Consider the following 144179-nt stretch of genomic DNA (forward strand, 5'->3'; position numbering starts at 1 on the left):
TCAAGTAATGGAAATATGTCAATAGAAGTTCTTATAAATATGATCAACAAAGTCACACTATGGTTAGTGGTGATAAGATTGAAATTGTTGTCAATGGTGCCCACAAGAAGAGTAGTAGTCTTTACTTATGTACATTTGTTGTAATAAAGTCTCACGAAGACTCTTGCTTGTAACTGCTGAATTTTTAATAAAAATTGAAACGTTCATTCATTCTTCCTTGTCTGTTTGAAGCTTTATGATAAACTATAGTCTTTAGTCCTTAAACAAACCTAACAACATATGAAGAGACAAATGTAGATTTGCATGAACAAACTCTTCATGGTTTGCTTAAAACAATATATTCGCAATCTAAGGATCAAAGGACTATTGATCTAAGTACGATTGTTAGGAGAATCTATGATGTCTGGTTATGGGACATTGAGAGTTGGAGACTCTATAGTTCTTCTAGGTATCTTCCGAAGGTACTGAATTGACCAGTGCACTTCTAGAGACAAGATAAGAACAAACCATTTAACGTCTTATGTCTCGAAGTCACTACGTATGAATTGCATCATGCTTACCTTAATCCTGAGACATGCCATTTCACAGCTTACGTATTCTCATTTGAGAAAGTCAGAGTTCGGACTCACTATGTGATTATGAACAGGACCTATTGGTGAAGTACTAAGTTGTGAAGATGTCATGCGTAACTTTGTGAACTTCTCATAGATATGGAATTCATGTACAAGATTGCTGAAATGCAATGTATATCACCCCATGCTTTGTTCCTTGGAGTGTGAATAAATGAACTGGCCAGTGTCCAAATTGAGTCCTGACTCTTTTGGATGAAACAATGTGACTTGTTAGCTCCTCGTCAATACATTGTTTCTAACTTATTCACAAGCGACAAAGGAGTTGAGGAAATAACAGCTAGAAGGGTAAAATGGTAATTTTGTAAATCTCATCTAGCTGATGATATTCATGGAGGGTAAACATAGATAATATTCAGTGAATCCACTCATCAAAATTAAGTTGAATTCTGGAGTAGAAAATAAATTCATTTGAACCGAGAGATTCTCAGTGTCAACTCTTTAGTGGAGTCAGTTGACATTAAGCTAAACTTGGAAAACGTTTGTGAACTTTTGAGTCCAAGTATGTTAGCTCAAGCTTTGTTCATTTGGATCCATAAGGTCACTGCCACAAGTCATTTCGAGTAGGATTAGTTAAATAGAAGCTAAGTCAAAACAAAAACTAGACAAGTTTTACGAAAATTGTCTAAATGGTAATTTTGTCTTTTTGGACATATGATGAAATGAATGTCAATAAATAAGTTTTTTTGACATTGTCATATGATGACAATAAATTTAAGTCACACGGCCATATTAAGAATATTGGGCCTTGAGGTTTGAATTTCATTTCATGGAATTTTATGTGAAAATTCTTAATGGTTTTTTTTCTTATGTTGTCATGAACAAATGAAGAAACATCTAGAACCTCCTTCTAGATGCATAAAAACCATCCATACCATCGAGAAAAATGGAGTTTATTTTATGCATTGATGTATGAAGATACTTGCCAAAAGAAAAAAGAAAACAAATTTTCTCTATGAGGAAAGTGTCATGGGCGGGCCAACCAAGGGAGAGCAAAAGAGGAAACAAATCCAAGGGCTTCTAGAAGCTTGCCTTTGATGTGTGGAATGAGGAATGAGAGAAATATTTGCTCATGAATATGTGATATTCTATGGAAAAGAGGAAACAACCTTTTGAGGTAATCCTTCTCCTATAAATAGAGCCATCATTCTCATTGTTTCTCATCCCATAATTTTGAGCTCTCTCTAGTTGCTCGGTTTTGTTTTGGCACCTAGGTCCACATTTGACCTAGCGTTTTGTTTTAGCTCTTCGACTCTAAGACTTGTTCTTCAGTCGTCGTGTTTAAAAGTGCCCACACACTAAATCCTTCTTACCTTGAGTGATTCACGTGATAGAAACTTTCGTGGTTACTCAAGTTCCCTAAGAACGAAGAAAAGCGAGCTGCGTGGGAAGACGAGCGATTCAACCTCCACAAGCTTCTCAACGATCAAGCTACGTAAAGGTTAGTAATCGAGTAATTTCTCTTAGATAGTTTTAATTTAAAATAACATGTGCTTGCTCTTTGTCTAGGTTAGTAAAAATCGTTTTACTTGTTTTAAAGAAATTTTTAAATGCCGCTGCTTGAAGAAACGTTAAATTTTTCTTAATCCTAGATCTATTCCAACAGAAACATGTTATAATGCAACTAGCTTTAGGGCCACAACGATGTACACCTAGAATAGAGAGACTTGTTATCTTAATGATATAAAGTCTGGTGTACGATCTAAAAGATATGCGGAGTGTTAATGTGTTCTGATGTGTTCTGTAGTAAACTAATTTACTACGAATAATTTGACTTGACCTTCTGAGGGCAAGTCAAAGATCACTTGCAAAGAAGCATGAACTGGAAGAATATTAAATGATACATACGTCAATCAATATAATTATAGATTAAGGTGAGAATCCATAAGATGGGAATCTCAGTCGTCGTCAAACAACTAAGCCGTCTTTTGTACGATGGCTAAGAATTGAATGGCCTAAGGAAACGGTCTTATCTTCTCTGGTCAAAGTGGGAAATTATTAGGAATATTGCCCACTGGAAATAATAAATAAACATGAATAATTACTGAATTGGATAAGAAGTTTACTTTATTAGTATCATACGATTAGTGGGTTGTTTTCTGAGTACCGTTACGACAATTCTAGTTGGGAACATTAATCGTAGTAAAACAAAATCTAAGTCGTCTGTTATACGATGGCTGAGCATTGATGATCTAAGTAAACAGTCTTATCTTCTCTGGTCAAAGTCGGAGATTGTTAGGAATGTTGCCCACTGAAGATAATAAAATAAACAAGAATGATTACTAAATATAATAGGAAGTTTACTTTACTAGCATTATTAAATAGTGGTTGTCTTCTCATTAGAATCAATAACAACTATCATTCATGCCTTCGCATTAAAATGAATCACATGATGGGCATCTGAGTTTGGGCGGTGAGCTAAATTATGGTCGATGATTGATACATGCCTGGATAACTGTATCTAAAATCATATATGTGGAACACAAGTAAAGGCTGATCACTTTGTGGGAGCATTCTACACTTGTGGTAAGTGTACGGCCTGGGTAGACTTTGGTTGTTGATGTGTCGTTAAATACCTGCTACGACACACTCGCCAGGGTCGCTATGATGGTCACAGTAAGACTTGATCTAAATCCTGAAGTGATCATGGACTTCTAGGTCATATCGTCGAATTCTATGCCTTATTCGTTAAAGGCTACTGAGACACTGGGATACTTATGTCTTGAGAATCTGGAATATGATCTGAGAAGAAAGTGGTTGACAGATATGGAATCCAGCCTTCCTGAAAGAAGGTCAATGTTCACTCACCTAAGGGTTGATTCAAGAACCGATAGATTGCTAGCATTTTCGTAGTAAGTAACGTATGGAAGAATCTTTCGCTAGGGAAGCAATGGTGCTTAGGGTACATATGTATCGAGAAAGATATAACATAATAATTGACCTTACTCGATACGGGTTGAACCTGAAGGATCTTGATAACGAAATGACTAGATCAGTGGACACTCTTTACAATGGGTAAATATAATTCTAATAATAAGGAGAGTGCAATCTTGGATTTCTTTGTGAAGTACAAAACAAGATTGAACGGATCGATTGAAAAGAGAAAGGACTATTTCATCTTTTAATCGGATTTGTAGGAGCTTCTGTTACTAGGTGCATAGTCCCCGATTCGGCTCTGACTAAGGCGGCCAATAACTCTCTATTAATAATAAAGATAAAGATTATTTATTATTATTACAATCTCACAACTGTAAATTGTTTAGCAGCATTCATTCGAAAATTTTGTTTATTTGTCGAATTAAATATTTATTGTGGAATTAATTATTTATTGTTAGATCAAATAAATAATTAATTGAATTATTAGTTGGGCCCTATGAACACTGTAAAATTCTAAATTCATTGGCCCATGACCATGAAGTTGGGCGCGCCTACTATGGGTACTAATTACCCAATATTCTCTCTTTAATTAGTTGCTAGATTTGCGGAAAAAAATCAGGTAACTAATTATATAAGAGAGAGAATAATAATGGTTGAGATATTTTATCTTCATTAAATAAGGAAATAAGATAGTGTCATTAATTCTCTCTCATAATTAATTTCCTAATATCTAGAAAAATAAGAATGGTAGAGATATTCTCTCCATTAAATAAGGAAATAATATATTTTCATCATAATTCTCAAATATCTAGATTCCTTAAATATAGGAGAAAAATAAGGAAATATTATATCCTAGATTCTGATCTAATGGATGAGAGAAAAAGTAGGATTCGTAGTCAAGATCCAAAGGTTCGTGCTTAACTACAAAATAGGAAAGAATAAAGAAGAATAATATATCTCTAGGAGCTTCGTATAATATCTTCTTTCTATCACTATAAATAGGGCTCAACGAGAACGCAATATACACACAAGTGCAGAAGCAAAATTTGCCCATCACATCCTAGAGGTGGACGAATTTTCTTCTCTCCCTCTCCCTCGGAATTCGTGATTCCATTCCCAAAAACATGACATGACGTAATCTCCATAATCAGATCTTGTGAGATTAAATATAGTGTGCCCACACTGTGTTCTTGTTCGTCGGAGATTACGTTTCGGAAGACTACAGTATCATCCAATTAGATCCAAGAGATTCAGAGATATCCCGTAGATCAGATCGTAGCTCAAAGATTGGAGAGGAAGGTGAGAAGAAGAAGGAGAACCCGATTCAGAAGCTTAAGGAGAAACCCGTAAGTTTTCTGATAACTCGTCTATTTAATTCGGTTGTTTGATAATTGCTCTCATGGTTTGATATTAATTAAATAAATCTAGATCTTGTTAAATAACCTTAATTAATTAGCTAAGTAACGTAATTAATTTATTTTGCATGGGTATGATGAGGTGAACAATCACCAACAAGTGATATCAGATCGATTGTTCGTGTCTGACACCAACCTGTTCTTCCAACAGGCTGGAAGTGCTATCTCCTTGAAGAGTACTAAACAACCTCTAATAGTACTTCCACCATGGCAGCAGAATTTGTAGCTTGTTATGAGGCGTCCAATCAGGGGATATGATTGCGGAATTTTGCCACCGGGCTGCGCATAGTAGATGGTATTGAAAGACCACTCTGGTTATTTTTTGACAATAAATATGTCGTACTATACTCCAATACAACCGGAGCTCTACGAAGTCGAAGCACATCGACATCAAGTTCTTGGTTGTGAAAAAAAGAATTCAGAGCAGACAGTTTTGGAACAAACTCCATGATTGCGGATCCGCTTATTAATGGACTACCACCCAAAGAGTTTCACGAGCACACTACTCATATGGGTGTTATTTCAGCTCATGATATTCAGTTCTAGTGGGATTTTGCTGTTTGCTATTTTTAGTGCTTTTATGTTATAGACATGTTTGGTTTTATTTATGATTATTGAAGTTTTCTACAGAAATAAAGTTTTGGTCTATTTAGACTTTGTTTTTTTTAGTATATGGTTTAATGTCACTAAGGTTTAAGGAGGACCAAATGGAAATAGGCATGTTGAGGTCAGATAACATGAAATTTCCATACTACACATCTACTTCATGGTCCATGTCGTTCAGTTGTATCGATATACGTGTTCATTGATGGGTATAACTACGATAGATGTAGCGAATGCCACTTTGATCCTTATGGTTGATGTGGACCAGATTGGTTATGAGATACATTTTGGTAATAATAATAAAGTTGAGCTCTTTAAATTATTTTTTGCAATACATAATTAATTGTCAATGTTGGGCTTACATGTTGGATCCTTAATCTAACGTTGGGCTTATATGTTAAATAATTATCTGTTGTGAATTGTCAATAAAGATAGCCTGTTAAAAGTGATCTAATTGGGTGTACAAATATTTGGCTTTAATGTATCTAATAGGTTGTGTGCATTTAATGTGTAGACCACTATGACTTATATTTCTATGATGGGCTGAAATAGGAAGCCCGCTAGGTTAACCTAATGGTTGCCTATAAATATGGCTGGTCCCTAGGTCATACGCACTAACTTTTCATTTTCTGATATCCCGTCGCCAGAGTGAAACAAGAGAGAAACAAAGGACTCTCTAAAGTATATGTGTTGATCTAGAAGACCAACCGTCGTGGATTCATCAGGTACGTTTCCGCTTATGATTTAGGCTTTCTTATTTATTCAACACGATTCGATCATAGAATTAGGTGATGAATTTCACCCGTGATAGGGTTTTTATAAGGCATGACTTTTATACTTCCTACCATGGCCTTAACAAAATATCAAAATGAAAAAAAAAAAAAAAAAAAAAAAAAAAAAAAGACTGCTTTAAGCTCAAGCGGCTCCAATCTACACTTTTAGATATATTTTTTTTGTTATGCTCAAGACATTTATAGCTAGGTCAGCGAAAAAAAATGTAAAAACTATAAACTGGACCGGACCAGTGATTTTTAGACCGCCGGTCCGGTTTAAAACGGTTTTTTTTCGTCCGGTCCAGTCTACTCATTACAAACGGTCCGGGCCGATTTTTTTTTTAAAAAAACTATTAAATCGGACCGGACAGGTTTATCTATAAAAATAAAAATAAAAAATTAATGTCCAACTAGCCAAATTAGGTATTTGTGCATGTATTTCCATTCTGTACATGATTATATGTTTTTTGTTTTGGTGGAAAATTAATGGGTTTTTTTTTAATTATGTAAAACGGTTCAAAACGATCCAAACGGTCTAGAACGGTCCGGTCTAAACGGTTTAAAACGGTCCAAACGATTCAAAACGGTTGAAATCGGACCGGACCATTCAAAACGGTCCAGTCCGGGTTTGACCGGTTTTTGGTCCGGTTCGGTTTTGATTTTTTTTTTACCATTTTGAGTTGTCCGATCTGATTTTTTGGCCGGTTTTGAACCGGATCGGACCGTGCACAGCCCTATTTATAGTTGTATTAAGATTACATTATAATCATTCGTTAGTTTTGATTTGGTTAATTAAGCAATATTAGTGTGCGATACAATATTTGCCTTTCTCGGAACCCGATGGAATCGAAGCTAAAAGAAGAAAAACAATTTTAATAGTACTTGTATTGATGAAAATATATATACATATATATATATATATATATATATATATATATACAGTGACGGAGCCAGTATAGGTCCAGCAGGGGCTTAAGGAGAAATTTCATTAAGTGGGCTTAAAAATTGATTAATTATCAAGATTAGACCCTAACTTTTTAAAATATCTAAAAATGGACTTTTGGACCCAAAACGGACAAATATACCCTTGTCCTCTATTTGAACTCATTCGCGCCTCTCTCCCTCTCCATTTCACTCGTTCACTTCCAAAACAAAGAAAAAACTGAGAACTCCTACGATATTGTACGACGGCATACGATCTTGTACGAGCCAGTACGATATAATACGATAGAGGACGATGGCGTACGATGGAAACGCTTCAATCTTCGGCGGCGGTGAAACACAAAAATCTCAAGCTCAAAAGTCATCTAAAAAGGTAAGTTTTCAACTAATTTGTTGTTAAATGTCTTTGGAAATAGTTAGAATAGGGTTTATGAGTTAGTATTAATCTTATTTGAGTTGATTTGAGTTTATTTGGGTCGGATTTAGAATGTTAGGGTTTGAAATTAGGGCCAGTGTACGATGAGATTGATGCATCGTACGATGTCGTACGATGCTGTACGATGTCGTACGATGAAATGCATAGAGTTGTACGATGCGATACGATGGTGTACGATGGGTTTATGTTTTCTCAAAAAATTGTCGTACGATTCTGTACGATGTCGTACGATGCTGTACGATGCTATACGATGATGTTTTAAAAAAATTTAATTTCTTGTTTTACGATGCTGTACGATGCTGTACGATAGTTTTAAAAAAAATGAATTTTTTGTTTTACGATGCTATACGAGTCTGTACGATGCCATACGATGAATTGTGATTCTGACCTAATTTTGTTGTTTTTTAGGACAATTTGAACTACATATACAACGTCTCATTCCCGGGGCGTATCATCTACGGTGGGGCGGGGATCTTGAAGCTGGTACGGAGTAGATTCGATGAGCTCGGGATAAAAGAACGAATCCTCGGGACTCCGTTCGAGCAATTCTTTACGGAGAGCGAGCTTGGTTTCTCACCGGTGCTCGTACATACTCTCCTTCAGAAGAAGATCGAGGCGACGGTACGGGGGGAGATACATTTTGGTATCGGAGGCAAACGAGTACGATTTGGACGCCTCGAGTACGCACTCGTCTCGGGGATGAGCTATGAAGACGGTCCGACCAAATACGAACAAGACGAGCGAAACAACGATCGATTGATCACGGATCACTTGAACGGCGTTGCCGGAAGAAAGTTGAGCGCGTTGATCAACGCGTTCACCATATGTCGAAGCCCTGACGATGCGTTCAAGCTCGGGCTGCTCGTATTCGTCTATGGGTATCTTCTGGGGCAGCCGGCCAACAAAGCCATCGAAGAAAGGTGGCAGAAATTTCTATACATCGTTCAAGACCTCCCACTCTTCTTCAAGATGCCTTGGGGAAATTTGAGTTGGGCAGAGACATATTCAAGCCTCTCGGTGAACCTACGGCGTTATCACGAGACGCTGCAAAAGAAGTTGAAGGACAAGCCGGACGTGGCACAGAAAGAGGCCAAGTACACATTGACGGGTAATCTCCATACCCTTCATTACTGGGCGTACGAGGCTATCCCAGAAATCGGGATGAGGTTCGGGTCGAACCAGGGGATTCGTGCGCCCAGGATGCACTCGTGGTCTAGTAATGTGATCATCATGGGCAAAGATATCGAGGCTGTCCTGAATAAAAAAACGGTAACTTTTTATTATTTAACGTTTATTAATGTATTTTACATTATTTTTTAATATTGGTAATGTTTATTAATGTATTGTAGGTGGGTGTTCTTCAAATGCTGAGACCAAGGGCACCAGAGAAAGAATTTTTCACTCTCCTCGAGACACAGACGAGAAAATGTCTGTATCCCATAGACGTCGAGGGAGAAGATGCGACAGAGCCGCGAGATATAGAAGAAGAAATAGATCGAGTCGCGACTGTTGCAGAAGATGTCATCGTCGGAGACTCTGACGACGAACACGTGTCAGACACTCCCGCAATAGGATCGAGGCCCACACCGACCACCCCCGCAATGGGATTGAGGCCCACACCGACCTCTCGCGCCGACATTCCCGAGCCCTTTTTCATAACACGGGAGATGTGGGAAGAAATGCGAGCTTCCCAAGAACAAATGCGTGCTTCCCAAGAACAACTGCGAGTATCCCAAAAACAAATGATTCAGTCACAAGGGATAGTCTTACGTGCTCTTAGCACGACCGGCCGTAGAGTTGAGCGCATGAGTGTTAACCAGGTTAGATTTTGTGACAAGTTATATTTAAATCAATTTAACGTTTTAGAGTTGAGTTTAAATTTAATTTAACGTTTTAAAGTTGAGTTTAAATTTAATTTAACGTTTTAGAGTTAAGTTTAAATATAATTTAACATTTTAGAGTTAAGTTTAAATATAATTTAACGTTTTAAAGTTGAGTTTAAAATTTAGAGTTGAGTTTAAATTTTATTTTAACGTTTTAGAGTTAAGTGTAAATTTTTGTGACAAGTTGAAATTTTGTGACATATTTTATTACTTTGACTTTCAGCTTTCTATGTGGAAGAGGCTGAACATTTTGTTCGAGGACACAACGGGTTTGCCTGGGGGTGAAATTCCCACGACCCAAGCTGATGGTCGTAAACGCCGGACCCCTCCTCATCCTCCTCCTCCGGCGCCTAGTCAAAAGTCGGCGTCTCCATCGCACGAGGCAGAGCCGTCTTCTACGCATCGCGAGTCATTGAAGAAGTCAGAGCCGTCTTCTATGCATCGCGAGTCATCGAAGAAGTCGAAGAAGCCGTCTTCAACGCATCGCGAGTCGTCGAAGGGATCGGAGATCAGGCCGGTGACTTCTCCCAGGTTGTCGACGTCTTCGTCGAGTCCTCGTAGAGAACACATTTCGGATAAGCTACGCCCGCTCACAACTCCTCTAAGGAAAAGACAGAAGGCACAGCTTACTCCGGCACGTCCAGATCGGCAAGTGCGACAGAAGACGTCGCGTTGGGCCGAATTCACTGATCCGACGAGGCCTAAGTATTTGGAAAAGCCGATCCCCAAGTTCAAGCCGTTGAAGGATGCGGAGCAAAAAGAGTTTGATAATTTCGTTAAGTGGGTGCGGACAAAAAAGTGGGATGGCAAGTTCATGGAGTCTGTTCGACTGAAGACGTGCGACGGAGACACGAATTTCTTCGACACGATATTGTCACCATCTTGCACAAAGTCTGTTAACGTCCCAAGATTCTTTTGCTTCAACATGTACAGCCAAGACGGTAACTTCTGGTACGATTGTTACGGCGTACCCCGCACGTACCCAATAGCTTTCTCCCTGGATCTCCAAGCTTTCAAATACGATATGTTCACACCCCATCTTGTCTTCACTTCTTCCCTGACGTTATGCGCCGAATACTCCGCCATAGAGTTAATTGAGTACTTGTCTTTAAATACGTGACCGATGACCCACGGTGCCGCTCCTCGATGGCCCTTTGTTCGAACAACACGCCCACATGAGTGTTTACCCTCGTACGACGTAATCTCCCACATCTCAGACCACTGCACGACACCCCTCAACCTCCATGTGCATCTCTCGTTTTTGCATAGAACATACCATCTCTTTTTCGAAGAAGATTTCACTCTAAATTCGAAATTATGTTTCAACGCGTACAAGTGGATATGTTTCTTCAGTTCATGCTTGTTTTCAAATTGCTGCCCAATATATATTTCTTCTGAGCTACCTGTTACTTTCAAAGGTTAGTTAAACAATAGGTGGTTTCATATTATACTTGAATCTCATTTGAATCCACTTAAATTACCTGTAGAAGAATGACTTGGATAATGACTCGGGTTTTCCTTCACAACATCATCGGCGCTGAACTCGGGTGCTTTCCATGAATAAGGAACGATAGGTGATCCGATCATCGGAAGCTCACGCTGACATTGACCCGATGGTTCACAATGACCCGTTGGTACCGTAAACGTTACCACAAATTCTTCATATTCTTCGGGATTGGCGAATTCTTCAAATTCTTCACCTCTACCATTGTTATCTCCGTCATATCCATCACTATTCTCTTCATCACCATCGCTACCTTCGTTTTCATCACCTTCGCCACCTTCGTTTTCATCACCTTCGCCATCTTCGTATTCATCACCATTGTGTCCATCATATTCGTCACTGTTGTGATTACAATCTCTATCACGCCTGTATACTTCGTCACCGTTTCCGGCACCCTTGTACTCGTTAAACAAGTCATCGTCACAGCCACCATCTTTGTTTTCAATTATATGATCATTTTGTCGATCCTCGATAACAAGAGTATTCCGTCTCTTCTTCGGTTCATTGCGAGACACCATTCCAACTTCCACATCTTTCCCTTTACATACTCCTCGATACGCAATAGGTGCAATGACCTCGATCTGTTTCGGTACCAAACTTACACAGAGTGGAAATCTATTACGATATTTGTGCTTCATAAAATGCGAAACATCACCATTGTCCTTCAATACGGCAGGACCTACTGGAATTGTACCGACTGAGTATGGGACTTCGAGTTTTAAGTCGAACACGAATCTGTCTAACTCGAACTTCTCGTATAAGAAATCTACTAACTCCGTGTACGTTACCTCTTTCGGAATTACGAATGCACGAAATTCTGCATTGGTGAAAACCCATTGGTGTCCTTCCTTCTCCCAAGTGCCGTTAATCATGACAAAAACTGCAAAAAACAGTCAAACTATGCAAAATAAGCTTATATATCGTACATCATCGTACAACATCGTATACCATCGTACACCATCGTACAGAATCGTACATCATCTTACAGAAAGGCATCGTACAGCATCGTACAGAATCGTACAACATCGTACAGCATCGTACAACATCGTACAGAACGCAATTTTTATTCTAAATTACATCGTACAAAAATTTAAATTTCATCGTACATCATCGTATACCATCATACAAACAAGTTAAACCCAGATTTTGGACTTTGTTTTCAGATCTGATCGATTTTTTTTGCTACATTCTATCATATACAATCATAAACTTTGTAAAAATGATTAAGTTAGTTATCTTACCCATGATTCTTTTGAAACCCGGTTAAGTAGAGAGGATTTGAGTGGATTTGAGTGTGATTGAAATGATAAAAATGAAGTGTGAGAGATGTATAGGGTTCAGAGGGGTATTTTTGTCCGATTTTGGGTCAAAAGTCCATATTTAGATATTTTTAAACATTAGGGTCTAATCTTGATATTTAATAGCTTATTAAGCCCACTTAATGAAATTTCTCGGCTTAAGCACCCCCCCCCCCCAAAAAAAAAAAAATTTTGCACTTTTTGCTCATTTTTAAAAAAAATTATATTTTTTTCCCTTGAAAATTTATACTTTTGGCCCAATTTTTATAAATTTTTTACAATCAAGCCCCCCCTGAAAAAAAAATTTCAAATTATCCCCCCCGATGGGTTTTCCTGGCTCCGTCACTGTATATATATATATATATATATATATATATATATATATATATATATATATATATATATATATATATATCTTAGTGTTGGCATATCCTCTACAATAGGAATAATCAGATATGCATATTTTACCCATATAAAACGGTACTTCAAGTTTAAGTAACTTAACGTTGTAATGACCATGCGTGATCAGTACAAATAATGATACCTTTTTAATATATCAAAAGAAAAAAGTTCATATAATTATTATTTCTCAGTTTTTTCCTCGTATAAACGGATTTTTTTCAAGCCTAATTTTATTTTAACACACAAGCAAGACAATTGGTATAAAAAAATTATATATGAGTTACTAAATAATTTTTTTATTATTATTTAATCCAATAATTTCATTATTATTTATAAATATTTCTATACAGTATTGATAATATATTCTTATAGCTTATGGCGAAGAAAAAAAAATCCAATAATTTTGATAATCTTATCTATCAAACAAGAAGATTTATAGATTGACGATCAAAATCTTTTTGCCAGCTTGTTCATCACTCCAAGGGTTTATGGAAAATAGCCCTCCAATGAACTTTTATATTAACAATTCAACGAAAATACACACCCTTTTGCCTGCTGATTTTCAACTATAAATTATCAAATTATTGGGTCAATTTTAGAACCTTCTTGAATACTTCAAGTGAGAAAAGAAAAAATGTGTTTATATTGTCAAAGAAAGGGTCAGAGCTATTCCTCATCTCCATCAAAAATTTATTTGACCAAACCTTTGAAGCCTCACTTAACCATTGGATTTGGATTTTGTTTTGGCTTTGTTATATTCATGAAACACCCACCACTTTCCCACACCCACCTTCAAATCTTACCACAGATATGATTACTATAGTCTACAAGTCTACATATATTAAATATTTCTTCTGTATCTTTTCCAATTTATAATGAAATGGACATAAATAGGTGGTGAGCCACTTTAGAACACTAACCTAAAAACAAGGAGATCCATAACTTGTTTAAGAAGAAAGTAAAATGAAATAAATTATTAAAATTAAAGGGTGGGTTTGAACTATATAATATATTTGGAAAGGTTTGCAAATAGGATTTCATTATATATTATTCGAGGGAAAAAATAACGGGAAATTATTTCATTTGGTTATAATGATTTTGTTTATGGTAGTACATATTATTAATTAGGGATGACAATTTAGTTTGAACACGAAACACGAAACAGGTACGACACGAATTAAATAGGATTTGAATACCAATAAATAGATTGGTTCGAAATTGGGTCGAACACACTAACACGATTGTATAATGCATCAAAACGACACGATTACGGTGACACGATTAAAATCTGATTAACGCGATTATAAAAAAGTCGACACGAAACACGATTACGAATGGCACGAATATGACTCAATTAATACGATTACGAGTAATAACACAATTATGATTTAATTAAACACGATTAATATTATATATGTAAAATTATTAATTTATAACTATAAACATAAAATCGATATTAGAAAATATGATGGAATAAATAAGCTATATTCGTATCAATATCAATTCATGTATGATAATATATAGTCAATAGTATACCAATTGACTTCACAAGTGCAATAATAATCTTTCGAATTAATTATTTTCAATTACTAATTTAACTAGTATGTCTAGTGGCGCTCTCGTAATTCACAATTTACAATCACAATAACAATAGTATCATAATAACGTATTGTATTCAATTTTATTTCATTTCAATTTAATACAATTCATATCAAACCATCACAATTCAAAATTCACAATCGCTATAGTCTCATAATATCGTTACGTATTCAAATTTACTTTATCTCAATTAAATTCAATTCAATTCATATCGAACAATTACAATTCACAATTAAAATAGTCTCGTAATAACGTATTATATTCAATTTTATTTTATTTCAATTCAATTCGTATCGAACAATCACAATTCACAACACACAATCACAATATCAATAACACTACTACAAATTTGGTTTTCTGATGCGCATGACTATCGGGTACGACAAGTCGCATCCAAAAGTCGCATCTAAATGACTTTCAGATGCGACTAGTCGCACCTGATTGTCGGCCGAGAAACAAAAAAAATTCGCTGATATTGAGTTTGATTTTGACTATCCGGTGCGACGTAGTCGCACCGGATAGTTCAAATTTTTTCCGAAATTTAAATCTCTCCCTCATTTTTCGTCCAGTTATATGACATGGCATTCTGATTTAATTTATTTTCAAATATCATCAGGTGCGACTAGTCGCACCCAATGCTTTATTGGGTGCGACATGTCGCACTGAAAAGAGTCATCAAGTGCGACTATGTCGCACCTGTTCTCTAGGTTTTTATATAAAACCAAATCGCCTGCACTTCATCTTCTTCATAACCAGCGCCGATTTTCTCCAAAAAAAAAAACTTCTCCCGCTCATTTTTACTCTGCTCCGATCTCTCCACCATCACAACCACCTCCACGAACCTCCACAACTACCAACTCCTTCACAGCCACCACAGCCACCTCAAAATCTCTGCCTCACACTCTCTCCGGCCGGCCGCTCACTCTCTCCGACCTCTCACTCTCTCCGGCCGGCCGCTCACTCTCTCCGACCTCTCACTCTCCGGCTCACTCTCACTCTCCGGCTCTCTCTCTCTCTGCCCCTCTCTCACTCTCTTCGTCAGGTCACTCTTCCGGCCGAGCTTCCGACCGCCGCGGCGGAGTTCTCCAATCTCACTCTCCTCATCACTGATCTATGCCTCACTCTCTATCTCTCTCTCTCTCACTCACTCACACTGTCTCATTCTCTCAAACGTGCTCAGCCTCGACAGCCTCGGCGTCTCTGCCCCGACAACCCCGCTGCCTCGACGCGTGCTCAGCCTCAGCGTCGCTGCAATTCCGGTAAGCTATCTCTCACTGCCTCTCTCTCTCTCTCTCTCACTCACTCACACTGTCTCATTCTCTCAAACGTGCTCAGCCTCGGCGTCTCTGCCCCGACAGCCCCGCTGCCTCGATGTGTGTTCAGCCTCGGCGTCGTTGCAATCCCGGTAAGCTATCTCTCTCTCTCTCTCTCTCTCTCTCTCTCTCTCTCTCTCTCTCTCTCTCTCTCTCTCTCTCTCTCTCTCTCTCTCTCTCTCTCTTTTCCCTTTGACTGAACTGATGCGTTGTCCCGTGCTCAGCCTCGTCAAGCTGCAAACCCGAGTTGCCTCGTCCCTGTTGTTTCGATGAGTCCCTGACCTCGACGAGTCTCTCTCCCCGCTGCACCGAACCGTCACTGCCTCGATCCCTCCTCCGCCGTTTCACCGAGCCGCTCTTCCGCTGCACCGAGTCTCTATCAAGTAAGTCTAGCTTTTTTAAAAAAAAATATTATTGTTTGTTATATAAGCTGGCTGTTAGTTTAGTTAGTTTAGTTAATTAGGCTAGTTGATATAAAATGTTAGTTAGTTAATTAGTATGTAAATGTTAGTTAATTAAATAGATATGTTAGTAATTAATTGTTTAGAATGTTAAGTGTTAGTATGTAAATGTAAATGTTAGTTAATATAATTGTAGTTAATAATTGTAAATGTTAATTAGATAGTTAGTAATATGTTTAGGTTCTTTAATTTAATTTTGAGTAGTTTATGTTAATTGTAATTGTAAGGAAATTGTAATTAATTACAATACCATGTTAATGTTTAGTAATGTGTTTAGGTTAGTGTTTAGTTTAAATTTGTTTTGTTTTAATTAGTTTTTATTTATTGTAATTTATCAATTAGGAATTGTAATTAGTCTAATAATTACATGAATAGGTTGTTTAGTTTAAAATTATTTAATGAAATTAAAATTGTAATTGTAACATGCTACTTTGAAATTGATTAGTAATTGTAATTGATAATGTCACATGTTTAATAATTTGATTAGTTTATGTTAAAACTAAGTTTTATTTGTGTTTTGTGACATGTTTTGATGTTTTGTGACATGTTTAGTATAAAATGAAGTTTAGGTTAAAATGAAGTTAATGAATTTGTGATTAGTTTCATTTGATTTAACATGAAATGAAATTGTAAGTTTAAATAAGAAAAATAGTTTGTGAAATGTTTTGATAGTTTGTGATATTTTAATTATTTGGCTTTTTCATTTATAAAATGTTGTGACCGAACCACGGAGGTTCGGTTTAGGGCTGAGCTAATTTGTAGGATAGTTCTGGATGGTTTGTATATGTTTTTAAATAATTTTGCAGGTTTTTGGTTTGTCAGTATAATAGGGGAAACTCTGCCAAAATTTCGGTAGAGTTTCGAATCAATTAGTCTAAAAACTTCGAACTTATTCAATCCGAGCTCAAAATAACATACAATTCATAATCTCTCTCTCATTTTGTTCTCCGTCGTCCTTTATCAATAACTCTTCAAAACTTTCATTTCTCGCTCTCATTCAGCGAAATGTCCAATCCAAGTAGAGATTGTATCACAGAGAATAATCGGGTGACATTGCAGTACAAAACCGGTGTTAACGAGTTTATTTGCGCTGCAAGAAGATTCCCAAACGAAAATGGAAAATATCGGTGTCTTTGCAAACCTTGCAACAACATGAGATGGCACGACATCGGGGTTGTCAGGAATCATTTGCTGAACAAGGGGTTTACCCCAGGCTACACATAAGAACTGCAGAGTAGGGAAGATGGGACTTTGGCCTCGGCGTTAAACACGTGGGAGAAAAAACATCAAGATGATCAAGGCAATTGGACGACAGATTGGGTGCAACAAGCATTTGTAAGTTACTTGTGTTAATTACTTAATAATCAAGTTTCGATAATCTTAATAATTTTGTTAACATATGTTTGAAGGCGCGAATTATGACTCAAGTCGAGGATATTCAGCGACAAGCAGCGGAGTCAGGCCAAACGTTTGACATAGACCAGGCGGAGCAGTACGCGATGGATACTGTTCTCGGGCAACGTCGAGATTGGTATGTCGGGATAGGTCCCTCGATCCCGAGATCCTCGTATCTCTTGGCCCAGGCTCAGGACGACAGCTCGTCATCAAGTTCTTCATCGAGGCGCGTTCCAGATCCAGTGGTTAGCGAGCTACAAGCAGCGTTGGCTGCACAACAGGCCGCAATGGAAGAGATGAGGCGTGAGCAACGAGCTCAGATGGAGGCGTTTCAGCGACAGTTCTTTGCCTACACACAGCAGCATCCGTCTCCCATGCAGACATCCCCCGCGATGATGCACCCTGGGACGACGCCACCATGAGCTTCAATGCCGAATGTTCAGACGCCGCCATCCGCTTCAATGCCGAATGCTCAGACGCCACCACCAGCTTCAATGCCGAATGCTCAGACGCCAGATTCGGTAGAATTTCAGCGACATCGTTCGAGCGGCAGCGCACGAGGAAGATCTGGCGGAAGAGGAGGCCATGCATTCAAGAATTGGAAGACTTCGAGTGGAAAAGGGAAACAAAAGGAATAGATTGTAATTTTGTTAATTTATTGAAGTAAATTATCAAATTTTATGAATTTAATATTCGAATTTCTATTAAATTATTTATATAATTATTCTAATTAATATTATATAATTATTATTATTAAAATTATTTAATTAATTTAACAAAAAAATATTGATTCTAATAGAATTTTTTATAGGCTGATTCTATTAGAATCAGCATTTTTTTTTTAAAAAACTACAAACAATCAGATGCGACTAGTCGCATCTGATACTTTCGCCGGAAAAGTATCAGATGCGACTAGTCGCATCTGATTGTACTGTAACCCGCCAAAATATTAGGCGGGGAATTACTATCAGGTGCGACTAGTCTCATCTGATACTTTTCCCGCGAAAGTATCAGATGCGACTAGTCGCATCTGATACTATATATCCCGCTTTAATATCTTATTTTGGAGTATATTTAGGTGCGACTTTTGGTGCCAGAAGTCGCACCTAAACTGTCGCACCTGATAGTGATGACTTTCAGGTGCGACAAGTCGCACCTAAAATCATCAGGTGCGGACTTTCAGATGCGACTTTGTCGCATCTAAAGTCGCACCTGATGATATTTTCATGTGCGACTGTGGTGCTTTCAGGTGCGACTTTTGTCGCACCTGATGCTATATTTTGTACTAGTGTAATCTCATAACAACGTATCATATTCAATTTGACTTAATTTTAATTCAATTCATATCGAACAATCACAATATCTATAGTCTCATAATAACGTTTCGTATTCAATTTTATATTATTTCAATTCAATTGGATTCATATTGAACAATCACAATAACATTAGTGTTATAATAACTTATCATATTCAAATTTATTTTATTTCAATTCAATTGAATTCATATCGAACAATCACAATTCAATCTAGTTGTGCACGATGGTTTGAAGCAAATTGATAGCTACATTGGTAAAATTCAGGATAGTGTCAAGTATTTCAAAGGATTTCAAACTAGAAAAGATCAATTCTTGAATTGTATTTGAGCAAAAAAAAATTATTGGATTGTGTGAAATTGGTTTCTATGGGTTATACTAAAAGGTTGAGTCGAGATATGCCAACTAGATGGAACTTCACTTATCTTATGATCGAGAGTGCTACACATTATCATTGTGCCTTTCAACTTTTACACTTGACCGATTCAACCTACAAGCATTGTCTAGAAGAGGAGTCGGAGAAAGTTGGAAAGATCGGATATTTTTTGAAGTTGTTCTACGATGCTACCCTCAAATTTTCGGGTACCAAATATCCTATTTCGAACTTGTATTTTCCATCTAAATGGCAATGTTGTGTGAATCTTCAACAATATATAGAAAGTGGTGGCGATGAGTAATTGAAGACAATGGCAACTCAAATACGGATTAAGTTTCAAAAATATTGGTCCGACTTTCATCCTACTCTAGCTATTGCTTGCATCTTGGATCCTCGATACAAAGCTCCAATTTGTTGATTTTAGTTATAGAAAGCTTCGTGGAAATGATTGTTTGGAGTTCATGCAAGTGAAAAAGAAAATGTTATCTATGTTTGAAGTACTGTGAGAGACCAAAGAAGTATTCACCACCACCTCTTGCCGATAAAAAAAAAAAAAAAAAAAAGTCCAAAAAAGGATAACGATTGAGGGGAACCAATAGATGAAATCTTCAAGGTATGTGAAATATAATTTTTATTTTATTTTATAATAGTCTTAAACTTAGTTATATATACTTTCTTTTATGGGACTTGTCTTGATTTATTTTAACTATTTAATGTAGGAGTTTGATGATATGTCTCCCTCGAAATTTACATGTTCTCAACCAAAAACCCAATTTGAACTTTATTTAGAAGAGCCAAAAATGGATAGAAAAATCGAGTTAGACATCCTCGCTTATTGGAAGTTAAATGAATGTTGATATCATATCGTTGCGGCAATGGCTTGTGATGTATTAGCCGTTATCATTTCAACTGTTGCTTCAGAATCTTCGTTTAGTACCGGCGGTAGAGTTTTGGATGCATATCATAGCAACCTAGCGTGGTCGATGCATTAGTTTGCACTCGTGATTGGCTTTATGGTAATTGTGTTTTTTTTTTATCATTTTAGTTTTATTAGCTTGAATTTATTTTTGTGTTGATATATGTAATTAATTATAAAATTTATGTAGGATCGAATGGAGAAGCCGGTGGTTTCAAAAAAGACATTTTGAAATTTAAGTTACATGACGAGTTTGCAGAATCCGAAGGTTCTAGTATTCGTATTGAGTAAAACTAATCATGTCTTTTTTATTTGTTTTTGTGAATGATGATTGTATTTTGGAGTCTTATTTTCCTATTACTACTATGTTTTTTATAATTTTATTTTTTTTAAGACTTTCTTTTTCTTGAGACTATTATGTTTTTGATAATTTAATCGCAATTAATTGAGTTCGAATGTCTAAACACGATTATTAAATGGTTTAGTTTATACGGTTATAGATCTGTAAACAAAAAAATTTAAAAAAAAATAAATGGTCAAACTTGGATATAGACTTCAAATATGATTGATAAATGGTCGGATGTGATTATAGCAATTATTTATGCAAACACGATTAGCACGACATGAACACAAAATTGTCATCCCTACTATTAAGTATTAACTAAAAATTAGAAGAAGAAAAAAGAAAACAAAAAGAAAAAAAAATGCTTTATGTTATCCCTTTACTGAGTAACCTATTCAGTTTTATTTAGTTTAAACGCCAAGACATAAATCAAATACGAATAAGACATTTGGGCAGTGGACTAAATTAAGATGTACACAAAAAAAAGGTTGTAATTAAATTGGCCGCTGCAGTACTGTGTAACTCTTCCTAGCATGTAAATTGATATAGAAACAGCATCTCAACTTCGAGTCATGACGAAAGAAAAATCATCATTAAAAAAATGAGTTGCATTTTCTTTAATTTCTCTCGTGTGACTCTATAAATATGTCTTTATCAAATATTTTACATTATTTCCCGGCGGCCGGCATACACTAAATTGAAAGATATTTCTTTTTATATTGAATCTAACAAAAGTCATAAGATACGTGTCGCCTGAGTGAGCTACACAAATTAATAGTAAAAATTTGATATACGCATAGGCTATATGAAATCATTTATCTGTTGATTAAAAAAAAAAAAAAAAACTTTTATTCCTAAAGTAATACATTTGAAGAGAACATTGCTAGACCTCGTAACAAAGATTTAAAATTTTAGTTTTTCACTATTATTACTAATTGAGCTTAAATCAACTCATTATATATATATATATATATATATATATATATATATATATATATATATAGGACAAGAGACCACGAAACACTATTCGATGAACAGTGTTTCATATTTTTTTATTTAAAAAAAAAAAATTGGATCAAGAACCCAAATAGTGTTCATGCGTATTGATTTTTTTTTATCAAAAAGATAAACACATTTTTTTAAAATCTAAATATTTATGGACATATCTCTATATATGTTTTCTTTTAAACTAAAATATATATTAATTATTCCACAACAACGTCATAGACCATATAATGCTTGTTTATCTATAATTGAGAAACAAACTCACGGCCTGAAAAAAAAAAAAAATCACAACTAAATTCGCACGATGATATAAAAATCCATCAAATAAATAAGTACAAATACATATTATGGCACTCTAATGTAATTACAGAGTAATAATATTTCAAGTTTGTAGATTTAAATACTTTTTATTAACAACAACACTTAACTAAAATTAAATAAACTAACCAACCGAATTAATATTTTATCCATGCAACGCCAACCCTGAATGAAAGTGAAACTGAAAGCAGGTGTTTTAAAGACAGAAACCAATAAAAATCACCTCCGAAAATTACTGGTCAACCGTCCGTTTTAAAAGTCGGATATAAATGACAGCATAGGTGGTTTGGTAGTAACTGAAATTAGATTAATTTTCCTTTAAATATATAAAAAGAAATTGCTCTTTTTTTTTTAAGTTAGAAATTGCTCCCTTGTTTATCATTATTAATATATATATATATATATATATATATATATATATATATATATATATCTACACGCATTCTAAAAATACCAATTCAAGTTGTCTCAGAAACAGGAAGCTCAAAGCTCCAATATCCATGGCCTATATTGAATCAAATAAAGCCTTAGACTGACAATCTTTCTCCATCACTCTCTCTCTTTCCTCCGCCGAGGATATGGTCGAGCTCTGTCTCCGGCGAAGACTACAGCGACGGATGTTGGTTCTCCGGCGATGTATTCGCCGGCTATTGGACCGCTTCTTAATGTCTTGTCTCAGGAAAACCGTCCGGTACCGTATGCTTCCTCAGGCTCAGGCTCTGATCATGTCGCCTTCGCCGCCAGAACCGCCATCGCCGGCGGAGAACGAGAGCTCCGTCGAGATCGGAGATTCGGACTCCGATCTGGTCTCGTTGAAGATCACGATCTTAGGCGATTGCGACATCGGAAAGACTAGCTTCCTGGTAAACTATGTCGCAACGGATTCGAATATTTTTCTTTTCCTTGGTGTTTTATTTATTTTTTTCGATTTCTGATTTATGTTTGGTGAAGGCGAAATACGCGGGAAGAGAGAAAGAAAAGGTGAAGGAAAACGACGGTGGATTAAGCTCGATCGATAAGGTCTTGCTTGTTGATGGTGCTCGGATTTCTTATTCCATCTGGGAAGTTGGAGGTAATTTTTCAAAAAAAATTATACTATTTTCTGATTTAGCGCATTTGAGTCCTCATTGAATATACGGATTTGGACAGGTGATACGAAATCTCAGGACTATATTCCGATTGCCTGTAAGGATTCTGTAGCGATTCTGTTCATGTTTGATCTCACAAGTCGGTGTACCTTAAATAGGTAATAGCCTTTTCTAATTATCTTCATCATATTGGAAACTGAATTCAACTATAATATAAACATTGATTTTTTTTTTCTTCTCTTTCTTTCTTTCTAAATAAAAGATTGTTGTTTTTTTGGGTTCTGTTTCTTATTTTGCTTTTTTATTCCAATTATTGCAGTGTTATAAGTTGGTACCAAGAAGCACGTAAATGGAATCAGGTATGGTTTCCAACTTTTAGCTTTAAGAATTTATTTTCTTTTCTTTTTTGCGTCTCTTATTTATTTTTTATTTTTCCTTTCTCAGACGGCAATTCCAGTTTTAATTGGGACGAAATTCGATGATTTCATTCAGCTTCCCATAGACTTGCAATGGACAATCGCAAGCCAGGTAAATTGTCAGTCCAGGTTATATTAGTAACAATTAATCATGATCAAAATCTCTGAGAAAACCAAATTTGACTAAAAGATGGTATGAGGAGTGGTTAGAATTAGAAAGAAGGGTCGTTATCTTAATTCGATAATAATTGAAGGAATATTGTAGTGTAAGATTTTTGGAATCTATATATAATTCAAACCAAACGAAATCAAAGGGCAAGTGACCGGTTGGGCATAGCAATCAAGTAGACGTGAACATATCAAAGTCAAAAGGGGTGTTACATCCTAATTTTGCACATGAATTATTTTTTTTTTATATATAATTCTTAATTAATACAGTAGTGTACATTAAGGCCGCAATCACTGACCGGCCATATAAAAATAGCAAAGATATTTTTAGACGTGTATATTCACTAATTAATCACCACGTAGCATTAGCGAAGAAGAGTGGACCCAAAATAGACTTTTTGTGTCGGTGAGTCACCCTTCAAAGGAGGGCTCGCTAGACCGAATCATGTCTTCAGAATTTAGATAGACCCACACACCCAATTGCTTGAATCATTGAAGAGCCAAGCGGTCTTGATAAAAGAGTGACTATTTTAATCGTGTCGAATTCAATAATATGCTAATTTTGATTTAATTTTTTTGGCAGGCGAGATCATATGCCAAGGCACTGAATGCGACACTCTTTTTCTCAAGTGCAACGTACAACATAAACGTGAACAAGGTGTTCAAATTCGTAACGGCCAAGATTTTCGATCTCCCGTGGACCGTGGAGCGAAACCTCACCGTCGGAGAGCCCATTATCGATTTTTAGGCCTATTCGCCCTTTGTGATAGCAAAAGCGTTTCCGATTCGATTCCAAAATGAACTAAAAAACATTATACACCTCATCACGAGTTGTTTTATTTTTTTTTTACCCTTTTACGAATGGAGAAAGGTAGAGGCGAGAGCCCACGTCTCCTCGACTAAATAATAGTTTGTTGTTCAGTATCAAATTTTATGAGTTTTAAGAAGAGCATACGATCCAAAAAGAAAAAGTTGCACAAATATTCATCATTATTTCATTTCTCTTTTTCGAACTATGGTTTACCAGAACAATCGACCAACAGACTATTATATCATAAAGTAAAGAAACTCCGAGGCAAGATGAAAGATCGGTATATGTTTCACACAGATACGCATAATTTCAATCAACAGCATAATACGGAGAGGGAAAAAAAAACAATTAACCCGAATAGTCAGTTTTTGGACATTACTCGAGCTTCACATCTCTCGTAGGAGGATCGAACTGCAAATATGTGTACGGCTCTGTTGGCTCCTCACTGCACAAATGCAAATATCTTCATTTACAGGCAGCCAAAAAATAGTCTAAATAATAAGGCAACTATGCCTATTACTAAAAAGTTATACAACAACCTAAATGTTAGAGGGAGATTTATTTAATAGGTAGAAGAACCTGCTCATCAATTATGTTTGAAACAGAATTATATATGTATGTTAAATGAGGCTAAAACTCTATAATGGCAGTCACGTTGGTAGGTTTCTCTAGGAAGTTTTTCTAAAGAATCAATCAGACTAAACCTTAGTATAGTAAGTTGATTTGATTTTTTTTTCAAACAATTCTTCTCTAAGTTTCAAGGCCCGGCTTAAGCATTGCCTATACAATGTATGAAGAAAAACTTCAGAGTGGTCATACCCGGGTTTGGATCGCATACACCGCCAGAACAGCTTAAAAGGCCCGGGCATCGTCTTAAACGGATTTCCTTCGAACGCAGCCTAGATTGACATCAACACGAAGAATGTTCAATTAGGGTCTGTCTGGAGAACCTCGAAAAAAAAAACGAGAATCCATTCAATTTTGCCTTGCTTTGTTTGGATTGAGGAAAAAACAAAGATAGGAACCTCAAATTTTCCTTTGTTCCTTCCAAACATAACAGTAATAACAACTGTATAACGAGCACGCGTGCTTTAGCGCTAGAAACATATTTTGGAAAGTTTGTTTGTTACAGGTCTATATTCGCATAATCCAAGGCCAATTCATCTGATCCAGAAATATATCAAATGAAAAAAAATCTAATTCCGAATTCATGAGAAGGATTAGATCGTAAATGTTGAAAGAATGAGAGAGCAGAGACCTGAATGACATCTTCGACTCTGTCGTTGCAGCGATGGGCCTTGGGCTGACGATGCTCTTCCTGAGGATTTCCCCATGGGCTGTCTCTTCTCGGCACCGGTCTCGTCGAACTCTCGCTCATCTCTATCTCTATCTCTCTCTCTACGGAGGTTTTGCACGGAATCAGATTTTGGATTTTCTCAGGTACGGCGTTCGAGAAAGGGAAAACGAATAGACAATAAAGCTAACCTCAGGCGAAAGGTTTAGGGGAAAAGGTAACGAGGTTAGTTTAGTCTTTTGAAGAAAATAAAAGTAATAAGTTCAAAGAAAATATTGCGTAGAAACCAGTCTATATTTACAATTGTTAATATAACCTTTGTATTTCTTAGTTTTTAGAAATGTCATGATTATATTCTTAATTGCAAGCAAGATACCCGCGTTGGGCGGAATGCTTGTTACATTTTTATCATAATAAATTATACACATAATTTACTATTTTCATATCATATGAAATAATATAATTAAAACATTGTCAAAATATCTAAGTTACATAATTGCAATAATATATATATATATAGTTATAAGAATTAGAATAATATATATGTACAAATTACATATTATCTATCAATGAAAAAAAATTAAGACTATTAAAAAATACTAAGAAATTAGTAACAAAGATATACATTTCTTAAAAATTATTTACAAAATAAAGAAGACACTTACTTTGATAGGATGGATAACCAATGATTAAAATGTAATTTTGTATGCTTAAGAAAATAAAGTTTATTTATTGAAAAAAAATAATAAAATTTTGCCTCTTAAATTAAAAATAAACGTATCATATTGTATGAAAATGATTAATTAGAGCACCAATTAATATTTTTAAAAAAGTTTATCTATGTTTTTTTATTAAAACTTTTTAAAAAAATGATTTTTTTAATTTTCTATTTATGTTAAAAATCTTTCTATTAATAATAAATTGATTTCCAAAAGCGAAACCATTTTTTCATATCTTTCTTTACGGAGATATATACCCATGGGCCAGACCCACACCATAAGGCTCGAATCAAGATCCAAAAAATAACGTCAAGTTTGTAAAGAAAACCACGCTTTCCCTTTACTCTTATTTTCCTCTCTCGAATGTTCCATCTCTCTCTCTCTCTCTCTCTCTCTCTCTCTCTCTCTCTCTCATTTATGTTTTTTCCTACTGTAATTTTTTTTAATCGGCGATGGTTGAGCTTTCGGTGTATTGGAAATGGTAAGCTTTTCTCTCTCTCTCTCTCTCTCTCTCTCTCTCTCTCTCTCTCTCTCTCTCTCTCTCGGATTAGTGTTTTATTTTTCTTGTGTTCGTGTAGATCTTCTCTCGATGCCTTTGTTTTTTGTTTTTCTTTTTCTTTTCGAAATATATACCTCTGCTAACTTACCATTACATTTGACGACCTGAAGCCAAAAATCTCAAGACCTAAGGTATTGGCTGTGTTTGGCGTAGCTTTTTTTTTTTTTTAAAAAGTGATTTTAAAATAGTTTTACGAAAAAACAGATGTGTGTTTGGTAAACTATTGTAAAATAACTGTTAGCAAAAGCTGATTTACTGTTTGGTAAAATACATATTAATATTTATAAGTAATAATTATTTATATAAAATGTAATTAATAATAATAAGATATTTTTTTGTATATAAAAGATATATTAAAGTGGGTGTCTATAGATTGTAAAAAAATAAATTATAAATTTTAGTGACTTCAAAAAAATAATTGTAGACTTGATAAAAGCATATAAAGATAATTGGAATCAAAAGTTAGTGTAAGAGAAAAAAAAAGGTTAAGAGAGAGAAACTACAAACTAAAAACTAAATATACGTACAAAAGCTTCAAATTGTAGCTTTTAGTTTTGAGAAATTGTTTCATTTGCCACCAATTTTATAATTTTTTCACACTTTCCACCAAAAGACTAATTTTTCCAAAAATGTCATCATCTATGTCAACAATGTTAACATCTATTTTTGCGTTTCACTATGAGATGTCAACAATGTTGACATCTCGGTGGCATTTTGGGAAAAATTAGTCTTTTGGTGGAAAGTGTGAAAAACTTATAAAATTGGTGGCAAATGGGGCAATTTCTTTTTAGTTTTTTAGTTAAAATATTCAAAAATACTTTTTAGTTTTTAGAAAAAGTAATTTTACCAAACACTTAAATATGATTTAACTTTTAGTACAATCAAGCTTAATATGCTGAATCAAACATAGCCATTGTTTACGTTCAAAATATTTTTGCCTATTTGATGAGCTTCAATCTAACCTAAACTTGATCTCACTAAATACATTGTTCCTCTCTTTTTTTCTCTTTCAATTCAAATTATTTTACATCCCCTTTTTTCTTGTTCTTTTTATTATTTCATTTTTTTGTGTGTAGGGGATCTTGTGAGTAGGTAGGTCTCTCATTCCCATCAGAATCGAATCCTTATGTAAGCTTTATCCTTGTTGTTGGTTGTGGTGGCTCAGGCAAGCGTAAGTAGTTTCTTAATCCCCAAATCTAACCTCAATAATGCTTATTGACGCATTCTTAATTATTAGAATGTCCCACATCGATTGGGTACTTGAGCAATGTGCTTCTTATAAGTGTTTGGCATCCCTCCACTCTTGAGTTAGCTTTTGAGTGTGAGTTAGGCCCACACTTCTAATATGGTATCAGAGCGGGGCCCAATTTCGAATGTGGGACCACCCGTGAATGTTCATTCTCACAAACTTCACGCTCCAGTTGTCCATCCTGGGCGTGAGGGGGGTGTATTAGAATATCCCACATCGATTGAGTACTTGAGCAATGTGCTCCTTATAAGTGTTTGACATCCCTCCACTCTTGAGTTAGCTTTTGAGTGTGAGTTAGGCTCACACTTCTAATATTAATCCCCAAGTGTAAGCAGTTTCTTAATCCCCAAATCTACACTCACAATTGGCTCGTATTTACCTTACTGGTAAGTGCAATTATTTCTCTGACTTTGTCAGAGGTTAGGGCCTTATTCATGACTCATATTACAGTTTACAATTAAGTAATATTAATATCGTGTAAGATGAAAGAATAGAAAAGTGGCTGGTTCTGAAATGTTAAGATTCATGTTATAAGACCTGAAAAACATCAGCAAAAACAGTCTGAATTGCTGATTATGCGTATTTTGTTAGTGAGGATATGTGTAGTGAATTTGAAGTGGGTTTGATACTGTTGAATGAATTGATAATGATATTAGCACTTGAATGTAGTATTAATTAACTTAGTGTATACTTACCATATCCTAAATTATTACAGATACTATTTTTCTTATTTCTTTTGCAAATGATATTATCTGAACATATTTGAAGTGATTTTGATGTATTGTAAATTTGAAGTGAATTTGATGTTGTATTTGTTCTGTTTCACAGCTCCAACTCCATATATATAGAGCGAATATATGCATTTGTCTAACAAATTATCTAGACATTTTTTATTGAAGCGTTGTTTCCAGAAATCTTTGGGCTTTCTTTTATCTTATCCTTCATGGCATTATTTTAAAACTGTAAGAAGGCAGTGACAGTTTTGTAATTTATTAAGATTCCAGAGTTAGTTTCGTACTCAATCAGTGAAGGGCATTTTCGTAATTTCAGAGAATTGTGTAACAGGCTTTTGAGTCTGGATGAACAGTAAATGAGCGCTTTCCTTTATTATTATTATTATTATTATATATATATAATAATAATAATAATAATAATAATAATAATATGAAAATAACGACATTGTACTTAAGATATATAATTATACTGCATTTATTTCTTTGAATGACTTTTCATTTTTTTTTACTCCCAAACTTTTATTAAAGAAAAAGTTAATAATAATGAATAAATGTGACATATGTATTCTAAAATATAATGTTATCATTTTTATAAAATTGAAGGTATAGATCCGACATTATTAAAAATGAAGGTATAAATACATGTACTTATATGTACGTCATTTTCCCTTGTTTGAATGGAAAATATCATTATAATCTCTTTCAATTTTACTCAAGTGACTCCAAAGTAGAAATTAATATAACAGAGTGCAAAATCAAAATACACTAAATTTCTCTGTTCAAAATCTAAGAGCTTATCTACATTATAACTTCAACACCTTGCACACAATCATAATCAATAACATCATTGTCAAGAATTTTTCCTTGTTGCCCTCTTAAGTATATGGAAGAAGAAGTACCTAAAAAAAAGTATGGAAGAAGAAGATAAAGAAGAAAATAATAAGAATTAATGACATAAATACCCCCTGGACTATAGCCCTTGTAACATCGTACCCCTCGTAATATAAAAACTCGATCTTTGCTCCTTAATATCATATTTTGTGTCATTATAGTCCTTCTGTCTACTCGCCGTCAGTTAAGTGACCTTGTGTGCGTCACGTGAGTCTGAGTTGAGGGAAAAAAAAAGAAAAAATGAATTATAAAGATTGAAACTTCTCTTTTTCTCTCTCCTTCATTCTCCTCTCCTGTATTAACTCTTTTCTTTATCAAATACAGAAAAATAAATTAATTATCGTAAAATAACTCTTTTCTCCTCCCCACCGCTTCATTCTCTCTCCTTCACCCTCCATCACCGTCTCTTTTTCTCTCGCTCTCTCCCTCTCATCTGCTCGTCCCTCCGAGCCCGATCGCGCCCAACCAGCCACCACCACTACTCTTTCTCTCTCTCGCCACTCCCTCTCTTCTCCTCTCATGTGCGCGCGCCGAGGGCCAGCCGCGCGAGCGCCGAGAGCCCGACCGCACGAGCGCCAAGCGTCGACCCCGCAAGCGCGCCTCTGCTGGTTCGCGCGACCAGCCGCCGCCGCCGCCTTCTCTCTCCCTCCTTGCCGCGCCCGTCCAGAAGCACCATCACCGAGCCTCCATCGCCGCGCGCGCACCTCGCCGAGGAAAGAAGAATCGCCGCGAGTCCCGGGAGCTCCGGTGAGCGTCTCCGACGAAGAAAAGAGAAAGTTGACTGGTTGGGTAGCTCATTTCTTCCAGCGAGGTAAAGTTTCTTCCATGGCTGAATTGAAGATTTTGGAGATTAGGGTTTGACGAATTGATTTGGGGGTTTTGTAATTTCGGGATGAAATTGACGATTTGAGTTGTGGATTTAGTGATTCTCGGTGTGTTTATGATCAATTTGTGGTGGTTATGGATTTTTGAAGTGATGAGTTTGATTTTGGAATTGAGTTTTTGGCCGTGTGGTTGGTTGTTCTTGGCCGTGTCATTGAGTTTTGGCTGAGTGAGTTTTTCCTCTTAACCGTGAGTTAGGATTGTGAATTCTGTGTGTTGTTGATGCTGAGTTTAATCGTAAACTCAAGGTTATGATGATTTTTAGTTTCATTTATTCGATTATATTAATTATTTTATCATATTTATTCGATAGTTTACTACAATACCCTTTTACTTATTAACACGTGACTAACAAGTGAAAAAATAACTGACGGAACGTTATCCAATATAGACGGCAGGACCAATATGTAACAAACATGAAGATTAAGGAGAAAATATCGATATTTTAAAGACCGAGGGGCATGTTGTCACACTTGCTATAGTTCAGGGGGCAATTCTGTCATTAATTCAAATAATAAATAAGGAGAAAGAATAAGAAACAAAAAACATAGACAACTACGTGTTTTTATTTTTTAAGTATAATGAACATACTAAAAATCTGGAATATGGTATAAGTCATTACGGTCTTTTGGTATCTTGAAAATGTTAGTACATCAATTTTTTTTCTTATCGCAACGTTAAAACACAATATTTTTCATGATATAGAGTAAATGAGAGATTTGACTCACTTAATTAAAACATGGAATTTGTATGATATTTTTCCTTTGAAAATATTTTTCTGAGTTGAATATATATATATATATATATATATGATCCATAAATCTTGAAATTGGATTTTTTTTTCTCAGTAGTATAAAAGTATGAATAAAAAATAATATATTTTGGATGAAAATATATTGCATTGGGTCTGCAATGTGAATTTTTTTATAAAAAAAAAATATGATTTTCTCGGGTGTCATATTTCCCAATTTTTTTTTACTAGTGTAGACAAATCTATGATTTATGATGCATATTTTTTAAAGTTCTCCTCTTAAAAGACATGTACTGTACATTGTGTATTCTTCTATCCCATTAAATGAAACTACCCTATTAAATTATTAAATGTAACTGCACTTGTCACAACTTACAATGATGGAGGGAGACCATAGTTTGCTCATTGCTTGGTAGCAGTGACGCTATGAAACATGTATGCGAAGTAAAGCTGATGATACGGGATTCCGCGAGATCTCGTTTTCCGTATTATTAGTATCATATAAAAAATGGGAAAAATCATATTATGAAATATTGTACCGGGAAATGGGACGGAACTAGGATCCTTGTTTAGCACCATTTAGTACCATATTTTTAAAATTATGTTTTTTAATTGAAAATATGGGAATTTTTCTTCTTTTTTTAAAAAAAATCTATTCATAATTAAAATAAAAGAAAAAAATAAAATATGGGATGGGAATCTCGGAACCGCGAAATAATCCCAGTACCGTAGAAATGGCTTCGGAATCTCCCGGTACCATTTTTGACGGTCCGGAAGTCTCATTTCCCGCAAAATATGGGACGGGACCAAGGGATCTCATTTCCCGGGTTCCACATGGTCAGCTTTAATGTGAAGATTTGTGGGTGACTCGGGCCTTTAAATTCCGAAAGTCCTCATCACTGGTCAACAATTGTCTTAATTTTTTGGGCCTATGTCAAATATAGGACTCATCTTTTGGTTAATTATTGTGAAATGACCACAACTAGTAGCAATTTTGATAATTTGTACAAAAATAGTAGTAACTATGTTTTTGGACACTTTTACTAGTAACTGTAGATTTATATATATCTACAATTGTTGTTAATTGTAGACTTGTAAGTCTACAGTTTATGACAACTGTATACTTTCTTGTCTACCGTTACTAGTAAGAGTGTCCAAAAACATAGTTGCTACTATTTTGATCCAAATTATCAAAATTACTACTAGCTAAGACCATTAGCCATTATTTGGTGTTGTTTTTATGTTGTTACAACTGATTGGTTTTAGCTTTTGCGTTTTCACTTCTTTAATAGACCAAATCGACAAAAAAAAGTGACAACATGCATAAATAACAACAAGCACAAAGTAATTTTAGCAGTTTCACGAATCCAGAAATGATGCTGTAACTTACGATCCGTATTTGGGCGGTTTCATAGGACACGGTTCATAAGGGGTTATCTACCTACTAGTAAGGGTGTACTTTTTCCTTTTGCATATAGAGAACTACGATTCTATATTATCCATATAGATCAGGCATCCGTATAAGATGAAGTAACCATCTTTCAGGCGTCCGTATAAGATGAATTAATCATCTTTAGGTTTTTTAAATGAAATTTTTGTCATACATGCATGTACTTGTTAGTGACAGTCGGTAATCCTCTAATTTTAATTATAAAAGAATTATTGAATTTTTCAAAGTTTGGTGTGTTATCATCTTCTTTTTCTTTTTTGGGAAGCTTACACATGATAATTTTATTGTAATTTTTTTAGCTTAAAACGTAATCTTTCATTGTTCAAAGAAGCTTGGTATTTATGTTTGTAGACATTATGCTTATGCCTTATCATAATATTTTTTTGAAATTACACGTCCCTCTCAGAAAGAATTACACATAATATACGTTATATGTACAAATTATATGTGTAATTTACTGTGTATTTATTGAATTTTATATAATATTTACACAAAAAATTCATTGTAGGAAAAGAAAGAAAAAAACAACAAAAGACCCAATAGTTTAAAGTGGGCTCGACCAACCTTATAAAGAGAATTTAGTTCAGTCAGTTAGTAACGTGAACGGGCCATAATTGACCCATTGAACCCAACTCATATTTGAAAAGTAATTTAACCCGTCATTTAATTACTCAGGTTTTGACACAAGTGTTATAAATATAAGTAATTTAATTTTTTTAAACAAAATAAACTAATTTTTATCTATATTTATTTATAATATCAATAAATATTATTTCATGTATAATCATTTATATATTATTAATAAACTAAAAACATTACATATTTCTATATTATTAATAGACACATAATCAATTACAACGATTATTTCATAATCGTCGTTAGTATTCTTCGTCGTGGCTCCTCATCTGTCGTCTTATCACTCATATTTCTAAGTTCCAACCAGCGATAATAATGTCTAGTCGTTTGCACTGTCGAGAACTCCAACTTTGCTGCTCTGAATTCAATTGCCTCACCTTCTCTGATCACTCACCTCTTGAGAGTACTCGCCTCTCCAAAACTCCATATCGTCATTCCACAACCACACGTGTATGAATTTGGAAGGGCTCTCTCGCCTGATTGTCTTATTCGCTCCAATGAAAAGTTTATCTTTTAGAAACCCAAAAACCTCTCTCTCTCCTGGAGAAACCTCAGAACATAAACAGGGGAAAACCCTAACTTTTAATCGCCGCCGCCGCCCCTCTGGGTTCGGATGCCGTCACCGTCGCGGCTCCAGTCCGGAGGGGAGGGCGATTCTCCACGAGATCCCTTCTCTGTGGACGCCGTTTCTCCGCTCCTTAGCCGCCGAGCCCGCACACCACCGCTGTCCAGGTCTGTCGGCCATCTTCTCACGGCGCGCGTGACTCCTCGACCCGGCCTCCATCCCCTTCGCGCGACCTGGGTTTGGATCGGAGGGAAGAAACATCACGGATCTAAGAGTGGGTTCGTTGACGCTGTGCGGCGCCGGTCTCCGACGGTGCGACCGCCGTCCGCGTCTGACCCTCGGAGTGTATCTCAGCGTGTCGTCGTTGTGCGCGTCCACGTCCGAGCTACCGCTCTCCGACCGTAGTGTGACCGCCGTCGGGGTGTGCCGCCGGGCTCTTGCTCTCCGATCGTTGTGCGACTGACGAAGGTTCGCAGATCTGGGTTGGTTGGATCTGAGAGGTGGTAGTAGATCTGAGTTTTTGTGGTTGGTTTACTGTTTCGGTGGCTGGTTTTTTGTTTTTCTTTTAGTTATAGGGTTCTTGGTTGTTGGAGTATGGATCCTTTTAATTTTTATTATGCTTGTTTTGTTTTGGTTTGTTTTGGACTCGGATTAGCCGTAGTCTCATCTCCCGTAGTGGATTTCCTGTTAGGTTTTTATCTATACAGGTTGAAGAGCCACCCTATTCGTGATTATCGGATCGAGTTTGGTTGGATTTTTCCATCGCCAATCTTTGGGTTTTTTAACGAGCCTCTTGTGTGCTCTATTGGTGCTTGTAATTCTTCCCGTTGTCGGAAGTTAGCACATATCGTACTTTTACCGGATTTTAGTGTTATATTCACCTCGACTTAGGTCCTGATAATCCATGTACTAAGGTGTTTTCTCCTGTATTGATGGGTTTTTACCCAATTTTAATGGAAAATCCGTACTATTAAAAAAAAAAAAGTTTATCTTTTAAAAATTAATAAACTTAAATATAGATCGTGGAAAATAATGAAATCGTAAAAAAATTTGTTTTAAATTCTCTCTCACACTATTGAAATTAATAAATACAGGTTTCCCAGAGAGAGATAGAGGGAGAGAGAGAGAGATCTGAGAGAAGTAAAGAAATGGGTGTATTGCTTAAGATAGTTGACTTGGTACTTTTCGTGTTCTTTCTTTTCATAGCAATCGCCGCACCGGCGATCGACTTGCAGGCGTTGGTATCAGAAGGCGTGTTTCCGAGCGTGCTTGTGGAGCTGAAGCACCAATACTCGCGCGATTTTGGAGACTACCTCGTCGCCGAAAAGCCTCATTTTTACGTCGGACTCGTGTGGTTGGAGCTTCTCTTCCTATGGCCTCTCTCTCTCCTCAGTCTCTACGCCATTATCACCTCCAAGCCCTGGTTGAACACCACCTGTTTGATCTATGGCTCCTCGGTTCTCACCTCCATGGTATTCCCTTTTCTTTTTAATATTCTTTCTCAAATCGATCTGTTCGATTAAACATTGCATTTGTGTAATTTGTTCAGTTTGCGATATTATCTGAGATGATTGGATCGGGAAAGGCGTCGGAGAAGCTGCTTAACATGCACTACCCTTTCTTGGGCTTTGCTGTCCTCGCGATGTTGCGTGGTTTGCTCTCTCAGACCGGAAAGTCTGCTTCCACTGGCGCCGGCAAAGGAACTCCGGCGATTAGTAGGAAGAAGCGTGCTTGAAGCCTTGAACCAACATGCAGATCTAAGAGAAAACTGTTTCAGTGTGGAAAGTCACGGAAGCCTTTATTGGTTTGGAAGTTTTATGTATGATTGATTGTGTATCTCTATATGGTGGAAGTGATGTTGGAACTCACGTTTTGGACTCAAATTTATTTAATTTCATGAAGAACAATTTATATACAATATTAAGCTTGATGCTTAATGTATATCTTTGCCACCAATATCACGCCCTCCTAGTGTCTCCTACCTATCATCACGTTATTCCTATAATTCCACACTAGTCAAACCATGGTAATTGAAAAAATTGAATTCGTTTTTTGTCAATCTCTGTGCCGCTCGCAAGAACACTCCCAACACGTCGTCACTTCTCGAATTAGCCACGGAAAACCCGAACGTCGGCATCAATCTCTTTGCATTAAGCACTTCTTAAATTAAACAACCATAATCGAATTCATAAATAAAACCTCCGACCATCATCAATTCCGGCTACATTGTAACTCTACAAATACTTAGCCCGTAATCGAATTCATAAATATAAACAAGCAAACAATAATCAAAATCAATATAATATGTATTCCAAAAAAAAAAAATCAATATAATGAGAATTGAAAGAAAAAAAACTTCATGTTAATTAAAAACTCGATGGTTAATAATAATCTAAAGCAAGAGAAGTTAAAAAAGAAAAATTGAAGACGCTGGATATATAAACACTTTTTTTCTTCTTCAAAAGCTCTATAACATATCTAACCAAACACTAAGCTAGAACTAAAAATAAATGGAAATATGTGTTTTTTTGAGGTTGTACATTGTTCGTATATCTTAAAAAGGTTATTTTCAAAACTATTTGAGGCTTTGGTCAACGGTTGAAATAGCTTAAGAAATCGATAGTGTTAATGATTCAGGAATTCGAGTCACCGTCGCATGTAGGAAGAGGACATGACACACTGGACGTCACCACGGAATGTTGATGAAGACCGCGACACACATGACATGAAACACCACGGCGCGCAGGAGGCCACGTTATCTTCTGAAAAAGATTTTGCGCTTTGCATGGCAGACGCAATTTTTGTCTGTTTTGCGCGTAAAACTCTCGTTTAACTCGTTTTGACCCCAATTGCTCCAAAACAACATGACATAGCTCGATCGATGTCCTAATATTGGAGTGCACATGAAACCTGTAAATTACCATGAAACTCCAAGAAACTATAAAAATAATAGAGAACAACCCATAATTTAAGCAAGGAAATAAGTGATGTGTATATAAAATTTACTTATCAAAACATTGGTCTAAAAATTAGAGCTCTATTCTAGTAGTTCACATTTTCTTTTCTATTATTTTCTCTTCCTACCATATTTAGGTTATATGATTTTCACTTCCTTCCATTAATCATACACAAAACTGTTTGGCCCACTTCTTTATTCTTTTATTATCTATTCAAAATTTGTACTAAAGCAAATTTGTGTTGAAAGATTAACCAACCAAGTATTCAAAATTCTACTTTATTTATATCATATGCTTTATGGAAATAAATAAAAATCTTGTTGTTATTTTGTATGGCATCGTTTATTTGGCAAACAATTTGTAATAGTGTTGTTCAAACTGACGCGTCTACAAGTTGTTCAAGCAACTTAAACATGCAATCATGACAGTTGTGTCTTTTTCCTAACGCGGAAATCTTGTAACTACCGCATTGGTTAGTTACCCGATTTACTTGGAGATGTAATCTCGGATCTTCAGAACCTGACCATATATAAATCCACCTAGGGTTTGTATCTTTGGTCAATGAGGTTCTTCGACTGTTTGGCTATTCACGAAGCTATAAAACCATTGCTTGTCTTCTCATTCCAGAGAACTTCATCGACAACATGCATTGATTAACTCAGAGCTTTTGTATCGTCATACTAAGCTTGAGATCGTGTGTCGTATATGTGTGCTATTGATCTTCGGTGCAAGATCGGGGTAAAACAGGGAGAGGAGTCTCTGGTCCAAGGTGGGCTTGAATCCATACCCACTGGAGATAACCATGGAAGAGATGTGTTAGCAAAGAGGAGTTTTGTCTAACTTAATATTCCTATAATCGTGGTTGATTGAGATAGAGGATTGCTTTTACCCGGACGTCACAATCCCCACGAGTAGGTCGTTATACCGAACATGGTTACCGATTTGCCTGTATCCTTTACTGCTTTTTGTTTGATTGTTTTGTCGTGCTAGCAAAGTGGAGTTTTGTCTACTTAATATTCTTATAATCATGGTTGATTGAGATAGTGGATTGCTTGAGTTTAGATTATATAAGTCTAGAACAGTTTGCTATGTTATTTCAAATGCTAAACCTTATTACCTTTTATTGATTAAATGCTGAATTTTGATAAAAATAAAAAATAAAAATTAAAGCTGACTGAGGCAAAAAAAAAAAAAGAGATCAGAATAGCATATCGATTGTTTTAAATGCCATAAAACTTCAAATACCTACAGAAAGTAACAGAAACATAGACAAACTACGATGATCTTGTTGCTTAGAGATCAAATTTAACCTATTTTATCACATTAGTACATTGTTAATTAAAGGTTGACTAAAAAACATTATCCGGATCACATATCAACTTGAATACTTGCACACGAACTAACTACTATCATCTTGTTGAATTTTTTTCTCTATTTAATTTTACTCTCTTCCTAACTCTACATCATTTATAGTTGCCAAAGCATAGTTTTGAATTCTAGTCAAATTACTTAACTGGAATGTTCAGCAGCTTTGCTCTCCTTCCGCAACAAAGCTCCCTCTCCCTCTCGAACCTGGAAACCCTAAACCCTCATAAACCGAGCAACGGAAGAAAATAATTAGAAGAAATGAAAAAAGGAACCATCTCATGCCTGAGCTTGTAGAGCAATATTGAAGGGAGCGAGGAAGAATGGGGTTTTGGATTGACAGGCTTGAAGTCGGAGGAGAGAATGAGATATCAGAGAGAGTCATCGTCGGAGAGTCGACGAAGGCGAGAGGAGAAGAGACCGAGGGCTTCATGTTGTTACGTTGTTTTGTTGGCTTTATTTTTTAGTGCAAGTGGTATGGAAAGATGTCGGGTGTTATGTTTCATCTTCTGGATTGACATCTTTCCTCGTGTGTGCAGACAGTATTTCAGGCAAGTTTCCAGTTTCGACAGATTGCTTCGCTGGTGACTTATTGCTGAGTTATTGCCTCGCTGCTGTCTTCATTACAAGATATCTGCCTCGCTGGAGCCTTCATTGCAAGATATCCTCCGCTGCTTTCTTCATTGCACGAATATTCACTTTGATGGAGTCTTTACTTTGTGATATTCGCATGAGGCCGGGTAAGGAAACCCGAGATATCTTCCAGGATTGTCCAGCTGCTATAAAAGCCGTGTGCTCTCCCTTAGCAGCCTCGACACTTTTGATCAAACACTCAGAGCTCTTAGACGTGCAAGACCGGCGGACTGGGAGGCTGTGTGTTTTGGTTTTAAGTGGTGTATTCTCTCAAACACTATTCCACAGATTGAGTGTATGTGAGAGTTGGGTTCTTGTGCTTTTCGTGATTGAAGGTTCACGTACAACTGAAGACTGAAGGTCATCCGAGCCAGGAGGTTGCTCGAAGAGTGGAATTGAGACGGAGCTCAAATTCAGGGGGAGTCCCTGTCTAGGTGATCACTGGTAGTAATAGTTTCTAGGTTCTATTGATTTGTTGATTGTAATCAGATATAACCTTGTGTGTACTATTGACTACAAGATAGTGAAAATCCTTTCCACTGGCAGCGTGCCCCCAGATGTAGGTGTGTTTCACCGAACTGGGTAACCATATCCTGTGTACTTTGTTTACTGCACTTTTTGTTGTTTATCCATATCTGTGTTCAAGCAAGTTGTCGGACACATTGTCAACACATTGTGTGCGACATCTTGCCATTGCAACTAATCAGAATTTCACTTCAGTTCTGATTTTGATGGATCGAAACCCCCAATCGGAGTGGCTCCGGCGAAGCTCTCTTTATTCTCTCTGTCGCGCATTTCTCTCCTCGGATTTCCCGCGTGGTTCACGTCACCATTGCGAAGAGCTCGCCGATGGACCTATCTCGGAGATCTATGCTCCATGTGAACGAGCTCGACAATAGCTTCCCGTTGCAAAAGAAGAAGAAGCAGATGATTTTGGGTTTCAGACAGAGAACATGTGTGAGAAAAAATGGAAAGGAGAGAAAGAAAGAAAAAAAGAAAATCAAAATAAAGAGAGGGCAAAAGAATATTTGGGGAAGGCGATAAATGAGTTAGTAGAGGGTAGAATTTGGGGCAATTCCTCTAATATTTTTAACCCACCCTAAAATTGAAATTGGTGTGCTCACAAATGAGTATGCTCTTATCAAAGTGCTAAATCAAATTGTTCTACGTTGTCTTTCCTTCTCTTGTTTTTCCTAATAGTAAATGTTATTCACTTTGTTTTAGAAATACCCTCTTAGCGAAACCTAAATAGACTTTTCGTTACCTTGGAAAGTAAATTGAAAAAGAGAAACCAAGGCTCTATATATAAGCCTTGAATTCAAATATTATTCTATACCGAATCCATTCCATGCGACACTTTTTTCACACAAAAAATCCATTTTCACTAATTCAAAATTAATGAGGGATTATTTGGGGATGGGGACAAATCTTAATCCTTGACTATAATAGCAATAAGTGTATCTCATGGGCTTGGACTCAGCTCAATTGTTTGCAACTGATGATAATTCTAAGGGCATCTCCAACCAGGACCCTCATTTTGAGGGTCTTGCACCTTCAAAATACAGTTTTTCATACTATCAACTCCAATCCACACCTTCAAATTTAACTATAAAAAAATTTATATTTTACATATTGGTCCTCAATATTTAATATTATTAAACATTGTTATACTTTAACAAAATATAATATATCTATATATAGAATCAACATACATGATGTAATAAATTATTTATTATATTATAAAATTAACAAACTATATTTTTTTTTATTAAATATTATATTATACCAGGTGTCTACTAACCGACCATATGATTGTCTTCCCGACATAGGCCCATTGCGGAGAGGCACTTGTCCATCGAGCGAATGACGGTGATCTGTTATGATCTTCCCAGCATAGGCCTATTTTAGTCTTTTGCGTCGTCTGTTAATAGTTGTAATGTTATGTAAATAGTTGTAATCAGCTATAAATAGTTGATAGTGCAAATATTTGTTTATTTTGCAATGAAAAAATTCAATATATCGTAAAAAGTCAACAAATTCAAATAATTAACACTCAATTACAGTTATTTACTTTAAAATTACAACTTTTGAAAAAACGTAATCCCAACTTTTGGAAAGCTGCTCAATCTATAACATTTAAGACTACTAATCCACGTAATCTCATAACTAAATACTACTCAATAGGGATTTATTCTTTAAATTGACCGAATAATTCAATATTAAAACTAAACATATTAAATATTTAGATAAAACAAAAACGTTTTCTCAACCGATTTAACAAATATGGAAGTGATTAAAATAAATATTGGTCCGATTAACAAATCCACAATCATAAATACCAATAACCCTAATTCCTATTTAACCGATTTACTAAACTAATAAGATTAAAATAAAATCATTGCGAAAGACAAAGAAAAATATATGAACTATTATTATTTGTGCACTCCGATTTCTTCGAATTTAAAATTGGCGGCGAGTTCTTCTTCGCCTTCCACTTTTTTTCCTCTATTTTTGTTTAAATATAAATGAAGTCAAGTGAGGTAATTGAGTGTGTTGTTGATTTAGTCAGCTTTTAATTACTCGATATGCGTTATATTAACTGCTCGATTTGTTTGTTTTAAATTATTTTTAAATTAGATTTACAACAAGTTAAGTTTTGGGCAGGAATGATAGGTTTGGGTATTTTTTTCAATTTACGTATTTAAATATAAGGAAATGACTCTTTGTCTAAGATTTAGCAAACGTTAACTATTTAACAATATTAAACATTGAAATTAGATGTATACCTAATGAACCCATGTTTTTATAAAAAGTTATTGTTGGTATTTGGGTATCTATTCTTATAGGGCCTTTATTTTATTCGGGTAATTCTATAATGATGATATAATCAAATTAATTCGATGTTTGAGTCCGCATTATTGGTAATAATGACAGTGAGGATAGCTGATTAGACACGGATTCCCTGCAAGAAAAGAATGTGTAGTATGAAGAACGATAACTCCTATACAAGAAACATGCATAGGTATTATTATTAATATTGAAAACAATTTCAACAAACTTAACATAAGTTGATATTAATATAATATTTAATAAAAAAATTATAGTTTGTTAATTTTATGATATAATAAATATTTCATGTATGTTGATTCAATATATAGATATATTATACCAGGCACTGGGCGTCCCAATCGTACTCCAATACTCCATTAGCCTACACATCCCCGCCATTTTCCGTCAACACCGTAAAAAAATTTCGTCGCACCACCGTTGGAGCACGGAGGCCCATGGCGGCGCCGCCCCTTCCCGTCAAAACCCGCGTCGCTGTGTATCCCAAGCTCACATATCCCTGCCGCGGTCGAGGCATGACTCGATGAAATAGGCCAGCCGAGCCCGCCATGGAGATTATAGCGTACATCTTTCCCCATCATTGAGCGACCTGCTCCTCGTCAATCTCAGGCGGGGGAACACCCGACCCCTTAGTGGCATCTCTGTCAAGGGGACAGTTAGTTGACTGAGCGGCCTCAACGGGGATATGGACGCGAGGGCTGCCCGTTTGCGGCACGTCGTCCAACGGAAGAAACATGCCGTCAAAGAAGGCAAAGGTGGTTGCGCGAGACGCATTCTTCTTCGCGGTTGCATCACGAACTCGAACCGTGGCTGCATGCCAAGCCTCCTCCTTAGCGACATCCCAATCGTCCTCCAAGTCTGCCTTGGTCTGCATGGCATCGTCCTTCTCCTCGATGACGGCCTGCATCTCCACCAGTAGCGAATCACGTTCTCTCTCCGCATGTACATGAGAAATCTCGCTCGTTGACAGTCGAGCGTGGACGATCCTCATCTCCTCGTCCCGACCTCAGAGCATCGCCTGGAGCTTCTTTAAATTATCACATACATCTATCCCCATCATTGAGCGACCTGCTCCTCGTCAATCTCGGGTAGGGGAACACCCAACCCCTCAGTGGCATCTCTGTCAAGGGGACAGTTCGTTGACTGAGCGGCCTCGACGGGGATATGGACGCAAGGGCTGCCCGTTTGTGGCACGTCGTCCAACGGAAGAAACATGCCGTCAAAGAAGGCAAAGGTGGTCGCGTGAGACGCATTCTTCTTCGCGGCCGCATGCCAAGCCTCAGCGACGTCCCAATCGCCCTCCAATTCTGCCTTGGCCCGTGATGAGGGGCCGGCGAAATGGAAGTATAACTTGGCGCTGAACCATCCAATCTCATTCTTGAGTGAATTATGGTCCAATAAGTTTGTCGAATTAATTTAAAATATGTTAAGGTAATGAGAAATCACGGAATAAATGAAGGATTTATTATTAATATGCGGATGGATCGACAAGATTGATATTTCCACGATTGATATTTTCGGATTGACAATTGGGCCGACCATATGGTAGGAAGTCAGGTCAATTTGTTGATGTACATTGAGTGCATTTCAACTTTCATGGCGTCAAGCCAAAGGTTTGATTCAAAACCAACCATTGTTTGGCTGTAGGAAATGGGGTCATCCATGTCAGAGACGGCTACGAGAGTATCTCCGTAAGACATGTACCTGTCAGGCTTTTGAGAAGCCCTCCCACTACGTCGAAGTACTACCTGACGAGATTCTGATGAGTTAGGTTGTGTTTCAGTTGAGGTAAGAACAGTTCTTACAGATGAGCACTACTACAAATGTTGGATTACACAACGGAAATTCCACAACGGAACACAGTACCGTTATGGAATCTATATGCTTCCACAACGGTACAGTTGTACCGTTGTGGAATATCCGGGATTCCACAACGGTACCACAGTACCGTTGTGGAATCCCGGACATTCCACAACGGTACGGTGACCCGTTGTTGGATCTCGCCGCGGCCAAGGCAAGAACTCGCCGCGGCCAAACTCTTCCACAACGGTACGCTGTACCGTTGTGGGAAATGTATAACACAGCGGGACGAGTACCATTGTGGAATCATTACACAGCGGAGGATTCCACAACGGTACAGAACCGTTGTGGAATCATTCCACAACGGTACTGTACCGTTGTGGAATCCCCTGTTTGTAGTAGTGGAGGTAGAAGCATCCTCACCTAATTTCCAGATTCTTAGCAAAGCTAACTTTTGTAGCTTTCCAACGAGATACTACAAGCCTTCGTTACCTTGGAAAGTAAATTGAAAAAGAGAAACCAAGGCTCTATACAAAAGCCTTGAATTCAAATATTATTCTATACCCAATCCATTCCATGCGGGACTTTTTTCACACAAAAAATCAATTTTCACTAATTCAAAATTAATGAGGGATTATTTGGGGATGGAGACAAACCTTAATCCATGACTATAATAGCAATATGTGTGTATCTCATGGGCTTGGACTCAGCTCAATTGTTTGCAACTGATGATAATTCTAAGGGCATCTCCAACCAGGACCCTCATTTTGAGGGTCCTGCACCTTCAAAATATAGTTTTTCTTACTATCAACTCCAACCACTCCTTCAAATTTAACTCTAAAAAATCAATATTTTCATATTGGTCCTCAATATTTAATATTATTAAACATTGTTATACTTTAACAAAATATAATATATCTATATATAGAATCAACATACATGATGTAATAAAATTATTTATTATATTATAAAATTAACAAACTATAATTGTTTATTTATTAAATATTATATTCTAAAATGAACATTATATTAATATAGCACTTCCAAATTTTTTTTTTATCGATAATATAACACTTCCATAAATAATAATAAAACATATATAACATAAAGTTACATGTAAATAATAATAACACATACATGAAAGCATAAAGTTACACACGAATAATTATAAAACATACATTAAAAGCCTAAAATTACAGCTAAAAAGCTTATTTACTCCAGCGAACTATTTCCATAATGCTCTCATATATGATCAATTAATACATTTCGAAGTGATATATGAGCCTTTTTATCTTTGATTTGTCGATTTCGAGCAAGAAATTCTTGAAATCGAGTATTTTCATCCATCGTCATTTCAACTGTTGGTTGTGGCCCTGGCCTTGCATCTCTGATTGGGGCATTAACATCACGTTCATCCTCAATTATCATGTTGTGCATTATAATGCATGCTGTCATTATGTCATGCAATACTTATTTCTTCCAATAACGTGCTGATCCTGCTATGATACTAAACTTCCCTTGCAAAACTCCAAACGCACGTTCAACATCTTTTCGACATGCTTCTTGCTTTGCTGCAAACAATTTCTTCTTTGGATCTCAGGGATCATGTATAGTTTGAACAATAGTGGACCATTTTGGCTAAATATTATCTGCTAAATAATAACCCATATTATACTCTTTCCCTTGAATAACATAATTAGCTGGAGGAGCAATACCTTGAGCAAGATTTGAGAATAAACAATAGTGGACCATTGATGTCGTTGTTGCTGCTTGGCATACCAAAACAGGCATGCCATATCCATAGATCATAATCTGCAACCACTTCAAGAATAATTGTTGGCGATCCGTTTCGACCTGCAAATTGTCCTGCCCATGCGGTTGGACAATTTTTCCACTTCTAATGCATACAATCCAGACTACCCAACATTCCCGGGAATCCGCGTTGTTGGCCAATATTGAGAAGTCTGGTGACATCTTCTCTTGTTGGCGACCTGAGATACCACTCCGAAAAGATTGCTACAATTGCACGACAAAACCTCTTCATGCATTCAGTCGCTGTAGACTCTCATATTTTAATGTACTCATCAGTGGCGTCAGCCGGCATACCATAAGCAAAAATCCAAATAGCATCAGTTACTTTTTGTAGAGTTGACAATCCCAATCTTCCAAGCCCATCTCGTCGTTGATTGAAGTAGTTGTCATATTGCTTAACTTCATCAACGATGTGAAGGAATAGCCTCTGCGACATTCGAAATCGCCGACGAAACTCTCGTTCACCATACACAGGTTTGTTAGCAAAGTAATCATTGAACAATCTATCATGAGCATTTTCTCGGTCACGGTGTGTGACCGGGAGCAGAGCCTCGATGACTTACATTGTTTCTTTCTTGAATGAGTTGGTGAATGAGGAGGTTGTTGTTGACAAATGCATTGACTGCGGTTAGTTCTTTTCTCTCAATTGCTTCAAGGTCCTCCGCCAACCACTCATCAAATGCTGAATTGTCTGAAGAGGAAGACGACTGTGAAATTTGAAAAGAGGACGAACCTCCGATATTAAAATTCATTTTTTTTACTAAGAAGATTAAGAAATTTATGTGTGACGCTTAAATGCAATATAGCTTGATTTTTATAAATATGAATTTTACTATTGGAGAAGATAAGGAGATCACGAGAATTGAATCTCCGCCATTCATTAGATTTCATCCATTACTAATCATCGGATTACTATGGATTATTATTTTTATTTTTTATTACTTTATCCGACATTATAGATAAGGAAACCTTTGAAATTGGATCTTGGCCATTCATCATATTTCATGTTTCCCCAATCCGTTGGATTATTTATTTTATTTTATTTATTACCTTATTCAATATACCTTTATCCAATGTTCTAGATAAGAAAAATCTTCGAAGTTCTATCTTGGCCATTCATCAGATTACATCTATCCCTAGTCGTCAGATTGTAACTTTAAATTGTCTATAAATAGCAAACTTTGATATCAATTCTTGACTCTTCCAACTACCCCATCTTCTAAAAAAAAATGTCTTAATCTCGTGGTACATCGTTCAATAATCAAGATGTATTGTTATGTCATGTGTATTTAAAAATATCACAAGACTCAATCGTAGGCATAAATCAATCCAGAGAAAACTTCTGGAAAAAAGTTGAAAAAATTTACAATGAACAAAAATGAGAGAGCTGGGAAAGTAGAAGTGATAGATCTTAAAGAGTTGAGCCTCATGTGATTTCAAGGACATGGTTGGCTTGGTTTTACTTAAAGGCTGGTCCGTTCTGCCAGAGGATGTCAGTCGGAGATTCTTGGGGATTTGAATTCAACTGTTGAGTTGATGTGTGTTGGTGACTTGATTGATCATTTTTTTACATGTATCTCGTTTATGGTTGTTCTAGTGATTGAAATCACGAAAAAGCACAAGGAAATCAGCAATATTGACACAAACAAAACACACAATTCTATATTTGTAAGAATCTATAACATATATTTAGAACTTTAACATCAGTACAAGGCAGAAGAAAATGAACGCCTTTGCGCTATTATCATAAAATTTATTATTGACGCCCCTTGAATTATTGTCATTCTTGGCCAAAATTTCTCCCTTGATCTTCACTACGAAATTCTATCCCTGCTCTTGTAGTTCTTACCATCAAGATCTTGAAAGAACACCCTTTGAACTGCGGAGAGCAAAATTCATTTGTTGTTTACAAGGATTTTGGAGGAGGGAAAACAGCAATAATTCAGGCTATTTCATTGGCGTATATTGTCAGAGTAAGGATAGAGAAAAATTCAGTGAGAAAAGTGATTATATCAAACCTTGGCACAGTTCCGAGCCGACGCGGATCATACTCAGTTGCTTGTCGAAGAGCCCTAGCAAATGCTTTAAATGTCGCCTCAATAATATGGTGTGAATTTCTCCCGGCAAGCTTTTAAAGAAACCAGAGTTGGTTCAATTTTAATTATTCAACACCTCAAGCATTTTTTGTAGCGAACCGGGAATCAGAAATGGGTAAACAGTTCACAGAACAGAAAATCTGAATTTAATTACCTGCCGGATATGAAGTGTCATTCCTGAAGTATTCACCAAAGATTGGAAAAAATGCTCTACCAACTACAGAAGTAAAATAAAGATCAGTTCCATGAGTAGAATACAATCTAAACTGCAATAGTAAATACCCAAAAAAAAACTTTACCTGAGTGTCATATGTTCCAACCCTCTGAGTTGGGATCTGTAAGTCATATCCTAAATGTGGTCGACCAGATAAATCCTGAATAAACAAATAAACAACTGTATACAACAAGATCTATATTTCCAAACAAATGATTCGATACATCATAGTTGAAAGAACGACTCCTACAACCCTATGTAAATGAATCCAATTAGCACCGATTTTAATAAAAACATATTTTTTGAAACTCAATACAATAAATTAAGGGAATGATGATAAAAATGTCTCGAAGCGTTCATACCGATAAACACTGATTACTATGATTCCTCATCAATTCCTAAAACCAAAGCAGACCATTGTTCTAGGACTATGAAGTGAAAACAATACCAGCGCTACGTGTATCAGCGCTTCGTCCAGAGGAGCGGAAAAATCTCCGAACCGGTAAATCCCTTTCCTATCACCAAGCGCTTGAAGAAAAGCCTGTCGAGCGCAAACAAGTTACCAAATCAACAGTGAATCATGAAGAACAATTGAGCAACGCGATAGAGCAGTGTTGTGTTTTCGAGCGAGTACCGTTCCAATTGCTAGAGCGACATCTTCATTTGTATGGTGATCGTCAATGTGTGTGTCACCGGTTGCCCTAACGTGGACGTCGAACAGCCCGTGCGATGCAAGTTGCTAACCCGACAGACACAAAATAAGAAATCTCAATCCCATTTCAATGGAATAAATAGTCTTTACAACTAGTCAAAATTTTCGGAGTTGAAGCTTTCAGGCGAATATCTACGAATTTGGACAATTTCACTATGCAAGTCGCAAAACGAAAAATGAAAAGTAAAATTACTCACATCCAACATATGATCAAGGAAAGGAATTCCAGTGTTACTATCAGCAATACCAGTACCGTCGAGGTTTATCCTCACGAACACGTTCGTCTCGTGCGTCACTCTCTTGACCTCCCCAATTCGAGCCACTGAGACTTGAACTTAAAGAAATAAACAATCGCTCTAAAATCCAAGCAAAATGAAGCTCGAGAGAGCTGAGATTCGGTATCGGAAATACCTGGTTGAGTATCCGGCGTTGATCTCGCTGAAGAAGAGCCGTTATCCTTGGACATGGTGGCTTTGATCTTGGTTAGGGTGGAGCGTCCAGGTCCAAGATTAAAAGGCTTGGTAGGGCTCAGAAAGAACCTGGATTTGAGTGGATGAAGAGAAGGCGATGGAGATTTAAGAAGACGAGACGTTGAAGAATAAGAAATCGCCATTGACGGAGAGTGTCAAAGCTATTTCGTTCTCTGTCGCGAGAAAATGTGCTAAAAGTCAAGTAGTTGCCGTTAGATGAGATTGAGAGGAGAGATTCTCACCGTTGAATTGAATCAACGTCGAAATTAATGGTCATCGAAAATACGGTTTTGCCCTTCATAGAAAAATCAATATAAAAAGGGCGGCTAAGTGACTAGCCGAAACAATACCTTACTTTAAAATTATACTCTAAATATTAATATATTTAAGAAAGTAACCAATTTGCTAAGAGAAATTTCATTAATTGGGCTTAATAACCCATTAAATATCAAGATTAGACCCTAATGTTTAAAAATATCTAAATATGGACTTTTGTACCGAAAATGGACAAAAATGCCCCTGAGACTATATCAGCTCAGCCTCACTCTCACTCTCACACTCGCTCAAACTCTTTCAAATCCACTCAAATCCACTCAAATCCTCTCTACTTAAGCGGGTTTCAAAAGAATCATGGGTAAGATTACTAACTTAATCATTTTTACAAAGTTTATGAATGTATATGATAGAATGTAGCATAAAAAATCGATCAGATCTGAAAACAAAGTCCAAAATATGGGTTTAACTTGTTTGTACGATGGTATACGATGAAATTTAAATTTGTGTACGATGAAATTTAGAAAAAAAATTGGATTCTGTACTATTCTGTACGATGGTGTACGATGGTATACGATGTTGTACGATGCCGTACGATGCCGTACGATGCCTCTTTTACAATGTACGATTCTGTACGATGGTATACGATGTTGTACGATGCAGTACGATGTCTATCAGTAAGATGATGTACGATGATGTACGATAGTGTACGATGGTATACGATGTTGTACGATGCAGTACGATGGTGTGCGATATAGATGCTTATTTTGCATAGTTTGACTGTTTTTTTGCAGTTTTTGTCATGATTAACGGCACTTGGGAGAAGGAAGGACACCAATGGGTTTTCACCAATGCAGAATTTCGTGCATTTGTAATTCCGAAAGAGGTAACGTACACGGAGTTAGTAGATTTCTTATACGAGAAGTTCGAGTTAGACAGATTCGCGTTCGACTTAAAACTCGAAGTCCCATACGAAGTCGGTACAATTCCAGTAGGCCCTGCCGTATTGAAGGACAATGGTGATGTTTCGCATTTTATGAAGCACAAATATCGTAATAGATTTCCACTCTGTGTAAGTTTGGTACCGAAACAGATCGAGGTCATTGCACCTATTCCGTATCGAGGATTATGTAAAGGGAAAGATGTGGAAGTTGGAATGGTGTCTCGCAATGAACCGAAGAAGAGACGGAATACTCTTGTTATCGAGGATCGACAAAAAGATCCTATAATTGAAAACAAAGACGGTGGCTGTGACGATGACTTGTTTAACGAGTACAAGGGTGCCGGAAACGGTGACGAAGTATACAGGCGTGATAGAGATTGTAATCACAACAGTGACGAATATGATGGACACAATGGTGATGAATACGAAGATGGCGAAGGTGATGAAAACGAAGGTGGCGAAGGTGATGAAAACGAAGGTTGCGATGGTGATGAAGAGAATAGTGATGGATATGACGGAGATAACAATGGTAGAGGTGAAGAATTTGAAGAATTTGCCAATCCCGAAGAATATGAAGAATTTGTGGAAACGTTTACGGTACCAACGGGTCATTGTGAACCATCGGGTCAATGTCAGCGTGAGCCTCCGATGATCGGATCACCTATCGTTCCTTATTCATGGAAAGCACCCGAGTTCAGCGCCGATGATGTTGTGAAGGAAAACCCGAGTCATTATCCAAGTCATTCTTCTACAGGTAATTTAAGTGGATTCAAATGAGATTCAAGTATAATATGAAACCACATATTGTTTAACTAACCTTTGAAAGTAACAGGTAGCTCAGAAGAAATATATATTGGGCAGCAATTTGAAAACAAGCACGAACTGAAGAAACATATCCACTTGTACGCGTTGAAACATAATTTCGAATTTAGAGTGAAATCTTCTTCGAAAAAGAGATGGTATGTTCTATGCAAAAACGAGAGATGCACATGGAGGTTGAGGGGTGTCGTGCAGTGGTCTGAGATGTGGGAGATTACGTCGTACGAGGGTAAACACTCATGTGGGCGTGTTGTTCGAACAGAGGGCCATCGAGGAGCGGCACCATGGGTCATCGGTCACGTATTTAAAGACAAGTACTCAATTAACTCTATGGCGGAGTATTCGGCGCATAACGTCAGGGAAGAAGTGAAGACAAGATGGGGTGTGAACGTATCGTATTTGAAAGCTTGGAGATCCAGGGAGAAAGCTATTGGGTACGTGCGGGGTACGCCGGAACAATCGTACCAGAAGTTACCGTCTTGGCTGTACATGTTGAAGCAAAAGAATCCTGGGACGTTAACAGACTTTGTGCGAGATGGTGATAAATTCAAGTATGCTTTCTTTTCCATTGGTGCGTGTCGTAGAGGCTTCAAAGCATGTCGGCCGGTCATAGCATTGGACGGTGCATTTCTGAAGACAAAATACGGGGGACAGTTGCTTTGCGCAATTGCAATGGATGCGAATTCACAATTATATCCACTTGCATTCGGAGTTGTAGATAGCGAGTGTCATGCTTCTTGGATTTGGTTTTTGAGAAGATTGCGAGAAGCTATCGGTGAAGACGTACCTAATTTGGCGTTCATATCCGATCGCCACGTTAGCATCATACATGGTGTCGAGGTTGTGTTTCCTGGTATCCCTCACGGAGCATGTTACCATCATTTACAACTGAATGTCCAACACAAGTTCAAGACAGACCATTGTCGCTTTGAACTTTACGATGCGGCTTACGCCTTCAGTAAAACAGCATTCGAAGCTAATTTTAGACAGTTGAGACGTAAGGATGTCGAGATGGCAAAGTATCTTGAAGAAGTTGGTGTCGATCGGTGGGCCAGAGCTTTCTTTCCTGGAAAACGGTAAGAGTCTAGAACTTCTTTTGTACTGAATTTTTTATGTCGTTGATTATATAAATCAAGTATGTTTTATATAGGTACGACCTAATGACGAGCAACAACGCAGAAAGCTTCAACAACAAAACAAGGAATGCGAGGACGTTTCCCATTACGACGTTGCTCGAGTTTATTCGATTCACACTCCAAACTTGGTTTTTTGAACGAGAAGAGATAGCGAACAAGTTGAACACAAAATTGACACCAACGTGGCAAAATGATCTCGCACAGCTAAATAATAAGGCACAGTTCGTCAATGCGTACGGACTTGGTCTATATGAATGTCATGTCAAAGACGTAAGAGGTGATTTCGATGTAGACCTTATGGCGAAGACGTGCACTTGCGGACTACCACAACAATTGAATATCCCGTGCGAGCATTCTATCGCAGCAGCCCAACATCGAAGCGTGGACGTGTACTCGTTATGCAGTGACTTTTATTTGAAGGAGACGTGGATTGAGATGTACAAGGAAGCCATATATCCGGTTGGCAATGAAGATCAATGGGATGTCCCGGATGAGATAAAAAACATGAAAGTTTCGGAACCCGTTGAAAAGAAGCAAGCCGGTCGACCGAAGAAAAGTAAACAAGGAAGAAGAAGAATTAATCGATACCCATCTCAAGGCGAAAAGATTGTCGTGCAGCGAAAATGCGGGAAATGTGGTGGTAGGGGACATAACAGAAAAACATGCACTTGGAGGGATTAAAACTTTAGACTTTGTGTGTTATTTTTATTTTTAAGTTTAAAACTTTAACGTTTATTTGAGTCACTTTTTTATCTTGTTTAATGGCGTCAAGATGCAACTTTAGTTGTTTATAAATGTCTCGAGTTCTAAACCCTTTGTGAATGTGTGAATTTTTGATGTTTTTTTTTTGTGAATCTCTTTAATTGAATTACATGTTTATAAGGTACAATAAAAAACACAATAGTCAACAAACCATCTCGATAATATGTTTATAAGGTACTATTACATAGAAAACCAAAAAGATAAAAAATAAACATCCGAAAATACAAAATCACGGGATAAGGTGGTTGTAGAATAAGTCCACGCACCATTTCTTCCTGAACATTCTCATATTCTCACTTTGAAGAGTGTCAAATGATTCGTTCAGTACTACGTGCTCGACATACTTCAATGCGAACATCCCGCAATCACCGCTACAGCACAAGAATAAGTTGTCACAAATAGTTGAAACATAACTTGAAAAAACATGATTGTTTAGAGAAAGTTGTCAAAAAAAAGTTCAAATAACTAGTAAAATAACTTGTCAATTAAAACTTGTAAAAAAAAAAAAAAAACTTCTAAAATAACTTGTCTTGAAAAAACATGATTGTTTAGAGAAAGTTGTCAAAAAAAAGTTCAAATAACTAGTAAAATAACTTGTCAATTAAAACTTGTAAAAAAAAAAAAAAACTTCTAAAATAACTTGTCAATAAAAACATGATTGTTTAGAGAAAGTTGTCAAAAAAAAGTTCAAATAACTAGTAAAATAACTTGTCAATTAAAACTTGTAAAAAAAAAAAAAAACTTCTAAAATAACTTGTCAATAAAAACATGATTGTTTAGAGAAAGTTGTCAAAAAAAAGTTCAAATAACTAGTAAAATAACTTGTCAATTAAAACTTGTAAAAAAAAAAAAAAAACTTCTAAAATAACTTGTCAATAAAAACATGATTGTTTAGAGAAAGTTGTCAAAAAAAAGTTCAAATAACTAGTAAAATAACTTGTCAATTAAAACTTGTAAAAAAAAAAAAAACTTCTAAAATAACTTGTCTTGAAAAAACATGATTGTTTAGAGAAAGTTGTCAAAAAAAAGTTCAAATAACTAGTAAAATAACTTGTCAATTAAAACTTGTAAAAAAAAAAAAAAACTTCTAAAATAACTTGTCAATAAAAACATGATTGTTTAGAGAAAGTTGTCAAAAAAAAGTTCAAATAACTAGTAAAATAACTTGTCAATTAAAACTTGTAAAAAAAAAAAAAAACTTCTAAAATAACTTGTCTTGAAAAAACATGATTGTTTAGAGAAAGTTGTCAAAAAAAAGTTCAAATAACTAGTAAAATAACTTGTCAATTAAAACTTGTAAAAAAAAAAAAAAACTTCTAAAATAACTTGTCAATAAAAACATGATTGTTTAGAGAAAGTTGTCAAAAAAAAGTTCAAATAACTAGTAAAATAACTTGTCAATAAAAAGATAATTGTTTACCTGTAAGCACATTGTGGGACCTTGTCATCGACGATCCACGTCGGCACAGTGAACTTAATTTCACCATGTTCACTTTCCCGGTAAGAGTGGGGATGGTTCTTGAAGAAACCACCTATGGCCACAACCCTAGCAAATGCTCGACTCCAAGTCTGAATAATAAACATTTTAACAATGTTAAGTAACTCTTAATTTAATTAATTGTTGCTCTAAGGTAATAATTGTGAATAACATAACATTTTACGTACCTCCATCAGCTCAGTGAAGTCCTTTTGATGTCTCGACGACTGCATGAGATCCTTTTGGCAGTCGAAGACGGTAATGGTCCAGGCCTCGATGTCGATCCGAAATGTGAACCAATGAAGGTTCTGGAAGTTCACGACGAACAGGATCTCTCGAGCACCATCCCAAGGCAAAATATCGGCGTCCCTATACCCAGTCATCGGGCTAATAGTTGCCCTCATGTCCCAGTCCACGGGTTCGGGCTCTGCTCCCAGTTCGATGGCCTTGTTGATGTTCGCTTCTTCCGTTCTGAATCGGCCGTACACGTGCTGGACCCACCGACAATCCATGATTCGGACGTCTTGCCGATAACCGTCGAGACCTCGTTGGCGAGCCCGAACCATGTGAATCATAGCATCAATATGCTGAGACATTACAAACATATAGCGTTATTTTAAATTGATTGGAAAAAGTGAAATTATATAATAACGTACCGAATCATGTAGCCATTTGGTTTCTGTCAATATCGTGTTGAAGAAAATCGTGTCTGCGTCGCACGTCTTCAGTCGAACAGACTCCATGAATTTGCCGTCCCACTTTTTTATCCGCAACCACTTAACGAAATTATCAAACTCTTTTGGCTTCGCGTCCTTCAACGGCTTGAACTTGGGGATCGGCTTTTCCAAATACTTGGGCCTCGTCGGATCAGTGAATTCGGACCAACGCGACGTCTTCTGTCGCACTTGCCGATGTGGACGTGCCGGAGTAAGCTGTGCCTTCTGTCTTTTCCTTAGAGGAGTTGTGAGCGGGCGTAGCTTATCCGAAATGTCTTCTCTACGAGGACTCGACGAAGACGTCGACAACCTGGGAGAAGTCACCGGCCTGATCTCCGATCGCTTCGACGACTCGCGATGCGTTGAAGATGGCTTCTTCGACTTCTTCGATGACTCGCGATGCGTAGAAGACGGCTCTGACTTCTTCGATGACTCGCGATGCGTAGAAGACGGCTCTGCCTCATGCGATGGAGACGCCGGCTTTTGACTAGCCGCCGGAGGAGGAGGAGGAGGAGGAGGAGGGGTCCGGCGTTTACGACCATCATCTTGGGTCGTGGGAATTTCACCCCCAGGCAAGCCCGTTGCGTCCTCGAACAAAATGTTCAGCCTCCTCCACATAGAAAGCTGAAAGTCAAAGTAATAAAATATGTCACAAAATTTAAACTTGTCAAAAAAATTTAAACTCAACTCTAAAATTTAAACTCAACTCTAAAATTTAAACTCAACTCTAAATTTTAAACTCAACTCTAAATTTTAAACTTAACTCTAAAACGTTAAATTATATTTAAACTTAACTCTAAAACGTTAAATTATATTTAAACGTAACTCTAAAACGTTAAATTAAATTTAAACTCAACTTTAAAACGTTAAATTAAATTTAAACTCTACTTTAAAACGTTAAATTATATTTAAACTTAACTCTAAAACGTTAAATTAAATTTAAACTCAACTTTAAAACGTTAAATTAAATTTGAACTCTAACCTGTCTAACACTCATGCGCTCAACTCTACGGCCGGTCGTGGCAAGAGAACGTAAGACTATCCCTTGTGACTGAATCATTCGTTTTTGGGATGCTAGCAGTTGTTCTTGAGATGCTCGCAGTTGTTCTTGGGAAGCTCGCATTTCTCCCCACATTTCCCGTGTTATGACAAAGGCCTCGGGAATGTCGGCGCAAGAGGTCGCTGTAGGCCTCGATCCCATTGCGGGAGTGGTCGGACTAGCAAGACGAACACGTGGAGTGTCTGACACGTGTTCGTCGTCGGAGTCTCCGACGATGGCATCTTCTGCAACAGTCGCGACTCGATCTATTTCTTCTTCGATGTCTCGCGGCTCTGTCGCATCTTCGCCCTCGATGTCTATGGGATACAGACATTTGCTCGTCTGTGTCTCGAGGAGAGTGAACATTTCTTTCTCTGGTGCCCTTGGTCTCAGCATTTGAAGAACACCCACCTACAATACATTAATAAACGTTACCAATATTCCAAAATAATGTAAAATACATTAATAAACGATAAATAATAAAAAGTTACCGTTTTTTTATTCAAGACCGCCTCGATGTCTTTGCCCATTATGAGCACATTACTAGACCACGAGTGCATCCGGGGCACACGAATCCCCTGGTTCGACCCGAACCTCATCCCGATCTCTGGGATAGCCTCGTACGCCCAGTAATGAAGGGTATGGAGATTACCCGTCAATGTGTACTTGGCCTCTTTCTGTGCCACATCTGGCTTGTCCTTCAACTTCTTTTGCAGCGTTTCGTGATAACGCCGTAGGTTCACCGACAAGCTGGAATACGTCTCTGCCCAACTCAAATTTCCCCAAGGCATCTTGAAGAAGAAGGGGAGGTCTTGAACGATGTATAGAAATTTCTGCCACCTTTCTTCGATGGCTTTGTTGGCCGGCTGCCCCAGAAGATACCCGTAGACGAATACGAGCAGCCCGAGCTTGAACGCAGCGTCAGGGCTTCGACATATGGTGAACGCGTTGATCAACGCGCTCAACTTGCTTCCGGCAACGCCGTTCAAGTGATCCGTGATCAATCCATCGTTCTTTCGCTCGTCTTGTTCGGCTTTGGTCGGACCGTCTTCATAAGTCATCCCCGAGACGAGTGCGTACTCGAGGCGTCCAAATCGTACCCGTTTGCCTCCGATACCAAAATGTATCTCGCCGCGTACCGTCGCCTCGATCTTCTTCTGAAGGAGAGTATGTACGAGCACCGGTGAGAAACCAAGCTCGCTCTCCGTAAAAAATTGCTCGAACGGAGTCCCGAGGATTCTTTCTTTTATCCCGAGCTCATCGAATCTACTCCGTACAAGCTTCAAGATCCCCGTCCCACCGTACGTGATACGCCCCGGGAAAGAGACGTTGTACATGTAGTTCAAATTGTCCTAAAAAAACAACAAAATTAGGTCAGAAATTAAAAACATCGTACAGCATCGTACAGTATCGTATATCATCGTAAAACAAGAAATTAAATTTTTTAAAAACATCATCGTATAGTATCGTATAGCATCGTACAACATCGTAAGACAAAAATTTATTTTTTTAAAAAACCATCGTATAGCATCGTATATCATCGTACCGCATCGTAAAACAAAATAATTAATTTTTTTTAAAAACCATCGTACAGAATCGTACAGCATCGTACGACACTTTTTTTTAAAAAACATAAACCCATCGTACACCATCGTATCGCATCGTACAGACCTATGCATTTCATCGTACGACATCGTACAGCATCGTACGACATCGTACGATGCATGAATATCATCGTACACTGCCCCCAATTTTTAACCCTAACTTTCTAAATCCGATCATAAACAGCTCAAATAACCACAAATCAGATAAATCCTAAGTCCTAATACATATTCTGACTATTTTTTATGAGATTTAACAAGAAATTAGTTGAAAAACTCACCTTTTTCGACGTTTTGAGATGTCGGGATTTCTGAGCATCACCGCCGCCGGATCTCGAAGAATTTCCATCGTACGCCATCGTTATCTATCGTACCGACTCGTACAAGATCGTCTGCCGTCGTACCGACTCGTACACAATCGTAGAGTTTTTTTTTTAGTGAGCGAGAGAGAGATGAGTTGTTTTCGGGGGGAATGAGACTGAGTTGAGATTCAAATAGGTTATAAGGGCATTTTTGTCCGATTATGGTACAAAAGTCCATTTTGGGATATTTTTCAATATTAGGGTCTAAATGAGATATTTAATGGGTTTTTAAGCCCACTTAATGAAATTTCTCTTTGCTAAAGTAACATTTCAATATTCCAATAATACCCTTAAAGATCAATATTATTAACCGTCAGAGTAAAGAATATTAACCGTAACAAGAAAATAGTAAATCTCATTAATGGTAACAAGAACAGTAATACTTATTGATGGTAATACGAACAACAATAAATTTTATTAACTGTAATAAGAACACCAATAAATCTTATTAGCCGTAACAAGAAAAATAGTAAATCTCATTAACGGTAACAAGAAGAACAGTAAATCTTATAAACGATAACACGAACAACAGTAAATCTTATTAATCATAACAAGAACAACAATAAATATTATTATCCGTAATAGCAACAACAATAAATCTTATTAATCGTAGCAAGAACAACATTAAATCTTACTAACCGTAACAAGAACAACAGTAAATCTCATGGTTAATCTTATTAACTGTAACAAGAACAACAATAAATTTTATTAACGGTAACAAGAACAATAATTAATATCATAGTTAATCTTATTGACCGTAACAAGAACAACAGTAAATGTTATTAACTGTAACAAGAACAACATTACATCTTATTAGTTATGATAAAAACTGTTAGGAATATTGCCACTAGAAGATGATGATTACTAAATAAGATAAGAAGTTACTTTATTAGCATCATATGATTAGTGGGTTGAGGTCTGATAACATTCAGAATCAATAACAACTATCATCCATAGTCTCCGTATCAAATTGAATCGCACGTTGGGCATCCGAGATGGGACGGTGAACTAAAACTTGATCGATGACTGATATGCGCCTGGAAAGCCTTATCTAAAGTCATATATGTGGAACATGCGTGAGGGTTGATCACTCAGTGGGAGCATTATACACTTGCAGAAGGTGTACGACCTGGATAGACTTTGGTTTGGATAAATGCGTCGTTTAAGGACCGTTACGATGCACTAGTCGAGACCGTTTATGATGATCACAATGACGCTTGATCTAATATCCTAAAGTAATTATGGACTTCTAGATCTTGTTAACGGCTTTTTTGACTCACCACGTTAAGGGCTAGTTAGACGCTGATCAAATAGGTGTCTTACAGATATGGAAGAAAGTGTATTACAGATATGGAATCCAACCTTCCTGAAAGAAGGTTAATGTTCTCTCACCTAAGGATTGATTCCAGAACCGATTGATTGTACACACTTCCGAAGTTGGCTTACGTTCGGTTGAATCTTTCGCTGGGGAAGCAACGATGCTTAGGGCTTATATGTAACGTGAAAGGTATAACGGAACAAATTGACCTATGTCGATACGGACAGAACCTAGAGGGTCATGATCACATATTGACTAAATCATTGGATACTCGTTACGATGGGTAAATATAATTCTAGTATCAAAGTTGAGTTCAGTCCTGGATTACACGGTGGAGTATTGTAAGGGACTAGACATTCCGATTAGAAAAGAAAAAGGAATATTTGTCTTTTATCGAGATTGTTAAGCTTCTACTACTAGGTCCATCGTCCCTGATTCGGCTTCAATAAAGGCAAATAAGAACGTTAATATAATAGTAGCTGCGTTTGGTTCAGATTAAAAAGCCCTGTTTTTGTTTTTAGAAAAAACTAAACTGCTTATTTGGTGTTTGGTAAAACTGTTTTTACAAAAAACTTCAAAAGCGATTTTAGATTTTGTACATGAGATGGAAAAGCTAGGATTCGTAGTTTTAGAAAAAGTGTTTTTAAGTTTGGTATATAAATTACTGTAATATCCTCGTACAAAATATCATTCATATATATGTATATAAATAAGCATATTAATAATTATTATTTAATTATTAAGAACATGTCTATTTTAGTCTTTTTACTATAATATATTTATTTTAGCAAACGCTAAATCAGTTTTTGTTACCAGTAACAACTATTTTATAAACAGTTTACCAAACACCTTGTCAGTTTAAAAAAAAACAGTTTTTTTCAAAAACGGAATCTAAAAGCACTTTTTTTTAAAACAAAGCTATGCCAAACGGGGCCAGTGTGTATTATTATTATAATCTCACTTGCTGTAATAGTGATTGACAACAATTAATTCCAAAAAGGGTAGTTTGGGAATTAAATAAATATTTATAGTAAAACTGTTTATTTGTTGCTAGATCAAGTAAATAAACTTTATATGTATTGTTGGACAGGTAAATATGTATTAAATGAGTTTAAATCTATTGGGCCTTGAAAAAGCAAAAAGGTCTCCTAACACTATAGTAGACGATTTTTTCTACTGGTTAGCAACCAGTATTTTTTTTCTGTTTTTCTGTTCCTAAAATATATGAGAGTAAATATGAGATATGGTTGTCCTATATTTTCTCCTAATATTTAGGCTAAATATAAGGAGAATATTTAGGAGAATATATTTAGCTAAATTTTATCTACAGTAAATATTTTATACTAATGTAAAATAAAATCCTAGATACTAATCTGACGGATGAGAGGAAAAATAGGATTCACTTGTTGAGATCCAAGGGCTGAGATTTAATCCACTAGTGTGAACATAATAAAAGGAAATACTATTTTCTAGAATATTCTGGAATATTCTATAAGATACCTTTTGAACTGCTATGAATGGGCTAATGAGAAGCAAATTCTAACCTAATTGCCAAGGAATTTTGTGGTCTCTCTCACTTGAGTTGTCTGACCTAATTCCTCTACTTCTTCCCCTCGGAATTGCTTCAATATCATTCTTAGAAATAAGATAGAAAGATCGGAAACACCCCGTTTTCAGATCTAGTGAGATATAACGAAGCCCACTCTTTTGTCTTATATTCCTCAAAGATTACGTTTCGGAAGACTTTGGTGTCATCACATCGAGTCCTTGAAGGAAGAGTTCCAGATCATCTGATCGTGTGGAGGCTTGTATTTTCAAGATGAAGACGGATTGTGAAAGATTTCGGTTCGTGAACCAGAAACTATAAGTTTTCTTAAACTCGTCTTTTATCTGATATGGTTGCTTGATGAAGTTTCTTATGTTTAATTAATTAAGTAATCTAGATCTTGTTTAATAACCATATTAATAATTAGCTCTTGTTAGTGTAATTATTATTATCCACATTTAATTGGTTATTTAAGGTGCAATAATCACCAACAAGTGGTATCAGAGCTAGATGATTACTTAATTAATCGATTCGTTCTAGTAATTTATTTTAATATGTTTTTATGAATTTATATTATGATATGTTATTCATTCAATTCAGTATGATATGATACGTGAATTGTGATTCGTGGTTGATCGTAGATTTTTTATTCTCGTTTTTCTAGAATTGTTGTTAAACCCAAAATTCAAAGGGTATAGGATTTTTGTAATTTTATTTAAAATACTTGCTGTAATTCGATCGTCGTGAAATTCGAAGTGCTGACTACCCACTGCGAGTTGAGATGACGGTACGAAGCACAAACTCATCGGAGTTCCAGAGATCCACCTTTGACGAAGAAGATAAATTTTGTGACATCCTTGTCACAAAATTCCGCCTACCCCTCAAATAGGAGTCTCGGATTTTTTTGTCCCCTTGGCTCTCGATCCGAGCGAACTTGTTGAGCCCTACCTTGGTAAGTGGGTCAAAGTCCGTTAGGCCCAAGAGGCCCAAACCGATTTTTATAAAAAGAAATAATTTTTTGATGTTTTATTTAAATTAATTATATATGATGGGCCCTAATAAATTTTATTTAAAACATGAAAATTAAATGATCAAGGACATCGATTTATTTTTCAAAGGCCAATTATATTGGGCCTTAATCATTAAATTATTTTTTGACAACTATGGAAAAATATATAATCTTTGACATTGATTTATTTTCCACTTGACACATAGTATGTGCTCAACAAGAATCCATGAAGTAATGTAATTGATTTTATCAAATTAGATTTATAAGAATTAATTAGGATACGATCAATCCTAATCAAAACCATATATGTTTTGTCATGCTTGTTTAATTAATTGCGTTGCCATATATGATATATCTTGAAAAATTGTTTTGTGGGTTATAATGGGCTGTCATTTATTATATGTAACTTATCTAATATGATTAGGTTAATTTTTTAATAAATGAGTTGAATGGATCGGAGAAGTTTTGTCACCATGCCGATAAGAGGTTAAGCTTTGGGGTTATTAAAAGACTATGTCTTCCCTACTCGCTGGAAGCTTTTTCTGTGAAGGAATGCTATTAGAATAATCAAGACTAGATGTATCGATACTCCTAATCACTAAGCTATATCGAAACTTAATTGTTTTTAAGGGTAGCTTAGAAACACTCGAGTTTTAATATGATTAGATAATTCGAGTGGATCACCTAGATTAAAGTTAATGCTAGGAGATAAAAAATAATAATACTGAAAGTATATTGAGTCGTAGACGTACAACATTGCCACAACACCGTGAGGATGAAAGATCCCTGCTTGATCAACCGTCTTTTAGACATGGCGATATGCTCCTAAGGACAGGCTTTTCTGATTCCAATAACAAGGTTGTATGTCTAGCGATAGGTGGGGGAGTTGAGTTCGGTGTGTACTGGCTAAATCAGTGCGTTCAGGTGATACTCTTTCTGCTGAAATATTGGGTTGACTCATGCGTGAATCCAACCAATGGTTGCTCACGTGGTCAAAGATTCCTAATCAATTGGTAGTTACTGAACATAGTTATGAAGTGTCATGAACCACGATTGTTCACTAATCTGAGATAGTTCTTGATTTTCACTAGGTGCACTCCGTTACGCCACGATAGTGGGACGGATTGTGGCTATTGGTGGATTACCGTGAAATATAAAAACTGGGTTCTTTTCTTTAGTAGCTTGGTTGCATTATGTTTTTATTTTCCTAAATCTTATTGATAGCTTGTTTATTTTCATATTGCTAATATATATATGTGCTTTTATATTTTAATAATCATGTCAAACTCTATTATGGCCCTGTTGTAGAAAGACGTCCTGACTGATGAGAACTTTCCGAAATGGAAGTCTAACCTGAATATTGTGCTAGTGAGTGAAAGCATTCGCTTTATCCTCACTAAAGAGAAACCTGCCTTTCCTAATTCTACTGCTTCTCGAGTTCAAAGGGAAGAGTATGATAGGTGGAACATGGCTAACAACAAAGCCATGGCCTACATGCTCGCAATCATATCTGATGCGTTGCGAACAAAGTTGGAAGGAAAAGAGACTGCTGTGGAGATCCTTGACTCGCTGCAGGAAATGTTTGGGATGCAAAGCGAGCAAGCCCGTACTGAACTCACCCCTAAGTGCACTAGCACTAGGATGATTGCGGGAACTCATGTGAGGGATTATGTCATGAAAATGACTAATTACTTCACAACAGCTGAACTCCATGAGGCTTTGATGGATGAGGTCACTCAGGTGGGAATTATCCTGAATTCCCTTTCGAGTGATTTCATACAGTTCACGTCGAACTATATCAGTAATAAGTTGACGTATGGGCTGCTTCAGCTATTTAATGAATTACAGACTTCCGAGTCTATCACTCGTCAAGGAAAGAACAAACGATCGGCTCTGTATGCTGACAAAAGTTCTTTACCGAAATCCAAGAAGAACATGTCTTATGGAGCTGGGTCATCAAAGGCTTGTCCTAGTACTTCGAAGGGGAAAGCTCCCGCTAACAAGGAAAGGAGAAACTTCAAGAGAAGTGGAAAAGGAAAAGAAAAGAAGCGTGAAATGGTGGGCAAATGCCACCACTGTAACACTGAAGGCCATTGGAAGAGGAATTGTCATTTGTACATAGCCGAGCTTGAAAAGAACAAGAAGAATGCTGGTAATGTACCGAAAAATTCATAATATCCTAAAATTGTTTTTGAAGATAATTATTCATGAGCATACTTCTTTTCTTGTTGCAGAATAGATCTGGAGGAACACGATGGTGTTGGTGAGCTTGCTGAGCAATGTCGGATTCAAGCCCGAATTATTGAGAAGCTCATGTTCCAGCTCAAGATCTAAAATTTCCCGCTAGTTTTATTACTTTCATTTTTGGATTTATTTTTGAACGTAAGAGTTGTGTCACAAATAATCCGAGGTTTTCTAGACTGTAGTCTTTTATAACTATTCCAGATTGGATGAATGTTTTCTTTCTTTATGTTTTATTACATTATTTATGAACATATGAATGTGTCATTAAATATTTCTCTACTCATTTATGAATTGCCTTAAATTGCATTTATGATATTTGAATATGCATAAATGCTTAAGCCTTAATTAAATATAGAATAGGAAGGACCGTGTTTCTGTTCATTAACTATACAGGTGCACAATATTATATCATCCGAGTTAATAATCTCTGTTAGAATTTTAATTAGCTTTTATTGTTTATTAAAATTGCTATTATAAATGTGTTTTTATGAAATAATAAGAACTATTTAGAAATCTGGTTGTGTCTATATAATTATATCATATCGACAAATGATTTGTGTGATTAAGAGATAATAAGATAATAAAACTTTAAAGTTAGTGTTGATGATATATTGATTGAGTGAGAGTATCTTTATAAGAACCTAGACACTCTAGTTTAATAAGTAAGTGGGAGCTTCCTTGAATGGAACCCAGTCACTAGAATTGATTAAGTGGGATCATCCTTTATTGGATCCTAGTCACTAGAATCATATTATTGAGTAAGAATCTCGCCATTATTAAACAATATAATTAAAGCAATGTCCTTCACATGACTGTTACCATCATTTATGATGGAATCCTTTAATATGGATTAATATTGCTATCATGACAATAATATGAATGGAAGTGTAATTAATTATTGACTTGCCATAAATAATCAATTAACAAGTGGGAGCATCTTTAATTAGAATCTTGCCGCTATTGAACGAATTTAAAATAGCTTAATCCATCACATGATTTTATGCATCATTTATGATGAGATTCTTAATTGAATCTAATAAGCTATTAAATCGTACAATAAATGGAAGTATGCATTACTTACCGTTAAGTAGAAAGCATCCATTCATGGATCCTTGTCTTTAATCGTCAACAGAATCTTTCATTAAAGGAAAGTATTGATCTTTAATAATGAAGATCAAGCTAACTTGTTTTAAGTCAATAAACCCTTATTTAGTAGATCAGCATGTCAAGCTATTAGCTTGAAGGATTCGAGAGATCTATAAATTGAACAATGAATGTGTTCGAACAAGCGGATTGGTACTTAAGGGATTGAGCCCTTGAGAAGAGGCATTGGCAACGATATTGCTCTTCTCTCTGATACCACGAACCAGTTCATTTGGGATCTTATTTAAAATAAGATGAACTGTCCTTTGAGGAACATGTTCTGTTGACTTTGGATCTAAGTAGTTAGATACTACTGAACCTTTTATTAAAATGTAGATCTTTATAAACGAACAAATAATCATGATGACTCTTGTATTTTTGTTATAATCGATATTCTTGGAATGATCAATATGTGTTATTATTATACACGTGTCATTGAGAAAGTTATTACCGTTGTGTAATAGACTTAATGAAGATACGATTGACTGAGCTAAAACAATTTATGAAACTTGAGGTTTAGAAATGACAAGCTCGTTCCATAAATGTCTCAAACATACTTATTGTGATAAGGTATGAGCTCAAAGTTGAGGCTAATGACATTGTCAATAAGTGGACTATAAACTAGCCCTTTTGACAACGTCGTATTTCCGAGAATACAAACGAGTGTTTTAAACACACTAGAACAAATAGAGGCATGCGGTGCGACAATGCCCCAAAAGTCGCACCTAATAGTTTATTAGGTGCGACTTTTGGTGCGACAATGTCGCACCTAAAAGTCCGTCGCTAAAGGTATTAGGTGCGACATGTCGCACCGAAAGGTGTCCATATTATGTGCGACACTATCCGGTGCGACGTGTTGCACCTAATGCCCAATATATTTTCCTGCCAAACTTTTTGAAATTGGCGGGTGATTTCATATCGGGTGCGACAAGTCGCACCGAATAATCTTCCCGCTATTATATTAGGTGCGACATGTCGTACCGAATATGTTATTTTAGTTAAAAAAATTTACAAATTTATATATTAGAAAATTAAATCCAAATTAATCTATAATTAAATAAAAATTAATTAACAAAATTATAAATTAGAAATAATATTGAGAAAATAGAATTCTGAATTAAACATACAAATCCTGTCTAATAAAAACGAAAAAGTCAATTCCTAATTTTTTTCTTATACAACTTATCGATAGTAGAATTCCCTCTACCAAATAAGTTGACAGAACTTCGGGAACTGCTTCCCCGTCCTCGTCCGCCGTTGCCTGACACGCTACCGCTCGTTCCGCCGCTTCCGTAAGGACGGTCTTGCAAAAAATGAATCGTTAATATTTGAAAGAGTCGAGAGCGAATTTGTAAGAGTGAAAGAGAAATTGTGAAAGACATGTATTAATTTTGAAAAATTGTTAAAATTTGTTATCATATACAAATTCACTACTGATTTCATAAGCGAGTTAACCAATTTCAATAAAGTAGTTAATTCGTTAAAATATATTATCGAAGAGTTAATTTTTTGACAAATACATTTTATTTTACGAAAAATTTGGCAGAGTTTCCCCTATAATATTGACTAACCAAAATCTATAATTTTTTTTAAAAAAAAAAAGACATATATAACCAACCAGGACTATCCTATTAACATTCAAAATACTAAATCGAGCCTCCGTGGCTCGGTCGCAATAACTTTTCTATAAGTTTAAATTAAATTTAGCATGTTACTAATTCATTTTAAAATATATTCATATATATATATATATACATATATATATATATATATATTACTAATTAATCTAACTAAACATGTTACTAATTAATTAATTAACCAAATTTTCAACAAATTGCAATCAAATTAAACAAAACATGTTACAATTACTTTAAATTACACTAAACATGTTACTAATTAATTTAATATGTTACTTTTAACTTAATTAATCTAATCTAACATGTTACGTATTAAATAATCTAAAAATGTTACTAATTACAAATAACAACTAACCTTCACCGAGGCGACGACAAGATGAGGAGCTGCAAGGCAGTGAGCTACGACGCGGGGCTGCGGTGACCGGGCTGCGGCAAGGTCGGGGACGGTGCGGAGAGTGACCGGGCTGCGGAAAGAGTGAGACAGTGAGTGAGGGAGTGGGTCAGAGAGTGAGAGCGAGTGAGACTTACAGTGGGGTGCGGCGAGGGCTGTGGTAAGTCGGGCTCTTGCCTTATTGACCATAAGTACATCTTGGTTTTCTTTTGAACCATCGATATAGCAAATCGTGCTAGGAACATGTCCTTCAGGTCTTTGAACGACTGGACGCTCCCTGGTCTTAGATTCTTAAACCACTCGAAATCGGGTCCGGTGAGGGTAAGACTAAAAGCGTGGCACAGAGCCCCAGGTGAGACAACCTGCATCGTCATCCTAGTTTCGTAATGTTGGATGTGATAAGTGGGGTCGGTTTTCCCACTATAGAGAGGGAGGTTCGGGAGTTTGAAGTTTCTCGTGCACACCTTAGCAAGGATCTGGGCGGTGAATGGCGAGGAATATTCTTCTACGTCCCCGTATGTATCACCGGCCAAGCCGCCTTCACGTAGATCACATACTTCATTACGAAGGTTGTGAATCATGGCGACAACGTCAAGGCCAGTCTTTGGAGTCACTGCCTGTTCGGGAGAAGTCACCTGACACCTTTCATTCGACCCTTGAGCCGTGCAGGAGTCCCCATCGATTGGGGCCGCGGGGTTGTGACCCTGGCGGGCACTTAACCTCTCTCGTAGGTCTTCGCCACGACTGTTAAGTTGGGCGGTAATCCGATCCCTTAGGTCTCGGTTAGTGGCACGGGGCGCGAGTTTTGAGTCACACACCTCACCCGCCGAGTGGCTTGGCCTTCCCTGACATTTCCTCTCTGACCAAGTCGGTCATGGGATGAACGTCGGGAAGTCTCCTCTTGGGAGGAAACATATATCCCCTTTGTCTTAGGCGGTGGATTCGAAGGACCGGCTTTGATCTCTACGAGGAGTTCCCCGTCTTTAGTGAGAGTAGTCTCGATATCCGCCGAAATTTCCATGCCCTCGTAGTCAGGGTCATAATCATGTCCTTCATCTATGAGGTCCTCAGGTTCCCCTTGAGGAATGTCTTCCATAGGCTCTTTACCCGCCAGTTGGCGGTGGTACCTCGCATTGGCCGCACTCAGTTGGCGGATCTTCTCCTCCATCTCAAGGATGCGGTTATTCCGGCTATCCTGAGGTGGAGATGGTGAGGGAGTGTGACTCTCGTCATTGAGAGACTCCTCGTCACCATGCACTCGGGAACGCAAGAAGTATTTCTTCACTCTGGTTGCGTTCTTGGGATTATTCACGCCTTATAATGAACGGGTGGTTGATCGCTCATGTCTCTCTCAAGTCGAGAAATAATAGGTTACAATGTAGAAGGGATTTCGGGCTGTATAAGTCGGGAAGTTCCCTCTATCTAGCGCCAAAATGTTGTCGCACGAAAATGAACAACGATTTAAAACTACGTACGGTTCGATCCAAGGCCAGACCAAGTAACCGCGTCCGAGCCAAAAATGTGAACTCGAAGGCCGAGTTGCACCCTCCGGACCCTGATGTGTGTATTGGAGGGTGTAACCGCGCTAAGTGTTGGCTGCATATGTACCCGTTGTTCGAGATCAGGTCAGAACGTAGTTCAATGTAAGGGTTGTGGCTATCTTGGACTCGGAGGTAGAGAACTTGAGACTTTAGAGAAGGACCTAGCTCGTAGCTTCTAAGGAAGACTTTAGAGAGGTCGCTTGACTCGTAGCTCGGAGTTCCAACTCAAGGGTCAATTAGCTGGGGCGCAGCTTGTGCGTTGTGAAAACTCGGGTCGCAAAATTGGAACGCACTCCCTCTCGTCGAGGGGGGTTCTCGGGTTTCTGAGCCGAGTCGGGAGAGGAGGAGAGAGCTCTTGGAATGTCACAAGAGAGTCGTGAGGGAGAAGAGAGAATTCTCCAAAAGAGGTTTTTTTCGAGAGGATTCAAGCTCCCCCTCAAGTGAAGAGGGGGGGTGGTATTTATAGAGGTTGGAGGAGACCACGGGTCGGCCTCTTGGAGGCCCATCGATGGCAGGGTGCGGGGCACGGCGTGTGCGCGAGCGGCGTCCTCGGCCAGGGCGCGGGGCGCACGGGGTGTGATGCCCGGCCAGGCGCGGGGCACGCTCGGGCGTGAGGCCCTGTCGGGTGCGGGGCACGCATTGGAGCCCGGCTTGGAGTCTGATCGGGCCGGCATCCCGGCAGGGATGTGTCGGCGCTAGTCGAGGGAGGTCCGACCGGTGCTGGGGCGCATGGCCGAGGGAACAGGGCACACGCGCGGGCGAGGGCGCGCGTGCGCGGGCCGGAGGGCCGGGGGCGCAGGCACGCAAGTGGGCCGGGGGCGCTAGGGCGTGTACGGGCGGGAGGGGCGGGGGCGTAGGTGCGCGCGCGGGCCAGTGGGCCGAGAGCGTTGGGCGTGTGCGCAAGCCGACACGTGCACGGGCCGGGGCCTGGCAGGTGGTCCGGCTGGCGACGCCCGGCCGGCGCAACGTTGTTTTTGTTTTTCCGGTTGCCCGAAAACGACCGATAATAGAATGCTTACTCATTTCCTACACCTAGTAAGTGGGATTAAGAATGGGATCTAAGAAGCAAATGAGTGCTAATATGTCACAAGAGATGGCCTTAATTAGGAAGGCTCTCGAACGCTAAGCGAAAGATTCTCATAGAAGGGACGGCCATTCATAGAAGATCAGAACAAAAAAATTACGCCGCTTTAGGCGCGACTGAATGAACAACCTTCGTAAGGACAACGCGAGCCTAAACCCGTGGTAGCTTGTGGGCGGCGTAAAAAACAAGATGAGTAAGCACCAAATAGTAACACACATTCAGCTAAATCAGGAACGGACTAGAATCAGTGACAATTCTATTTAGAAGTATGCCATATGAATCAAGTAGAGCTTGAGGCGCAAAGTAGTGGATCTCTCAAATAAGGTTTCTCAAATCACGTGGGACCACTTTCTCAACCCGCTTTTATGAGGAATACCTTGATGAAGCTAATCTATCAGGTACTAGGATTATGAGTATTAAGTTAATAGAGCTTGTTATCGATGAATATGCAGATGAGTTCGATGAGCTCTCGAGTTTCTTTCCTGCATGGTACTGACAAATGTGGCACGCATATTTAGTATATGCACGGACTTAAGGATGACATCGTGCGACAGGTTGATGATGGTGAAGTAAAGCCTTAGCTTATCGTGAAGAATTAACTATCTCGGCTCACGTCCTTTACTAATACAGAGGGATGGAATTTCACTTTCTAGCTAAAGAGAATGAGAAACATGGGGTAAACTAGAGAGGCGTAGAGAGGTATGATAGTATGGTTGCGTCCCATTGAATGAAGGACTCGAGAATTATCCTAGATGGCCTGGTCAGTGTAGCAGGATTTTGAGAAGACTATTTCCTGATACAGAATGTAGTGATTTGTTCACAAGTGTATGTCTTCTCTCCAAGTTTGGACCAAATGTCGAAACCCCTCAATGTGCTGCATCCTCAAGGGATTCCAAAATGGAAATGGAAGTAGATAGTTATGAGCGTATCCCTAAGCTATAGTGAATTTTGGCTAAACAAGACTCACTAGGGTGGTCATTGAAAACATGATTAACTATTTCACTTCATGCTGGTTAGGGCCAACTACAAAGAGATCAAAAGTATCCCAGCCCAAAAGAGGATATCATATATTGATCGGTGTAACTCCACATAGAAGCGGTATAGGACTCATGATGAACCTACTGATAGAAGTACATAGAATCTAGATGTAAGCATCATTGTATCTTCGAAAGACCATGTAGACAAGCAGCAAAAACGTCTACAAAGTATGAACCCTCAAAATATGTTTCTATTAACGTCTCCTTTGGAATGTTGTTGACATATGGAAATCGTAGAACGTTGAGGGATGTTGATGGTGGTTCAGATTTACCCCCATATATGTCATGTTTATGTGGTGAATGGAATTAAGTACTAAAAGGTATACGTCTCTCATTTTTTTTGGGTTGAAAGGGTGAGAGAAAAATTGAGTCTCTCGGAAATGAGATATAAGAAACTCTTATCTACAATCCTTAACTTCCAAATAGATAAGCATACAAAGAATTATAAAGGGCCGAGTTGAAAATAAATTCTAACAACCTTAAATAAATTCTACGTGAAAGAATTTTGATGGGAAAATTATTTACTAATTTTCCGGTTATATTTTCCATATTACGGGAAAGGAATTAAAGAAAAAGGACTTAGTTGCAACAAGAAAAGAGCAAGAGATTGTTTTTTGGAGAAAAGTAAAAGAAACAAAACAAGGAGGGATTTAATGAGCAATTAATGAAGGATCAAATGGCAATTTTCGAGAATTTTCCTTAGTCTTATATATAAGCATACAAAGTAGCACGCAATTGAAATGGTTTGATTTTCGATTATCTTTTTATCCAACTTATTCTAGAGGTAGAGATAGAAATTTTAAGCTTATTAAGTAAGCTAAAGCCCAATCCTATTGACCTAGATGACTGGTTGAGCTCAATACAGTTAATTGACCCATTAATAGTTAATATGGAATTAATTATATTTTAATTTTAATTTTAATCCAATCTGATTGATTAATTAAAATTAACTATATAGCATTAAAAGCCCACACATGGAGGAATTGGGCTTAAGCACAATTTAGAAAAAGGAAGCGTAAAACCCTAAGGTTTGGTGGCACAAAATTGCACAAGGCCTCTAGGCCCGTTCGTTGCGTGACCACGGCGCACGCTGCGCATGAGACCAACACCTTTTCCTTCAATCAGGCCCAATGGGACAACACTCTAGATCTTGCCCTAGGGAAAAATCACTACTTGTCATGCACGCGCTACACATAGATTGTACGCCGCGCAGAGACAGCATCGCGCCGTGTAGAGCACCAGACACGCCACACCCTGTGCTTCTCCAGCGCCGCAGACAAAATTGATTCTTTTCGCGCTATGTGGTGACAAGGCTTTTGACGAACAACCTCGCTGCTCCCAGTGGCGGATCCAAACTCGGAAAAGACGGGGGGCCAAAACTGAAATTCGGATTGAAAAAAAAAAAAAAAAAAAATTTTAAGCCCGAATTTTTTTTTTTTTTGGGGGGGGGGGGGGGGGGGGGCACAGGTCACTTGAGCCCACCACCTGGGTCCGCCCCTAGCTGCTCCGTTCCCTCTTTCTCAGTTGTGGCGTGCGCACGGGCTGCAGACGCGTAATCCCGTGCCTCATCGATCTCGCAAGCGCACGAGATCTTATCTCATCAATTCGTTCGTAAGTTTTTTTTTCTTTTATGACAAACAAAGATAAATTAGAAATAACCTATGCCCGTTTGATTTGAGTTTGACATCAATTCTGGAAAAAAAAATCAATATTAAGAACTCGTAGTGATCAATCAAACCGAAATAGATAATTCACATAGAAATTATTCAATTAAATCAAACCATCCAAACATGTTTTAATTAAAAATGAAAGAATTAAAATATTTTCAAAGGTAAGATGACTTTTCATAAAACATAAAGCTAACCTTATGATCTGACACCAATTGTTGGTGACAACAAAGTATGCGACAGAGGTAACCTTAAGCTCTGATACCACTTGTTGGTAGTTTCTTTACAATACAAAAATTATTTTAAACTTTTGATATGAGTTCATGAGGCTCGTAACGGAAAAATACCAAAAAACCGTTTTTCATGTTTAATGCAAAAAAGATGAATTCAAAATAATTTTAATTCAAAAACACTTTAAGTTTTATTGTCGCTTCGAATCTTGAGAAAATCTAATTAATCTAGATGAAGGTGCGGCTAATCAAAACAACCACGAGACATAAATAAATAACTAGACTAGAAATCACTTACTTGATTTCCCGGTATTTGTTTTTCACGCCGGTGAAAATCTTCGTGTTCTTAGCGTTTCTCGCGTTCTTCGTGTCCTTTAGGTTAGATAACCACCAAGTCTATCAAGCCGTTTCAGCGAATGAGATAGAACCAAGGTGTGGGCTAACTCTTTATCACTAATTATTCCAACGAGGTGTCAGAATAATTCTTTCTTTCTTTTAGAGGACGCATGGGCGAATTTTATTAATCTGGGAGAGCGAAAAATTCTACTAGACCAAGGGAGAGGGAGAGACGGTTTTTCAAACAGTGGAAACCCTATGTTGCACTCTTTTGGACGAATTTCCTCAAGCTCTAGGCCCCTATTTATAGCTTTTAAGGTTACCCATATAGAATATGCACTTTTTATTTTTATTTTATATGATCTTATTCTAATTAGTATGAGATATTTATTATATGAATATAATCAATAAAATATTTTCAAGCTACTTTAATAATTAAATTTTTCAAATCATATATAATATTTATTTACTTCTCATATTAGAATATATTATTTAGGTAACTAAATAATATAGAATATCTCCATGATATTCTCCTTAAATAATATAATTAATATATTATTTATTTCTCACAATAAGATATATAATTCTATAATCATTGTAGTAGAGAATATCTCCATGAATCTACCACAAGCCTTATTAAGCCTTGTGGGCTGATTTAATTTGCTCTTTTTATGCCTATTTAAATCTTAGTGATATTCCGAAGATACTTAAAATTAATAACTTATTCGTAAAGTACTTCCATACTAATGTGAAATATATTGCAACCAAGCTGCAGTAACGAGTGTATAGTCAAATTCACATATTACTACAATAGTATTCTAACTCATTTGAGTACTATGCCGAATACCATTAGTATATCGAATACTCTATCATACCGATCAAAGAACCAAGATAGCAACATGGAAACAACAACCAACATAACATCCGGAACAATAAACAATAATGGAAACCAGTGACCGCACGGGAAGAACATGGGGGCGTAAAAAAAGAATGAAAGGGATGGGGTTTCTCTCGCTTTTGGCATAGCGGGCCCCAAGCGGAAGGCCCGCACGAAGGGCAGCCAACTTGGAGACTATGGACCTAATAATTCAAAGCCAGATGAACACAAGCGAGTGCGTAGAAACTATTGCATCACTTCTTTCGTTTCATCAATCTCGGTGATATTTCACAAAAATCTTAAGACCGAACCTCTCGAAGTTATCAAAAATATATTTACTTGATCTTTAAAGGTTATTGTCCATTGATATAGTCAATACGTAAGTATCTACCCTCTGGTTCCAGCTTGTGTAATGAAGGGTCAAATATACTGCTATACCCCTCTACCTCTTAGAAGTTCTGAGTTCCATTGATTCTCCAGTAAAAGATTCCTCCATTGCAATGTGTCGACAATCGATCGATTCTGGATTCATCTATCAAGTGATCAAACATTGACTCTCTTTATTAAGAGTTGGATTCCAGTTATGTTTCTCGTCCATCACTGATTATACCCCAATCTCCCAAGTATATAAGCATCATTGTAGCTGTGAATGAATGATTCAAAGAGCCGAGTATATAACCCTGATTTTCAAGAATACCTCAAGATTTATGTTGATGCATATTGTGAACATCATTTGTGATTGCGATATGTCCCATCGTAATGATCGCTTAAACGATGTACTTAACTGCAACCTGTCTAGGTCATGTATGGTGCCCTATACAGAATGCTCTCACTTGTTAGAACAAGTCTACAACGAGTTGCATATATGACTTCCTATCTAGCTACCTAGGAATAGACTAATTATTGACCAGTTTAAGTGCTCCACCTGAGACTTATATCTTTCTCACATAAGATGTAGAGATATAGTCTCAGTTAATATAGAGGGCTATGGATAAGTCGAATGTTATTGCTTATAAAACTTTCCGACTAATCTTTTATATCATTGATTATTACTTTATATTTTCGTTTAATACTAATCTATATGTAATTACAATAATACTTCTAAGAGTAATTACTACAATAACATTATGTGGGCAATATTTATGGATACTGATGTATTGTTGGGGTCCACCTTTGTGCTATGAGCAACAAATGAATCATTTGCTAGGGAATCAGTGGAACTAATGGCTCATAAGTGACTCCTGGGCAGAATGATATATTTGACCATCATTTCACGAGATGAACGTGGAGGGTAGATACTTATGTACTGACTATATTAATGGACACTTATCATTAAATATCAAGTAAATATAATTTTGATAACTGGGAGAGGTTCAGCCTTGGGATTTTAGTGGAATGTCACCAAGATTTGATGAAGCGAAAGAAGAGAGGTTACATTGTCTATGCACTCGCTCGTGTTCATCTTGCTTTGAGTTATTAGATCCATGGTTTCCAAGTCGGCTCAGGTAAAATGAGTTAGAATACTCTTGTAGTAAATATGTGAATTTGACTACAAACTCACTATTATAACTTGGTTGCAATATCTTTTGCATTCGTAATAAAGTACTTTACGAATAGTTACTAATTGTTAATTAACTTCGAAAAATCACTAAAAGTGAAATGGGCCTAAAAAGAACAATTTAAATAAGCCAACAAGGCCCAACGAGGCTTGTGGTAGACTTGTAACATAGTGTACATGTGCTTTGTATTTGTTTGATCAAATCCCAATTGGATTGAGAGTTTTCTCAAATGGGAAATAAATATGGTATAGTAAATATGATCCGACTTGGTTGGATATTTAGTATAGTAAATATTTATGAGAACACTATGACGATATTCTCTACTATTCTATTTATAGAATAATATATCTTATTGTGAGAAATAAATAATATATTATTTATATTATTGAATAAGAATACCATGAAGATATTCTATATTGTTATGTTACCTGAATAATATATTATAATATGACAAATAAATAAATATTAGATATGATTTGAATATTTTATTTATCAAAGTATCTTGATGATATTTGATTTATTCTATTCATACAATAAATATTTTATATAAATTAGAATAATATCAAATATAATTGGGAAATTGCATATCCTATTTGGATAAGCTAGGAGACTATAAATAGGGGCTTTTGGTAGTGCAAAATTGACCAATAGCCTTGTTCCACACTTTAAATTTTCGGCAGACCTTTCCCTTGGTGTGATCGAATTTTTCTCTCTCCCACCTTGAGAAATTCATCCCTACCTCTTTTTTTTATTTTTAAAAAGAAAGAATTATCCCGATACTTCGTTGGAATAATTAGTGATAAAGAGCTGGCACACGTCTTGATTCTATCTCATTCGGAGAAACGGCTTGGAAGGTTTTAGTTTTTATCCATACGAATAACGTGAAGAACAAGAAAACTGTCCACCGGCGTGGAAAAGTCATACAGCGGGAAATCTAGTAAGTGATTTCTAATCTCGTTATTTATTTTTGTCTTATGGTTATTTTGATAGCCGCACCTTCATCTAGATTAATTAGATTTTCTCGAGAGCTGAAACGACTACAACGGCTAAACCCAAAAGTGTTTTTGAATTAAAATTGTTTTGAATTCATCTTTCCCCATATAACACGAATAACAGTTTTTTTGATAATTTTTCCGTAACGAGCTTCATGAACTCGTACCAAAAGTTTAAAAGAATTTTTGTAAAGATATAAAGAAAATTACCAACAAAAATGTCATGTGTTGTAGAAGTATGTTGATGAGCGAGTAGGCAAGCTCTTGTTAGCTTCATCATGACCTCCTTGCTGAGAGTGATCTCCTTGACTCCTTGTGTCTGCAAACTTAGCTTCACCTCTAAACCTTGTGAGCTATAGGATATCCATGAAGCTTGTAGCCTTTGTCCACCGTGTGATCGATCATCTTGCAATGAGTGCAAAGAGGCTTGTCCTTCTCCTTCTTGTAGTTCTTCTTGCCGCACTCTTCTTTGACAACTAGCACATTGGAATTTGACAAATTAAGGTGACTTGCCTCGTGAACGGCAACTGATCTTTGCTTCTCCTCCTGGCTGACTAAGCCATAAACCTTGTTGATGTGTGGAACTGGATCCATGAGCAAGACTTGGCCTCTCGTCTATGTATAGCTCTCGTTGAGTCCCATGAGAAAGGACATGACATATTCTTACTAATGAAAATCTCTGATAGCACTTAGCTCCTCCACACGAGAATTTGCACGAACAGGTGGTACTATAATTTTGAGTTCTTCATGGATGTACTTTATATTGGTGAAGTAAGTTCCAACTGAACTCTGATTCTGAGTGAGGTTCGACAGCTCTCGCCTGAGCTAGAAAATCCTTGGTGCATTGCGTTGTTGAAAGCGCGTTTGCAGATCTAGCCATATCTCTTGAGTTGAATCTCCGAATTGCACACTAGAGGATATCTCCTTGCTAACTGAGTTTCATAGCCATAAATTTACCATATTGTTGCGTTGATTCCAAGCTCAAAAGGCTGAGACCTCCGATCTCGGCGGCCTGACTGTGTATCCATCAATAATATCGAGTTTATTCTTGATAGACAATGCAATCTTCATCACTCGACTCCAAGAGACATAGTTCTCTCAAGTCAACGGTTGCGTGACCAAGACTGTGCCAGGATTATTAGAGTGGTGAAGGAAATACAGATTGCAAAGCTCCTCATTCATTCGTTGCTCCATTGTAAAAATCGCCGATGAGTTGTGATCCTCCATTGCCAGTACTTCAGTGATATTGTTACAATAAAACTCAAAAACTAATCTTGTTTAGACGATCGAAAATGCGGAAAAACATCGCTCTGATACCATAACAAGAACGAGATCTAAGAATCGAGAAGTGTGAGAGTATGAGCGAAAGAGCCTTTGTGAGAAAGTACTTATTTTCTCATTTTCCGATTAAATGAAAATAACGGAATTTACAAGTAGGACTTATTAAAGGAAAAACGGCTATATATAAATAAACGAGAGTAAAGCACAGTGGCGGACCCAGGTGTACCCTTTGGGGTGCCTAGACCCCCCCCCAGCCAAAATTTTAGGGCAAATTTTTTATTATTTTATTATTTTTTACCTCAAAATTTATTTGACCCCCCTACTTTTTAGCTTCTGGGTCCGCCACTGGTAAAGCATATAATCGTAATATCTTCCTTATCGCGTCGGAATCTAGATTTTACGAGTATATACTGCATTATAGAAGTTTATCGTGAGTTTTATGAAGAAAAAAAATTAAATGTACTAATGGTTAAATTGTACCTGCATAAATAAACCGCAGAAATAAGAGTGAAGAAAGCCTGGTATTAAAGTGGCCAAAAAGTTTAGCAGATAAAAAGGACTAATAGAAGCAAAAACAGAATGGTATAGAGAAGATGAGCAAGGTTAGGACGAATTTTTTATTTATTTTTGTATATTCGTTTTCTTTGAAAAGTGTGAGGCAATACATAGTGCAATGAGAAGTTGAGGTCCCAAATTACATTCAATTAAGGAGTTATAAAACTGAACGAAAAACTAAGACTAAAAAGGTGTTTAACATGATATTAATGAACCATTATTATTAAAATAAATTCGTTAAATGATTTGATCTGTTTTTAAACAAAAAGAAAAAATTAAAAATCACTCGAGTCATTAAAAGTGAGCGGTGGTTTTGACCATTATTTTTATTAAGTTATGCTTTTTTTCTTTTCAAACAATCCAATTTTTACATCATACATTATATCATCATTACATTTTTTATTTAAGCACAAATTACAAGATATATTCTTTAAACATCAATTTGCTTTTATTAGAGATTGAACTATCTCTCTCTCATAGAGATCACCTCACATGCCGGAGGGTTTGCCACCCAAGCTAAATCCTTGGAGATGATAACTATTTTTAATTCTAGCATATAGGTGAAATAAACTCATTTATAGTGTCCAACATTTCAAATATATTAGTTTATTATATATTTGTTCATATGAATATAAATGAATTATATGTAAATATTCAATTTTAATTTAAGCTGAAGAACTATAGATTCTAATAAATTTATTATTAATCGTAGTACCTAAATAAAAAAATGCATCTTTTTATATTTATTTTTATTTTATCAAAAAGTAAAAAAAAAAACTTAGCGTTTCTAGTTTAATAAAAATATAATCTGATTTTATAACTTTCACAAATAGAAGATATTAATTCTTAGAAATAAGTAAATATAATAGCTAGATGCGAGCCCCTCCTCAGCCGGATTCCTCCTTTTGCTCCTCAGCCTACGAGGTATTAGCAGGTGTTTCCAGCTGTTGTTTCCCTCCCAAGAAAACTAGGTATGTTTATATTTTTTTTTAATAATGATATTGATAAAATGCTTAAGAATTGTTAATATGAATACATTTCATATCGTTTAAATGTTTGTTACCGAATGTGAATTATTTTATTTATTTGAATTTATTTTTTCATGAAATTCTCGAACATTCATTTAAAATGTTAGTTCAAATGGTCAGTTCAGTTAACATTTTAAATGGAGACAGTTTGAATGAAATGATCAATTTTGAATGAACCCTAACTCAAGTACAAATTCACATTCCACATCAATGAAAACTATTGACAACCCAATTGCATGAGTGCTTGACATTAGATAGATATGATTATAACAATAATTCAAGCTCCGGTGATAGTGACGTACAACGATTTACAATCAATAGATAAGTGATAGCTACGAGGAAAATGTCAGTTCTTTGAATGTGAATGATTTTATTTCATTGGATTGATAGTTACCGAATGCGAATTATTTTATTTCTTTGAATTTTTTTTTATGATATTCTTGAAGATTCATTTAAAATGTCAGTTCAAATGATAAGTTCAGTTGTCATTTTAAATAGAGACAGTTTGAATGAAATGATCAATTTTGAATGATGCGCTAAACAGACCTTACCTCAAGTGCAAATTCATATTCCACATCAATGAAAACTATTGATAACCCAATTGCATGAGTGCTTGACATTAGATAGATATGATTATAACGATAATTCAAGCTCTGGGGATAGTGACAACGATTTACAATCAATAGATAAGTGATAGCTGAGAGGAAAATGTCAACCTTTAAAAATTCATCATTTGGAGACGATGTTTTTCAGATTTGCTAAGTTATTTGTTAGTACATTTTAGTTCATTCGTAAGGGGGGCATAAAATAAATAAATAAATAATCACCCACAAATCCTCCACTTCAACCATAATCAAAGCTTAGCCATAGAAGAAATATTTAGGAGCAGTTATATCAATTGTTCTTAGAAGTTAATGAACATTATATATGAATTAGAGAAGACAGTGCTAATTATAGTTTGATAAAACCTTATTTTAATATTATTTTCTCTCTATTGAACATAATAAACCAAATTTATGAAGTTTATAAATTAAACATAGGAAAGTAATATTAATTTGAAAGGGAAACCTGTAGCTTGAAAGAAGTTGTTTCTAATGGAAACTTTCATAAAATATGTGCAAAACTACTTAAAATTCAATTAAGAATAGGTATTTGTTTAAAATTTGAAAAGTATGTGCTATTTTACAAATATACTCTGGCACACATTTTTTTTTAAGGGAAAATAACACATTTATACCCTGTGTTTTAGTGAAATGTCGAGTTTAACCCTCGGTTTTCAAAAATGTCGAGTTCATACCCTCTGTTTAACTAAAATGACGAAATTATACCCTGAAATAGACAACAGTGTCACAAATATTCTTTTTATTGACTTTTCATTGACGTTGACTATAATATTTATAATATAAACACCAATTATCTTTATTCATTCGCGCCATATATGTAATTTATTTAAAAACTAAAAAATAAACAACAGTCTCTTAATCGTGAAGAACACAGAAAGAGGCAAAGGGGTAAACATCGATAGTTGATAGTCATCAAAATCGCATATTCGAACAGAGAATCCAAGATTTAGAGTTACAATTCGAACACGGAATGAAGTCATTTCTTAGGCGGTATGAGTTTTATTATTTAATTTCAATTTAAGCATATTTTTATTTCAAAATTGAGAATTTGGAAATTAGGGTACTGATTTATATTTGATTCGGTTTTTCTTATATAAAAGTTAATATCAATGAAAGGGAGATTTGTGACGTTGTTATTCATTTCAGGGTATAATTTCGTCATTTTAGTTAAACAGAGGGTATGAACTCGACATTTTTGAAAACTGAGGGTTAAACTCGACATTTCACTAAAACACAGGGTATAAATGTGTTATTTTCCATTTTTTTTAATTAAAACACACTATCCTCTCACTCCGCAGTCTACCACAGCCCCCAAATCCCCGTAGGCTACAGTCTCCGCAGACTAGCAAATCACCACAGCGGCTCGCAAGCCACCGCAACCTAATGTGTCAGAGTGCACCGCATGCCGCCACAAGGACCCGCATCCCAATGCAAATCTGTACAACACGGATCATAAAATACAAAACAAAAAATCTAAACAAGTATCCAAACCCTATTCGAATCCTTATATAATATCTTCAAATCTATCAATAGTCTAGCATTTGTATCTAAAAATATTCAATTTTTCTCATTAATATCTAACCTTTTACATGAAGATCGTCGGTCAGAGATAGCTCGATAAATCTTAAATGGTTGTGCAAAAGAGTTGAAAAAATATAGGGGATGCGGAGGCACGGCATAGAGAAGGTAGCATGCATTTGTTGCGGCGTGAGGTGTTGTTGCATATGGTTGCAGCCTTAATTGGGGTCGAGTGAGAGAAAAAAAACAGAGAGACGAGAAGTGAGAAAAAGAGTATGGTTTTTTTTAAAAAAAATTATGTGTCATAGTTAGGTCAATTTGCACATATATTCCATCTTTTCTACTTTTAGCACATGTTTTCTAAAATTTCCCTTTCTAATTTGTAAAGACGTGGTAGATAGTTTTGATCTAATGACAATCTCACACATAGCTCGACGGAGAGATCCTGAGTTGCATAAATGCATGTCTTCTTACATGTGAATGATTTATCATCTTCCAGTTTAATACTCCTGCACAAAATCATGTAATTTTAGTCAATAAAATCGTATACATTTGCACTGTTATAATAAATCATGTAATTTTGGTGGACAGTTTCACTTCTAAAAATAAAAAATAATTTTTTTTTATTGTAAAGAGAAGACTAATAATTTGAGCAATATTATTGTCATATTTAAATTTAGCCGACTGGTTAATCAGTCACGATTCTCAATACATGTTTTAGTCAAAGATGAGATTGTAATCACAATAATAAAATATATTGTAAAAAACAAAAACTACAAAACAAAACAAAACAAAAACACACGCATTGAGTCGTCCGAAACATGAAAAAGTTGCCAATATATTATTATTACTACTACTACTCATAGATCGGAATCATAAACATTGGAAACGGGAGTAGAAGAGAGATCTGAGAGAAGCAAAGAAAATGGGTGTGTTGGTGAAGATAGTTGACTTGATACTTTTCGGCTTCTTTCTTGTCATAGCGATCGGAGCTCCGGCGATCGACGCGCAGGGGTTGGCGCCGGAGGGCTTGTTTCCGAGCGCGCTGGTGGAGCTGAAGCGATGGTACGCGCGCGAGTTCGAAGACTATCTCATCGTCGAACCTCCTCACTTTTTTGCCGGACTCTTGTGGTTAGAGCTTCTCTTCCAATGGCCTCTTTCACTTCTCAGCCTTTACGCCATTGTCGCCCGCAAGTCCTGGTTGAATACCACATGTCTGATCTATGGCGCCTCAGCTCTCACTTCCATGGTATTGCCTTTTCTTTTTCTCTTAAATCAGAAGACAATGTGATTGATTAGATGTTACGTTTTTTGTTTGTTCAGTCTGCGATATTATCGGAGATGATTGGATCGGGAAAGGGATCGGAGAAGCTGCTTAACACGTACTACCCGTTCTTGGGCTTCGCTATCCTCGCAATGCTGCGTGGTTTGCTCTCTCCGACCGGAAAGTCTGCTTCATCTGGCGCCGGGAAAGGAGCTCCGGCGATCAGTAGGAAGAAGCGTGCTTGAACCAAAATGCAGATCTATATGCTTGCAGTGATGACTTTCACCGAACGTTTTTTTGGTTTGGAAGTTTTTATGTTTGATGGGTTTCCATCTTTTCATAATGAAAGTGATGGAACTCTCTTTTTTAGTCAATTTTATTTTATTTCACCGTGAGCGATTTTCATATGTATTCATGTTTAATATGAAGATTCAACAATCTTGTTAATAAATGTAGGCTGTAGAAAGAAAAACAGAGAATTCATTTATAGTTGACGAGTAAAAAGGAGCCAAATTAACTTTGGAACATCGTACCCCCTTGTATGTTCTAGGCCCATTCCATATCAAGTTTTGAAAATTGGAGTTTTGATAGCATGGATGTTGAACGTGATCATAATCATATTAGGATATGCTAGCTGAAAACTAATATGATCTACAAGAAAAGTCTTAAAATAAAACAAGAAATAAGCATCCAACACAAAGGTGACTCACACGAGCAAATAAAGTGACACAACAACCTAGCTAATCCGGTTGACTTGTAAGCCCCCAATCCGGTTGACTTACTTGAGGTAGTTTGGATTTTTTGTAGTCATTTTACTCTCTCGGAGAGAGTGATTCTAATTGGTTATGATTTTGTGCGAATCCACTTGCTATTTTCGTTTTTGGTTATAATTTATCAAGGGATTAGGTTAAGGAGTAGGATTCTCATTTGGGTATTGATTAGTAATGTCTACTTAGCAAATCCCCGACCCTCTCGAAATACCCACGGGATCTTTGTACGTATTATAACATAATCAATATCTTTTTTTTTTCCTACATTAAACTAGATGTTAAAAAATTTACCCAAATAATATATCACATCCATAAAAAAACTTTTGCAAGACGGCATGCCTTGCAGGCTCGGTAGAATCAGTCCTAAATCATAATGGACTGTTTTAATCGGTTTTGTCTAGTCCGATTTTTTTTTCTTCTTATTTAGTTGGTCTGATTTAATTTTTTCAAAATCGTTGAGACTGATCCGATTTTATTTTTTGATCGATTTTAGATCGGACCGGATCGTGCACACCTCTAATTATTTGTCATTTTTTTGCCATAATAAAATACATGTGATTAGTAAATATCCGACTTATATTTTATTTTCCTCAATTCCAACATTATGTTGCTTTGAATTTTCTGTTTATTGTTTTCAAATTGTTTGAATACATTCGAGCGATTTTGTTTTCTTCTTCTATTTTCGGCCAAATATTTCCTTTTAAGACATTTTCAATTATTGTTTCCTTGGTCGAATCATGCATGTAAGTATGTAACGTATGATATTAACAATTATAATAAGCGATTGACAAATTAACATGATTAGTCACATTCTTTATTTCTTGAAATTTTAACAAATTTACATATTGAACACTATAAACATAGGTTTTTGGGGTGCGTTCTTCTTTGCGTTTGGACGATTTTTTGATTACTTGAGGTCTTCATAGTTATAACCAGCTGTTAACCGATATCAACAAGAAATATATTTACACAGTTCGTAACCACTATAAACAAATTTTTTAGGATGTGTTCTTTTTTTTTTTTTTTTTTTTTTTTTTCATTTAAACGAGTTTTATGGTTCTTTAAAGTCTTGGTTTTTTCTTCCCGATTTATATGTTTATTTTGAAAACGAGAAGAAATGAGAGTTTTAATTTTGAAATGGTTAGTTTTTTTGTTTCTGATGGATCTCAAAATTTAGGTATTTGAAATTAAGCAATACAAAGAGATTGGTCCATGTGACTCGTTGGCTATTGTAAGTAGTTTTTTTTTTTTATTTTTATTTTTTTTTATTTTTAATTATTGCTTCCGTAATTAACTACATAGTAATGAAAGCGTAGATATGCCCATTCATAATTGTTTATGATAATCTATAACTATTTTACAATATAAATGAAATATTGATTACCTTATAAATTTTACCTTTTATTTATCTACGGTGCTCCGTTTATTTAATGTAGCTTTATTGCTTGTGGGGATTTAACCCACTACTTTTATTTTACAGGTGATTAGAAATTACCAATTAGATTATACTATAGTGTCCTGTTTCTATTTATGTGGTCTCCCTTTTCATTTTGAGAAAATATTATACATTATCATGTATTTTAATAAAATTTTAAGTTTTTACTTTTCTATAAGGTATATTCAGCCTTCTATGTTTTTATACTATACATATCATCTTTGTTTTTAAAATGTAGTTTTTATTTTAATGCAAAACAATAAGAGAGTAGATTTTGATGACTATAAAATAGAAGGGAAGATGTGGTGATCTGTAATTGTAAGAACCGAAAAAATGGGTGTGTTGCTCAAGCTCGTTGACATCACACTCTTCCTGTTCTTCCTGGCAATGGCGATCTTCGCACCGGCGATCGGAGCTCAGGCGTTGCTGCCGAAGGGCGTGTTCCCGAGCTTACTGGTAGATCTGAGACAGTGGTACGCGCGCGATTTCGGAGACTACCTCGTCGCTGAAAAGCCTCACTTTTACGTCGGAATATTGTGGTTGGAACTTCTCTTCCAATGGCCTCTCTCGATCCTCGGTCTCTACGCCATTATCGCCTCCAAGCCCTGGTTGAACACCACCTGTTTGATCTATGGCGCCTCGGTTCTCACCTCCATGGTATTCCTTTTTCTTTTTAATTTTCTCTCTCAAATGGATTTGTTTTATTAAACATTGCATTTGTGTTATTTCAGTTTGCGATATTATCGGAGTTGATTGGATCGGGAAAGGCGTCGGAGAAGCTGCTTCACATGCATTACCCGTTCTTGGGGGTCGCTATTCTGGCGATGATGCGTGGTTTTCTCTCTCATCCGGGCGCCGGGAAAGGAGCTCAGGCGATTAGTAGAAAAAAGCGGGCTTGAATAAACTTTCAGGTCTAATTTTGGTTAGAATTCTCGGAAGATTTTATGTGATTTTTGTTTTGTTTATTTGTATGTTTCATGGATTTGTATCTTCTCGTAATGATAGTGATGGAACTCAAATATTTTATTGCTTTGATTTCATCGTGATCGGGTTTCAAGGAAAGAAAAAAAATACAATTTGTTTCAAGGGAAGGATAGAAGAGAAATTAGTTTCAAGGGAAAATTCGGACCAAATTATTGTTTTTATATAATGCTAACTTTCAAAATTATCCATTATGATTAAAATTCAGACAATTTGTGGACTATTGATGATCTCAACTGAGATCTGAAACAACTTGTATGTCACTATCCAAGCTCATACAACATGTTGATTAATGCGTTTTATACGTACAAATCGCTCGTTTCCGAACTTGAATCGAAGCGAATCTAGATGTTTTTCATATCTTTTTTTATTTTTCTTTGTTATTATAGATTTTTCATGAGCTAAAAGTGTTTTGTGAGCAATTGAGCAACTTTGGATGATTTGAAGACTTTTAAAACGAGTTAGAGCTAATAAAAAAATATGGTGTCTTCTTCTGCATGATTTGAGACCTAATGGACCCTTTAAAAAATCATGCGCAAAACATTATTCCACACGTGGCAACTTTTATTCCATGCGTGTGCAAAATATTACTTCGACTGGGAAGCCGTTAGTGCTACTAGGAAAACCATGTTCCATATGAGACTTTTTTTTATGCCATTAAACATAAAAGATGACACTATATGTTTTTTAGTGGCCGTCAAAATTGAGATGACGATTAATATTAAATTGCCGTTAAATAAAGAATCGCCATTAAAGTAAGTACTTCCAAATATATTTTCTACGAAATTCTTTTAGTCGCACTACTTTATTAAACGATTGTATTTATGCTATATATGTTGTTTTATTAAATTAATTATCAATTTAATTATATATTTAAGTATTTGGATGACTTAAGATAAAAGAAAACATTAATAAATTGAAATATGAACTCGAAATCATTTGAATGACATAGCACACTACATTTGATTATCCTAAAAATTTCCAACTGGATTGATAATCTTATGTAATTGACTAAGAAGATCAAAATATATCAGAAGAAAAATGAAAGTATTACAAGAATTAATAAGTCTGTTACATCAAAAACGATATTCAAACACATAATATTGTACAGATGATTTTGCTAAACCCTTGTGGTTTGAGTGAAGCCAATCAGCATAGACAACATGGTGCTTACAGCTACGGATTTCGTAGCCAAATCAATTCTTGAGGCTTATATTTGGAGCTACACGTAGACGATATTGTCACCAACTCTTGATGGCTTATATATCTTGGAGTTTCTCGCAAATGATATTGTCTCTTTTGCGCGTAGAAAACCAAGTATAAAAAAGAAAAAAATAATAAAAAATCGAAGAATGCAAAAGAAAAAAAATTACAACGAAGACGTTTGGCTGAAAGAAAAAGAACAAAATGATAAGAAGAAATAATTTTTGCAATATAATTTTTTAAGCAAGTAGGGCCTAATTGATTGAAAATTCATTGTAGTAGACAAATCAACTTTTTCTAAAATTAAGTAAGGTTCAATATATTGTAAAAGTAAAGATTTTGGCATTATGAGACAAAACTCAAAACATTATATAGTCTACTATGAAAACAGTAGAAAATCATTAAGATATTATTTAGAGGATACTCATATATTTACTGTTAGATATTATTCAAAGGATATTCATGTCTTTCTTGTTAGATATTATACAGTGCATTATGTTAGGAAAGTTATTATCTTGTAACCCTGGTCTTGTAACCTATTTAATCAGCCGATTATGGCACAATAAGATTATCGAATTTTATCTCATTCAAACTTTCATGGTATCAGAGCTGTAATCTGATGGAGAAATCGACCAGCCCCGAAACCCCAAACACCTCTTCCTCTATTACTCAAATCAACAATATGGATACATCCCATTCATCAGCAGTCCATTCATCTATGCTCATAACTGGGCATAGACTGATGGGACAAAATATTTTAGAATGGGCCCAATTCATGAAGCTAGCAATCGATGGGAGAGGAAAGCTTGGCTATTTGACGGGCGAAGTCAACAACCTAAGAGAGAAGATGATGGCTACAACATCTTGAGGTCTGAGAACTCATTAGTCATGGCGTGGCTACTCAACTCGATGGAAGCATCAATCGCCAAACCTCACATGTTCATGAAGACAGCCAAAGAAGTTTGGGACTCAATCAGAGAGACGTACTCTGATCGTGAGAACGCATCAAAAATCTTAGAACTGAAGACCAAGTAAATGGTACCATGCAGTTAACTTCGAGTCTTTTTCTGTCATATAAACCATGTGCAGGAAATAGGAAAGTTAGAATAGCAAATGGTACCCTTTCACCAATTGCAGGAATAGGAGAAATCAAAATATCTAATTCTATCTCTTTGTCAAAAGTTCTTCATGTTCCAAAGTTATCCTGTAATCTTGTGCCAGTAATCAAAATTACAAAAGATCTTCATCGTCGTGCTTATTTCCTACCTTCTTCGTGTGTCTTTCATGAACTAGCAGTGGAGAGGATGATTGGCAATGATGAGGAATGTGACGGTCTCTATTTCCTAGAAGATGGATCAAGTACGAATAAAATAGGTCAAAAGACTTCTTGTCTTCAAGTTATTTCTTTTCCAGGCAATAAAGAAGTGTACTTATTACTAGACTTTAGACTAGGACACCCTAGCTTTTCTTATTAAAAAAAACTTGTACCCTATTCTTTTTATAAATAAAGATCCTTCTTCGTTTCACTATGAAATTTTTGCTTCAATCAAACATCACAAAAATCATTATCCTACACGAACTTTTACTCCTTCTTCCCCATTTACACTAATACATAGTGACATCTGGGGAGCATCTAGAGTATCTACATTAAATGGAAAGAGGTGGTTTATGACTATAATCGATGATCATACAAGAATAACTTGAGTATTCTTGCTAAAAGACAAAAGTGAGGTTGAAATAATTTATAAACCTTTTTTTTTACCACGGTTGAAACTCAGTATAATGCACAAATTAAAATGCTAAGGAGTGATAATGGTTGAGAGTATTTTTCAAAAAAATTACAAAAATTTTTTGTTGAAAAAGGGGTCATTCATCAAAGTTCTTGTATTGATACTCCATCTCAAAATGGCATAGCAGAAAGAAAAAATAGGCATCTTCTTGAAGTCATAAGAGCACTTATGTTTTCAGTTAAAATCCCAAAATATCTTTGGGGCGATGCTCTTTCTTCGTGAAACATACCTAATTAACCGCATGCCTTCAAAAGTATTGAACTTCAAAACCCCAATTGACATTTTTCAAAAATATTTTCCTAACTCTTGGACCATTAACTCCCTTCCATTATAAAATTTTGGATGCACTATTTTTATTTAAAATCTCGATAGGACAGCAAGCAAATTAGATAAAGGTCAAAAATGTTTTTTTTAGGAGTTCCACCCTCACAAAAAGGATATAAATGTTTTGATCAGACAACTCGTAAAATGTTTGTCACCATGGATGTTGTTTTCTTTGAAAATGAGTCTTTTACAGTAATTACCTTCAGGGGGAGAATCATGATGAAGATAATAATTCGAACTGTTTAGATTTAGATTTTCTACAAAATTCTGAAATTGAAGTCACTGAGTCAGAGCCTACGTCTAATCTAGAATCCATGGATCATATAGCAAATTCTAGATTATAAGTAGAACATGCAGATAGCAATATGGGTCAGTTTTTTTATGGTCTATAAAAACTAACTCACAACCAAGATGAAGGAAAAGAGTCTGATAATGCACCTATAATAGACAGCTTGGTAAAACAAATAATAAGAAGCTTTCGAGTCCGTACGAAAAATTTTATACGAAGAGGATCCAGAATCAAGACATAGGGACAATCATCGCTCCTCCGACCGACCATGAATTCGAACCAGAAGCAGTTGCTGAAAAAGGTAAGGAAATCCTAGAAAATGAACTCCCTATTGCCCTCAGAAAAGAAAAAAAAAGGTCATGTACTATGTATCCTATGTATCCAATGTCTTCCTATGTCTCTTATACCCGTCTATCCATGTCTTTCAATGCCTTCAATACAAATGTGTCATCTATTGTCATTCCCAAAAGTATAAATGAAGCCCTATCTAAACCCGAATGGAAGGTGGTTGTTATGGAGGAAATGGATGCGCTTGAGAAAAATCAAACATGGAAGCTTGAAGAGCTGCCTAATTGAAAACCCACAGTCGGCTGCCGATGGGTATTCACACCAAAGTTCAACGCTGATGGGAGTCTGGAATGCTATAAAGCAAGGCTGGTTGCAAAAGGCTACACACATACATACGACATCGATTACACAGAGATATTCACTCCAGTCGCAAAGTTAAACACCGTGAGGATCTTACTCTCAATTGCAGCAAATATAGATTGGTCTCTTAAGCGATTTGACGTTAAGAATGCATTTCTTAACGGCAAGTTAGAAGAAGTTTACATGAGTCCACCTCCCGATTTTGATAACAAGTTTGGCTCCAAAATATGCAGGCTGGAGAAAGCATTATACAGACTGAAACAGTCACCTCGAGCCTGGTTTGACATATTCACTCAGTTCATAAAGCGACAAGGCTACAATCAATCGTAATCAGATCACACGCTCTTCATAAAGCATTCAAGTGAAGGAAAGATGACAATCCTAATTGTTTATGTGGATGACATAATCCTCATGGTAGATGATCTAGAAGAGATGCAGATATTGAAGATGAAGCTGGTCACCAAGTTTGAAGTAAAAGATTTGGGAGAAATGCGATACTCTCTGGGAATGGAGATTGCTTGGTAAAAAAAAGGAATTTTTGTTTCACAGCAAAAGTACATCCTCGATCTGCTTCAAGACACCGGAATAAATGCGTGCAACCCAACAGATACTCCCATAGATCCAAACTTGAAGCTCGGAAACATCAAGGAAGGAGTTCCAGTCTATAAGCAACAATATCAGCGCCTCGTAGGGAGATTGATATACTTGTCGCACACAAGATCTAACATCGCCTTCGCCGTAAGTATGGTGAGTCAGTTCATGCATTGCCCATTTGAGGAACATGTCGAAGCCATAAATCGAATAATCCGCTACTTAAAGAGCTATCCTGGAAAATGTCTATTGTTCATAAAAGAAGATAATAGAAGAGTGGAGGCCTTCACCGATGCTGACTGGGCAGGATCTGATGTGGATAGAAAATCCCCTTCCGGGTATTGCACTTATGTATGGGGTAATATAGTGACATGGAGAAGCAAAAAAACATAATGTTGTGGCAAGAAGTAGCGCTCAAGCAGAATACCGATCAATGGCTAATGGTGTATGCGAGCTGTTATGGATAAGAAGAGTTCTCTGGAGAGCTAAAGTTGGAAATTAATCTGCCTATGAAATTTTTCTGCGACAATAAAGCGGAAATAAGTATTGCTCATAATCGAGTTCAACATGATCGGACAAAGCATATCGAGGTGGATAGATATTTCATTAGGGACAATTTGGAAGCCGGAATAATCTGCATCCCATTCGTTGGAACAACATAGCAAATAGCAGATGTTCTTACCAAGAGATTATTTCGACCAGTATTCGAGAAGATGATTTCCAAGTTAGGCATGTATGATATATACTTGACAACTTGAGGGGAGTGTAGAAAATCGTTAAGATATTATTCAGAGAATTTTAATGTATTTACTGTTAGATATTATTCAGAGGATATTCATGTCTTTATGATTAGATATTATACAGTGCATTAAGTTATGAAAGTTGTTATCTTGTAACCCTAGTCTTGTAACCTAATTAATGAGCCGATTATGGCACAATAAGATTATCAATTTTTTTCTCCATCAAACTTTCAAGAACATATAGTTCAGAACGACAGACTTGAAATTTATTTGATTTCAAACGCTACCCATAACAAATGAATCAATAGCATCAATATACATTGCACAAAAAGAAGAAAAAGAGCAAAAATCGTAACATTTAAACTAAATATCTAATGAACATCAGATATTGTACCATAAATATTAGGGCGGCGCAAAAAAATCGGTAAAACTGTAAACCGGACCGAACCGTTGATTTTTAGACCGTTGGTCCGATTTTAAACGATTTAAAATTTCACTGGTCCGGTCCGATCCGATTTAAACTTCTAAACAGTCCGGTCCGGTCTAAAAAGTTTAAACTGCGGTTTAGACCGGACCGGTTAGTATTTAAATAAAAAAAATTAATAAAAAAATATGTGTAAAACCGTCCGGTCTAAGACGGTCCAGTCTAAAACGGTCTAAAAGAAAACCGGAACGGTTATTATTTAAGAAAAATATAAATAAAAATAGGCTAAAATAAAACGGCCCGGTTTAAAACGGTCTAACGGTCCAAAACGGTCCGGTCTAAAATGGTTTAAACCGGACCGGACAGTTTTAACCGATTCGGTCCGGTCCTGTTTTTTTCTTATTTGGTCCGGTCCGGTTTAATTTTTTTAAACCGTTTAAATCGGTTCGGTTTGATTTTTTGACCGATTTTAGACTGGAACGGACCGTGCACACCCCTAATAAATATCTCAATCCCACGGATCCCTTTAATTACCATATTTTGAACACTAAATCAAACATTCTATAACAGAAAATTCATATGAGATTGATCGAGAAAAAGAACTTACAATTGAAATTCTGATTAGTTGCGAAGACAAGATGTCGCACACAATGTGTTGACAATGTGTCCGACAACTTGCTTGAACACAGATTATGGATAAACAACAAACAGTGCAAAAACAAAGTACACACGATATGGTTACCCAGTTCGGTGAAAAACACCTACGTCTGGGGGCACTCTGCCAGTGGAAAGGATTTCACTATCTTGTAGTCAATAGTACACGCAAGGTTTATATATGATTACAATCATCAAATCAATAAAACCTAGAGACTATTACCACCAGTGAACACCTAGTCAAGGACTCCCCTGAATTTGAGCTTCGTCTCAATTCCACCCTCCGAGCAACCGCCTGGCTCGGATGACTTTCAGTCTTCAGCTGTTCGTGAACCTTCAATCACGCGAACACAAAACCCAATTCTCACAGACACTCAATCTTTGTGGAATAGTGTTTGAGCGAATACACCGCGATCAACAGAACACAAAGCCTCCTAGTCCGTCGGTCTTGTACGTCTAAGAGCTCTAAGTGTTTTATCAAAAGCGTCAAGGTTGCTAAGGGGGAACGCATGGCTTTTATAGCAGCTGCACAAGCCTGGAAGTGAAACTAGGGTTTCCTTACCCAGCCTCATACGAATATCTCATAATCAAGTCACCAGCGAGGCAAATATCTCACAATGAAGTCAGCAGCGAGGCAAATATCTCATAATCAAGTCACCAGCGAGGCAATCTGTCAATACTGAAAACTTGCCTGAAATAAAGTCTGCACATAAGAGGAAAGATATCACACGAGAAGTAGAAGCATAACGACCGACATCTTTCGACACAACTTGCACTAAAAAATAAAGCCAACATAAAACGTAACAACAATCTCCCCCTTTGGCTATTTTTTAGGCAAGCACTTCCAGGAACAGGGCAAGCACTTCCAGGAACAGTTCTCATACAAGCGTCATGACCAGAGAAGAGAGTCAAATAAATGATCTCATGATGCCTCTCACCCTGATTGCCTCAAAATAATACCAAAGACAAGGAACGACCAACACAGAGGGAGGAACAAAAACAGGCTGAAAAGATGAGAACTCAAGCAAACATCAGTACATTAACCATCAAGAGTGTGAGAAAGATGTTTTAGACAACAACACAACATAGTCTGAAACACAAGAAGAACCGTAGCACACGCTAAACATAAAGAGGTCTGAAAAGAAGTTGAATAATACAGACGAGATCTTGAATAAAAGGAGAGAGAGAGAGAGAGAGAGAGAGAGAGAGAGAGAGAGAGAGAGAGAAAGAGAGAGAGAGAGAGAAAGAGAGAGAGAGAGAATTAAGCCGAACCCCCATCATCACCAACATCATCCTGGTCACTGCCATTACCTCCTTCATCGTTCTCAGAATCATCAGCATCCTCAGAGTCTTCAGTAGCATCAGAAACATCATTAGCATGGCCAAGCTGAGAGTCGGTAGCACCATCAGTGGTAGAAGAAGAAGTCATAGCATTAACCCAGTATTCATCATCAATAGCCTCATTTACATTCTTAGGTTCAATCTTAGAGACAAAGCAGAGATTACCAATCATCTCCCGATAGTTTACAGGAGGTTTTGGGCGAGTCCTCACTCCTTCACTAATTTCGCCAATCACCTCATGAGCAGGATGATTTTTCTGAATTCTTCTGGAAGGAATTCTTTGTTCAGTCATAGGAGGAGACCCTTCATCCGGAAAAATGTCGCTCACTTTTTCATCAGCATCCGTCCTGACATTAGGGCTTCCAGAAGAGATGTCGTCCAAAGAGTTCTCAACATCTGTCATGACATCTGTGTTACTAGGAAAAACTTCATCTTCATCATTAGTACTGTTCGTAACATCATGATCATCGTTTACCACCACATTTATGGATTCCATCATAGACTTAGTGCGTTTTTTAAAGACACGATAGGTCCGGCTATTTCTAGAGTACCCAAGAAATATACCTTCATCACTTTTAGGATCAAATTTACGTCGAGGATCCCTGTCAGCAAGGATATAACATACAGAACCAAAGACATGGAAGTATTTCACATTTGGCTTTCTCCCCCTCCATATTTCATAGTGAGTGATAGAAGTACCTGGACGAATAGTAACTCTATTATGAATATGGCAAGCAGTACTGAGAGCTTCAGCCCAAAAGTGTGCCGAAATTCTTTGGCCAACATCATCACTCTGGCCATTTCTTGAAGGGTTCGATTTTTTCTTTCAACAATTCCATTTTGTTGTGGTGTGATGGGAGCAGAGAATTCATGGGCTATTCATTCTGCAGTACAAAACTTAGCAAATCTCATATTCTCAAATTCCCTCCCATGATCACTCCGTATTCTGATCACTTTGCCGATGCTTTCTCATTTTTCTCTCTGAACCTTCTTGCATAAAGCTTCAAACACAGAAAAAGTGTCAGATTTCTCATGAATAAAATCAACCCAAGTATACCTGGAGTAGTCATCCACACACACAAACACGTATCTCTTCCCTCCAAGACTCTCGACCTGCATCGGTCCCATCAGATCCATGTGGAGAAGTTCCAGAACATGAGATGTGGTAAGATGTTGCACCATCTTGTGAGACTTCTTGACCTGTTTCCCAATCTGGCATTCACCACAGATTCTCCCTTCAACAATCTTTAGATTGGGGACACCGATAATGGCTTTCTCAGAAACAATTTTCTGCATGCTCCTGAGATTCAAGTGACCAAGCTTTTGATGCCACAGCTTGGTTTCGTCAACCTTGGTCATGAGACAGTTGTTGGACCGAGTGTTTGGAACGGGAGACCACATGTAGCAGTAGTCACGAGATCTGGTTCCTCGCATAAGTTCATCATGTTCCTCATTTACCACCACACACTTATCACGAGTAAAATTGACACGTAAATTCAGATCACAAAGCTGACTAATACTGATAAGATTAGCAGTAAGACCTTCTACCAACAAAGCCTCAGTCAAGCAATACATACCATGATAGTTTAGCTGACCTTTACCCATAATTTTGGCTTTCACTCCATCTCCGAAGGTAACATGACAGTTAGAGTAAGGTTTCACAATGGTCAGGAAGGTATGATCACTTGTCATGTGGCGAGAGCAACCACTATCGAAGTACCAGTCACTACCCGTGGACGCACTTAGAGATGTGTATGCAATATTGGCATGGTAAGACGTGTCTTTTACTCTCCATTCCAACCGAGTAGAAGGTTGTCGGCGAGGAAGAGTATTTCTGTGAACGAACTTTTGCTGATGGACATTTCTCCCGTATAACCGATAGCAAAAAGGTCGAATATGGCCCCTTCTACCACAATAATGGCAGACCCAACGAGGTCTGTCGACAAGAGACCTGGTTAGTCCAGAAGGATGTCGCTGATGTAGATCTTGAAACTTGTCATTACCAGATGGTTGAGGCATGTTTCGCGACATTTGGCTAGCATGCTTTTGGGGAACAAAAGTAGTGTGGGATGATGAAGCACCATGAGTATATCCAAGCCCCTTCATGTTCTTTGCAGGTTTACCAATGGTGAGGATTTTGTCAAGGCTGTCGGTGCCGGAGTTCAGCATCCTGACAGATTTAGTCATCTGATCCAGCTATCCATTTAGCCGAATGACTTCCCTTTTCAGATCCACAATGGTTTCTAGGAGCCTTGCCTTGTCTTCAATCAGGGTGAGAATAAGAACACTCTGTTTGTCGAGAATCTGGGACTCCTCAATCCATTTGGTGTGCAAAGTATTGTATGCATCATTCATGGCATCGTCAAATAGTTCCTCATCTAGACCATATTTCTGAGAGCATTCACCAATCTCATTAGTAGATTCATGAGTATGGATAGAAGCAGTAAAGGCCACAAATTTACTTATCGTTTGTATCGTTATCTTCATCTTCTTCATCCGATAGAGTGGCGTTGTACCCCTTTTTCTGTTTCTTGAGGAAGTTGGGACACTCCTTCTGAATATGTCCGAAACCTTCACATTCATGACATTGAATATCTTTCCCTTTTCCAGAGCGTTCACCACCTTTACTGTTCCTGTGAGGGTTAGCATTCTTCTGGAATCTTTGTTGAAAATTATCCTTAACATCTTGCGAGACATTCTTCCCATTCATCTGATTGAGTCTCTTCATAACCCTGCTATAATTGTTTGCAAGCATAGCTATAGTATCGTCAATGTCATTGTCAGAATTTGAGTATACCTAATCCCTTTGTTCATGAATAGAGCTTTTGAGGGCCATCCCTTTGTGTTTCTTCTCCATCTTGGGCATACAAAGCTCAAATGTCATAAGAGATCCCATGCGTTCATCAAACTTCAGAGTTTTAAGGTCATGGACTTCTTCAATGGCCGTGATCTTCATTTTGAATCTTGGACTTAAAGCCCTCAGAGTTTTCCGAACAAGATCTTCATCGGTCATGGGTTTCCCGAGAGAGTAGGATTCGTTAGCAAGGTCTCGGATGCAAACATTGAACTCAACAGCTGATTCATCTTCGAGCATAGTGAGAGCGTTGAAGTTTGTTGTGAGATATTGTAGCTTCTGCTCACGCACTTTCGTGGTTCCCTCATAGGCAACATCAAGAATTTTCCAAGCTTCTTTGGCACTTGTGCAGGTATTTATAAGCCTGAAAACATTTTTATCAACCCCGTTAAAAATGGCATTGAGTGCACGAGAGTTACCCAGAGTTGCCTCATGTCCAGTCCTTCTCAGGTTTTGGACCTGCAGGGGCTCCCTTGTCATCAACAGTAACGGGGGCTTGCCATCCGTGTATCACAGCCTTCCAAGTTCTGCTGTCAATGGATTTCATGAAGGCGCTCATGCGGGCTTTCTAGTAACCATAGTTGGTTCCATCAAGTATTGGAGGGCGATTGACCGAACCTCCCTCTCTGGAACTATCCATATCTAGTAATCAGAAAAAAAAATCTAGGAAACAACCAAAAGATCTAGGTGCCTGCTCTGATACCAATTGAAATTCTGATTAGTTGCGAAGACAAGATGTCGCACACAATGTGTCCGAAAACTTTCTTGAACACAGATTATGGATAAACAACAAACACTGCAAAAATAAAGTACACACGATATGGTTACCCAGTTCGGTGAAACACACCTACGTCTGGGGGCACTCTGCCAGTGGAAATGATTTCACTATCTTGTAGTCAATAGTACATGCAAGGTTTATATATGATTACAATCATCAAATCAATAAAACCTAGAGACTATTACCACCAGTGAATACCTAGTCAGGGGCTCCCCTTGAATTTGAGCTCCGTCTCAATTCCACCTTTCGAGCAACCGCCTGGCTCGGATGACTTTCAGTCTTCAGCTGTTCGTTAACCTTCAATCACGCGAACACAAAACCCAATTCTCACAGACACTCAATCTTTGTGGAATAGTGTTTGAGAGAATACACCGCGATCAACAGAACACAAAGCCTCCCAATCCGCCGGTCTTGCACGTCTAAGAGCTCTAAGTGTTTTATCAAAAGCGTCAAGGCTGCTAAGGGGGAGCGCATGGCTTTTATAGCAGCTGCACAAGCCTGGAAGTGAAACTAGGGTTTCCTTACCCAGCCTCATACGAATATCTCATAATCAAGTCACCAGCGAGACAAATATCTCACAATGAAGTCAGCAGCGAGTCAAATATCTCATAATCAAGTCACCAGCGAGACAATCTGTCAATACTGGAAACTTGCATGAAATAAAGTCTGCACACAGGAGGAAAGATGTCACACCAGAAGTAGAAGCATAACGACCGACATCTTTCTACATAACTTGCACTAAAAAATAAAGCCAACATAAAACGTAACAACAACAATGAAATTGATAAAATGTAGGTCCATGGCTTTAGTTTTGGGAATGTATTGGTAATTGATAAACTGTACGTTCTTACTGTGTTATATATATATATATATATATATATATATATATATATATATATATATATAATCCGATATTTTTCTAACTGCATAAGTAGAGGGGGAAAAAGAAGAGTGAAAAAAAAGAGAGAGAATTATTTGTGGGTAGAACATGTAGAAGAGAACGGAGAAGTTTCAATTTTGAAACATGGTTCTTTTAAAAAAAATTTAATTATACTAGTTTTGGAGCTGCGCTTGTGTTTGATTTAATATTTATCTATAGTTTAATATTTATTTAAAATTGTATTAATTTTTTTTCTTTTTTATGTTTGAACTATGGGTTCTTAGAGATTTATAAACAACTAGCCTACTTATAAAGGAGATTTTTAAATTATAGCTCAACTATCCATTTATTTAGGGAAATAGCCCATATTTCTCATACTTCCAAAATTGCTCTTGGTTTCATTAATTTCGTTCTTATTTGTTTGTTAATTCCAAATTTTTTCCAGTTATTCATCATCGGATTTGAATCATGGAATCGTTCGCTAAATCGGAGACAAGTCTTTTGCTTTTTCGAATGGTAAATAATATTTACTATCGAATGGCCGGACTGTAAATATTATTTACCATTAAAATTATCCTGCGATTTGCAACCAGGATATTCGATGACTCATTTGGAATAGATGTTTAGGAATTTCAATTTCGTAGATGTTCTTCTATTGTGCTTATATTATATGTTTGTCTACGTTAGCCATTTAATCCTTCTTAGTTTTTGTTTGTCTAGTGAAGGTGTTTAGGTTCTTTGGTTTCATAAAACTTCGTTCTTATTTGTTTGTTAATTCCAAATTTTTTTTCCCAGTTATTCACCATCGGATTTGAATCATGGAATCGTTCGCCAAATCGGAGACAAGTATTTTGCTTTTTCGAATGGTAAATAATATTTACTATCGAATGAGCGGACTGTAAATATATTTACCATTAAAGTTTCAGAGTTTCAGTTATGGTGTTCTATGGGTTAATTAAATTGGAAATAATATTTACCATATTTTTTAGTTAATCTAACAGAGAATTGATCGGAGATGCGGACTAAAGTTTCGATTATGGTGTTCTATGGGTTAATCGAATTGGAAATAATATTTACTTATCATTTTTTTCAAGTCTGAGAACGAAGACGTCTTCATCGGCTTCGGAAGTGGCGAAATCAGAAAACTGGTGGCGAAAAAGGAGGTCGGAGGCAATATAGGAGGATTGAAGGATTCGAAATCGACGGAGAGTTCGGAGGCAATATCGGAGGATTGAAGGATTCGGAGTCGGAGGCGAAAATTTTGGTGTGTATTTGATGAGAGGTAAGATAGGAATATAATATTATTTGGTACTGGATTGAGCTAGTTACCTAATTTAAGAGATAGTTGGCCTAAAATTTTAAAAGAGGTGGCTAATTTGGGCTAGATACCTAGCCGGTCTTTTATTTTTTGTATATCTAGATGCATGGTAAAAAAATATACTTGAATGTTTATTTAAAATATATCTTTAGACTTTTTACAATTTTATTATTATTATTTAAGAAAAATGTTAGTAAAATAATTTTATAAATCAGTCTATACATATTTATTTCTTTCAGACTATTAGCGGTAATCATCACAACTATGAAGCCAGATGAAACATTCAAAATTATAAAATGAAAAACATGAATCTTCAAATGAAGACGTAATAGTCAAAAGTGATTTACATAGACATTGCATATTTATCCTTTACCCACTGAGCGAATCGGTGGACGTTAATCAAATCCACCGGACAACTTTGTCCAAGAGAAAGAAGAAAAGGCTCAGCGAATTTCTAATAGCTTGCTCTAAACCTCCTTTAAGACTAAAACAATGTCATAGAATTGATCATGATTATATGTACGATAACATCTAATATGTCAGGAATACTGTGGGTGAAGGAATCGACTTCACTACATAATATATTCAGTTGGGTCCAAGCCCAAAAAGCTAGAGTTCGGCAGGTAGAATCAGCCCGACTCCAAGCCCAGTTCGTCACATGCACAAGCCCGGTCCGCTAACACTGGATCAGCTCTCCGCCAAGACCAAGTCTGAACCATCACGCTGTCAGTTCGGAAGAAGCGGTCTCCAACTTATCTTCTTGCCACTCCAATTCAACTCAGCACACATGTGACACCTTGGAGTCATCCAGACCGACCACGTGTCCACCATATCATCGACAGAACAGCAACAATATCTCAGCTATAAATAGACAAAGATTAGGTACTATGTGACCACGTGATTCTTATAATTTCACTCTGTTATTTTACTTTGATTTTGTACTCAAGCTTTGTTGAGCTCGTCACTTCTCAGTTCGTCGAGCTCGACCTCATTTGTACTAAGTTCGATCAGCTTGGAATACAATCATTCAATTTGTTCTTCTTTATTTATTGTTATTATTTTCGATATATTTAAGCTTTGTTTCGATTATTACGACGAATTCTTGATATCCACATAAATACAAATAAATACGATACACAAATATGTTATATAAATTCTTATTATTTTTATGTCGGAAGCACTTACCAAATTGAGAGGGTCAGATCTGGTTCGACCTCGGCCAAAGACCTGCTGTGAAAAATCGGGATGACTTGAAGGAAGGCCAGTCGCAGCGACCAGTTCGGAGTTCGGCAAACTTGTCGTTGGAGGCTTCGTTGGGCGCTGTTGCTTTGAGCTTCGCTTTAAAAAGAAAAAAAGTGAATAAGCAAGACCAAACGAATGGGGTTATCCAGAGAGTGCAAAATAAAGCTAGCTCGCCCCCAATTTACCAGGTCTCGATACCCACACCGTCCAGAGCATCTGATAGTAAGAACCTACAGAGTGGTCGTTGATTTTAAAGTAAAAATATCTTCTTTCGCAATGGGTATCTTTGCATGTGATGTCCTACGCCCCGGACTCCTAGCTAGGTAGCTAGTGATTAGAGTTTCGTTTGACATGACCGAGCCGAGCTAAATCAATCATTGTCAGGTAGACTTTCTTTTTCTTGGCTAAGAGCTATTCTAAATATTTGAATTCTTTGATATAGTAATCTTTTCTTTGGAAAAATGTTCTTACTTATTATATTTTTTGTTTATTTGTGTTAATGACGATAAATATATTAAATTTGTGTTAATTTTGTTATATTTATATTTATTTGTATTTATTTTGTTGAATTTGAGTTTTCCTTTTTTTTCGTAATTCGTCATTTGTTTATTTTGGTTAATTTGACACATAACGTTATTTTACTGTTTATTTTGGTTAATTTGATACATTATTTTGTTGAATATGAGATCTCCTTTTTTCGTAACCCGTAATTTGTTTATTTAAGTTAATTTGACACATAATATATGTTATTTACTAAAATTAACTAGTACTTACTAAAATTTACAGATATTAACAGTACTACCAAACTTTTAGTCCGGCTCATCAGTTGTGTTCTTGGCGTCGAAGATCTGTCTGGAGATTTAGCTATGTCAATGTGGTCTTATGGGAGAGAGATATGTAGAGAGTAAGAGATAAAAAGTGTCATTAAATGTGATTATGATAAGCTCATTTAATGTCTTATTTTTATTTTAATTATGAAATATTTAATGAAGGATATTTTGGATATTTAATATGTTAATAGCTATTTTACATTATTAACAAAACCATAACTATTTAGCAAAATTCAAGTTTACTATTTTTTTGTTGTTGATAAAACGTGGGCGGGACCACGGGGATTAAATTAAAACCCTCACGTATGGCGGAGGAATACTGTGGTTACAAATTGACACAATCATTATGGACACCACGGACGACGCAAGACGGGACAATCCCCGACCACCGAGCCTACGAATCAATATCAAGAGCATATTTGGCCAAGTTATGAGCAACACCATTACAAGAGCGAGGAATAAAGATAAAACTAGTCTCAACAAAAGAAGATGAGTTCACCTTGATGTCTTCTAAAATCGTACCAAGCTCCGTCGGTGGAGGGTCTCCCTTCTCAAGAGCCTTCACAACTTGAAGGCAATCGGATTGGACCACCATCCTCTCGAGTCGCAAATCACCCGCATAAACAAGTCCATGCCGAATAGCCGCTGCCTCTGCAAGCACCGGCGAGAGCCCACAATGACTAACCGAGACCTCCGAGGCCACCACCCTACCCCGGTAGTCTCTAATTACGCAGCCGATACCGTAGCGGCCCCTTGTGACGTCAATCGCCGTGTCAACACTAATCGCGTGCATACCGGGTTTCGGGGGAGGCCACGACGTAATCGCCCATTTGCAGCTTCCATGGCACCGGCCTTTGTTAGCATTCCTATAATCGTCAAGATAGCCCACGGCCCATTCCACAAGCGCTTCGGGGGACCATTTCGCATTCCCGAAGGTTATTTTGTTCCTATGATTCCAAATCTCCCACACCAAAACCATAAGGAATTCAAAATTACTAACCTTGACGTCTTCCAAGATGTTGGAAAAGGTTCCCACCACGTCCTCCCCTTGGTAAGTTTTTATGATATCTTCGAAGCTAGTGAGAGCCCACACTTTTTTGACCCACCTACACTCCCATAAGGCATGAATGATCGTCTCCGGAGCTCCGAGGCAAATAGGGCAGCGATATTCTTCGGTGATCTTTCGGCGGTGGAGGATTGTTTTCGCCGGAATCCACCCTTTACACACTCTCCAAATAAAGAGCTTAATTTTTTGGGGAATCGATAGCTTCCAAAGATAGTCCCACCACTTAGACGAGGACGAGGGCGAGGAGGAGCTCGGTCTCGGCAAGGCATTACAAGCTTGCCAATAGCCGCTCTTAACCGTGTACTCCCCGTTGTCGGAGAAGTGTCATCGAAGAACATCGGTTGCCCCTCCGCGACTGGAGGGGATAGCAAGAATAGCATCGGCATCCTCTTTCCCGAACATCGCTCGGACCAAGGTTTTATTCCACTCACCGTTATGGTTTTTGAGTTCCGCCACACGCATGTCGTCGGGTATAAAAGGTGGGTCAATAAGCAAGAAGTCCCGATTCCGGGGAATCCATTTATCCGTAGCCACAAGGACCGATTCCCCATCTCTCACTCTCCATCTCGACCCCTTGATAATCACGTCTTTGCCCCATACCAAGCCTCGCCAAAGGTTTGAGCCGTAGGAAGGACACGAGGCTCCGAGAATGTCGCCACCCGGGTAATAACACTCTCGAAAAACCCTTTCAATAAGGCTGCCCGGTCTCCGGATAAGACGCCAAACACTCTTCGCTACAAGGGCTTGGTTGAATTTTTCCAAGTCGCGAAAGTCGAGGCCTCCTTCGTTCTTATGCTTGGTTAGCTCCTCCCATTTACACCAATGAATCTTTCGCTCGTCCCCGCTATTACCCCACCAAAACTTGGCCACCGCTTTATGAATCGCGGCGATGAGTGTTTTGGGGAGTCGGAAGCAACTCGCTGCGTAACTTGGGATCGCTTGTAGCACCGATTTAATAAGAACCTCCCGCTCCGCTTACGAAAACCAAATGCCTCTCCAAGCCCGAAGTTTAGACTGAACTTGTTCTCTAATAAAAGCGAAGACTTCCACTTTCTTCTTCCCGGTGAGCGTGGGCAGCCCTAAGTATCGTAGGTGGCATTCCGTTATGGAGACTCCGAGCGTGGTCGCAATATCACTCTTGGTTTCAGCCGCCACGTCACAACCAAAGCTAATATCGGACTTGGAGAAGTTCACAAGTTGACCGGAAGCCGCGGCGTACGTCTCAAGGCAGCTCTTAATAGCCTCACCTTCTTCTGCACAAGCACGGAAAAAGATGAGGCTATCGTCGGCAAAAAGCAAGCGCGAGACTCGAAGCTCCCCCCCCCGCCAAAGCGAATTCCGGTGATGGCACCCGTTCTTTCCCCCTCCGTAAGGAGGGTCGAAAGTCCCTCCGCACAAATAAGGAAAAGAAATGGTGAAAGTGGGTCCCCTTGTCGCAGCCCCCTCTCCGGTACCACCTTTCCTCGAGTCTCACCGTTTATGTTGAAGGAGTAGCTAACCGAAGTGACGCACCGCATGACCTTCTCCACCCACTCCTCGGCAAACCCCAACCTCAACATCATGGCTTCGATGAAACTCCACTCAACCCGGTCGTAGGCTTTGGCCATATCGATTTTGAGTGCCGCAAAGCCCCCGTTCTTGAACATTCCCTTCTTCATAGTATCAAATCCCTCGAAGCAAACCATGATATTGTCGAAAATTTGGCGTCCACCCACGAAGGCTCTTTGGTTCTCCGAGATTACTCCTTCCATGATTGCCCTAAGCCTCGCCACAAGACACCGCGAAACCACCTTGTAAATCACATTACAAAGGCTAATGGGTCGGAATTCACTAACCTTATCGGGATTGTTGACTTTGGGAATTAAGGTGATCACGGTGTCATTTATCTCCGTCACCGGGTCGCCATTGTTGAGGATGCCCAAACAAACGCTCGTCACTCGCTCTCCTACCACCTCCCAATTTTTTCGGTAGAAGATCGCAGGAAACCCGTCGCTACCCGGGGCTTTGATGGCCCCCATAGCGAAGACTTCTCAACGTCATCCTCTTCAAAAGGTCGGAGAAGCTTGAGGTTCATGTCGGGGCTAACTCTCACCGACACCCCACTCACCACCTTCTCTATGTTACTCGGAGCCGGATTAGAGGACTTGAAGATCTCTCGGAAATAGGTAGACACGGTCTCTTCAATGTCCTTTTTTCCCCCTCGTCTAACACCGGATTGGTCGATAAGGAAGCGGATTTGGTTCTTTTTCTTTCTCGCCGAGGCCCTCCGGTGGAAGAGGGTGGTGTTTTTATCCCCGCACTTCATCCAGTCCAATCTACTCCTTTGGCACCATAACACTCGTCCTTCTCAACAAGAACATCGAGTTGACGTTGTTCCTGGCCCAAATCTCCACGGTCAGCCCCAAGCCTAGCATACCCGCCCTCCGGACCACTTCCTTTTGTTTCTCGATCCTCCTCTTCAAACCTGCTCTTTCAGCCCGCCCCCACTCACCGAGGCTTGCAGCAAACTTCCGAAGGGACTCCCGGAGGCCCGAGATGCCGACCCCACCGCAAGACTCCCAAGCCCGCCGAATCCTATTTCCACACTCCTCTTCTCTACACCACGCTTCCTCAAAGAAAAAATATCGTGTTATCCTTGGGGTTGTCGAAAAGATCCTCCCACAAGAGGAGAGGATGATCGGCCGGTGATCCGAACACCAATACTCAATATGGAGTACCTTGGCATTCGGGTATTGTAGCCGCCAATCCGGGTTGACAAGGTAGCGGTCGAGTCTTTCCTCCACACTATCCGGGTCGGAACTACGTCGCCAAGTGAACTCCCCGCCCTCAAAACCCAAGTCGATAAGGTCACAATCCTCCAACAAATGCCGAAAAGCATCGAGGAGGTACGCCTCTCTCACTCTTCCGTGACTAAGCTCCGAATTGTCTGCCACCTCATTGAGATCACCGCAAACAAGCCAAGGCCCATTGAATGAGTCAAAGACCCGCCGGGTAAGCTCCCACGAGAACTTTCTCTTCGATGCCACCGGATCCCCGTAAAGCCCCAAGAACCTCGAACACTTCCCATCCTCGTCAGTGACCCACCGTTCAATATGGAATCTCGAGTACGAACACAACGCAAAATGGACCGGCTCCCTCCAAAGAAGAATCAGCCCCCCACTCTTACCCACACACTCAACCGCAAAGCAATGATCATATCCAACTAGCAAACGAACCCGTTCGGCCGCACTCCACTTAAGTTTAGTTTCCGACAAAAAGATTAAGTCGGGCTTATACTTAAGAGAGTGAGACCGAAGGGCCCCCCTCGTCCCGGGATTACCCAATCCCCGGACGTTCGAGGCGAAGGAAATCATTGCTTCCGGTCACCTCCATCTCCGTGGGGCGCCGCTTCAGTTTTTAAGGAATCTCCCGTCAAATCCGAAACCCATGAAATTCAAGTTTACTATTGACTGGTTAGCTATAGCGTCCATAATTTTAAAAAAAATAAACATTCTTCTTTACTTCTCCTTCTCTTCATGCATTAATATGACATCAAATCAAAGAACTAATTGGACCACTCACAACCATAAATTTATTTATTTTTAAATAATTAAAATCACAACGTACTAAACAAAAAATCAGATTTTTAATTACAAGTACCTCGCTCAATTCTTTTATAATACAACGTATCACACAAACAAATAAACCGAAACTAGTGCTAGGACTATCATATTACAACCAAACTTATCTAAATATCAGTATATTAATAATTGTAGTAACTAACATGGTCTAGTAGTAAGTGCACACCGCCCCTAAAGTTGAAGTCGCGGATTCAACTTTCACCGATAACAAATATTTATAAAAAAAATATATATATATATATACTAATAATTTTTTAAAAAACATACCCCCTAAAACTCCTCTCTTTTCATGATTCCCAGTCACATTATATAGACATTATCTTCTTCTTCATCATCATATATTATTATTACACGGAATCAAAGAACTAGTCAGTACTACATAAATCAATGTTGCTAATGTGAAACATTATATAAAAGCTCAAAGAACTTGTCTCTCAGCAGCTTCAACAACGATCAGAAGCCTCGGAAGCCGGCCAAGAAAGCACGTAGAAGATCTATAAATCTTATAGACCAAGAAGAAAAAAGCGTAGGGACCAATCAATATTGCTTTGTCCCACCTTTAGTTTTCGATCTCTTCCACTTACTTCATCTCTAAGGTACAATTTAATCTCAGTTCCACATAGCTAGTTGCTCATTCCAAGTGTCTTCAGAGTATATAAAAGAATCGGCAGCCTTTGACCCCCAATACATACCGGTAAACGAAGTTAATAACTTCATTCTTTTCATGACAAGATTCATTTACAAAGAAAAAGTTCGGTGAAAAAGTACTCACTGCTTGTCGTTGTTATGTTTGCTAGTAACTTCAACGTAATCGGCAAGAAGGTTAACATAGTAGAAACCAACTCCAAATTTAACCAATGAGATTAAGATCTCCACTTGTCTGCATTTTTACAACAATGATATACATAAAATAAATAAACAAGGCTCTTGGTAAAAATGAAGATATTACCACAACTATAACTTGTGTATATATTCATTCTAGGGGTGAAATTGGATCGGTTCGGTTCGGTTTTTGACATTTTTAGTATCCGAATCCGAATTTTCAATTTTTAAATACTCGGTTCAGTATCCGGTCTAATTTAGTCTAAAGCCGAAATTCGGTTATCCGAATATTCGGTTATCTGGTTTCTTAAATCCAGTATTCAGTCTAGTATCCAATTTTTAATATTCGGTTATCCAATTTGTAAAATTTCAGATCCAGTTTAATATCCAGCTTTATAAAATGGATATCCAGTTTCTAAAATCCAAATCCGATTTGTAAAAATTCAAAAAACGAGTACAAAGGACTCTTATAAAACTCCAAAATGACAATACATAATCTAAAACTGAGTAAAAAAATAAAATCTAAAAGGACACTCGTCTCCAACTACCTGCACATGTAAATATCATAATATAAAATTAAAATTACAACCCTAATGATCATAATAAATCACACAACAATTGAATTTGTATGTTACCTTTATAGATCACATAATCAAGTTGTAGTAGTAGTAGGAATTGATATATGAGAAGTTTGTTCTTCTATGACAACTTGACCATCATCTGGTAATAATAATTATATAAATTTAAAACATCTGTCTCAAAATTAGGTCAAGTCTTTTTTATAATATATATTTATTTTCTATAAAAAAAATCGGTTAAATAACCGATATCCAGATTTTCTCAAAATCAAATCCGATATCCGGTCCAGTTTTGTAAACCGGATCGGTTATCCGAATCCGAATTTCGGTTAGCTAACGTGGCTCCAAATTTCGGTTTCGGTTCGGTTTGAACATCGGTTTTATCCGATTTTCGGTTCGGTTTTGTACAGCCCCACCGATGTTCCCGATTTCGCAATTGTACCCAAGTTCATAACCAGTGATCTAGAATAAATGTCATTTTTCCTTATTTTATTCTCGTGTGTATTGGTCCAATGACGTAAGTTTTCCATTTGACTTTGTGATGTGAGTAAAAGATTATTTGTTAGAACCTCCTTGCACGTATATTTTGGATAATGGAATGAAAAATGAATTGCAAGATGAATTTTCCTCTCAAACATCAAAAACTTTGCCAACCTGCTTCTATTTGTTGCATCTTCAATGATACCCAATTCGATAGATAAATTACCAAACTCATTCAAGAATTTTCTGTACTGGCCTCTCTTCTCTTCATCGCCAGATTTTTCACCACAGTTTGTGTAAGGAATCAGATCAGTTATAGACCCGCTCCAAAATCTTTAATTTGATATTGAGCCGAGTCCAACTCACCCAAATACCCTATGTTGATGATCTGTATGGATCTAATCTTCCAAATACCATGAAAATGTTATTCATTCTAATTTAGATCAAAATCTAATTAAATTATTAAGTACGAAAAAAGCAATCATAATACCTTATATTGAACTTAATAACATGAACTATAAGATGAGATCACTGTAACACTTGTATGTAGGTCTTCTTGACAATGTTGTTGCTCTGTGCACGTTCGTCACGGTCCCCCTAGATCCATGTATAACTTCTTTCTTCCTTCATAAACGGCCGATCATCTTCGCGATCTTCGATTCCTTCTTGATCCGAACGGCCTCCGCCTTGAGATCCACCTGATGTCGAATGAGACTAAATTAAGTCAAAGTGGGCTTTAATGAGCCTTTACCACGATACATAATTGTTGTACCACATGGTACATGATGGGAGATTCTCTTAACTTAGAAAAATCTCACACGACGCAAGGGTACGTGTCGTCAATTAGTATCGTGCATGAGAACAAATTATCGATCACATGAGGACTTGATTAAGTTTCGATGTAAATGCTTTATCTTTTCTTTTTGAATTATAAAAATAAGAAAATATGGGGGTTTTTGTTTTGGTAGTTTTCAATTTGTGCAAAAGTAAGAAACAAGCAAACGATAAAAACGATTGAAAAATTAGTCGGATTAAGCCACTTGAAACGTTGGTAGTGCACTCTAGCCAACGTTTCACCTAACTTTCAAATCTAGCCACAATTGATAACATGGCTTTTTATTATTCATTTAGAAAATTAATAGATTATCCTCTATTAAAATCGGCTAACATCAATTTGTATCCAACGTTTTGATCGGTAAACTAATGCAATTAATACACGTCAACTTTTTCCTTTAAAAAAAAAGAATACATGTCAACTTTTAATAGTCCATAATCTTTTATCTCCTTTTTTTATAGTTTAATTAGTTGATTTGAAAATGACATTTAAATATGCGTATAATCCATAATGTAAGATAAGTTTTCTTGGGTTAATTTAAGTTAATTTCCGTTTATTTTACACGCGATAAGTTTTGGAAGACCGAAATGTTGGTCAACAATGGTTGTTTTCTTGGGTTAATTTCCGTTTATTTTACATGCAATAAGTTTGGCTGGCTGAAACGTTGCTAGTAGTTGGTTTCTATGATTTATATTACATAATGGTATTTTCGATATTTTCTAATAGTTTATTTCTATAAATGACTAGATTACAAAATTTACCAAACGTTTGGTACATTCTTAAAACCATGATTGAAATTGACTACGTTGCTAGATTACCCAAAACGATCTAAAGACTTATAGAACAAGAAAGGAACATGACTTCGTTAACTCAATAAATTGGTTGGTTATGAGAGCAAGTAAGAAGGGTTAGAATGGGAAAACGTAGTCTAAATTCCCCTAAGGTATCCACTAATTTCTCTCGAGTCTTTAGTGATATAAATGTTTGACGAACTTACACATCTCGACTTGGATCCTATTAAAAACCAATTACAATACACCAGAGATTTCAACCGACTACACCTACCCCTAGTCTTTCTATAGATCTAGGTAGATTTGTGATGGGATGGGTAGAGTTCCCTCGTTTATTATCTCTCGGTTTCAAAACTTGCACAAAGATTCAATAATTAGTCAGCTACTCTAATTCGAGATAACACACACTCACATACCGTAAATTTCATTTTTTTACCCACATTAAGCTCAACTCTATAATAAAGTGATAAACAACCCAGCATCAAATTGCTAACTACAACATGCCCCCTAGATATTTAGCTACTCATTATTCTAATCAAGCAAAGCATAAGAACAATAAGTAAAAGCAAAAGAACAAAATAATAAAGAGACATGGAAATCAATTGCAAAAATCAAATCAACCCTATTCAATATCCAAATATCAAAAGAATTTTTAAATCCAAGATTCAACTCAAAAGAAAGTAAGACAAAGCATAAAACAAGAACAATAAAGGAAATGGAGTTGAAGATTAGAAAATAGAGCAAAAGAGGAAGGAAAAAGAATAACAAATGGAGTTTTGATGATGAGGATGAAGGAGATGTCAACTTCCTTCTTCTTCTTCTTCACTCCAAGAGCTCGGACTTTCTCTCTCTAAAAAGGGTCTTAGCTCTAAACTATGGGGATATTGTGTAATGTATGAATAATGAACACATTAAGAGTATAATATAGAATTCTAGGGTACATTTTCGAAGCATTCTCTACCTTTGGATGTGATCAAAGGGCCAAGATTAGTTCAAAAGACAGACAAAAATAAGCTGGAAAATGAGTTGGCCCGTCGCCCCTGGCCTGGAGCCCCACGCCAGTGTAATACTCACGAAGGCGCGATGCACCACACAACAGGCGTGCCGCGCCAGTAAAGAAATATGATGACGTGTGTCGCATCCGGAGCATCGCGGCCAACGTGTGAGACTCTGACTCTTTTTGCACTTTGGCGCGATGTGCCGAGCACCAAAGTTGCTTTTTCGGCCTTCTGTGAAGTCCAAAATGTCCCCGTTTAACTCCCGAACGCCCATTTTTATCTCTATGAAGCTCCAAAGGCTCTCTTTGACTCGAAAACTTGCAAATATACTTAAAAATACCAAATAATATTAAAAAAAACACTAAAACCAACCTTCGATTATCGTTTAACATGTGAAGATAACTGTAAATGAGTCTCACTTATCAATACAATCACTGAACATCGCCAGTTTCAGCTCATGTACTGCAATGAAAGATTGTTGTACCATTCTACAACAATTGTTATGCTCATTTTTCGGCGTTAGTGATCTGTTTTCTTCTAAAATGTCACATTAAAGCTCCAAAATTGCCGGAATCACCTAATCACACATTTCACTTACAACATAAAAAGTTCAATTACAAATACTATATAATGATTACAACGAATAATATCGTGGCAAATGATAGGAAATTGATAAGAAATAATGCACTTATCAGTCTCTCTATCTTTTGATTTATCAAATCCCATGGATATTCCACTATAATCCTAAAATTGTTATTAGAATTATATTTACATAGTTTTATCAGGGTGTCCATTGACATAGCCATTAGGCGTAAAATCAATCCCTAAGGTTCACTCATGGCAGGAAGGGTGTATTTTATTCTCCGTTCGAGTCAGTTATCAACCCTGAGTTCTATTGAACTCCTAGCAAAATAGTATTTCCACTAATATTATTATGAAAGTGCGCGCAATCTAACGATTATGAATTAACTATTAGGTGCGTAGATTTTACTCTCTTTCAAGATAGCTATATTTTGTATATGTAAATCCATTTCTCTACCGATCAAATTCCAGATTCTCAAAACATAAGTATCTAGATATCATCTAGCTATTAATGAATGAATCAAAGAGTATGGAGATATGACCTTCAAGTCCATGATCACTTCACGATTTAGATCAATTAAAATTGTGAACATTACAGTTATTTTGATATAGGTCACAACGGCTCCTTAAATGTCATGTATGACTATCTAGTTAATTTTTTTTTTACAGATTATGTACATAATAATTGAATTAAATGCTCCTAGCAAAGTGAACCTACACTTTTTTGGAATGCATACGTGATTTTTGATCTAGTTAGCAATCCAGACATATATTAATCACCGATCAAATTTAAGCATTCTACCTTCATGGATTCACATATCTTTATACAGCCTCCTTCTCAAGAAGAATGACACTGCTTTATTTCGTTTATGTATGGTTTATGGTGATTTTCCGAGCTATTTGGACAGTTAGATGATATTCTAGGGTAAAAAATATTTTAAAATCGGGAAATTGACGAAGACATTATATTTGGACACTACGGCGCGCTAATGGTCGTGTCAGGGCGCGGTCTGTCTCCGATGCCGCAAATAAACATGCGTTGGAAAGCTAAGAGAAAGCTCTATCCAATGGTGGAAATAATTCATCCAAAATCTTCATTTCAAAATCTCGAAACATACAAAAGAAGACGTCGTGTTTCTTGATCATCTCTAACTCGTTCGAAAAGTCTTCAAATAATCCCAAAATTGCTTCATTCTGTTAGCAATATTAAAAATAATATTGATAGAAAAATACAAGACACATGCAAGGAAAATTAAAAAGAAAATAAACCAGAAACAGAAACAGGAAAAACAAGGAAAGGTCGAGGCCCGTTTGACGGTTTCCTTGAAGCTTTTATCGCCCTCCCACGGGTGCTGGATTTCGTGAGCGAAAGCCTCCCAGGATACAACGACTTCTAGACGAGCAATGCACCACAGAACTCGGCTTCGGCGAACTAGAACCAGAGCGTCAGAACCTATCACCAGACTACAAAACAAAAACAATTTCAAAGAGAGGGAGAGAGGAGTATTTTCGGTTGTGTCCGAATGAGAACCCAAGCCTTTCTTTTATAGCCACAATCCTGAGCGAATTTGAACAAGAAAACGCCCAGAGTAATAGCACTTGAAGGCAGGCACTTAATGCTCCAGAATTAAACCACACGTGAATGCACGTCAGTTAGGAACGTAAGCAGTCGCTCAAAAACGTCTCCATTAAGTCTCCTTTATTCTCCAGAATAAAGGCACGTAAAGCATTTATCCCATGCAGACATTTTTAATCCCATGCAGAATAAGTTATGTTATGGAATTAAAAGAAATCGTAAGTGAACTTTGCAATAAAAAGTTAAGGGTAAGCCCAAGGCCGAAGCCCGAAACCCGGGCCGGGCCGGGCTCGGCTCGGCTCGGCTCGGCGGCGGCGCGCGTGTGTGCGCGCGTGAGGGGTTAAGAGATAACCCACACACACTCTCCTCTCTTGCACTTGCTTGACCACTAAAGAGAGAGGATGGTATATAAACACTACCACAACACACTTACCCAACCCATGTGGGACTTTTGCAATTCACTTTATTTCCACATGACTAATGTGTTCTTTAAGCATACTTTGAGCATCAATTTCTCATTCATTATAGTAATGATTTTGGCAAATAAATAATCAATCTTATACCCAACGCAACGAGGAATAAGAATACGCAAGAATTAACAAATTCCGATGAGTGGACCCCACTCAAATATTAGCCACAAATCATCCATTTACTTGTAAATAAAGCTTATTATTTACAATTCTTCCAACACATTCTCCAAACACTTTTAGCTCATGAAATACCTATAAGAATAAAGAAAACTACAAATTTATATACATATCGAAACCACATAAGGAATTGCTTCGATTCAAGCCCGAAAAGTTTTGGAAGAATTTTAATGGTATCTATAAAAGAAACGGTATGAATACTTTGTCCAATCCAACCACATGTCAAGATGTGGTTGAGAATATGTAATGAGTTTCAATGGCATTCCACTAAATGCCATCAAAATTCTGCCAAAACCACGTGTAAAATCATTTTTGGGCGAATTAACTAAGCGAAGTCGTGTGTTTGATTTCAAAATATAATTATTTAACATTTTTACTCCATCAACTATGGCGACTTTAACAACTAAACCCTAAAACTTTGAAAATTGTCATTTTTCACCTTTTCAGCTTAGACCTCAATTTTCTTTAAATCCTTCTATTACTATTATCGTCAAAATCGACTGAAAATGGTCACGTGTTGATCACGTGTTGGGGGAAAAAGGTATTTTGGTAAATTTAATTTTAAAAATAAAATAAAACATTGAACCCTCCTCATTTTCTTCTCTGCACTCTCTTCCGGATACCCAGCCTCCACCATTTTTTTTTCTTTTCATATTTTCCCATCATCAACTTCACCTCATCATCTTCATCACCATCACACTAAGATTCACTCCATCCGCATCTTCATATTCAACCCTAGCCCTTATGTGTCGTATCCAGGGATCCCCACCGTGCTCCATCGCCTCGAGCTCAAGCCATCATTCACTCGGCCAGGGTGGTGAAGAATGCCGTTCAAGTGCTCGACGGAATGCCTACTTAATTAATGCTAAAAACCACTACCCATAAAAAAACAAAAGATTGCGTCAATTTTTAAAGAAAGTACAGATATACCAACATATAGACATTGTTTGAAGTAAAGACTGAATATGTTTGGTTTTTTTTTTTTTTTTTTTTTTTTCATTTTTTTATACGCTTCTCGATGTCATATTTAGAACTGGAATTTCAAGACGGAAATCTAACCATTTTATCATGTAGATTCAAAATTTAATTAGTTTCTCAGATATTGCAAATATTATTCATGTTTTTATGTCACATGTTTTTGTATCAAAGTTTCAGAAGTCGGTTGTTAAAGTCGTCTTAGTTGGAGGGCAAATATATCATTAATTCTTTGAAATGTAATCAAATTAATTACACTGTGTGGTTGGACATCATTCAATTTTTTATGGTGACTGAAAAAAAAAATGATGCTTATTTCTACAAAAAGAATTTTTGAATTAGAAATTCTAATTTAATGACATACTTTGTTTTTCCACAAACGCTATTAAAGATGCACAATTAAAGGCCAATTTTAGTAGGTTTTTTTTTTTTAAAAGATTGTTTCATTGTTTTTCTAGACTTTTTATTTATGTGCTTAATATCCTTTGTTTTTTCCCGTTATTTTGATGGCGTATGATAAAAAAAAATCTATAGTCATGTCATAACCATTGATTTTTCCGGTGTTTATCACTCTATTATTATATTTTACGTTATTATATATGATTTGTATTCTTTATATTTCGTTGTTTTACTAGATTTTTTTTTTTACTTATTATTATGTTATTTGTGCTGCTAATTTTTACTTATGTTGTATTTAAGTTTAGTTCTCTAGACATTAGCCTTATAAACATAATAAAATGGTTAGCCACGTGTTTCACTAATTACAAGTAAATAGCCATGTGTTTTTATTAACATGACAAAATTTACTTAAATACTCAAATTATGTATTACACGAATATATAATGATCGAATATTAATATATAATCCGCATACTATTTACCGATAATGAAAGATATGTTGACTATTTAACAATTCACAAACTTTTAATTGCTTAAAAAATTAATTTAAGTTATCTTATAAGTTATATATTATTGTATTTAAATTATTTACCCCTGATAATTTGAACATTATTAAGATTTTGACTACTTTGTAAGTTTTACAAAAACATTGACTTAATTTACTATTTAGCTATGACACCGAATTTCCTATAAAAATATACATTTGTCCCTGCAAGATGCTGTTTCTATTACACTATAAAATGAAGGTCAGATAGGTGGATTTGGAAGAAACAAAAAAAGTAAAACAAAAATGGGTGTATTGCTCAAGATCGTTGACTTCATACTCTTCGTGTTCTTCCTGGCGATGGCGATCTTCTTGCCGGCGATCGGAGCTCAGGCGTTGGTGCCGGAGGGCGTGTTTCCGACGGTGTTGGTGGATCTGAAGCAGTGGTACGCGCGCGAGTCCGAAGACTACCTCGTCGCCGAAAAGCCTCACTTTTACGTGGGACTTGTGTGGTTAGAGCTTCTCTTCCAATGGCCTCTCACGCTCCTCGGTCTCTACGCCATTATCGCCTCCAAGCCCTGGTTGCGCACCACATGTTTGATCTATGGCGCCTCGGTTCTCACCTCTGTGGTATTGATGTTTTTTTCTCTCTCTCTTATAGTGATTAGTGATATTAAGACAATGCGCTTGATTAATTAAGCATTGCATTTGTGTTTCAGTCGGCGATATTATCGGAGATGATTGGATCGGGAAGAGCATCACAGAAGCTTCTGAACACGTACTACCCGTTCTTGTGGGTCGCTATCCTCGCGATGCTCCGTGGTTTGCTCTCGAAGTCTGGCAAGTCTGCTTCGTCCGGCGCCGGAAAAGGAACTGCCGCGATCACTAGGAAAAAACGGGCTTAAAAAGGCTTTAGAATAGGAATTCTATTAAACTTATTAAAATAATTTATAGGCTCTAGTCTGTTTCTGGAGTCCTGAGTAAAAGTTTATTGAGTAAATTTGTTTGTAGTCATGTTGATTTGGTGATGGAAGCTTTGTAATGGATCTCTTTTCTATAGGTAAATTTAATTTGAGTTTTCTTTTACTTTTCTTAGATTTGTGTTAATTTCTCGTCACATGCTTGAGTATTTTCTGTTTGCTCCTAAATTACTATTCGTGAACCTAGCATTCGTCGTATGCATGATTATTATTATTAAAATTATAATTGTATAATTGATACTGTATTTCTTTTATTGAATTACGACACCTCATCACGTGTAAATAATTAATTGGCGTGACATAGACAAAATAGATGTTTATATGAAAGAAAAACACGCAAAAGTTGACAGGGATCTGAAATTCTGGAGAGTTAAAATAAAATTTGAGAAATAGTATTGTTATGGGGGAAAAATCAGATGTTCACGAACTTGAATCGAACACACCGAGCTACCAACTAATATTACCGAACGAGAAAGTTTGAGGTAGGCAACAAATGAGAAACTATCATAATCATAAGTTAAGATCCGATGAGCAATTAACAGAACCGAAAAAATCGGAGACATTATCGATTAAAACTAGTCAAACAAGCATTTATAATGCCCATGTAAGCACAAATAATCACTCAACGCTCACAAAAGACCGAACTTAGTAACCGCTTAAATCAACACACAACACAAATAGTTATTTAATAACCGTCTATGATGTGAGAACTGATCAACTCACGAACAAGCTGCAAACCACACTCAACGAAATAAGCGACTCTCTCACATAATCGAATGGCATCTAAGATTCTCTCAATCTCAACTTTTCACCTATATTTTTAGCACTCCATTATTTGTATTCACTTCTTGTATTGAGATTTTTTTAATATGATAATAATGCAGTACTCTTAACTAACGATATATCGATTGAGTTTGTTCGGCGTACACGTGTCGCAACAATAACCGCGACATGTCGTGGCTATTTCTAAACAGCAACAGAGCAACAATCACGACATTTGTCGCGGCTAATGTCGTGACTAAACGGGAAACATCCACTGTTTTCCTGTATTTGTTATAGTGCACTAATTATCGTCGAGATAATTGTTGTATCTATTTTTTTACATCAACAAATATCATCTTTCTATTCATTATTTCTTTTATTTACTCTAATTTTACAGTATATTAAGCATTTCAACACAAATTACAATGAATAAACTCTAATTTTCATTAAATAAATAAATAAAAAGATTTCTCATTAGTAGAGGGTATTAAACTTTCGTCGTTGTATTTCTCAAGTTTAAGATTTTGGAATAATAATAAAATATGTTTAATATGCGTACTCCTCGTGAGGGTAATTGTGCCGCCCTTCCCCTTTTTTTAATTTTAGGCCCTTCGTATATCAAACTTAGTTATTAAATTTTCATTTGGGCATTTCACGCATCATAAAAAAAGGGGCGGTTAAACAACTAGCCAAAACAACACCCCTACTTTAAAATTATAGCCCAACTATTAACATATTTAGGAAAATAGCCAATTTATCATGACAACATTCCAATATTCCAATACTACCCTTAGGTTAATATTATTAATTATCATAGTAAATAATATCGTCCATAACAAAAAAATTAGTAAATCTAATTAACAATAACAAAAACTACAGTAAATCTTATTTACCGTAACAAGAACAAAACTAAATCGTATTTACCGTAACAAGAACAAAAGTAAATCTTATTTACTGTAACAAGAACAAAAGTAAATCTTATTTACCGTAACATGAACAAAAGTAAATCTTATTTACCATAACATGAACAATAGTAAATTTTATTTACCGTAACAAGAACAATAGTCAATCTTATTTACCGTAACAAGAACAATAGTAAATCTTATTTACCGTAACAAGAACAATAGTAAATACGATTAACCATAACATTTTTTAGTTAATTTAACAAGAAAAATATCAAAGATGAGGACAAGTTAATCTAACAGTAAATACGATTTACTAATTAATTCCGTGAACAATCGAGGACAGTAAATCATATTAACCATTGAGTAAATCACTCGTTTCTACGGTAAATATAACAGTAAGTCCGATTTTATTTAGAACGATATACACAACATTACGATATAACAGTTAATCGTATTTATTTAGGACAGTAAATACGATTTATTAATTAATTCCGTGAACAATCGAGGACAGTAAATCCGACAATCCGACAGTAAATCATATTAACCAAGATCTCCGTTCGACTGGACCACCACCTGATCCACGTCATCTTCATCGTGATCGTGCCAGTGAATCGTGTCCCTATACCTCGTTGTATGATCTTGACCCCACCCCTGCCACGTACTCTTGGCGAGCGATGTTCGAAATCGAACTTGTTCCTGATCACGACAATTACGCAAACACTTGGCGTGCATTCTTTCCTATTTCGCAATCGAAGCGGCGGATGGTGGGTCCCGCCGGATCGGGACTTGTTCATCACCAGGTCGGGCTGGATCTGGTCCTCCATCACCTGCGGGTCGTAGATGCTCACCTGCGCCTTGTCCCCCAGCAACCCCTTGCACACGTCGATGGCCGGGGTCTCGCGCGTGTCCCCCGTATCCTTCTTGAACGCGAACCCCAGCACCGCGATCTTCTTGTTCGCCACCGTGTTGAACATCGACGCCACGAACCGGTTCTTCTGGTAGTCGTTGATCTTGATCACCTTCTGGAAGCACGACCCCCCCGAAGCCGACGCTGGCGTTCAGGAACTTGCCCCCGATCCGCGAGTCCGTCCCCACCGCGTACGCCACCTCCGAGATGTTGGCTCCCGTGGCCTCGCACAGCGCCGACATCGCGTTCACCGACGAGATCCTCTGCGCCAGGAACGCGTTGGCCGCCAGTTTCGACAGCTCCGCCGACCACAGGTTGGTCGTCAGAATCCTCTCTTCCGGGACCCACCGCGCGTACACGGCCTTGAGCGATTGTCGGAGAAGACGCCGGGCTTGGGTGGCCGGCGGATGGTGGAGAAGCAGCGGCGACAGACGAAGGTCTTGATCGAGTTTTTCGAGCCCTATCTTGATCGCGAGCGATTAGCTAGGGATTGGAGGTATTCAACGAAGGAAAAGGGTATTATTGAGATTTCATATTATCTTTGGCTATTATTTAAAACAAACCGATAGTTTGGCTAAATTTTAACTTCCACCCTAAATTTAGGCTATTTGTTTACAAATCTCTAAAAAAAATGAGTGTATTAAAGATGCCCACTAATGTAAAACCAAACCAAAGCAACCCGAAAATAATCGGGTTGATTTGGGTTGATTTTTTCGGATTATAATTATCGACAAATGACTTTATAACTCAAATGAAAATCATATACGTATATTATATCTAAAAAGTTTTGTCAAATAAAATCAAAATTTTATTTATCTTTAGAAAATTTACATACTAAAATAAAATTTTACGCATATTTTTAACTACCAAATTCTCATGTAGTCACAAATAATAAAATATAATACTGGGTATTTTTTATTTAATTCTAATATTATTAAAAAAAATGATATTTTTTTAACAATAGTACATATAAAATATTTGCAATCTTAAAAAAATTAAAGAATTAACACTATCGGGTTGGTTTGGTTCAACTCAATCTCACGACTATAAAAAACCAAACCAACCCGAAACAATTACGGTTTGAGTTGGTTAAAATCAAAACTTCATCGGGTTTTAATAGAGCGGTTTAAAAAAGATTGCGGTTTGGTTTGAATGATCGGGTTGTTCGGTTTTGGCGGTTTTGATGAACACCTCTAATAAATAATCGACTTTTTTTCCTGTTAAGTTATCAAAAGCAGCATAATAAAACAGATATTACCACAGTTGCTAATTTATTTATAAATAAACATTCTTTCAAGTAGTTGTTATTCATTAATTTACTGAGTATAGCAAAACTAGATATCATCATATGGATTCACACTAATCTTAATAATTTTGGGTCCCAATTTTTAATGAAAGTCAATATATTTTTATAACAACACTATTGATAAATTGAAAAGTCGATCAAAATATTGATTGAGGGATAGATTTATAACATTAATATAATGTATAAGATTGAAATCAACAATAAATAGATAGTTGATGGTATTATGATATTGTGATCGACTTGAAAACGCAACGTTGGTATCGTTTGGTTAAAATTCAATCGATAACTTCCCATAAATATGTAATGTCGCATTTAAAAATCTATTTTGCTTGTCCATATGATAACGATAATAATAAAATAAGGAGGAAAATATGAGATTATATGTGGTAGATTTTTTTAAAAAAAATTTAACACATGGTTAAACAAAAACATAGAGTTTAAAAAAAAAAAAACTAAAATAAACTTTGTTATTTATCCAGTGTTATTTACATAAGTTTTTGCATTTATAATTAAGGCATTCTTCTAAAAAAAAAGGCATGTGTTTTAAATTCAATTGAATTAATAGTTTAGGTTTATTTAATTAACCTATATTTAAAATAATTAAATAAAATCCATTGGAGACTACAGCCCCACCTCACAGGTCTCTCTTCCCATCAGCCAACAACCAAAACACAGCAGGCTTTTCTTTATAATTTATATAAGCCAGTGAGGCTTCTAAGCTGTCTACGAGATCATGGAAAAAAATGGTCTCAACTCTCAAGTCTCAACTCTCATCTACCGAGCATGTGCATTATCACTACTTCTGACCGAGCACATTATATTCTAAAAATAAAAATTTTGCTTGGAGTAGTTCAAGATCTATACTCTACATATTTCTGAGGGATTATTCATAAGCTATGACATCCACACTAGTTTAATATCAAAATCCAATATGTTAAATTTAATCCAAAACTATGATCACACTTTTTGTGCAATTATCTTTATACCCTTTATCATTTTTGTTAGTTTTTTTTTTCTCTTACTTCTCTTAAAAAAAAAAAAAAAAACTAACCCACGTTATTATAAACCCTAGAATTATCTAGCCCTACGCGACGAAGAAAAAGCTCACCAAGATTTTTTTTTTTTTTTTTTTTTGAAATCTGGAAAAATTGGAAAAAAAATCTACAAATTCGTTTAAAGATTTATTAACATTTTTTCCTTTTATTGACATCGATGTCAATAAATTTTCAACGATTTTCCAGATTTTCATAAATTGTTTAAAACTTTTTCAGAATTCTAAAAATCGTTATTGAGCATGAAGTCATTGAAAAATGTCTTTTTAGCTAAGCACGAGAGAGAGAGAGAGAGAGAGAGAGAGAGAGAGAGAGAGAGAGAGAGAGAGAGAGAGAGAGAGAGAGAGAGAGAGAGAGAGAGAGAGAGAGAGAGAGAGAGTAAATAAAACGAAAATAAAAAGAAAAGAATGTTTTATTGAGGGTATTTTTGTACCAAAAAATATAAAATAATTATAATTTGGATTAAATTAGACATATTGAATTTTGAACCTAAACTAGTGTGGATGTCATAATTTAGGAATAATCCCTATTTTTGACATCTCTCTTCTTCTTTTCAAAAACACAACTATCAGACGAAACATAAGGTTATGGTGTCTAAAAAATGATGTGAAATAGATTCTCAGTTGTGGACAATTGAGTTGATTTTAGCTAAATTACAGTAAAAGCAGAATAAATTACTTATTAAATGAAAAGGATAAATTATTTATGTACCTTTCATTAAAAAAAAAAAAGATAAATGATTGATAAGAAAAAATTGTATTGAATCTGAAACCATATTAGCCGACTTTTTATATAATTGAAAATATCCATATCAAAACATCATATTCTGAGGACAAAAAGAATTCTAAATAAGCATGTCTTGTTGTAAAGGGGTGGCTTTGAAAGATCATCAAAACCACAAAACAAAAGAGAAAGACTTGAAATGTATGAGCATTAAAAATAAAAACCTAAAACCAAAAGTTAGACAAAAGGAAGATAGAAAGGTAAGGGAGTTCCAAAAAAAAAAAAGAGAAACTAAAAACAGAATATTCATAGAACATAATAAGGTTCTTCTTCTTCTTCTTTCTTTTCGCCTTCAAATGAGTTTGTTCTTCTACTTTTTTCTTTCGATGAAGTCAATACCCGAACCCTTAATTCCGTCGCATCATGGAAAGGATGGTGCGCTCTTGACTTCTCCACATTAATCCGTCATCAACACCTTTAAACACTTTTGCAGATACTAATTAATTACCTCTTAGTTCCCTTCATTCATCTTCCTTAATTTCTGTCAAAGTAATGCCAAAGTTAAAGGAAAAGTGGTCAGAACTACCTCCAATAGTAGAAACCAACGGAGAAACAAAAAGAAAAAGGAGACAGATGATAATCAACAAAATAATAAACTAGTTCTTATTTTATGTAAAGGATAGTTTTTTTTTTTCTTTCTCTCCATTGTCTATTTATTTTAAAGGAAAGCAATTGATTTTGCATCAAATTTTTTTACAAAAAATTGGCTACGTAAGCCAGTTAATTATAGGAATTGTAAATTAGCCAACTTTTGATAAATACTTTGTAAATAGTCAACTTGCATACGTGACAGCCTATTAATCACCTTTTTTTACATGTTTAACTGGATTAAATAAGTATTTTATTACTGTTAATAAGTTAACTTGGCTATTTACAAAAATTAACGAAAGATGAGCTATATCTCAATTCACTATAACCGTGTGGCTATATAACTTAATAACCCAATTTTTTATGTACTAACAGTATTAGATAATTGACACTTTTAGCACAAATAGTCTCTAAACTATTCTTAAGAGAGTGATATTTTGCTTCATAAACCATCTTTTTCCCGTAAAATGGCTCTTAAACTATTAAAATTTGTAGCATTTTAGTCCTTTTCACATAAGATTTAAACTTTTTAATGAAATCTATCACCTAAAAAACCTTGAACCACTTGTGCCAACTGAAGTAACCTGCTGACTAAATAAAATTTGTAGTTTAGAGACTATTTGCGCTAAAAGTGTTAATTATCTAAGAGAGTGATATTTCGGTCCATAAACTATCTTTTTCCCATAAAAACTCTTAAACTATCAAAATTTGTAGCATTTTAGTCCTTTTCATATAAGATTTAAACTTTTTAATAAAATCTATCACCTAAAAAAACTTAAACCACTTGTGCCAACTTAAGTAACCTGCGAACTAAATAAATTATATTAAAGCCTATTTTGCTCAAAACTAGTTTAAAAACTAAAATTTCACTTGAATGGACAAAAAAAGGCATTAGTTTATAATGAAAAGATACGCTTACAAGAGTTTAGCTGTTTGGATTGTGTGGATTTCCTCGACTACTCAAGCGTTCTCACAGGCCAGAGAAGCCTTGATCCTCTCGACGGTGCAGGCAATGAGATTGTTGACGGTGGCGACTGAGCCCAGCGAGAGCTTCGCCGTTGGGACCGAATCCACCAATATCTGAAACGCCACGGTGAGGAGTGACCCGCCGGACCCTCCAGATTCAGATGATCCACCGGTGGCAGAACCATCAGGGAGGATCGCAAATCCAGAGGGAAGGAGCGCCACGTAGTCAGGATCTCCGCCATTGAGAACGACGTTCATGGCCACGATGTCGACCGGTGCGTAGATCACGAACGAGGCGGTCGGGTCGGTGCAGCTCTCTTGGAGTATAAGCATGTTGCTCTGGCTTGAATTAGCACTCTATATACATGTACACAAAAGCACACCAATAATTATGTTACTATAGTTCCAAATCCAATGATCTAGTTTTGAGTGTGAGAATAAAGATAATTTGCTTACGTTTACTCGGAGGAGAGAGACGCAGTTTCCGGTGTCACGGCCGTTGGCAATGTGTGCCATTTCTTGAACCACTCCTCCGTTGGAGAGTATGTCCCACTGCAACAATTGACCATGAATTAGTCTTTCGAAATGAATAAATAAACAAATTACCCAAACCTTCTTTTTCGAACATGAGTTTTTACTACATAAGAAAATGAAGGAATTGAAAGAAACTCGTACTGAATTAATGTGTTTGGAAGTAATGAAAGTTTTTAGAGAAAAAAAATGAAGTTTATTTTGCTAATTTCATAAGAAATTTTTATAAGTGGGTCAAAATTCTCAGAATACATAAAAATGAGTATACCTCGCTTCTGGAGTTTTCGTCGCGGAGGAAGTCGAAGACTCTGGTGGGAGGGACGGGGAGCCAGAAGGAGGTGGCGGCGCTGAGGACGATGCCGGGAGGGCGGCCGGGGTCGTCGACGCTCTTTCGGGTCATGACTCTGACGTCGTCGGCGCCGGTGCCTGACAGAGTCGTCCACGTGTGAGTCGTCGAGGCGCTCACTCCCGCGCAGAAGCTTATCACCATCCTCTCCGCCAGCTTCAGCATGCTCTTCCTTCCTTCTTGGTTCGTTATCACTACTTTACACACCAAAACACCCACTTCTTACCTCCATTCTCACACTTCTAAGTGCTGAAATTAGTAGCTATTAATTGGTGAAATTGGGCTTAATTTGGCTGGTGGGGTTTTAATTTCATCAATCAAATATAAACAATCAATCAAACATTAACAACACGTGTTAAATCAGGTAGAGGTGAAATTTCTTTTAAAAGCATATGAAGTTAGAAAAACTAGAGTGGACGTGAAATTCAAGACCTCTTTAGCTAGACTAACAACAACTATATATTAATTTGACAGATGGGTTTTAAAATTTCACGAATGTAATAGAAAGAAAAAAATAATCAAGTGTTACTTATCAAGCATTATTAACGAATCAGATACGGGAAGTGATTCAACTGCAATGAAATGACTTCTCTTTTTCCCCTACGAGTTCGGTGATTTGGAAATTAAATTAAGAATCCTTCAGAACTTGTAGCTATAAAGCAAATCTAATCAGTCAGACATTAACAAACACATGTCAAATCAGAAAGGATCAGCCAAAAGCCCTGCAATATTGAAATGACTTTTTTTTTTTTTCCTTCTATGGGTGTGTCGGTGATTTGGGAATGAAAATATAATTTATACCTCCAACGTCACCGGTGGGAATGTTAGTCGCCATTGCACTAGCCAAGCGTTCACACTGGCGGTCCAGAGTCGCGACCCAGCGTTTGGCTCCAAAGGCGTGGCCGGAGTTGACTATCTGCTTGTACAGGTTGTGGACTCCTCTGTCGTCCACCTCTACATGCTCTATCCACGTCACCTGTGACAATCAGTACAGTACTCCCAATTCAGTTTCACAAGTTGGGTCATGAATAAAATACTCTCATAAATTATAATTAGGGTTTAACTTGTATGATAGTACCTTTGAATATCCATTGGGCATTTCTTGGATGAGGCAGCCGGAGGGCCTTCTGCGGCAAGAACGGACCGACGGAGTTTGCCGGAGATTGTCGAGCGACACGTCAACCACAGCCCATATCCCGTCAGAGGTTTGCTTGCAGTACCGGACGTAATAGCTCTCCCTCGTTGGAACCAGCGGTGATGGCACTTGAAACTCCGCGGTCATCTACAAAACCAGAACTTGAGAAACCATGTACATATGCGTACATATATATATATATATATATATATATATATATATATATATATATATATATTATATAATGGATTTTGTGTGTAAGCATCTACATACCACTTGAAGTGCTCCGTTGAAATTCCCGGCAACTCCGGTGGAGAGAACTTCCAAAGCCATTGCTCTCGAGACGATCCCGGAGAACACAGTCGCCCATTGGTTCTAGATTAGGGTTACGGTTAGGGTTAGGGTTAGGGATTTTGAAATTGGGATTAATGAAAAAGATTGTATACGTACCACATCCATGAGGATCTCGACGAGGTTGATGTGGTTCATGATGACGACAGAGGTCTCGCGGGAGGCCTCACACTTGAAGCCAGCGGGCTTGGGCCCGATCCCACGCGGGAAGGTCTGGACATACTCTTCCTCGTTGAGGACAGCGCTGGACCCGTCGAGGCTTGTCATCCAAAGGGGTTCTCCCATTTGGGCCATCCTGATGAGCTCCTCCATGGCTGCCACGGCGAGCTCAATGATCATGGGCTTGTCGGCCTCGGACGGGGCACTCATAGTCCTCAGAAGCTCCCCAGCCGAAGCATACATTTCGGCGTTCATGCCTGTCGGTGCACCAAAATTCCCTACCCCGAGTTCTAAGGGACTTCCACGGGAAGCAACGGGGGACGAAAGGAGAGGGTAGTTCACCACCGGCTTACCCACATACTTCGCAGCTATTGCCGATATGCGATCAATCTAAAAGAGAGATTGAGAGAGAGTTAAGTGCTGGGAAAATGATTCCTCTTGTAAATAAAAATTAGGGATTTGGGATTTTATATGACTAGGTCGCTTTGTAACAGTTCAAGGGCATCACGCCGTGTCAAGGATATCCATTCTCTCTACTGGCACAACAAATTATCATTAAATGTTACAGCTACTATAACCGTCGAGTTTGACTCGGAGAGACTTATCAAGATATACATGGGACAGAAAAGAAAATTTTGCACTCAGCATTGTTTGTTTGGATAGAATAAAACTTGTTTGATGACATTTTCGTCGTTGCGGTTTTTTGTTTCCTTTTGAAAAATCACAGGATAGAAATGTACTCTTAATGACAAACAATGCACCTGTCTTTCAATTTGGTTCAGAAAACCAAAATGTTATCAAATGTGACCAAAATATTGTTTGTTTGGAAAAAAATTAAGGCTTTGTTTGATAGAATTTCCGTGTTTCGGGTTTTTGTTACCTTTAAAATTAAAGATAAATTTTTACCTAAATGATAAAAAGCTCTGCCCTTCAATTTTTTTTGGGAAACAGGAAACACAAAAAGAAAATCTAACAAACATGGTCTAAATGTATATGACACAGAAATCCATAGAAGTCTACGCAATATTACCTCTTCTCGCAATCGGGAATTTTCGAGTCTCAAATGATGTTCGTCAAATGACATCTCTCCTAATGCCGTCGGGCCTCCACAGTTAGGACAAGAAGCGTTGCCCAGGGCTTCTCTGTACCTCATATTATCTGCCCGAAGTTTGTCATTCTCAGTTCGGAGTTGTGTGTTCTCATGACGCTCATGTTGTGTCTGCAAAAGAATCAAATTACGAAGTTAGGAACACTAATTTGTATGTATGTCAAGCAAATCTTCAAATCATTATTACTAGCATAAAAACAATCAAGTAAAAATCTTCTCGAAAGTGAAGTAATCGGCGCAACAAACAATTAATAAGTTAGGTGTCTTTTTAACTATCAATCACAAGAATATTTCGTAACCGGCCGAAAATAAAAGTACAAGATGCGGTTTTATTATTCGGCCCAGAGTAAACATAAATTTCATTAGCATTAAAAGTAGTGACACCAAACACAAAATTGCAAATAATAACCAAGAAACAAAAATTATTTAAGGCGCATTAAGCCGGGACAAGCACACGATCATTGCGAAAAAATATCGATATTCGCATCTAAATAAAAGGTCCACGGGACGATATGATTGCACAATAATTTATGTAGACCAACCTTCATTTGAGTCCTCTTGTTTTGGAACCAAAATTTAACCTGCAGCGGCTCTAACCCCAACTCACGGCTCAACTCCTTCCTTTGCTTGTCGTCCGGGTGAGGGCACTCCTTGAAAAACCTAAGAACAAAAAAACACACACACACCCAGAAAGTTACGAAATTATAACTAGATCAAGTAAAAAATACTTCGGAAACTAATTATCATGCCCTTATTCTTACGATTCCATTTCTTGAATCTGATGTTGAGTGTGTCGGTGGTAGCGCTTCTTCTTCTGGCGCGGCTGACCGTCCTGGTCATCGCCCGATGCTGCTCCTTCCTGGTTCTCACTTCCCGATTTTGTGCCGCTGTCAAACTCATCATCGCGAGCAAGGTTTCGAGCGATATCGCTCTCAGAGGTGTTCTGTGCCATGTGATCTAGTACACTGTGGTGATGGAGTTGCCCAGCTTCCATCATGTTTGGCTATAAACATAAGACCAATTCACAGATCTTTAAGGATTCGAAAAGATCTTGGGTTCGCGAACAGATCATATTATTAATTGCTATTTTATTTCTTTTCCAAAAACTCAAGGGGAAATGAAGAATCTGGCTATGTATCATGATAATTTGGAAGTGCAACCCTAACTAGGTACATTTTGATTTTCTTTTACTCTTTGGAGGAATGCTAAAAAGAACACTTGTTTAAAATAGTATTTGACTACGAGATAAGAAGGCCTTGGTCTTTGAAATCCCTCTTCTCTAGATCTTTGGTCAGTGTGAGAGAAGACTGAAGAGAGAAATGTCTTAAAAACCTTTTTTCAAGTACCGAGAATGATTTTTCCCTAAATAATTAGTTTTTAATTTTATTATTATTCTTAATTAATTTGCCTTAGTAGTAAACAGTGATCAGCATCTAATCCATGAGCATGAACAAGATTTTCCTTCAAGCGAAAATGGAAAAATCGATATTCACAAAGAAGGGTGAAAAGTGGATCTAAAACCTTCTATGTAATATTGTATTAAAAAAAGGAGTAGAAAAATGAAAGGAAAATAAATTGAATGAGAAAGGGAAAAAATTAAAAAAAAAAGAAAAAAAAGAAACCAGACCTGACCAAGAGAGAGTCCTGAAGAAGATCCAAAAGCACCAACACTTCCATTTCTTCCCACCATTGACGGCATGTTTCTAGCTGGAATCATAATCCCAGCAGGCATATTTGTAATACCCACAAACCCTAGAAAAACCTAAATAGACACATTATATTAATATTATAATATACGTCTCGCTGATGTGTATGTAACGCTCTTTTTTTTCTCTCCCAGAGGTCTAACATAACGCCGCTGACACGTGTACTCAGCACTGTTCTAATCTTTGCAAGAGACTAACAAAAAAGTTTGCTTTCTTTTGTAAGTACTTTTCCTCGGTTTGGATTTCGTTTTGCAATGGATTTAGAACTGACACTGGATTCTGTCTCTCACTCTCTCTCTTGAAAAGTTTGTAATTATCTCGCTTTTAAATTGTCTACGCGATTCTTCTTATCAAGTGAAAAAGAGAGATAGGGTTGACAATTTTTGGATTCGGCTTTTTGGACAGACCAAAATCAGACAAACCCAAGTGAAATATATAATAGTTTATATATTTCTGTAACACACACACACGAAGATTTCGGATTGTCAAACTTTGACTTCACAACACGTTCAGTAATTCTCCGTAGAAGCCCATCTGAAACAAAGAGAAAATAAAGCGAGCGTCAAATTAATACTCATATATATAAATATATCAACAAAGAAGCCAATTATTTCTCAGCACAAGAGAATTGAATACCTCAATCGTAATAGAAAACCCTCTCTCTCTGAGATCTGACTTTTTAGCCGGTAATTAAAACAGCGAATTGGGGTTTGCGAATAAAAAAAAATAGAGAAGGTGGGTTTTGAAGAGAGTAGTTTCTACAAATACAAACACTTGGCGTAAGGAAAGGAAGAGTGTATATGAGGAAGAAGAGGAAAAAGTATTATATAAGGAAGGGAGAAGATGAGATGAAAGAAATTAAAGGGTTGGAGAGAAATGATATAAAGGAAGAGAAAATGTGGCAGCGATGAGTAATTGCAGAGCGTATTGAGAGGGTGCACCAGCATTTAATGGTGCAATTGCTATGAGAGAGAGAAAGAGAAAGGGATTTATTTTATTTTATTTTATTATTTTATTTTTTGTTGTGTATGTGAAAGAGAGAGGCATGGTTTTTAATTTTCTAGGTGTATGGCTTTGGTGTCAATGAGAGTAATGTGGTAGTATTTCTTCAAACGAATGACGGCTACCAAACCAGAGACTTCCTTTTTTTTGGTTAGTTTCTTGATTTCGTTTAATTTTTTTTTAACTAATATTGATTTTTATTGTGATTATTAATTAATTTTAGATTAGTTTTATTACGCAAAAAATAGACTATCTTTTTTTTCTTATTTTCTGTATTCGCTTTCTGTTTGTTCCATCTTGAATGCTACTTGAATTTTTTTTAATATATATAGATGTAATCAATTATATATATGGCATGTGTGAGTGTGATATTACTGTCTGAGTAATATTGATTAATAACTTTTCCATCACTGTGGTGCAGACTTCTTAATGAATAAAATGCCTAAAAGAAATCGATACATACAGACAGAAAGCTGTCTCGATTAGTATAAGTTGCGTAATAGTTTTTCGTGAGTCGTAGGAAGGATTCTTGAAAAGTTTTGATGAGAAGCTATCAGCTATGTATGACTTAAAGAAATCTGAAGATTAATTGGTTTACATTTTAATAAAGGAAAATAAGTGAGAAGGTAGAATATATCTGTTGCCATTTTTTTCAAGAGAGATACAATCCTTGATAGTAAATTACAAAATTTTAATTTCGTATAGTAAGAAAATTATTGTTTGGGAACGAAAATAATATAGCTAACAGTGAAGATCTGTGTACTAAAGAATATGCACTAATCAATTTTAGCTATACTCTAATCAAATGTCAGCAACGTGAAACTTATTTTAGCGCTAAAGAAGATGCATATATAAAACTTATTTAATGTGTACTTATATTTGTACACAAATATTTGAAACATAATAAGGTTTTGTTATCATCATAATTCTATCCTGCAAAGTGTTTATGCCATTGAAATATGCGATGGAATGACGATGAACTTCTGGAGCAAAGACTTTAAAATAGTATTGCGATATATAATTTTGTGTACTACAAAAACGCTTATTTTTGTAGTGACAGTAAGAATTATAAATACGAATTAGATAGAATTTTAAGTACAATTCTAGTGCCTGAAAATTAATATATATATATATATATATATATATATATATATATATATATATATATATATATATAATCCAGTTAGGCGAAAACAGCCATTAATTCTTAGTACTCAAGTCGTATGATCATGTTTCATAAAACAAAGGAGGAGTTTCCAATCTCAGATGGCAATTATTTATATGTTAATTAGCTTCTTAAAACTGTTATAAATCTGGACAAAAGAATAATGATTTAAATGGAACACTTTAGTTTTTGGCCAGCATGTCAGTGTTTATTTCCACCTTTAGTCGTAGGAATGATTCTTGAAAAGTTTTGATGAGAAGCTATGTATGAAATACCAATTAAAAGCTTTTATAACTCAAATATAATATCAATGCTGCAATTATATTAATATGTAATGTATTCATACTGATATCTAAATTAATTTTCAAGTACAGCGATATTTGCGCAGGTGGTTTAATAAAAATATCTAAAAAGCTTTTGCTTTCGTCTCTCCTTCTATTGCATTATTAAAATATATGCTTACAATTCAATGCCTGCATACACAATTCAACCGCCATTAGAAAGGTAATATAAATACACAACCCAGAGAAAAAAAAAAACTACAACTTCCCTGAATTAAATGAAACCAACAACGTTGATCTTATAATAATGATTTTGAAATGAATATTGGTCTGTTGAGATAACACATGTATCATTGTCAATTATAGAGAAGGAAACAAAATTTAAAGGATAACCTATTATCATAATTGTGGAGAACATAATGTATGCATTTATTAGTTTGGAGAAGATGTAAGGTATAAATACATACATGAAAGTATGACACTGGCTGTGACGTGAATTCGGTGACAGCCAAAAAAACAATGACCTAATTATTATATAGTTCCTATAATTTATAACAATTAGAAAACTTCAGATTATAAATGATAGTTTAAAACTCATTTAACTTTTACAAGATTTATTTGTAATCTAAAATTAAAGGTTCCATGTAATCTAATATATGAATTGTATGAATGAAAAAATGGTATAAAATAAAAAAGGAAAAAGACTGTGAGACTATTTTTCATTCTTTCATCACAACATATATAGTCAAAAGAATTACAATGGACATTAACACATATAACAAGGAAAATGTTAAGCTTTAATATTGAAGATATTTGCTAGAGTTGAGGATTAAACCTACACCCTAACAAAAGACATAAGAATAGAGTTTGCAATAAGGTGATAATGTCACCAAAATTATGTCTTTGAGAGTCCTTCTATTTTGAATTTTTTCAACTAGGAGCGGAACCAGAAATTAAAGTTGAGGGTGGGCGACTATATATATATATATATATATATATATATATATATATATATGTATGTATATATATATGTATGTATATATATATACTTTTTGTTTTACGAAATAACCGATATAATAAATTGTATAAAATATCATAATAAAAATATAAATTAAATTAATCAAGAAAAAAATTATTTTAAAATGTATCTTCAATCTAAATCAAAATTTTAAAATCACTTGATTTCGTACAAAACAAGTGATTTTAAAATTTTGAATAAAAAATACAAAACAAATCCACAAGTAAATATCAAAATTATTCTAAAATTAATCAATAGCAACTACAAAAGAGGTTGTCGATTTTTTTATTTATTGTATTGTCATCAAATGATCTGGAAAATCAAAAATTTTGGGGACCGATAAAAATTGCGAGGAAAATAATGTAAAAATGTTCCATGAAAATTACATTAAAGACGGAAACTACGATAGTCGATTAGAATTACAACAAAATTAATGTTACGAATATAAGTTAATAATATATATATATATATATATATATATATATATATATATATATATATAAAGAAGATATAAAAAGAATTTGAATAAATAAAAAAAAGTATGTGTCAATTGCTTTTGAAGTTGTTTATCTCCTCTCTTTTCTCCCCTCTCACTTCTTCTCTCGGCTAAGACTTTTATAAACTCACACCAAAAACTCTCGAGCGACGGCGTTTTGAACCAAAAAATTGCCAATATCCTCATAATATTTACTAATTTCTCAAAGTTGGAGGTGGCCCAGACCACCCCTGTGTAACACGTCGGTCCGCCCCTGCTTCCAATACATTATGGTTGTTGCAAATCCTTATATGTGACAATAAGGATATTAATTTTTCATTGAAAAGAACCTATGAGTTACAGACGTGATCTATGCCATAAATTTGTTGTTCTTTCGTTTTAAGGTCCATCGATAATGGAAAATTAGTTTTATCGACCTGTTAATAAAAGAAAAAACGAGTACCATACTTTTTTTTTCTTTTTCATCAAGAATGTACTTAATACCTTTCTCATCAAGAATGTACTTAATGGCTTATAAATATGTGATATCTAGTTTGGTTTAATGGTAACACGGCAATCCCTTCAAAGTGGAAGACGTGAATTTAATTTCCACCGACAACAAATACCTTTAAAAATAATACTTTAGAAATCTTATACGTTAACATCTCAGGGTTTTCTTTTTGTTCCCGGAATACATTTTTGATAAATTTAACCCGAAATTTTTTTCTTGAGAAATAAGAATTGGGTTTAATAGTAAAAATATGCTAAATATATCGATTTCATATATATGTAGATATCTATACATACGTAAGCTTGTGTTCAACACCCCAAAAATGTTATTTATTGACATACACACCGGTAGAAGTTCTTATATATATATATATATATATATATATATATATATATATATATATATATATATATATATATATATAGTATCACATCTTTCATTTGAAAAATATCAATTCAAGAATTGAATAAAAACTTTAGGGACAATTCGCAAAACAAAAACTTTAGGGACAAACTACGCTAATACTGTTGAAATTTCTCTATGTGCCGCACTTTTCTCTAAAAAGAAAAGTAAAAAATAAAACATAATTGAAAGCATGGATTATCTTTACTAAAAAAAAAAAACGTGAAGGATTATCTACCGGTTTCTGAAACTGGATTTTGTCACTCACTTTCATAACTTGGTTTACGCCAATATCATATTCCCCATAAAATTCTAATATATGAACAAGTAATTTATAAAATTCTAACAGTTACAGATATAAGTTTTAAAGGACCAGCTATTAGAGTTTAACGCAGGACCTTAAATACTAGGGTAATTAATTTCAGGAGACAATTTATTTTTAGCCCACATTTTGTTAATAACTGGTAAATAGCCAGGAGGATTTATTTACAGCCAAAATATGACTAGACTACCATTTTGTTTTCCCGCCCAGTTTCTATCGGCTATTTACACGTAATCAAGTCAAATATTTGGTTATTAATGCTCGCGAATATTAAGGAGGTAATTATAACCGTGTAGCCGTGTTCACACTTAACCACAACCGCTCACATTTATAGTTTTTCAAAAAAAAAAAAAAAAAAAAGATGAAAGAGAGCCGAGAGAGAGAGAGAGAGAGAGAGAACCGAGAGAGATATCGAGGGAGTGAGAGCTCGAGGAAGAAGAGAACGCTCGACCGGACCACCACCAAACACCCCGTCATGAGCGGACCCAAACCCCGCGCGCGCTCGGACCGCGGAGTCTCCGGGAGTTGCCGAGAAGAGATTGACGAGGAGTTCTGCTGGAATCAAAGAGGACCGTCGGAATTCATCAAATTGAGAAGGTATTTTCCGTGAAAATTCATCAAATTGAGAAGGTATTCATCAAAGAGAACCGTCGGAATTCAAGAGATTGATTTTTTTTTTTCTCTCGTGCTCCCTGTTTGAATTTTCCGAGAAGAGAAGAATCTGCGTCCAAAGGTCCCGATCGATATTATGGACTCCGCGAAGAACAGTTTTTTTTTTTTTCAGTATGTTCGTGTAAATAGAAATCATATTTACAGTATATTCGTGTAAATACGAAGCTTATTTACAGTATAATCATTGTAAATACAAAGCATATTTACAGTATATTCATTGTAAATACAAAGCATATTTACAGTATAATCGTGTATTTGAACTGAAAAAAATTCTGGAAATATTTTGAGCACGAAAATTCTGGAAATTATGAATATATGACAGACAAAATAATATCAATAAATGAAGAATATATTTACAGAGTTTATACATATAAATTGCCACGAAAATAGATACTAATTACCTAAAGTCAACGCTAAAAACTTCCAAAAATATAACAATAAATGGGTTATTAATTTTCAAAATTTGCAGGAAATTTCAAATTTCAAATTTTGAAAACTTCCCTATTCGGTTTCTGCGAATTAAATAAGGGGAAAAGTGTAAACTAATTTAATTAATAAGCTGCCACGTAAGCAATATGGCTATTTACAGCATATTAACGAAAGGTTGGTCAATTTTAAATTGCTACACATTCTGTGACTTAAGCAGCCAATTTTTTGTAAATACTATCATAGCTTGTAATATCTGTCTTTTTAATTTTTTTATTATATATAATATCCGACTCTGATAAAAAAGGCCTAAAAATATTCACTTTTTTTTTTGTAAATTAAATATACATATATATATTGTGTATATTATAATTATATTGATAGACATATGCCGTTTACAATCTACCACCATTTAATGAGTCTGAGCTACTCAGTCTCTGCATGGCTAATGCATTTACTACGTTCATGCCTCTCTCGCATTTCTCTCATTCTCCCCCCCTCTAATTTCACGTTATTTACCAAACCGTCCCAAACCAAATCTCTCTCAAGTCTCAACGGACATTAAATAAACAAATATTCCCCCTCTCTTTCTCTCTCTCCATCTATAAAAACGACCACGCGCTCCTCGCTAGAGGTGGACCCACGCTTGCGCTCTCCGGGACCCACGGAAGCTGACGTGCCGGGCGCGAGTGCATAGCGCGTATGAAACCGCGTGGGAGTGAGTCAGTCGCACGTGTGGGCTTCGGTTCACGGTTGAGTTGGGTCAAACCCTAGCGTTTCGTGCGTTTGATGAAATCAAAGATAAGAAGTGAAGTGAAACGCTTGGCGAAATATGAGAAACTTGTGATTGTATTGTGCGCGCACGAGAGTGGGTCCCACAATGGGTAGGAATGTTTAAAATCAAGTCAGCGTTTTTTTTTTTTTTTTTTTTTTTTTTTTTTTTTTTTTTTTAATATAGTTCAATGAATATAAAGTGAAGGAGAGACTTCAAGATATAAAATGGGTGAACTAGCGACTTAAAGAATCTCAAAAATGATTTTAAGGATCTGGTTAACATTTGGTAAATTTTATGATTTAGACATTTATAAAAATAAACGGTTCGAAAATATATTTATGTAGTATAAATCATAGAGAATCTACTAGCCAACATTTCGGCGAGCTTGTAAAATAATCGAAAATTAACTGAAATTAAATAAATAAAAAACTTGATATCACATGTAAAATAAACTAATATTAATGAAAATTACCTGATTGCTTACTATAACCGAATTTTCGTACGTTCAAAATAACACTACATAACTATTCCCTAATTAAGAGAATTTCAACGTTAAAGGATATTAACATGAAAATTAACATAGAAAGTCAATAAAAATCGAACCAATGATTCAGTGCAACTAATTGGACTATATGAATAATAAAATTAAATTAGTCGATTTTCAAACAACGGATAGCCATGTAATTTGCTATATGAATAGTAATGCAACATCATCAATTTTGGCTACATTTGAAACTTAATCGAAACGTTGGCTATATCGCAATTTCAACGTTTCAAGTGACTTAGTCTGTGTAATTTTTCATATAAAACTGTGACTGTTTGAGTGTTTCATTTACAAATTTTATATAAAATTAAGGGATTCAACGTTGAATCCCTATTTTTTTTTAGCTCTTGTGACTGTATAAGTGTTTTGTGTACAATTTTTTCTAGTTCTTGTACGCATCTCTCTCCACATTGAATCCATCGAGACACCCACGCAGATGAGGTCCCGGTCATCATGGTTGTCTGGTATCGGATTTATTCTTACCATTGAATTGAATCCCTTGAATTTTCTCTCGATTAATCTCTTGAGTACTCTCCCTCATAACAGCCTCGTCGTTGTCGAGAGACTTTGACACCATGGTAGCTTGTAGCTCCACGGCCTGGGCGATTTCGGACCTGCTAACCAGCCAATCAAGCAACTCACTGGTCAATTGAAGGCAACATCGAAATGATCTATCTCAATGGACAAGTATCTGCTAAAGATAAAAAACATCGTAGATATACTCGAATATGTAAGTCATCTTCTCACCGCAAATAGCAACATCGACGCCATCTTTGAAGGTTTGAACACATATTACAATTCCTTTGTTACATCGGCTGAGAAGATTGTGAGAGCTACAATGAGAATCAATTCTCATTTCAGGCGTCACACCAGATGTTCATCGCTACACCAAAAGTGACCTACGACCCTCTATGGTACCTTGACTCAAGTGCCATGGCTCAAATCACATCTAATGCTAATAATCTCTCAGGCCAATTACAATGGCAAATACAAGGTTCATGTTGGTAATGGTATGACACTCTCTATATCTCTCATTGGCAAGTCAAGTTTATATTCATCTCAAAGGTCAAAAATCCTTCATATGAATGAAACTTCATGTGCCTGCAATCACAAAGAATTTAGCAAGTGTCTCTGGATTCTCAAGCGACAATTCAATCTACTTTGAGTTTCGTTCTCAGTCTTGTTATGTCAAGGATCAGGCTACTCAGGTCACTTTGCTTGAAGGAACTCGGGTCAATGGTATCTATGCTTTTCCCAACTAGTCTATAAAACTCTTTAAAGCAAGCTATGTCAACAACAATTAAATGGCAAGCAATTTAACTCACATGGCCACTCAGCTATCAAAGTCAATTGAAGAACCTGTTACTTCCTGATACAGCGGGGAATATAAAGATCGAAAACCAATCTAAGAACCGAAATAAAAGAAAAACGTTACTAGATAGTTAAACTTGATCATTGTTCGCGCACGAATATCCGATCTAAGAACATTCCTTCACCTATTGATTCGCGCACAAATTCTAGACTCAGGGCATCCAATCACCGTTGACTCGCGCACGAATGCCGACTTTTTGGCATCAACTCAGAGCTCGCTCGCGACGCTCGAATTTTGAGGAAACTTTCAAGTTTCAATTTTTTTGTATTCATCAACATCATTCTTCTTTTTCAATACAAAACAAGTCACCAAGATTTATAGTGCATCTTGGGACAGTTCACAATCTAAAACTGAAGAAATTAATACATATAATTAAAACTACTTAACACACATTAACACACGAAATTAAAAACTGAAATTAAGTAAAACAGACAGAACACAAACGATCGTTTTGAGGGGCTAAACATCTGTTTTTGGCTAAAATCATGAGACCCCATTATGAGGGTATTGTTTAATAGACCGTTTTCACTCAGAAAACACTACTTTTTTTTTTATCCATTTATGTTACGGAAATCGCAAGTCTCCAAAAATTGCAATTTAGTTTGCCATGCATCACTTCCTCAATCTCAACTATTTAGAATTCAGTTTTAACTTTGCGGCATGGCCGCCTTGGTCATCCATCTCTACAAAATTGTACAAATTGTTCTTGCTGGTTGTAATAAACTTGATTCTTCATTAAATAAAGTTGAGTCTTCATTCTGCAATGCTTGCTGCAAAGGAAAAGTTCACAATCTACCATACTTGCCATCTAAAACTATCTACACTAAGCCTCTAGAATTGATCCATTTGAGTCTTTGGGCTCTAGAACCAATGGTATCTACAAATTGATATCGCTACTACATCCATTTTGTAGACCACTTCTCCGGGTTCACGTGGATCTACATGTTGCATAATAAATCTAAGGCATTCACTACATTTCAAAACTTCAAAGCTCGTGTAGATCTACAACTTGGTCACGAAATGGACTTTAGATCTAAAGGCTCCATATTTCTCAGTTATAGTATAAATCACAAAGGATATAAGTGCTTAGCCACAAATGGAAAAATTAGTATCTCTAGAAAATTACTCGTTAACGAAGCTTTATTTCCATATTGTGATATTTTTAATTGCCATACCACTCATACTCACAAAAATAATCACACAACACCAAGCCATATAACACTTCTAGACACATCACCTCGAAACACTCAAACTAGCACTTAAATGCCACAAATATTATACAAGTCCGTACCTCAAATACCACCTCATAGTCTTATCCTGGCCAGTTAAATTTTCACAACCTCAAACCCCACTCCTCAATCTCTGAACAATACCACACCAAACTCAGAGCCCTCAACCTCAACTCAGCCTTACACCTCATCTTCCTCTCCACCAGCACCTATTGTCAATACTCATGCCATGGTCACTAGAGGCACACTCGACATCTACAAAGTCAAAAGCTCTCATCACAACTGTTTGTGAATCGGACATTGTTGATGAAGCTCTTACAGACCCTGAGTGGCTCTAGCAATGCATAATGAATTCGAGGCTCAAGCTCTAATGTCAAACAAGACTTTGTCTCTTGTTGATCTTCCTCCTGATCGACGAGATACAGGGTGGAAACGGGTGTTTAGAATTAAAGAGAACTTGGATGGGAGCCTTAACTGTTTGAAAGCGAGCTATTGGCAAAAGAGTTTAATCAAACTTTAGGTTTTGATTTTTATGAGACGTTCAGTCTAGTTGTCAAATCAACCATTGTTCGTGTTTTACTCACTCTAGCACTGTCAAAAGGATGGAGGATATCCCAGCAAGACGTCAAAAACGCTTCCATTTATAGAACAATAAGTGAAGAAGTATATATGCAGCAACCTTAAGGCTTCACTGCTTGTGGTACTGATTCAAAATTCTGCCCGTTACACAAAGCACTATATGGAATCAAACAAGCGCCACATACTTGGTTTGACAAATACATCACACTTTGTTTTCGCTTGGCTTCCAAAGTGCGAAATCATATCATTCTTTGTTTATCAGATTCACAACTAAAGATGTAATGTATCTTCTAGTGTATATGGATGATATGATAGTAACTGGGAGTGATCAGCACCATCTCAACGCTTATCAAGTCCCTGCAGCACAACTTTGCTCGGAAAGACTTAGGTGAGCTTCATTTCTATTTGGGAATTGAAGGCACTCACACTACATATGGCCTACTATACTATCCCGAAGGCAAATACATAGGGGACATGTTGCGTAACGCAAAAATTTCATCTACAAAGGGAATCCACAACTCTATCGCATCATTGTAAGGGCTCTGCATTATGTCACTATAAATCAACAGAAACTCTCTTACTCTGTCGAGAAGGTCAGCCAATTCATGAGTGTTATCTAATCGATGAGCATTGGAAATCCGTGAAACGCATATTCATGTGCTTGAAGAGCACGCTACAACACGGTTTGCATCTTATAATGTGTCACATTCTCAATCTCACAAAATTCTGCGATGCCGATTGGGCATTTGATTCTGATGACATGCGATCCACCTATAGTATCTGCATCTTCTTAGGCCTCAACCATATCACCTGAAAATCGAAGAAGCAGCAAACAATTTCATGCTCCATTACTGGGGCTGAATATAGAAGTCTAGCAAGCACTGTTGCTGAAGTCGCTTCTCTCAGAGCTCAAAGTTATTCTCTCTCAACCACCAGTAATTTGGTGCGATAATCTAAACACAGTCTTACTTGCTGCAAATCAAGTTCAACATGCTCGCACGAAACATGTTGAATTGGATCTTTACTTTTGAGAGAAAATGTGGTAAACAAAGAGGTAAAAGTTAGACATCTCCACAACAGCTCAAATTGCAGACATTCTTACTAAAGTTGTGGCAATCTCTCAGTTCTAAGAGTGCAGAGACCAGCTCATAGTTGAAGATAAAGGCGGGTTCAAAATGAGGGGGAATGTTAGAGTACAATACAAACACTACAAGAAATAACATAGCGACGAAACTATTAGCGCCGATTCAGTCGTCGCTAATAAATCGTCGCTAATAACCCTTTTAGCGACGATATTATCGTCGCTAATTCTTTGGTGCGAGAAATATTAAAGTTTGGCGGCAAAGATAATTAGCGACGACTTTATCGTCGCTAATTCTTTTTTGTCGTCGCTAAGTTCGCGGGAAAATAATTAGCGACGATAAATTCGTCGCTAATTATTTCAAAATTCATTTAGCGACGAAAATATCGTCGCTAAAAATGTTGAATTAATTTCGAATTTTAAAGAGGGAAAAATCCCTCCAATTTAATTAAGACGAAAACATTTAGCGACGATTTTATTGTCGCTAAAGATTTTTTTATCGTCGCTATACAATTAGCGACGAAATAATCGTCGCTAAATGTTTTCGAATTTTGACGAATTTTAAAGAGGGAAAAATCCCTCCCATTAAATTAAAACGAAATGATTTAGCGACGATTTAATCGTCGCTAAATGTGTGAAATTTACTTATAGCGACGATTTAATCGTCGCTAAATGTCTGGTTAACGTAAGTTCATTTAGCGACGAACTGAAATCATTTAGCGACGATAAAATCGTCGGTAAATGTCTTTAAATACCAGATCGCGACGCAGCTTCCCCATTCGCTCAGAAACCCTAAAACTTCCATTTCTCTCTCTACTTTCTCCCTCCTCCGCCGTGTGCCTCGTCCGCCGTGTGCCGCCGACGCTCCTCCGCCGTGTGCCTCGCCGGTAAGTCTCTCTCCTCACTACTTCTCTCTCTCTCCTCACATCTCTCTCCTAAAGTCTCTCTCTCCCATTACAGCTCCTCCTCCGCCGCTCCTCCGCCGCTCCGCCGCCGACGCCGATGCCGCTCCACCACCGATGCCGCTCCACCACCGACGTCGACGCCGCTCCCCTTCTCTGGCCGCGCGCGCTCTCCCTCTTTGTCCGATCGGTAAGTTTTTTTTTTTAAAACTATATATATATATATATATATATATTAGTTAGTTATAGGATTAATATATATTAGTTATAAATTTATTTATATATTAGTTATATATTAGTTATATATGATTAATATATATAGGATTATAAACTTTAGTTATAAATTTATTTTAATTAGTTATAGGATTATAAACTTTAGTTATATATTTGTTATAAATTAGTTATAAATGAATTATATATTTTTAGTTATAAATGTTTGTTATATATAACTAATATAATTTATTTAGTTATATAATTATAAATTAGTTATAAATGAATTATATATGTTTAGTTTATAAATTTTTTATAATTTATATTTTTAGAATTATATATTTGTTATACCAAATATAAATTTTATAAATTATAAATGAATTATAAATATTTGTTATAAATTTTATAAATTATAAATGAATTATATATTTAGGCACGGAGAATTAGCGACGATTTTTATCGTCGCTAAATACATTTAGCGACGATTTTAGGGTTATTACCGACGAAAAAAATCGTCGGTAAATGTTGTAGTGAAACTATGGGAGTCTATTTATCATAGAAAAATTGCATCAACTACCACTAGGACAAAAATAGTCATCCTGTGCAACGATTATCGCACCAAATACGTCAAAAGTCGCACCTAATAGTTTATTAGGTGCGACGTTAGGTGCGACAAAGTCGCACCTAAAAGCTCGTCGCTAAAGGCATTAGGTGCGACTTGTCGCACCTAATAATCAAATTTCCCACCAAAAGCTTAATTTAGCCAAAAATACTAGTAGCCACTTGTACAAATACAATTTTACCCTCAACATGATGTCAACAATTGATATATATTGTTGACATAGATGTCAATATTGTTGAAATAGATATCAACAATTGACATCTATGAGTTTTGGGTTCACCCATAAATTGTTGACATCAATTGTTGATGGTAAAATTGTATTTGTACAAGTGACTTAGTAGTATCTTTGGCCAAATTAAGCTTTTGGTGGAAAATTGGAGAAAACTTATCAAATGGTGATAGTTGAGACAATTTTTCTTTATCATATGCCATATTGGCTAGCTGCTAGAATATATGCCATGTAGGCAAGTTAGTTACAAACTGATAGGATCTGTTAGAAAGTGCATACAACTGATCGTGTGTGTTTATCATTTGAATCTAATGATAATAATCTTTTATTCTCCAAAACCTTTGTCAAGATATTTTTTCTCTCAATTCTAGCATACAATTATACTAGAACAAGTCCAAGCTTTTAAGTTTAGCAGTGTGTTGTTACATAATTAAAAATTTATGGGTGTGTTTATATATTAAACGAGGATTAATGGATTAAATAATGTTAGATCTTGCTGTATAATTTTTTGTCTTGACAAAATATGCATCTGATATTTGTCGTTAATAGTATTAAATATTATTTTCCATTGTTCTTCATCCCCTTCCCTTATTTTCAGGGTCATTTTTTTATTATTCAAAAAAATTAAAATGGTAGTTCTTTGGATTCGAAATCTAGCGTATGCAATGTGACTTAGTATCTTGAACTCTTGCGACGAATGATGTGCTCGTTTTTTTTATTGTGGGTAATGATTTTCATGCAATTCAACCTTGCGAAGTCAATACGCCATTCGTAACAATCGCATTTAATTTAAAATCGTATGGAAAACTCATTTTGAATTTTGTGCAGTTTCCATTGAATCGACGTTTACTTCGGTTTCATTTGTATTAAATACAAAATAAGTAATTAACTTGAATATTAAAAAC

General features: G+C 36.6%; 13 protein-coding genes and 2 pseudogenes across 15 annotated transcripts; 8 read left to right on the top strand and 7 right to left on the bottom strand.

Annotated features, from left to right (window-relative positions):
• Nucleotides 1-7534: 7534 nt before the first annotated feature.
• Nucleotides 7535-19769, top strand: LOC149407635 (zinc finger BED domain-containing protein RICESLEEPER 1-like; annotated as a pseudogene).
• Nucleotides 19770-22238: 2469 nt separating this feature from the next.
• Nucleotides 22239-24297, top strand: SGP2 (Ras-related small GTP-binding family protein). Its single transcript, XM_089614673.1, has 6 exons — nt 22239-22664; nt 22753-22873; nt 22951-23047; nt 23209-23248; nt 23334-23417; nt 24057-24297. The coding sequence occupies exons 1-6, from the start codon at nt 22380-22382 to the stop codon at nt 24219-24221; spliced, it is 792 nt and encodes a 263-aa protein (XP_089470799.1). The 5' UTR covers nt 22239-22379; the 3' UTR covers nt 24222-24297.
• A 148-nt stretch (nt 24298-24445) lies between these two features.
• LOC149407637 (hexokinase-1 protein) lies at nt 24446-25811 on the bottom strand. The gene is made up of 3 exons (XM_089614680.1): nt 25543-25811; nt 25104-25183; nt 24446-24729 (listed from the first exon to the last, which is right to left on the bottom strand). Exons 1-3 carry the CDS (start codon nt 25660-25662, stop codon nt 24660-24662), a joined length of 270 nt encoding a protein of 89 aa, XP_089470806.1. The 5' UTR covers nt 25663-25811; the 3' UTR covers nt 24446-24659.
• Nucleotides 25812-35075: 9264 nt separating this feature from the next.
• LOC149407638 (uncharacterized) lies at nt 35076-36073 on the top strand. Its single transcript, XM_089614691.1, has 2 exons — nt 35076-35486; nt 35564-36073. Exons 1-2 carry the CDS (start codon nt 35163-35165, stop codon nt 35747-35749), a joined length of 510 nt encoding a protein of 169 aa, XP_089470817.1. The 5' UTR covers nt 35076-35162; the 3' UTR covers nt 35750-36073.
• A 10669-nt stretch (nt 36074-46742) lies between these two features.
• Nucleotides 46743-49135, bottom strand: LOC149407639 (imidazoleglycerol-phosphate dehydratase, chloroplastic-like). Of its 2 annotated transcripts, none has more exons than XM_089614706.1 (8): nt 48862-49135; nt 48648-48778; nt 48373-48477; nt 48187-48279; nt 47824-47898; nt 47679-47741; nt 47447-47556; nt 46743-47307 (listed from the first exon to the last, which is right to left on the bottom strand). In XM_089614706.1, the coding sequence occupies exons 1-8, from the start codon at nt 49061-49063 to the stop codon at nt 47280-47282; spliced, it is 807 nt and encodes a 268-aa protein (XP_089470832.1). In that variant the 5' UTR covers nt 49064-49135; the 3' UTR covers nt 46743-47279. The 2 variants fall into 2 exon arrangements, with proteins under 2 accessions (XP_089470832.1, XP_089470839.1); XM_089614713.1 differs by having other exon boundaries at nt 48648-48772; nt 48862-49133.
• Nucleotides 49136-49789: 654 nt separating this feature from the next.
• On the top strand, nt 49790-51497 carry LOC149407640 (uncharacterized). The gene is made up of 4 exons (XM_089621178.1): nt 49790-49855; nt 50287-50890; nt 50969-51038; nt 51479-51497. Exons 1-4 carry the CDS (start codon nt 49790-49792, stop codon nt 51495-51497), a joined length of 759 nt encoding a protein of 252 aa, XP_089477304.1.
• A 17-nt stretch (nt 51498-51514) lies between these two features.
• Nucleotides 51515-53333, top strand: LOC149407641 (uncharacterized). The gene is made up of 2 exons (XM_089614697.1): nt 51515-52031; nt 52106-53333. Exons 1-2 carry the CDS (start codon nt 51628-51630, stop codon nt 52770-52772), a joined length of 1071 nt encoding a protein of 356 aa, XP_089470823.1. The 5' UTR covers nt 51515-51627; the 3' UTR covers nt 52773-53333.
• A 788-nt stretch (nt 53334-54121) lies between these two features.
• On the bottom strand, nt 54122-58045 carry LOC149407642 (uncharacterized). Its single transcript, XM_089621189.1, has 6 exons — nt 57968-58045; nt 56577-57437; nt 56029-56496; nt 54987-55670; nt 54519-54917; nt 54122-54422 (listed from the first exon to the last, which is right to left on the bottom strand). The coding sequence occupies exons 1-6, from the start codon at nt 58043-58045 to the stop codon at nt 54270-54272; spliced, it is 2643 nt and encodes an 880-aa protein (XP_089477315.1). The 3' UTR covers nt 54122-54269.
• A 24408-nt stretch (nt 58046-82453) lies between these two features.
• Nucleotides 82454-83445, top strand: LOC149407643 (uncharacterized). The gene is made up of 2 exons (XM_089626949.1): nt 82454-82913; nt 82988-83445. Exons 1-2 carry the CDS (start codon nt 82590-82592, stop codon nt 83171-83173), a joined length of 510 nt encoding a protein of 169 aa, XP_089483075.1. The 5' UTR covers nt 82454-82589; the 3' UTR covers nt 83174-83445.
• A 1855-nt stretch (nt 83446-85300) lies between these two features.
• On the top strand, nt 85301-86171 carry LOC149407644 (uncharacterized). Its single transcript, XM_089626960.1, has 2 exons — nt 85301-85790; nt 85865-86171. Exons 1-2 carry the CDS (start codon nt 85467-85469, stop codon nt 86030-86032), a joined length of 492 nt encoding a protein of 163 aa, XP_089483086.1. The 5' UTR covers nt 85301-85466; the 3' UTR covers nt 86033-86171.
• A 14176-nt stretch (nt 86172-100347) lies between these two features.
• Nucleotides 100348-105391, bottom strand: LOC149407645 (uncharacterized). The gene is made up of 11 exons (XM_089621211.1): nt 105073-105391; nt 104922-105031; nt 104561-104876; nt 104079-104339; nt 103518-104006; nt 102520-103238; nt 102350-102414; nt 101376-101420; nt 101134-101281; nt 100745-100809; nt 100348-100432 (listed from the first exon to the last, which is right to left on the bottom strand). The coding sequence occupies exons 1-11, from the start codon at nt 105389-105391 to the stop codon at nt 100348-100350; spliced, it is 2622 nt and encodes an 873-aa protein (XP_089477337.1).
• Nucleotides 105392-105401: 10 nt separating this feature from the next.
• On the bottom strand, nt 105402-106439 carry LOC149407646 (uncharacterized). The gene has a single exon (XM_089621224.1). The coding sequence runs from the start codon at nt 106437-106439 to the stop codon at nt 105402-105404; it is 1038 nt and encodes a 345-aa protein (XP_089477350.1).
• Nucleotides 106440-116099: 9660 nt separating this feature from the next.
• Nucleotides 116100-116958, top strand: LOC149407647 (uncharacterized). Its single transcript, XM_089626970.1, has 2 exons — nt 116100-116502; nt 116592-116958. Exons 1-2 carry the CDS (start codon nt 116179-116181, stop codon nt 116775-116777), a joined length of 510 nt encoding a protein of 169 aa, XP_089483096.1. The 5' UTR covers nt 116100-116178; the 3' UTR covers nt 116778-116958.
• Nucleotides 116959-117745: 787 nt separating this feature from the next.
• Nucleotides 117746-120771, bottom strand: LOC149407648 (UDP-glucose 6-dehydrogenase 1-like; annotated as a pseudogene).
• A 1837-nt stretch (nt 120772-122608) lies between these two features.
• LOC149407649 (homeobox-leucine zipper protein HDG2-like) lies at nt 122609-130377 on the bottom strand. 2 transcript variants are annotated; one of them, XM_089614727.1, is made up of 13 exons: nt 130094-130377; nt 129379-129991; nt 128513-128754; nt 128294-128411; nt 127674-127862; nt 126584-127033; nt 126407-126508; nt 126077-126280; nt 125800-125974; nt 124921-125192; nt 124578-124673; nt 124075-124478; nt 122609-123048 (listed from the first exon to the last, which is right to left on the bottom strand). In XM_089614727.1, exons 2-12 carry the CDS (start codon nt 129481-129483, stop codon nt 124116-124118), a joined length of 2316 nt encoding a protein of 771 aa, XP_089470853.1. In that variant the 5' UTR covers nt 129484-129991; nt 130094-130377; the 3' UTR covers nt 122609-123048; nt 124075-124115. The 2 variants fall into 2 exon arrangements, with proteins under 2 accessions (XP_089470853.1, XP_089470849.1); XM_089614723.1 differs by having other exon boundaries at nt 124921-125195.
• Between the last annotated feature and the right edge of the window lie 13802 nt (nt 130378-144179).

Source organism: Urtica dioica, chromosome 1 (genome assembly GCF_054948205.1).
Source record: "Urtica dioica subsp. dioica isolate 48M chromosome 1, U.dioica_male_clone48M_v1_H2, whole genome shotgun sequence".
In the NCBI taxonomy this organism is placed as follows: domain Eukaryota; kingdom Viridiplantae; phylum Streptophyta; class Magnoliopsida; order Rosales; family Urticaceae; genus Urtica; species Urtica dioica.

Bases quoted from the DNA above. Each gene is read 5' to 3' on its own strand.
- SGP2 (XM_089614673.1), top strand. From the start codon at position 22,380: ATGGTCGAGCTCTGTCTCCGGCGAAGACTACAGCGACGGATGTTGGTT. The intron at 22,665-22,752 runs GTAAACTATGTC...TGTTTGGTGAAG, and splicing joins TCGGAAAGACTAGCTTCCTG to GCGAAATACGCGGGAAGAGA. The intron at 23,249-23,333 runs GTATGGTTTCCA...TTCCTTTCTCAG, and splicing joins AAGCACGTAAATGGAATCAG to ACGGCAATTCCAGTTTTAAT.
- LOC149407637 (XM_089614680.1), bottom strand. From the start codon at position 25,662: ATGAGCGAGAGTTCGACGAGACCGGTGCCGAGAAGAGACAGCCCATGG. The intron at 25,184-25,542 runs GTCTCTGCTCTC...ATGTCAATCTAG, and splicing joins GAGTCGAAGATGTCATTCAG to GCTGCGTTCGAAGGAAATCC. The intron at 24,730-25,103 runs GTATGACCACTC...GCATTTGTGCAG, and splicing joins TGTATGCGATCCAAACCCGG to TGAGGAGCCAACAGAGCCGT.
- LOC149407638 (XM_089614691.1), top strand. From the start codon at position 35,163: ATGGGTGTATTGCTTAAGATAGTTGACTTGGTACTTTTCGTGTTCTTT. The intron at 35,487-35,563 runs GTATTCCCTTTT...TAATTTGTTCAG, and splicing joins CCTCGGTTCTCACCTCCATG to TTTGCGATATTATCTGAGAT.
- LOC149407639 (XM_089614706.1), bottom strand. From the start codon at position 49,063: ATGGCGATTTCTTATTCTTCAACGTCTCGTCTTCTTAAATCTCCATCG. The intron at 47,557-47,678 runs GTAATTAAATTC...TTTCTTTAAAAG, and splicing joins TGACACTTCATATCCGGCAG to CTTGCCGGGAGAAATTCACA. The intron at 47,308-47,446 runs GTTTGATATAAT...TGCTCTCCGCAG, and splicing joins CGGCTCGGAACTGTGCCAAG to TTCAAAGGGTGTTCTTTCAA.
- LOC149407640 (XM_089621178.1), top strand. From the start codon at position 49,790: ATGCCGTACGATGCCTCTTTTACAATGTACGATTCTGTACGATGGTAT. The intron at 49,856-50,286 runs GTACGATGTCTA...GTACCGAAACAG, and splicing joins ATACGATGTTGTACGATGCA to ATCGAGGTCATTGCACCTAT. The intron at 50,891-50,968 runs GTAATTTAAGTG...TGAAAGTAACAG, and splicing joins TCCAAGTCATTCTTCTACAG to GTAGCTCAGAAGAAATATAT.
- LOC149407641 (XM_089614697.1), top strand. From the start codon at position 51,628: ATGGATGCGAATTCACAATTATATCCACTTGCATTCGGAGTTGTAGAT. The intron at 52,032-52,105 runs GTAAGAGTCTAG...TGTTTTATATAG, and splicing joins GCTTTCTTTCCTGGAAAACG to GTACGACCTAATGACGAGCA.
- LOC149407642 (XM_089621189.1), bottom strand. From the start codon at position 58,045: ATGGCGTACGATGGAAATTCTTCGAGATCCGGCGGCGGTGATGCTCAG. The intron at 55,671-56,028 runs GTTAGAGTTCAA...TTTGACTTTCAG, and splicing joins AGCGCATGAGTGTTAGACAG to CTTTCTATGTGGAGGAGGCT. The intron at 54,423-54,518 runs GTACGTAAAATG...TTTATTATTCAG, and splicing joins ACTTCACTGAGCTGATGGAG to ACTTGGAGTCGAGCATTTGC.
- LOC149407643 (XM_089626949.1), top strand. From the start codon at position 82,590: ATGGGTGTGTTGGTGAAGATAGTTGACTTGATACTTTTCGGCTTCTTT. The intron at 82,914-82,987 runs GTATTGCCTTTT...TTGTTTGTTCAG, and splicing joins CCTCAGCTCTCACTTCCATG to TCTGCGATATTATCGGAGAT.
- LOC149407644 (XM_089626960.1), top strand. From the start codon at position 85,467: ATGGGTGTGTTGCTCAAGCTCGTTGACATCACACTCTTCCTGTTCTTC. The intron at 85,791-85,864 runs GTATTCCTTTTT...GTGTTATTTCAG, and splicing joins CCTCGGTTCTCACCTCCATG to TTTGCGATATTATCGGAGTT.
- LOC149407645 (XM_089621211.1), bottom strand. From the start codon at position 105,391: ATGAAGTGCGGGGATAAAAACACCACCCTCTTCCACCGGAGGGCCTCG. The intron at 104,007-104,078 runs GCATTTGGTTTT...CAAGTTACGCAG, and splicing joins TAAACTTCGGGCTTGGAGAG to CGAGTTGCTTCCGACTCCCC. The intron at 103,239-103,517 runs GTGAGTGGAATA...GAGTGTGTAAAG, and splicing joins GGAACTCAAAAACCATAACG to GGTGGATTCCGGCGAAAACA.
- LOC149407646 (XM_089621224.1), bottom strand. From the start codon at position 106,439: ATGATTTCCTTCGCCTCGAACGTCCGGGGATTGGGTAATCCCGGGACG.
- LOC149407647 (XM_089626970.1), top strand. From the start codon at position 116,179: ATGGGTGTATTGCTCAAGATCGTTGACTTCATACTCTTCGTGTTCTTC. The intron at 116,503-116,591 runs GTATTGATGTTT...TTTGTGTTTCAG, and splicing joins CCTCGGTTCTCACCTCTGTG to TCGGCGATATTATCGGAGAT.
- LOC149407649 (XM_089614723.1), bottom strand. From the start codon at position 129,483: ATGCCTGCTGGGATTATGATTCCAGCTAGAAACATGCCGTCAATGGTG. The intron at 126,281-126,406 runs GTATGTAGATGC...CTGGTTTTGTAG, and splicing joins TCAACGGAGCACTTCAAGTG to ATGACCGCGGAGTTTCAAGT. The intron at 124,674-124,920 runs GTATACTCATTT...CAATTGTTGCAG, and splicing joins ACGAAAACTCCAGAAGCGAG to TGGGACATACTCTCCAACGG.